The 140,048-nt window shown below is 47.1% G+C and overlaps 11 protein-coding genes across 15 annotated transcripts; 4 read left to right on the forward strand and 7 right to left on the reverse strand.

The window, feature by feature from the left end:
* Positions 1-151: 151 nt before the first annotated feature.
* On the forward strand, positions 152-2,604 carry fam89a (family with sequence similarity 89 member A). Its single transcript, XM_076756787.1, is given in 3 exon segments — positions 152-536; positions 2,231-2,348; positions 2,351-2,604. Coding segments are annotated over 3 exon segments (498 nt in total). The 5' UTR covers positions 152-287; the 3' UTR covers positions 2,482-2,604.
* Positions 2,605-8,404: 5,800 nt separating this feature from the next.
* Positions 8,405-11,733, reverse strand: arv1 (ARV1 fatty acid homeostasis modulator). The gene is made up of 5 exons (XM_076756376.1): positions 11,586-11,733; positions 11,041-11,160; positions 10,774-10,927; positions 10,018-10,242; positions 8,405-9,796 (listed from the first exon to the last, which is right to left on the reverse strand). Exons 1-5 carry the CDS (start codon positions 11,712-11,714, stop codon positions 9,669-9,671), a joined length of 756 nt encoding a protein of 251 aa, XP_076612491.1. The 5' UTR covers positions 11,715-11,733; the 3' UTR covers positions 8,405-9,668.
* An 860-nt stretch (positions 11,734-12,593) lies between these two features.
* Positions 12,594-25,556, forward strand: ttc13 (tetratricopeptide repeat domain 13). 2 transcript variants are annotated; one of them, XM_076756081.1, is made up of 23 exons: positions 12,594-12,829; positions 13,881-13,975; positions 14,524-14,599; positions 14,685-14,755; positions 14,901-14,966; positions 15,942-16,034; positions 16,751-16,867; positions 16,955-17,065; positions 18,436-18,518; positions 18,665-18,806; positions 18,893-19,067; positions 19,167-19,323; positions 19,528-19,658; positions 19,741-19,873; positions 20,202-20,294; positions 20,437-20,520; positions 20,732-20,816; positions 21,182-21,288; positions 21,517-21,652; positions 21,807-21,886; positions 22,126-22,204; positions 22,732-22,811; positions 22,882-25,556. In XM_076756081.1, exons 1-23 carry the CDS (start codon positions 12,661-12,663, stop codon positions 22,994-22,996), a joined length of 2,478 nt encoding a protein of 825 aa, XP_076612196.1. In that variant the 5' UTR covers positions 12,594-12,660; the 3' UTR covers positions 22,997-25,556. The 2 variants fall into 2 exon arrangements, with proteins under 2 accessions (XP_076612196.1, XP_076612195.1); XM_076756080.1 differs by having other exon boundaries at positions 12,645-12,829; positions 21,179-21,288.
* Positions 25,557-27,297: 1,741 nt separating this feature from the next.
* selenol (selenoprotein L) lies at positions 27,298-31,932 on the forward strand. Its single transcript, XM_076756083.1, has 9 exons — positions 27,298-27,479; positions 28,224-28,302; positions 28,417-28,470; positions 28,919-28,964; positions 29,120-29,247; positions 29,438-29,552; positions 29,931-30,053; positions 30,474-30,611; positions 31,013-31,932. The coding sequence occupies exons 1-9, from the start codon at positions 27,374-27,376 to the stop codon at positions 31,133-31,135; spliced, it is 912 nt and encodes a 303-aa protein (XP_076612198.1). The 5' UTR covers positions 27,298-27,373; the 3' UTR covers positions 31,136-31,932.
* A 316-nt stretch (positions 31,933-32,248) lies between these two features.
* Positions 32,249-37,591, reverse strand: clec11a (C-type lectin domain containing 11A). The gene is made up of 5 exons (XM_076756382.1): positions 37,312-37,591; positions 35,766-35,880; positions 35,447-35,554; positions 34,982-35,065; positions 32,249-34,035 (listed from the first exon to the last, which is right to left on the reverse strand). The coding sequence occupies exons 1-5, from the start codon at positions 37,417-37,419 to the stop codon at positions 33,623-33,625; spliced, it is 828 nt and encodes a 275-aa protein (XP_076612497.1). The 5' UTR covers positions 37,420-37,591; the 3' UTR covers positions 32,249-33,622.
* Positions 37,592-40,915: 3,324 nt separating this feature from the next.
* On the reverse strand, positions 40,916-45,678 carry c18h1orf198 (chromosome 18 C1orf198 homolog). The gene is made up of 6 exons (XM_076756151.1): positions 45,339-45,678; positions 44,881-44,931; positions 44,146-44,271; positions 43,688-43,855; positions 43,263-43,610; positions 40,916-42,745 (listed from the first exon to the last, which is right to left on the reverse strand). The coding sequence occupies exons 1-6, from the start codon at positions 45,642-45,644 to the stop codon at positions 42,689-42,691; spliced, it is 1,056 nt and encodes a 351-aa protein (XP_076612266.1). The 5' UTR covers positions 45,645-45,678; the 3' UTR covers positions 40,916-42,688.
* Positions 45,679-45,799: 121 nt separating this feature from the next.
* On the reverse strand, positions 45,800-49,287 carry LOC143336184 (gap junction Cx32.2 protein-like). The gene is made up of 3 exons (XM_076756152.1): positions 49,221-49,287; positions 48,176-48,309; positions 45,800-47,626 (listed from the first exon to the last, which is right to left on the reverse strand). The coding sequence occupies exons 2-3, from the start codon at positions 48,302-48,304 to the stop codon at positions 46,967-46,969; spliced, it is 789 nt and encodes a 262-aa protein (XP_076612267.1). The 5' UTR covers positions 48,305-48,309; positions 49,221-49,287; the 3' UTR covers positions 45,800-46,966.
* A 1,398-nt stretch (positions 49,288-50,685) lies between these two features.
* Positions 50,686-51,546, reverse strand: gja13.1 (gap junction protein alpha 13.1). The gene has a single exon (XM_076756343.1). The coding sequence runs from the start codon at positions 51,544-51,546 to the stop codon at positions 50,686-50,688; it is 861 nt and encodes a 286-aa protein (XP_076612458.1).
* A 1,417-nt stretch (positions 51,547-52,963) lies between these two features.
* LOC143336528 (gap junction Cx32.7 protein) lies at positions 52,964-54,967 on the reverse strand. The gene is made up of 3 exons (XM_076756753.1): positions 54,839-54,967; positions 54,457-54,642; positions 52,964-53,554 (listed from the first exon to the last, which is right to left on the reverse strand). Exons 1-3 carry the CDS (start codon positions 54,965-54,967, stop codon positions 52,964-52,966), a joined length of 906 nt encoding a protein of 301 aa, XP_076612868.1.
* A 1,926-nt stretch (positions 54,968-56,893) lies between these two features.
* On the reverse strand, positions 56,894-60,861 carry hsdl1 (hydroxysteroid dehydrogenase like 1). The gene is made up of 5 exons (XM_076756752.1): positions 60,264-60,861; positions 59,331-59,776; positions 59,034-59,117; positions 58,134-58,283; positions 56,894-58,005 (listed from the first exon to the last, which is right to left on the reverse strand). Exons 1-5 carry the CDS (start codon positions 60,481-60,483, stop codon positions 57,934-57,936), a joined length of 972 nt encoding a protein of 323 aa, XP_076612867.1. The 5' UTR covers positions 60,484-60,861; the 3' UTR covers positions 56,894-57,933.
* A 129-nt stretch (positions 60,862-60,990) lies between these two features.
* On the forward strand, positions 60,991-111,166 carry tbc1d32 (TBC1 domain family, member 32). 4 transcript variants are annotated; one of them, XM_076756074.1, is made up of 34 exons: positions 60,991-61,072; positions 61,577-61,762; positions 62,053-62,217; positions 62,565-62,742; positions 63,036-63,107; positions 63,188-63,307; positions 63,450-63,528; positions 63,770-63,873; positions 63,964-64,025; positions 64,187-64,337; positions 64,472-64,531; positions 65,438-65,537; positions 67,000-67,137; positions 68,744-68,833; positions 69,981-70,123; positions 70,617-70,744; positions 71,451-71,652; positions 73,115-73,194; positions 74,151-74,289; positions 75,744-75,831; positions 76,133-76,251; positions 76,899-77,018; positions 77,275-77,363; positions 83,719-83,841; positions 85,487-85,595; positions 87,661-87,754; positions 87,829-87,954; positions 90,028-90,111; positions 97,686-97,755; positions 99,553-99,668; positions 101,259-101,413; positions 102,056-102,196; positions 105,521-105,709; positions 110,490-111,166. In XM_076756074.1, exons 1-34 carry the CDS (start codon positions 61,044-61,046, stop codon positions 110,607-110,609), a joined length of 3,969 nt encoding a protein of 1,322 aa, XP_076612189.1. In that variant the 5' UTR covers positions 60,991-61,043; the 3' UTR covers positions 110,610-111,166. The 4 variants fall into 4 exon arrangements, with proteins under 4 accessions (XP_076612189.1, XP_076612188.1, XP_076612190.1 ...); XM_076756076.1 differs by having other exon boundaries at positions 61,004-61,072; positions 61,558-61,762; XM_076756073.1 differs by having other exon boundaries at positions 61,001-61,762.
* Positions 111,167-140,048: the final 28,882 nt, after the last annotated feature.

The following is a 140,048-nucleotide window of genomic DNA, read 5'->3' on the forward strand; positions in this document are numbered from 1 at the left end:
TTTAACAACCCACATGTTAAATGAGTTAGTGAAGTTAAAAAACATCCAACATATTCACAAGCGATGCTTTTACTTTATCGCCAACCGGAAACTCGATGACTGTGTTCCGGGTAGCCTGACTTGGCGTCGCTGGCCGCCCGGGGCAGAGAAAACCACGGCTGTTGCTCTGTTTGTTTGGTGCGGGAGACGACTGTTCTTCGTCGGTGTGTAGAGGAGCGGATTGAAGGACTCCACGGTCCAGTTCAGGGGAAATAAAAGCGTTACTCCACCCCGAAGCTCACAGGACGATGAATGGTAAGTCAGCGAACGGTTCGGCGGGAGGAATGGCCTGTATCGAGGGTCTGCCCCCGCTGCCGAAGAGCCTGAGCGGCTTGCTGAACTCGAGCGGCGGCTCCTGGAGAGAAATGGAGAGGATGTACGTGAAGAAAACCATGATCCAGGACGACCTGAGCCGAGGCAGGAACAACGCCGACAACCTGCTGGCGAACAAGCCGGCCAACCTCGACGCCGCCTTGGCTCTTCTGCGGAAAGAGATGGTGAGATTTCAGGGAGTGTTCGCTCACTTTGACGACCACAAAGTGACTGTTTTTCACCTCTGCTCCGCCGCTCAGTTCCGACGCGCTGAGCGTGCCAGTGCAGCCAAACTCCCTAAAGAAACTGTGGTAGTTTATTGTTACTGGCTTTAGGGTGAACATACAGATATCATGGCATATTATTTCAGACTTTTTCCTAATGATTTGAGTCTCCCGGTGGATTCGGCATATATACCAACCACTAAACACCACATTAAAGAAATAAAATGTCAACTTCCAGGCAGGGACTTCTCACTTCTCTGCCGCAGCCCGACGAGCATGTTTGTGCTTTGTTTGCTTGATGATTTGTATATTTGCTGAGATGACGAACAGACCCCAAAGTGTGTCTCTTTATGTGCTACCCGGTGCTCAAAGTCTTTCAGAGAAGAGAGGATAAAACCCGATTTTAAAAATGGAGTCTGGCGTTGAGAACACCTTACACAAGAGAAAACGGGATCAGGCACAGCTTTGCACTGCATGACACAAATTAAGCCATTAGGCTTGTGCTGAATTTTAATCCCGATTTAATACCTTTTAGCTTCAGTATGAAAGTTTTTCATGACTGTGAAGTCCTGTAGGAGGTAAAACATGTCATTTCATGCAGTGAGACGCTGTTTTACAGCCCTTTGTCAGCAGCAGGTATTTTCAGAACAGAAGCAGAGTCGTGATGGATGAGGACTCCTCTGTGGCTCCAAGTCAACACAGAACAATAGCCTGTATCCTCGTATCCACTCATTTAGATGAGAGGAGTCAGACTGAAGCTCAAACTTCACCTCTTGGCTGTATTTTCGTCGCAGGCTTTATTAAATCCTCTTTCTGCTCCACATGCTCTCCTCCTGCTGCAGCCTCGCCGCTTTGATGCTGTTAATGTCTTACTGTGACTGAGTCCAGTTGTCTAGTCAGTCGTCATCGTCCCGTACTTCAGAGTCTTCAGCAGCTCCTCGCTCTGAGCTGACTGACCTGCACGTCTGCACACTGCGGTTTGGATGCATTGACCCTGAGTTCATGCTGTGCCGTCAGCTGATCGCTGCCCTTTTCAACCCGCCACCATGTCAGCTACACGTTAGGATTGTTTTTCATGACCTCTTCATTCTGTTTGCTGGATGAATGATACTTCTTGAGATCGCTTGTTTATAAATGACAGAAAATGGGTAAAAATTGTCATCAAGCCTCACTTTTGAAGACGGTCAATGTACAAATGTGCAAAATAACACAGCAGGTTCTCAGGTTAGAAGCTGGAGCCAGCCGGCGTTTGCAGGTTTCTTTGCTAATAACTAACATTCAGCCAGTCGTCAACATTTTTGCAGATAATTTGTCTTGTAATCAATGAATGGATGACTTGTTTTCACTTCAATGTGGAGTTATTGATGTCAGCATTGAACAGAAAGTCCATTTAATGCTTTAAAGTCATCAGCGTTGGAGGAGCAGTCACACATTATTACAGCAAAGATCTTTTAAGCATCAGGAGGTTTTACGTTGAGCTCAGGTGTTTCTGCTCGTTGGCGCTCGTGTGTGTTCAGCTGATTCCAGCACTTCCTGTCAGACTTTGCCTTTTTCTTTGAAGCTCAACCAGCAAACACTGTGTACTCTTGAAGATGGCTGAAGGAGGCCATCAGGGGTGCATCATGTGCTCATCAGGGTGTTTCTCTCGTCTCCAGGTGGGTTTGCGTCAGCAGGACATGTCCCTGCTCTGCCAGCTGTGGTCGCTCCACGAGTCCATCCAGGAGTACAAGGGCAGCTGCCAGGACCTGAGCGCCGCCTCCAGCCTCAGCATGATGGAGAGCCCGGCGCCACGCCCACCGGGGAGCAGCCGGACGGAGAGGTCGGAGACGGGACGGCAACCATGGCAGCGGCCAAGAATGGGAGCGGCAAAGAGGACAGCTGGGACTCCTTTCACGTGACCATCTGAAGCCTCGCCGTGGACGCAGATCTTTAAGGGCCAGGGACTCGAGTGAAGCCGGAGGAAGAGCTCTGGAGGAAGGACGTGGTTGGTTCAGTGATGTCTCATAATGTCAAGCTCCTCAGGTGAAACACTCCCTGCTTGTGCTGCAGAAGGTTGGTTTTTTGCAGCGTGACCAGGAGCTTCATCGGAGCCGAGAGGCCGAGCGCTCGGACTGGCTCGCGGCCTCTCACACTCATGGATTATACTCCAGGACTCTCTATACTCAAAATTAGGCAATATATATTATTTCTTATATATTAACAGCTCTGCTGCTGCTTCTATAGCAAGTGGGTTTTGTTAGCCGGTCGCCCTTTTTGCAGAACTTTTTTACATATACAAAATATATGAACAAAGTTGTTTATTATTTATTATATAATATAAATAACAAGACGTTTGCTCTCCTGTTACTCTCCGGATGTTTTGTACTGCAGCTGTGGTGCAGCAGAGGACGGACTCCTGAACTCAGAGGACAGTGTTGGTGGAAGGAGACGGTGGACTGTGTGGACATGATGGAGACACAGAGTGAAATCATTCATTTTCATAAACGCAGGAGGTCTGGACAGAAGGCGTCAGACCTCAGTGACGTCCTCACACCTGCTAAAACGCTGGAAAAGTGAGTGAGGTTTGGTGCAGGAGTGAGGGCTCCGCTTCCTTTGCCTTCTCAGGTGGAGCTCACGTTGGCTCTGAAAATGTGAAATGTTCAAAATGCTGGACGCGGTTTGAGGTGTTTGCAGTGTGGCGCTGGGCTGCAGGTGATGAGCTTCCCTGACCCTTCAAGCTGTTTGTGTGTGACGCAGGACATGCAGCGCTGATGTGTCGCCGTCTTCACAGAGCCACATGGTTTGAGTCTGTCTGATGATGTTTCATCCTCTGCTGGTAATTCCTCTCATGATGCGTCGACTTGGGTCTTCTTTTCATACTTATGGCCGTCGCTCCTCTCAAAATAACTTTGAAATGACTCAAACGCTCTGAAAATAAGGCTCAGGTTGAAATCAGTGACAGCACAGACAGGTAGCAGGTGCTCCGTAACCAACATCGACTCACAATAACCAGGATCAAATGACTCAGAACCATCTTCAAATCAAATTAATGTCGCCAGGACAGGAGAGGCTGTGATTGGCTGTTGGAATGTGATGGAGAACACCAACAAGTGTTTTTTCTTCAGAGTCGTGGACGCCGACGTTCTCCTGCTGGATCTCTGCGTCAGATTGAATCTAAGATGGCGGCCTTATTTTTGACTCAAAGTCTGTTTTTTGCCGTCACCTGCGACAGGTGAAGACGTTTGGATGTTCTGATATCATTACGTCAGCTCCACAGACGGTGTGAATGATCCGTGAATCTTCCTGAATATCTGAGCAAAGGTCTCAGCTGAACCTGCGGAGTCCGCTCCAAGAATGTCCCCACAGGTCGTCCTGATGTCTCTGTCCTTCAGGACTGACAGTCACTGTCCAAACCGTCACTTCATGGCTGTCATGCAGACATTACAGCCGTGTGACGTTACAGGAGGAGTTCCTGAGGAAGTGTGTTCATTGGCTCTCTGAACATTAGCTTAGCATAAAGACGGGAAGCAGGGACCAAACAGTCCTCCTGGCTTTGTCCAAACCTCCCAAAATGTGCTGACCAGCATCTCTGAAGCTCACCGACTCACTAACACACCGAGTTTCATCTAATCCAGCTTTTAAAAAGGAGAAAGCAACAAGACGAGAGAGCCAATCAGCACATTTCCCCAAATCCATGAACTCGTCCTTCAACGGTTTGATCATTTCGATCAAAACGTTTGAGCTAAAACGAATATTTCCAGGTTTTCTAATTAACTGTACGAGGTTTTCTTCTTCTCCTGAAATCTGAAATCTTCCCCCGTCAGCGTCCAGAACGTGACGTTCTACGTGGAACCGGAAACCAGCAGAACGTGATGGTGCTGAATGTTTGTTCTCCAATCGATCGTCCAATCAGACAGCATGTCTGCTGTCCGTCAAAGCTCGACCCCAGACCTTTCGTTGGATGTCGACTCAGTGCCTTTGCAGACCTGCAGGTCTCAGACCTGCTGCCTGCTGTTCAGGATCATTCGCCTCTTAAAGCTGCCGCCTGTAGAATCTGAACCTCCTAAATCTCTTAATGGTCGCGTCACATCACTGCAAATCCCAGAGAGAGCCGCGCTGTTGGTGTGCTCAGAGGTTTGGTTTGTGTCTTCACGTCCTGCAGCTGTTTGCTGTGTTTTCAAGCGTCCTCTCTGAGCTTTGCGTCTCTTCTGTCCTCGCTTTGCTTTCCAGAAATCGTGAATGACTCGCGATGGCGTCGGTTTCCTGCGTCTGTCCCCTCAGAATCAACGCTCACCCTCTACATGTCGCAGCTTTAACATCCGAAACGCGCACCAGCCTTAAATCAGTCGTGTCGTCGGTGAAATTCGGTGCAGATTTGGCTCCCGGCTGTCATTTTGCACTTGTTTGTGGTTGTTCTGTGTTCACACCTGCAGCTTCCTGATCCTCTTTGAGTGTTTCTCGGTTCACGGCGCCCCTCGACCGCTAAGTCCACTGTGACTCAATCCAGCACAAGAAAGGAGCTTTGAGCTCAACACCAGCACATTGTCCCCGGCGTTGTTCTCTTGGCGGCTGAATCGTGTGATTTCGTGCTGCTCCGGCCTGCTCTCCGTGTGACCGTGTGACCATGTGACGTGATGTCAGCTCAGGGTAAACTGCTGGTAGATCATCAGCACGTCTTCACCCAGAGCCACGAAAACTTCTCGTTTGAACACGATTGTAATCGACAGCAGCGTCGGATGATTTATTTCACCAAAGTCACGTTTCAGTCGAGTCTCTAATCAAACGAAGCGTTTTGCATCAACTGTGAACAATCACGAAGAAGTGAAGGGTTAGAGCAGGAGGGACGATCCATGTTCCTGCTTCAGGTGGCCTCAATAGACCAGAATGCAACGCAGCCACAGAGACTTCCTGCTTTGGCTGAAGTGACGGGTGTTACCGTAGCCACAGAGTTCACAGCGCGGCCTGCATTAGTGGACGAGCACCAAAAATACCAAATTATGACGTTTCAGCACATTAATCCGATCAGACCTTGATGATATTGAACGAAACGTGTTGATTTGTGTCGGGACGAGCTGTGACACGGACACGTCTCCTCCAGCTGATCTGCGCTCAGATCGGCTGAACGTTGTTAGCGTCGACAAAGTGAAGACTCAGACGTTTTTCCATCTTTTCTAACAGCTGGCTGCAGCTGTAAACTCTGTATTTATACTGTATATCATTCATTAAATCACTCGAGTGAAGTTGATGTGTTTGTGTTGCAGAAACGTGTTTCCATCCATGTTCTTTGATCCACAAACGACCAAACGACCATCTCAGACCTGTCACTCATTATACTGATCCAGATTTAATAAAGTGATTCCATGCTTCAGCTTCAGAGCGACTTTTTTAACTCTTCCATCTTGAAACAGTTTGCAGATGAGAAACTGGACCGATGGATGTCCTGGAGGAGTTAGCTGGAGCAATATTTTGGGGGAGACTTTGCACGTTTCTCCCCAAATTAAATATTTGTCACATAGAAGAAGGAGGCTCTTTAGCTAAATGCTAATGCTAACTGCCACAGGTGCTGATGTTAAACAGGTGTAATGTTTGCCTCATTCACCATGTGATGTAACTAAGTACATTTACTAGTATTGTAGTATTGTAATGAACTGTAACTGAAGTACAGACTTGAGGTACTTGTTCTCAGTATTTGTACTCGAACTTGAAAAACCTGAAAAGAACTCATCGTGTTTTTAGTTCAACATCACCTCCACCAGCTACAACTGTGTGACGCTCACTGCACCTGAAGGCATCACAATCAAATACTCACAGGGTCATTTTGAAGCATTATGGGTACTTTTACTTTTCATACTGAAGTACATTTGACTGATAATAGATGTACTTGATATTTTAAATTAGGACTTTTCCTTGTAATGGAGTATTTTCACAGGCTGTGAGCTAACGTGCTAATTAGCGCTTGTGCAGCTGAGGCTGATGGGACTCTGTTGTTCATAAAGTCTTGAACTGAAACGATGGCTCGACTGAAGATGAAGAGTGAAGGAATCACAAAGATTCAGAGTCTCGACCAGCCCCAGTGACCCCCCCGACCCCCCCAGACCAAACTACGGTGTCCTTCGTCCCCTGAATGTCTCACTCTGACCTGCAGCCATCTGCTCTCGTGCTGCTGCCGTTCTGCTTTAATTGATGATCAGCGCAGCAGCTTTGATGAAGCAGCTTCTCGCTGGGAGCTTCAGATGAATTACTGATGATCATCACGCTGTTTGTGTTTTCCTGCTGATTTAAAATTCTCCCTGTGAGACTGAAGAAATGGGTCATCAAGCAAACGCTGCAGCTCCGCACGTGCAGCGGGTTTTCAGTATATTTTGGCTGAAAATGTTTATTTCAAAGCTCCTATTCAACATCAGTTTGATGTTAAACGGACATTAAAGCTGGAGGATTTCAGGAGTTCAGGATGTGCCGGCGGGTCGAGCTTCGCTGAAGCTGGACGACAGCAGGTCTGCGTCAGATGAAAGGCCTGAACTCGGCTCCACAGGCAGCGGTGAGGCCTGCAGCATGTGCATCTGCCTCTGCTCTGGTCTCGTGCTGCCTCTCTGAGCGTCTGTGAGGAGATTAGAGCAGATTAACATAATCTTGACTGAGAGAGTAAATCCAAGGTGCACATCACTCTCTCCACAGGGAGGGCCGGGACCGGCTGGCACATCAGAGCGAGGCCCAGCAGAAGGCCTGTCCGTCACACACTGAGCTCCTGTTTCCTGCCCGGTCCGTCGATCCCAGTGAGGCCAGTCAAGAGACACCAGTTTGTGCTCCGGCTGTGGACATGCTGTCTCTGACCGAACACAAATCATTTATTTCAGGATGATTTAACAGTCCATCGTTTGTGCTGCTTCCTGCTCACACAGAATGAGCTTTAATTCATCACAGAGACGGAGGGACAGTCCACCGCTGGTCCAGACTGGAGAAGTTTAGAAGATGAATCCTGAAGATTTAAAGATGATCCTCTGACTTCTCCTCAAACACCAGCCTGATGGGATTGTCCTGAAATTTGGGGTTGGGGTTCGGACATTCCCATTAGCTTTAGCTTTAGCATTACGTTACAGTGCTGATTGGTAAATGTGAGCATAAAGATGGTGCAGATGTTAAACGTGAGCGTTAGAACTGTTAAACATCTGCATGGCTGTGAGCATGTTAGCATCTGACACTAGCATTTAGCCCAAAGACAGGTTCATCATGGCTGTGATTTGGGAACAGAGACTGATGGATGAGAAGTTCATCTGATGGATTAGGAGGTGAAAGGTTCATCATCAGACCTCCAGTCTGTACGTGTAAAAAGCTCACCTCCAGCAGTCAGACGGTCTTAGAGCTGACCTGGCTGCAGGTGGACTCCAGCTGCAGACCGCAGACCTGCTGAACGGCTGCGAGGTCGCTGCTGTTCCACCAATCGGATTTGTCAGATTAAAGCGCCGCACGCTTCAGGGACTGACCGGCACTCTCCAGACGCCATGTTTAGTCATACAGACAGAGCACGTGTCCGTTCCTCATTTCTGCTTCACTACAGGAAGAGAAAGGTCTGAAAATGTGATTTCTGAGTTTTTAATCAAAAGTATAATTTCAGTTTTTCAGCCTTCAGCTTCTCTGGCAGAAGACGTTTGTGTGTTTGGCTCAAACTGAGTTTGACGTTAAACTGATCCAGAGACCGAAGCTCAGATCCACCCGAGGCGAGGACACCCAGACACATTCCACAGCCGTGTGCTGTCTGCTCAGCTGTTCACGGGCCTGTCGTAACATGTGTGCACGTGCACAGGCAGCACGCACACACACACACACACACACACACACACATCTGAGCGATTCTGTTAAAATACAGATATTTTATTTCCTCTGACAGACAGTTCAGAGCGCACACATGAACAGTTTCTCAGATTGGCTCGAGTAAGTTCAACATTCACAACGTTAAATAAAAGTTAAGACTCGCTTTGAATATTTGGATTTTCTCTGGTTGAACCTGAATGTTTGATGAATCTGTGAATAAAACAGCTTCAGCTCAGATAAAATGCCAAGATGAAGGATTTGAACATTAACAGATGAGCGACACCTGAACAACTGAGAGGACACTTTTCTGAGTTCAGACTTCAGATTAATGTCAGAAAAAACACCAAAGACCGACATGAGAACAGTCAATGCACCAAAGCTCCGCCGATGACGTTAAACTGATGCAACACGCAGCCGTTTTGAATCATCTGTGAGGATCACTGGACGTGTTCGTCGGCTCGGCTGTCACTGCCTCTCGTCACGTGTCTGACAGGTTTCGGTCGTTCCTGCAGGTGATTCCTGTCATTCCACACACGCCAGGTGTGTTTCACAGGCCGTTCACATGCAGTCGCAGGCCTGCACACACGCTTCCTGCAGCGTGGTGATCTGATATGTAAATGGCTGCCTGCCTCTATTTGAACTGGCCTCCAGCTTTTATCAGTTTCATGTTGTTGGAAGTGACACGTTGGACAAAACAAACAATCTGAAGACGTCACCTGAGGCTCAACAATGAATCGACTCATCAACCTGATGATTATCACTGGATTTCAACATGGAAATAAATAAGAAAGTCATTCAAGTCAGCTTTATTTATCCAGTTATCCCCATTTCATCCTGACAGGATACCCTGTGTGTGTGTGTGTGTGTGTGTGTGTGTGTGTGTGTGTGTGTGTGTGTGTGTGCGTGCAGAATGTGCAGCCTGCTGCTGGTTCTTGTCCAAACAGTGAAGCTCTTCTCGGCTAATTACAACCTCGGGGTCTGAGTGGCTGCAGCTCCTCTGGGACTTTCTCTGCTAACTAATCAAATAAAGTCTCACAGGAATCTTCACCTGGGAGCTGAGTGTCCACTTTAAAACCACACAGGAGGAGAGCCGCCGCCTCCTCAACATCCCTGCAAACTGAAGACACATCATGTTCTCCAGAAAGAGCAGAAAAAAATTATCAGAACGTCTCTTCTTCTTCTGCTCTCTGTCTCTGTTTGAGGAGGAACATGAAGAACTTCTCCGGGTTCATTAAAAACTGCTTCTCCGGCACATGACGGACCCTGAGATCAGAGACATGTGTCCCGGCCCGACGAGGGGGACGTTCAGTCAAACGTGAAGACGTCCTGGAGGCTCCACGGCAGCTTGTGACAGGCCTGAGCCACACAGGTCTCCGACAGCAGGCCCAGACACACGGCCATCAACGCCAGACGCCTGCTGCTGTTCAGGATCACTGAGGAGGAGGAGGGAGAGGAGGAGGAGGAGGAGGAGGAGGAGGAAGAGGAGGACAAACACACTGTCAGTTTGTCTCTTCACACAACATGAAGACGACTCAAAATAGAGCAGTGACAAGATGAAACTCGCTGTCACGCTGAAAAGCTCTTTATGAAAAGCAGAAATCATCTCATCACAGGTGAACGAGCTCAGGTGTGTTTAACAGACGCGTCGTTCTACCTCTGACAGCCTGCGAGTTGGAGGTGAGCACAAACAGCTTGATGAGGCCCAGACACAGCGGCGAGTAGTCGTGCTCCCAGATGACGGCGGGGATGAGGAGGACCTTTCCGTAGCAGGACAGCAGCAGAGCTCTGAGGAGGAGGCCGAGCTCGAGGGTCCCGCCCCGCAGGAAGCCCACCACCAGCCACAGGAACCACAGCACGCCGCCGCAGAACGCCGCCAGCTCTGCACGAGCAACAGACGGACAGAGGGAGACACTTAGATCCTGATGAAACCGCTCAGTCAAAGTCTAGTCTAAATCACTGATTCATTCCACAAAATATAAACAGCAGATCATTAGAAAATCATGAAGTCTGACTGAGAGCTGAACAGAGCGTCCACTCTGCCTTCAGTTCTGATATTCAGGTGACGTTTCCGCCCTCGGGCCTTCTCCAGGATTCTTTAGGAGGGCCTGAGGGCCGAAACGTCACCTGACTAAAATAAGTGCACATGAAACCAGAGTGTGGTTTCAGGTTTGCTTCAGTGAGCTGCTCCTCACCACAAACCTTCTGTGCATTTTGTGTGAAGGATGAAAGTCAACTCTTTCACATGCAACCACGAGGAAACTTTTCTCTCAGAGGCGGCGCCGAATCCGCTAAAGGAATAAATGGTTTGATCGACTCTGAGGCGCTCCGTGTTCACCCTCAAACATTCACGATGATGCAAACAGTTTCACTCAGACAGACCAATGAACGAGCTCCGCTGTCGTGGTCTTACCCAGGGCGGCCAATCCAAACATGCCGTAGAACTCCCATTCCTTGGTGTACCTGATGATGTCAGCCGGGTCGCTGCTCTGCTCAGAGCCCTGCAGGTGAGACCACCTGAGGTACGCCTCGCACAGCAGGCAGAACACACACAACTTCCAGTGGATCTGCAGAAACACAGAAACACAGTGAGGAACACCTGAGGAACACCTGAACGCACGCACACACGACAGCATCTGCATGCAGAAGGCAGGGAGTGAAAGCAGCCGGTGTCACTTACGTTCAAGCTCGTGTTGAACAAAATGTGTCTGAACGCCTGCGTCTTGCACAAAATGGCATCAATCAGGATGATGACTGGGTCATATTCGATGTACCTGTCCACCGGCTTCTGGCACGACCCCTGCACACACACACACACACACACACACACACACAAATCAAGTCCAAGGCTGCAGCTGCAATAAAACTCCACCTCTCACGTTTATGAGGCTGCTGCTTCAGCGTGACACGACCATGTGAAGGATGTGCTTCTAATCATAACAGGAAAGAGCTCAGGTCATGTCGTCCGTGTTAACTTGACGTGTCGTCACAGTCTGTTTCCGCACAAGCAGTGAAGACACACACAGGAGCTTCACACCGTGACAAGACGTCCAGATTAGACGGTTCATTGACATATTATTATCCATGAATATCTACAAAAATAAAAGTTTTATGAAGCAGTAATAAGAGATCGAGGTGTTGCAGCTTTGATGCAAACCATGTTAGCTAATGTTAGCATGCTCATCATAAACAGTAACGTCAAACAGATGCAAATTGTTAACGTACACATATAGTTATCTTCAGGATGCCGTTCTTGTAATCCCTGTGGAGCTCCGATGACTTTTCGTTACACTCAACACACCTGAAGTCTCCTTTATCCATTCTTCGCCCTGTGAAACGAAACGCCGCTAGCATGAGACAACCAAAGCGGAAGTATTATACAGGTCCGCCTTCAAAATAAAAGAGCAGATTTGTCAGGGTCTGAAGGGTTGGAGCAGAGCTGGGTATTTTATGGCCCGCGGGCCACATCAGACTCTATGTCCCTGGCTTTGGATGAGAGCTGCCAGCTATTCCTCTTCTTACATGGGGTAACTACAGACTTCAAAATGACGGAGGAGCTGGCAGCCATGCAGTCAATGAAAGGGACAACAGCTGGAAGTGATTTGTTCACGGAGCTAAATGCATGTTTGGACAAGTGGGGACTGAAATGGGACAAGTTGGCAGGTGTGACGACGGATGGTTGTCCAAATGTGACAGGGACAAATGTTGGACTTTTGAAGAGAATGCAGACATCCTCAGACATTCAGCCAGATTTCAATGCACTTGTTCAGGACAGAGACAGACTGGATTTTTCACTGAAAAACATTAAAAGCACATGTTGTTTTTTGGATGAAGTTGACCAACTGCTGATGTTTAACATCCTTCAAAACACATTTTCAGTGTTTGTGAAGATGAACATGTTAAAAATAAAATGAAACACTGATGGAATGATTGATGATGATCAGTGACTGATGACCTAGCTAACATCAGTTAGCTAATTGGCTAGTTAGCTAATGCTAGCTAACTGATGCACTGAACTTAATTTTACCTCTCTCGATATATAAAAATGTGTATTTCGGTTTTAATTTCACTTAATTTGAAAGTTACAACGGAAAGAGTTTTCTGTTCATCTGGTCAGTTATGACACTGGAGGGGCCGGTTTGACAGCCGCAGAGCATATTGGGAAATGTAGTTTAAGCGTCCTCTCCCGCTGCCGTCTTCTTGTTGGCCTCCCGGAGGCTCGCGCGTTAGGGGGGCGTGTCCGTACTCTTTGTCGAACTGCAGAAGCTTCCGCTCTCTGGCGTCACACATGTAGACCAACATGGCCCCTGCCAGCCGGGCTGTTGTTGTGGTAGCGCTCTCACTGCTGTACCTGTGCCGGGAAATCCTTTCCTCCGAGTATTACTCCACTCTCACTTTGTTCAACAATGATTTCCACAAGCAGGGATGCAGCTCGCTGTCCGAGTGGGAAGAGTACGCGGCGGACTGCGGTAAAGTATCTGCTTTCGCTGTTACTTTGCCACGTCCTCCCCGATTCAGCTGTCACCGCGTAACCCGGCTAGCTTAACCGACTGTAAGCTAACGTTAAGAGGCTAATAACGACCAGCGGTGACAGCCCCGGAGAAGAAGCGCAGATGAGCTGCAGCTCGTCCTGCCGCAGAGGTTTAATGAGGTTTGAAGCAAAACGGAGTGGAAACACCGGAGAGGGAGTAAACCGATGTGCACAGAACAGGAAACTCAAACTCAACCACCAGCTCACCTACAAACTACATGTTTTAGTTCACCCCGAGAGGTCAACGCCAAACTCCAGTCAAAAAACAGCTAATTTTGGTCTCGCTTTGTTCGACCGCAAATTACCGCGGACTGCGGCTGACAGGTGAACTGGTTGTACAAGTTTAATGTTTCATGCTTTTGAGGTGAGTGCGGCTTGATTTCTTGCATCACTGCTGAACTGAAGAGATATTACCAGTGATTAGTGCAATATTTTAATGCACCCTAGCAGTGTTCCTGCATGGTTTAACCCGAGCGTAACATCATTTATGACCCCCTTAATGTGTATTTCCGCCTCTTCAATCATCAGCAGTGTTCAGTTTAATCCATCTCACTGGACACTGAACTAAAATTCACCTTTCCTCACTATCAAAGTTCAGTTGTATTCGTGTGGTAATGCAGTGGAGACTTGTTCACTATCAGTGGTTGCCTTCAGAAATACAGCATTATAACAGTTTTGGTATATTGGTTGTTTGGCAAGTTGCATGCAGTTTACAGTAAAGTGACCAAAATGTGCAAAATTACTGGTACGGGCCTTAAAGTAATGGACTTCAGGAAATGATGTTCCTTTAAAGATTAAAGATTTGAATGGAGTTTGGTGTGTGGTTCTCTCCATCGGATGATAGAAAGTTTTTTACAGTGAAGACTTGTTTATTCCTTCACTGTGAGCGAGGTCAGGTCTGCCTTGAAATGCTGTTTTACATATAACCTCAAATGGAAAATGTTGTTCGTGCTTCACATAATAAACACTCAGAATATTTGTGCTTCCAGAGTCCTCAATATTACAGTTGGAAGACCCAGAATGTGAAGAGGGAAGCAACCCGCCCTGCGAGTCGGTCTTCTCTCTTAATGCAGAGAAGATCCTGGTGAGAGCGCAGGCACACACACACACACACACACACACACACACACACACACACACATTAGAACAGCCTCTGTGATGCTGCTTTCTGTCGACTTTCTTGTGAAATAAATGTGAGCAGAGTTTGTCTCGTCCGTTGTCTCGTTGCCATTTCTCAAACACAAACTGCTGCCACAGAAACATTTGCATCCTGTCACATTTGCATGCCGTCGTGGTCTTCGCATCGTGTCCTGCTGCCGTGGAAACGAGTCTCTTGCTGAATTGCGCTGAATGTTTCTTCCTTGTTGGGTGGCAGTAAGCACCCCTGACATTATTTCTCTCGTCTGTGGGTTGGATTGTTCAGTGTAACCTTGAGTAATGCTCTTTAAAACCCTCGTTTAACTCCCCAAAACGTCCTTGGCGAAGCTTTTAATTCCAGCATTATTCACGCTGTAAATGTCATTTTCACACAGTGTGACATTCTGCCTTCACCACAGAGCTTCACTTTGCTTCCTGAGTGTCTCCTGATGTGTTTCCTCTTCTGTGCGTGATGTTTTTGTTCTGTCGTCTCAGAATCAGGCCAAGCTGTTTATAGAGCAGAAGAAAATCCCCTTCCCTGTCGACAACCACAACACCAACGAGGAGCTGGGTGAGTTTTCACGTCTGTATTTGAACTTTATTCACGCTGAGCACATTTGTCTTCCAGTTATTGATCGCCTGTTCTGTCGTTGCAGCTATCGGCTACGTTCTGATCGGAAACGGCCTTTATGATGAAGCCATCAAACACTTCTCGCTCTTACTTCAGGTGTGTTCGCAGCATTTGGCACGTTCACTCTCAGTACGTCTTTCAGGATTCTGCCGCCTCCTCTCCGTACAGCCAATCAAAACGCAGCTTCCTGCCTTTGCATTGAAGCCCAGAATGTCTTCCTGACGTGTTGTCTTTGCTGCAGGGTGACCCGGAGCTGGTCAGCGCCATCTATGGCCGAGGGATAGCTTACGGGAAGAAGAGTCTACAGGTGAGTGAACACAGCTGCACCGAGTCCATGTGTTCATCTCCTTCATCCAGTCATGTGTTCACAAAGTGGTGAACTCTCTTCATCCTCTGTGATCGACTGAGTCTTTCCAGGACGCCCCTTTCATACCCAATCATGATCCTCTCACCTGTTACCAATCAGCCTGTTCACCTGTGGAATGTTCCAAACAGGTGTTTTTGGAGCGTTCCACATCTTTCAGTCTGTGAAACGTGTTGCTGCGTCAGATTCACAATAAGAGATATTTACAGAAATCAATGAAGAACATGAAACATATTGACTTTGACTGTCCTCAGTGGGTCACGTTCAGGTTTGTTGGCGTTGGACAGAATCTCGGCTGTTTGTGATCAGACTCGTATTTCATGGTTCTGTTCTTTTTCTGCGCCTGCGAAGCATCAAGGTCACCTCATTTACTGATTTACTCACCGCCCATTAAAGCACAGGTGAAATGTGCTGTCAGTCTTCAGGTCCATAAAAACATTTCCGGTCTCATAAACCCAATAATGACGTCACGACGAAGACGGAGATATGAGGAGTTTCTCTGAGGAGTGAGTGTGTCAGACACAAACACACCTTCACAGCTGAGCTGGACTCTGTCTGTCTGTGCGTCTGTCCACGCCTCTGTTTGATTCTCAGTGTTTTTCTCCTCGTGTTGGTTTTGTGTCTGAACGGTCTGAAAATTAGGTTTGAAACAGCTTTTCTTCTGCTGTCTGGCAGCAGCTTCGTCTCTGCCTGTTCTCGATGCCTTTGGTTGTGAGTGAGAGGCGTCCTGACGGCGGCAGGTTCAGGTAGACGCCCGGTGAGCTCACGTCCAGCGTGCCTCGACTGCTGAGTGTGTCCTCCAGAGAAAAGGCCGGACAGCAGATTTAGGGGTTTCTGTCTGTTTGTGGTTCTGCTGCAGCTCCGTTCACTTCATATTACAGGATGTAACCGCCTCCCCTTCCTGTGTCTCCATCCCAGGACATCAAGAACGCTGACTTGGCGTTGTACGAGCTCAACCGAGTCATCACTCTGGAGCCCAACTGGCCCGAAGTCTACGAGCAGAGAGCAGAGGTGAGGCCGACCCCCTGGAAGCAGCCAGTTATTGATCGTGGTCTGACCTCTGAAGCTCGTCCTCACGTCGACACCGTAAGACGACGGCTCAGAACAACACAGGATGTCATTTAACCGATGACGTTTCCACACGTAGAGCGAGTTCAGCCGGGGAGCTTCACTGTTTAGAGCTGATTACTGATCTGCACCATACCTGATCAGACGTCCAATCAGCAGAGCCTTGCTGGCGTCTCTACCGTGTCATTGGCTCTCAGAGGTTGTAGTGCGGCTGAACGTCGCTCATGCAGGATGTTCAGGATGTTTCCAGGCTGTGAAAGGAGAGAAGAAGAAATCAGCAAATCGCTGCAGTCTGAACTGTTGGTTAATGATGCACAAGAGACAGAAAACATGTAAATATTTAGATTTACAGCAAATACTCATAATTACCCTGTGTGAGAGGAAATACTGCACACATGAATGTCAGACAGAAGAAGTCGATCACAGCCAGCATTTTTCGACCTTTTCTGTCTTCAGGTGAACGTGTGTGATGTCACGATCAAACCAGCTTTTCTCAATCTGCTGCAGTTTGAAAACAAATGAAGAGGTGTTCAGGATGTTTTTGTCTTTACGTGTGTGTGTGTGTGTGTGTGTGTGCGTGTGTGCGTGTGTGTGTGTGCGTGCGTGCGTGCGTGCGTGCGTGCGTGCGTGTGTGTGTGCGCGCGCGCGTGTGTGTGCAGATCCTGTCTCCTCTGGGTCGTATCAGCGAGGCTCTGGCTGATCTGACCAAAGCCATCCAGCTGCAGCCGTCGGCCCGTCTCTACAGACACAGAGGAACGCTGCTCTTCATCTCAGAGGTCAGGTTATCGACGCTCTGAACGTCATGCGTACGCGTCCTCACGCTGGGCGCCCGCGCTGAGCCCGTGCTTTGTCTCCCCCCTCAGGACTACGTGGCAGCCATGGAGGACTTCCAGCAGTCTCTGGAGCTGAAGAAGAACCAGCCCATCGCCATGCTGTATAAAGGCCTCACCTTCTTCCACAGAGGAATGCTCAAGGTCAGTTCAGAAACCAGCCACTGAGGCACAAACCCTCTGATTTACACACTGAGTGATGAGTGAGTGACTCTGCTGCATTTCAGAGCCTCATTTGTGCTTTTTATGAACGATCGATGTGAAAGGATCCCTGTGTTCACTGCTGTGCTGGAAATGTTTCAAGGCACTTTAAATGAGTGTTTTATGTCAGAAACTGGTGAAAACTAAAAACAAGGACACTAATTGATATTATCTCTGCATCACTGAGGCATAAGGCAAAAGTTGAAATGAGATCATTGACTTTAAATGTCAGTCAGGACGTGAAGCTCATGTGAAACGTGGCTGATGTGTTCACTGAGCAGGCAGAGCAGCCCTCAGGTCGCCGAGCCTCCTGGTAGGAAGAGGATGCTGAGCAGAGCGCAGCTTCCTGTGTGTTTGTTGAGCTCGTAAACTGATCGCGAAGCAGCAGCTGAGTGCTCGTCTGTGGTTCGCTGCAGCAGCTCAAACAGATCAAGAGCCAGCGCTCATTTTGCCTTGAAAAGCAAAAATAAAATGTTGATTTTGTCATCGTGGAGACTGTGTGTCACACTTTGATCAGCTCAGAGCTCCTTCGCTCGCTGTGTCTGATCCGACCACGTGTGTGTTTGAGGTTTATCACCTCTGCTCGCACTGAGCTGACCGGCTTCCTGTGGGACTCCCTGCGCTGCACCTGCAGGCGCAGAGAAAGAGGCAGCGGCTGATTGGACGCTCGCTCTGACTCTTCATGACGGTGGAATCTGCTCCATCCTGACATCCGAACTTTCATTTCATTTACACTGAACAAAGCTGCTGTTAATGGAACTTTTTCAGGATGTAGATCATCAAACAGGAGCTTTGGATGTTTTTTTTGTGCGTGGCTCTGTTAACAGCCTGTAGTGTATATAAAAGCCTCTGGTCCGGTCTGAAGACCTGGTGTTGATCCAGATGAGTGTAGCTTTGGATGAAAGCAGTTCATTCGAAATGCAGCTTTGGGGTCTGAGCCGAGCAGGTTTCTCTGATCTCTATCCATCGGTCTGATAACATGAGGATGATGTTCAGATCTGCACATTAAGCCTGCGGGTCTGTGACAGAGCTGCTGTGAGGCAGTGTGAGAAGGTCTGTCTGATGGCTTTAAAAGTCTGTAACTCAAAGAGCAGACGGCCGGTGAGCAGCCGCTGACCGGAGGTCACACAGGTCATTCCAAACGTGATGATAAAAGCTGGTAAAAGTCTCACTGATGCTGAATTTGTAGAAACCTGCGTGCGTCTCTGGATGGACGCTGACTCAGACTCTCATGTCCATCAACGCGTCCTCTTGTGTAACATCCTGTCAGCTGTGTGTCGTCACTCTTAGCTCGGTGTGTTTTCTCTCTTCAGGAAGCCATCGAGACATTCAAAGAGGCCCTGAAGCTGAAGTCTGACTTCATCGACGCCTATAAGAGCCTGGGACAGGCCTACAGGTCAGCGCTCTGCGGGTTCACTGCTCGTTTCACCGCTTTTTAGCCGACAGGTCGACACACTGTGTGCGTTGGTATTTAAGGAATTGAGAGTCGGACCTTTTCCCCTCTGCCTGACTAACCACGTGTGCTCTGTCTTCCTCTTTCAGAGAGCTGGGTGATTTTGAGTCAGCGATGGAGAGCTTCCAGAAGGCCCTCATGCTCAACCAGAACCACATCCAGTCTCTCCAGCTCCGAGGCATGATGCTGTACCACCACGGCTCCCTGCAGGAGGCCATCGGCAACTTCAAGGTACGACAGTCCGTCTTACTCCAGCCGGTGTGCTGCGCCATGGCTTCTGTTTTTCACCTTTTCTCCTCCTGCCAATCGCCTTCCAGAGGTGTCTTCAGCTGGAGCCTTACAACGAGGTGTGTCAGTACATGAAGGGCTTAAGTCACGTGGCCATGGGGCAGTTCTACGAGGGCATCAAAGCTCAGACTAAAGTCATGTTGAACGACCCTCTGCTGGGGCAGAAGGCCAGCTCCGAATACCTCAAAGTGAAATACCTCAGAGGTATCAGACACACACCTGGAAACCTCTCCATTTCTGAAACACCTCACTTTATACTGTAATCTCAGATTCTGTGCCTGCTGTGCCTCGTCTGTCTGCCAGAGTACTCTCGGTACCTGCACTCCCACCTGGACGTCCCGGTCGCAGAGTACAACGTGGACCAGGACTTACCGGGGAACTTTAAGAACCACTGGGCCAAGAATCTGCCTTTTCTCATAGACGACTACGAGGAGCAGCCCGGCCTGCAGCCACATATCAAGTAGGTTTGATGGAGCCGTGACAGCCGAGCAGCGGCAGCACGGACTTTGACATCAGCCGTAAGACGTCTTTGTCCCTGCAGATAAACCCTGAGACAGTCACGTTGTTCCTCAGATGTTTTCACTCGTGTACGAAGACGTTTCAGAGGTTGAGACGTGCCCTCAACTAAACTGACCAAGTCCGTCTTCCTGTCTCTGCTTTGCAGGGACGTCCTGCCGCAGAACTTCGACAGCTACAGCAGCGACGTCCAGAAGCTGATCTGCACAGCCGACCACCTGGGGGCGCTCATGCAGTACGACACCCCTGGTTTCTTACCGAACAGGAGAATCCACAGAGGTACTGCTGCCACTCTGCGGCTCAGACAGACGTTTGATGTCAGCAGCGGCGGTTAAAGCCGGAGCTGTTTGTGCTTTTTCAGCCATGGGTTTAGCAACGCTGGAGGTGATGCAGGCGATGCAGCGGACGTGGAGCAACTCCAAAGTGCGAGTCAACGGCAAGACCCGGCAAATGCAGTGGAGAGACATGTTCGACATAGCTGTGAAATGGAGGAGGTGAGGACTTTTACCCACGTCCTTTTTTCACAAACAGATGAGTGTCACACAATTCAAAGACATGATGGACCAGATTTCCACGCATGTTTTGGGGTCTGGAGGGCAGAGTTACTGGATTTTCATAAAGATCTTTGTAGACCAGGATCAGTTGACAGACTGAAGCTGAGAAGTCCGTCACTAAAACCTCTGAACTGTTCGATTTCAGTCAGTGTAACACGAACCAAACACAGACGTGGACCAAAGGAAACGTCTGACCTCAGCAGACAAACCGTTGGTTGAATTTCAGTGTTTTGACAGACTGAACAGGTTTTTCTCTCTGTGCTTGCAGGATCGCCGATCCAGACCAGCCAGTTCTGTGGTTAGACCAGATGCCCGCCAGGAGTCTGAGCCGAGGCTTCAACAATCACATCAATCTCATCAGGTAAGAATTTGACCCGGAGGACGGCGTCCGTCCCGTGTGGCCTGAGTTCAGGCTTCTTCTCGACTGTCGCTGAAAGTAAAGGTCAAAGATGGAAAACCTGCTTTCCTGACAGTTTGTCCTCCTGTCTGTCTTTGTCCTTCAGGGGACAGATTATCAACATCAGATACCTGGCATACTTTGACAACATCCTCGACTTCATCAAAGACAGAATACTGGTGTACCACGGGTAAAGTCCTCCACTCTTTGTCTTCTGAAACACACTTATGTCAAGTCCACGTTGAGCGAGCGCGGTGACATCAGCACGTCTCAGCGCCGTCAGGTTGACGTGCGTCGCCCTGATGCTGCCTGCAGAGCAGACGTCTTCCTGCAGTCCTTATTCATGTTGCATGAGCGCGTTGACGAAGCGAATATTTTCTAACCGCTTGTTGTTTTCTCAGCGCGTACAACCCCAGAGGACTGCTGGAGGTCCGCCAGGCTCTGGAAAACGTGAATAAAGTCGAAGACCTGCTTCCTATAATGAAGGTAAGGACGAACAGTTGAGAGGAAAGCAAACAGAGACTCAGAGATGATGAGCGCATGTCTGAATGAACCGGATTCATTTATGATGGTTTATTTATTGCGCAGCAGTAGAAAAGTTGGAAACACAGGAGCTTTCCCAGCCCGAGCCGTGTGTTCACGTCAACATTCTCACATCATCTCACTTAATCTCGCGTGATTTCATGAATCCAAAGGGTCTGCAGACGGACCTTCTCGCCGGGCTGCTGCTCGCAGTGTCTCCAGCTGGTGGCGGTAACGCGCCGCCAAGCTGCTTCGCTGACTTCAAGCCTCTCAGCAGCAGAAACTCAGGATGGCTGTTTGTGTGTTTGTGTGTTTATTTCCTGAAGCAGTTCAACAGTAAAACCAGAGATGGCTTCACGGTCAACTCCAAGGTGCCGAGCACGAAGGATCCTGGGAAAGAGTACGACGGCTTCACCATCACCATCACTGGAGACAGGTGCAGCGCCCTCAGCATTTTATCGATCTGAGCAGAGACGGCACCAACACGGGTCACCTCTTCAGTGAATATATGTGAAATATAACAGTGAAATGTGTAAATATTGGCGGGTCGGCAGGTGTTAATGAGGTTAGAACTCATTGTTACAGCAGCTGTTTGGTTTCACAGGAAGTCTGCAGCTCGTTTGGGCTGACGACAGAGGAAGATGAACTCTTTGATGTGTTTCAGGGTGGGCAACATGTTGTTCTCAGTGGAGACTCAGACGACCGAAGAGCGGACGCAGCAGTACCAGTCTGAGGTCGAGTCCCTCTACAAGGACCTCACCGCCAAAGGAAAGGCCTTGATGCTGTCCACTGAACTCGGGGTAAGATTCGTCTCCACGCTCAGCTGGAAGCTTGTGACGTTTCTGTAATCAACTCCAGCAGAGACGTGAAGGAAGAGCCTCGACGGATTGGAGCTGATCTGCTCTGCTCTCTCTCCGTCCTGTCAGCTGACTGTGATGTCCTTTGTTCTTTCAGGATGCAGACGCTGTGTGTAACCTGATCCTCTCCTTGGTTTATTACTTCTGCAACCTCATGCCGCTGTCCAGAGGGTCCAGGTAAAGACGAAACCTTCCATCATTTCATGAGCCGTGAAGGCGATAGCTTACCTTTAAACCACGTGGATAACGTGACGTGGCAGCGTGAGGAGCCGAGCAGGCCTGTTGGTGCTCTGTGATCCTCAAACTTGTGATTTCAGGTCATGAAAGTCCAACATGTTTCACAGTAAAGACGAAGCTTTTCTGTCCGTCCACGCGGTGACGTCATTCTGATCTGCTGCTTTCCTGCCTCTCCTCAGCGTGGTGGCGTACTCAGTCGTGATGGGAGCACTGATGGCCAGCGGCAAAGAGGTCATCGGTCGGATCCCGAAAGGAAAGGTCAGAATAAATTCACCTCCTCAGGTCAGCGTGACGCTCCAGAGTCACCTCAGAGGCAGGATGCTGCCGAGGGACAAACCTTTTCGTGACGGCTTTTATTCACATGAAACTGTGAATGAGATGAAAAGATGATTCTTCTCATGGGATCAGTCTGCTGGACCGAGGCGGCGGGTCACATGACGCGGTCCAACCACCTTTAGGAAAAGTCTTTACTCTTAACAGGTTTTCTGGGCTGCTGTGGTTGAAACCTTTGACATCAACAGAACTAATTTCCACCTTCTTATCAGAGTTTGAAGACGACTGAGGTCGGTTTAGACCTCCAGACGTCTCCCTGCAGGAAATAATAGTACTTGAAGATAGTGAACATCAAAGTGAGGAAACAGCTTCTTAACGTCAGTGTCATCGAAAAGCTTCGTTTCTACCTGCAGCAGGTGTCTTTGAGTTCTTCGTCCTGCTGTTCGTCGGTGCAGGACGCTCGTTCAGCAGACAGACGTCTTTCTAACATCTTTGTGTTGATTCTGTTTCAGCTGGTGGATTTTGAAGCCATGACCACGTCCAGTCCAGACAGCTTCAGTAAAACGGCGAAGACGTGGATGAATCTGAAGAGGTAGGACGACGGAACGCGTCGAGTGTTTGTCGCTCTCAGAGACGTCTTTAACTCTCTTCTTCCTCAACAGTTTGCCAGGTTGGTACCAGAGTCTTCCTTCTGTCGCAGAGACGTTCCCGTCCACCAGGACGATGATCGAGGTTCTCAACACAGACGCGTCGTCTCACTGTCCAAAGAAGTCCTAACAGGACTTCACGCGGGACAGAAGGCGCTTTGTTCAAGTCTTAATCATGGAGCTTCTGCGCTGGGCAGATCAGAGGGACTCTCTTCTTCTGCAACACAAACAAACCGGACACATTCTCCAAAAGCCTCCGAGCTTTAATGCTAATTATTCTCATTTTAAGAGGGAAAATCCAACGTCAGGAAGCAGGAAGTGTCTCCTGAGACACTGACAAATTCAAAGAGACTTTTCCTCCCTGAAGTCGTGACATGATTTGATTTGTGGAAAACTACAGTTAGTCTTATTTTGAAGTCAGATCGCCCCTAAATCATCTCAGTTCTCTGTCATCCTCCCTTAAAGAGTAACTCTGGTCCTGCTAAACCTGGACTCTGGTCTGGTTGAATGACTAACGGGGACAGAAGGTTTGGAGCTGGTCCAGTCGACGGTCCGCTGCAGTGAATCCTGTCAAAGCCACAAACAGGCTCGTCCTGACCAGCAGCTCCTCTGCTCTGTGGCCTAAAATCACTGTTTTCCTCAGTGCAGTCTGCTTTGAACATCCAGCAGCTGATTCAGGTTCAACAGATTTTACTCTCCAAAATGCTGTCAGACAGGTAGAATCACAGCCTGTGGACGGACTGACGGACACACGGAGGATCGTCCTCTGCAGCCTGGTTAGAGTCCACTGCACCAGTTCCAAAACCTTTTCACCTTTTAGTCATTTAGAGCCCAAAATATGTCAAATAAACGACAGAATTAGCCTTTAAATGGCCTCCAAAGAGCAGCAGTCACTGACACGTTGTGTTCACATGTTAACTCTGCGGCTGTGAATCAACCCCAACTGGGATCCAGTTCAGAACGTGCTGGTTTGCATCCAGACTGGCTTTATTTCCCAGGTCTTACTCTTTTTTGAATTTGAGCTCAAAATGTTTTTAAAGTTCAGTGTTGAATCAGTCTTTTGTTCAGGCAGAAAAACTCTTGACCTCTGGGTTCCTGTGACGACTCCGCTGTGATTCAGTCCCAGTGTTTCCATGACGGGGGACATTAGTGTCCCAGTTTGGGACACTGATTCTGTCCTCTGTCTGTCTCTGCTGCACAGGCCGAGACTCCCGAAGCACAAAGTCCAGCTCGTCAACAGACGGCGTTAAAATCCTCCTTTAAGACCACCTTCAATTAGTTGAGGATTTTTGCATTGACACAAATTTCCGCTAATAATTGGCGCACACACACACACACACACACACACACACACACACACACACACACACAGTCCGGCCTGTCAGCAGAAAGGGGGTTGGACACACAAACCTTCAGGGCTTTTAATTCCTCTTGGATGCTTGAAGCAGCCTCTTTTCTTTCCGTTGCTCGTCTTTCTTGTCGTGTTGATCCTGTTCTCTGTCAGTGTGACCAGTGAAGGTTGATGTGAAGCTGGTTGGCTGCTGAACTGGTCTGAGCGCAGCAGGCAGAGACATAAAGTCTCCTGTAGGACTGAAAGGTTTGTCAGCTAATCGATGGTTCGATGACAGAAATGAAAGCAGAAATACCACTTTCCAGATTTCAGCTCCTCAAATGTGAAGATTTTTTGTCGTTAGAAATCAAATAAATGTCAGTTTTATGTGAGACAAAAGGAGCTTGAAGACGAAGCGTTTTCTGATTTGAGTGTTTTGTTTGGTTTTCCTTCTGGTTTTCTGTCTTCGCTCTCGTTCCTTTTTCCTGGACTGGACGCCCTCTGCTGGACGTTTATTGATGATCTGGTGGGTTAAATTTGCTCGTTTGAGGCGTTCACAGCAGAGGAACGAGCTCACATTCCTCCACGTGTCTTAACCCTCAAAGGCCGTCTGTATGTGATGGTTCCTGGTCCAGGAAGTGACCTCACGCCAGCAGATTTCTGTCTTGTGGAGCTCACAGATATCTCAGAACTGGATGAAGAGGACTTTTATTTTAGCTTAAATTGGCTTCAGAGTTGAGTGTTTGTGTCTGGTTTTCTCTGGAGTGAATGTTTGAAGTGGTCGGATTCGTTGACGAGGCTGAATTCTGGGACTTAACGAGATAAAAATCACCAAACTGACTTTGTGATTTTGATGATTCCAGATGATTTTTGTCTTTTAGTCTGCGGTGGTCCTGTGAGGGAAGTGCAGGAGGTGTGATGTTTACATGCACTGAGGCGACTGCTGGCTGCGTTTTAAAGACTCATCAGTGTTGGTTTAAGCACAAGGAGGAAGTGTGTGTGTGCTGCAGGTAACTCACCTGGGCTCAGTCTTTCCTTCAGTGAATTTGAGGCCTTTAATGCTGAAGTGGCGTCACTGACGGTCGTGTTAATGCTGCAGTTCTTAATGGAATGTCCACTTTCCTCATTTAGTCATTCACTGATTCCACGAAGTCGGAGCAAATCGACCTTTTCGATGACACGTCGACTTGATTTCCTGCTTCCCTGACAGCCAGACTCATTTCCTCCCTCACATTGATGATTGTGACCCAGTCATGAAGTGCTTCGACGGGCTTCAGAGCTCCAAACTTGAAGGAGGGAATGTTTTATTGAACGAGTGAATGAATGTTCAGCAGTCAATAAAACTGGATGACAGTTTTAACCGGCTCTGTCCTTCTGTTCCTGAAAGCTTTTATTTTCCAGGAAAAGTCTGCGGAGGCCCGCTGAGCTGAGAGCAAACAAGCCAATAAAAAGTGTCGAAACTGGGCAACAGTCAGTCCCAGTTATGAGACGTGACCTCCTGAATTAACGTTAAAAAGATGCCGAGTCAGCACCGACGAAGTAAAGCTGGGACGTTAAGACAAAATTCTGACTTCCTAAAATGAAATTATGAGCTAGAAAAACTTAAATTTATGTGACATGAAACTTCATTTTGTCTCATTAAGTCAAAGTTTTGAGACACTAAATCAACATTTGACTTTCAGGTTAAATTGATGATGAGACGCTGATGATTGAAGTCAAATGTTCAATGATGTGGATTCATGAGTATTTGTATTTTTATCGTTCTTCCAGGCGAAGTGGACTGACAATGACTGAACCATCCTCAACTTGATGAGGATAATAAAACCTGAATCATATAAAGATCCAGTACGACCTCATGATCTTAAACCTGCCTGTCACTGTGACCCAGCAGATTCAGGTCCAGTTCTGGACACCTCGATCAGGGTCAGAGGCTCCTGTTGGATCTCATGTAGTTTAACTTCAATCTCACAGTAATTATTCACTCAGGAAAACAAAGTGTAACTGCTTCACACTGAAAGGTGCTTTTCTAAGTTTTATCGTCCAAAAGATTAAACTCTGACAAACAGGACGGAACAAGATCTGAGACAGAAGGAGGACACGAGACGACGACAGGAGACTCAAAGCTGAAAGCAGAGATAAAGACTCCTGAATGTTCTCTGACGTCTCTGACAGCTGCACTCGTCCAGGGCTCATTTTAATGAGGACAGCACACCACAGACTCGTCCTGTCTTTGTCATCCTGTGGCTTGAATTGGATGAACTCTGTCACGATTCTTTACTTTGGGTTTTCTGAAGATCTCATGGATCCATCCGACCATCCTAAAGATGATAATAAAAATAAGATTTTAATGATGTAAAGATCCAAAACAACCTGCTACAATCTACTGAAGACTCATGATAATCTGATGAAGTCTGAATATTATTTTATAATCTGCTTCAGTGGATTAAATGTACCTGTGAGTGTGGAGCAGCAGATTCGGGTCAGAGGCTCCTGTTGGACCTTGTGTTTAACTTCAGTCTCAGTAATTATTCACTCAGGAGACAAAGTGTGACTGTTTCACACTGAGAGCTGTGAAAACATCGACGCTCAACCACGTGTAGTGTTCATTAACAGCATGTTAGATTTCTTCATGGCAGACTGGCAGGTGAGGCAACGCAGCCACAAACAGCTGCCAGACAAATATAACACATTAATAATGTGGAAAAATCAAATCAAGTCAGATTTGCTCGACATCGTTTGTTATCACTGCTTAAAAGATGAAGAATCAGACTCTCTTCCATAAAGCCGTGGATAAAAAGAGGTGTGTGAGCTCTGTTTCAGTGGCTTTTATTCTCACATCTCCTGCTGACAATGAAAAAAAGCAGGTTTCTGAACTTTACTGCAGTTATTTCCATTTTTTTGGTCTTTATTTTACATTTCAGAGGTTAATTTCGTAGTTTTTCCTCCTCAGTCTCAGACTAACAGCCGAACATCATCATTCATCGTGTTTCTCTGTTAAAAGCCTTTCAGTAAACTGTGTTTTCTCCACCTTCTTTTCTAACTCTCTCCGCTGAGCTGCAGAAATCTGAACCTCAAGCGAGCCACATGACCGCGTCACGTGGTCACGGTGCATTTAGAGCCTCATGGCTGTCTGCGCTCCGTCAGTGGTCTGGACAGGTGAGAGTGGAACAGGTGAGCATGGCTGAGGACGTGACTGTGTCCGAGGAGACTCTAACGAGCAGTTTGTCTCTGCTGGTCAACTTGAACAAAGTCCTTCTGCAGAAAGCCAAACAGGAAGCAGAAGGTAGGACCGGCTCAGAGGGAGGACGCGTTTGTCCTGACTGCGCGTCAAGCTTCACAGTTTCAATGTGTCTGTCACTTCGAAGATTTCATGTGTCTGTCTTTTACTGATGGGTAAACTGCTGTGTTTTATGAGTGATTCGGCATAAAGACGATGCAGAATATCTCTACATTTATGCGTGAATAACGCTGGACATTGCTATAATTCAAAGAGGTGATAACTGCAGGAAGCGTGAAACAATTATAAAATCCAAAATTTTACTCTAATGCGTGTTCCTAAATAGATGATATGTACGCCGAATTGAAGAGGAGATCAGATTTATTTGTTTAAAATGTTATTTCACTTTTACATCCTATATGTTTTTCCCAGTAAGCACAGTAACATAAAAATGTATGATTTTTAAAGGAAGTTCCTGGTTCATTTTTTACTGAGGTAAATTTTCTAATCTAGTGAATGAAGCTGCATTTGTTATCACCCTGTGTGTAAAGATGAACATGTTTATCACAGTTACCATGTCATATAAATGTGATATAATTCTCAAATCTCCTTTATAGTATTTCGTAATTTACTACAACACATACGTTGGTTGGGTTGTTAAAGCGGATAAGAGTGATGAAGTCACTGACTTTCTCAAAGACTCTCTGGCATGAAGGTGGTGGAATATAATTCCTGTCATGCTTATTACCAATCCAGTGACTTTGCACAAATCAGCCTGACCAATGACTGCGCTGCTTTGGTCTCATACAGAATCCCTGGAGAGGTTTGTCCCACATAAGATCACCACTTTGTTCGGCCTGATCGCAGCCGGAGCACAGTTCTACAAGAGGTGAGGTGCTCTCAACACCTGCAGAACCGCTCAACCATTCACCTGCATCACTGTTTAACCTCCCAGGATTCATGTTTCTGTGAAGTAACCGTGTGTTTTGTCGTTGTCGAGCAGCCTCGGAGTGAAGAAGAGGAGCGAAGCAGAGGCCATCTGGCAGAAGTCCTATCAGTAAGTACATGATGATACACATATCGACTCATATAAGACAATAACAATAAATTGAATGTACTTAATGTGAAGCTCAGCAGTGACGGCTTGTTGTTAATAGAAGCAGATAGAACGTGAAGGTTTTCTCCAGGGGTCACATGGGTTTCTACAGGTTTTCTTCTCATTGGTTTCATGGAGGATATCTGGATTGATCCGGGCCCATCCTCACTCCCTCCAGCATTTGATTCATCTCAGTGTTTCAGCTCGTTAAAGAACATGATAGGAATGAATGAGGAGTTCATGAAAAATGAAGCAGCCTCCATATGAAACCACAGGTGCTCTCACCCTCCCTCCATCCTGTCCGAAGGTGGAGACGGTTCCAGTTACTGTGCTCCATCACTGTCTTATTAGTTATTAATGGAAATGAAAGCTCGACTCCTCTTCATCACACGCTTGTGTATTTTTGCAGCCGTGCAGCAGTGAGAGAGCAGGTGGAGGAGCTTCTGGAGCTGGAGGTCTGGATGTGTCATTTCTTTACATTCTCACTCAGTTTCTCGTGGAGGTGATCTGTGATTGACTTGATGTGCTGATTCATTGTGTGTGTGTGTGTGTGTGTGTGTGTGTGTGTGTGTGTGTGTGTGTGTGCCCGCACGCACGCACGCGTGCGCAGAGCGAATGGGACTCCTTCCTGGAGAGCGTGGACAAAGGTCTGCAGACAGCAGACGGACAGCTGTCGGGAGGAAAGATGGCCGACAGCCTGAGTCCTGACCTGCAGTTCACTGATGGACGGAGCGGAAAGTGAGTTCACGAGCTGACTGACAGGAGACCAGTCAGAGTGAAGGTGTAGGTCGGTGTCTTTTTATCAACCAGCCGACAGAGAATTCAGTTTCATTGTTAATTAAAGACCTCAGTCAGTTGATAATGTGTCACCATGAGACAGTTCAGTGTTTCACTGACTTGAGGTCTGTTGTGGTTTCTGTGTTATGAGGACTGTGACTCTGAGTCAGTATCTGGATCAGGGTCAGAAGCTGCTGCTGGTCCTCATCAGACATTTTGGATGACTGCCGTGACGAGACCACGTGGCTGAGCTGGAGGCCAATCAGGTCAGTCCACCGTCAGTCTGATGGAAGAGCTTTCACTCTCTCACTGCGTCATCGCTGCGTCATCACGTGTCATCACGTGTCATCACTGTGTCATCACTGTGTCATCAGTCCTCAGCTTTATGCTCTTTTAGCTCATTGTCATGTCCAGAGCCAACAGGTGCTTTTTAAAGGTCCCTTTTCCTTTAAGTTAAAACACATCAGCTGGAGATGATTCAGCCTCCTCGAGGAGCTGATGCTAGTGTTAACAGCTAGCTAGCTATAGCTGCCTGGTCAGCTAGCCCGACTCTGTCCAAAGTAAACACAACGGTCCTACGAGCACGTGCAGGTTTCCCGGGTCGGCGTCGGTCTTTCACTTTCTGTCACCGTGTTTCTCGGCAGGTGGTCCTGAAGGCTCGCTCAGTGCAGGTCTTGGTGGTTTCTTTCGGCAGTCTGGAGGGGGCTCAGGTGTGGCTGGAGCAGACTGGATGTTCCTTTAACATCGTGCTGGATCCACAGAGGAAGGTCAGGATGTGTGTTTTCACCCTCATCAGCTGATTCAAATCCAGTGAAAAACATAATAAGGAAATTCAAGGAATTTTTAAAACTAGGATTCTCTGTAAAATTTCATTAATTGTCTGTATAATTATGTTGAGTGCAGGTGGGCAGGTGCATGAGAATGAAAGAGGCTGCTGTGATTTGTGGAAACTAGAAATGGCTGCGACTGAGTTTAGCAGCTGTTTGATGACGTGTCATAAACGTCCAGTGAGCCGAGCCTCCAAAGTCAACCAGCAGATGTGAGACGGAAACGAGGGCAATCAACCAAATATGAAGGCCGAGGATTTTCCACACGCACAGAAGCAGCCATTAATCATGACAAGTGTGTGCGTGTGTCAGAGTGTGTGTCTGCAGAGGCTTTTTTCTCACATGTCCTCTTTGCCACAGACATACCGGAGTTTCGGCCTCGGTTCGTCCTACGCAAAGGTGATGAAGTTCGACTGTCTGCTGCAGTACTCAGAGTACGGAGCTGTGGACAGAGACTTCCCTGACGTCCCCTCTCACCTGCTGGAAGATATCTACCAGGTACAAATGGACGGCACAGCAAACACTTTGACGCTGAGTAGGCGCTGATTTCATGGCCTGAGTCAATGATGAAAGCTGGGCTGGGTCCCTCATTCACTCCTCATTACACGCCCTGTTTGCTGCACATTGTGCTCATTATTTTTGGCTCCAGGAAGGGCTGAGTAAGAGCAGCAACCCGAAATTCCACCGAGTGTGCAGACTCCACCCTGTGCAGACTCCCGATCGTACAATGACAATTAAAACAGACAAAAAAGAACAAAAACAATGAACGAAAAGAGGCCAAGACGCTCAGCAGAGCTGCAGAGGCTAATGATTCAGTGAGAGCACTCCTCTTCATTGAGTCATTGATATGATGTTGAAAGTATTGAATGATGCAGCTTTACTGTGTTTTATATGCTCAGATGGGAGGTGACTTCATACTGGATGAAGCAGGGAAGGTCGTTCTTTGTCACCCGTGTAAAAACCCTCTGGACAGGCCGACTGTCAAAGACATCCTGCAGGCCGTGGACGCTCCAAAGCTCTGAAAGGTGACATGGACACTGGAGACCCCGAGCCTGAGGATGATGAGGGCTTTAAATGGTCAACACATCACTGACACCACAGAGGAAGAGCAGCTCTTTGACTCACGTTAATGATGTCACGTCTCGCTCTCATGACGCCATGAAGAGGTGTGACCGATGCAGAGCTGTGAGGCAAAGGCAGCTGAGCTTCTGGGTTGTGTCGGTGTTGCAATGGGAGCATTTTTAAATGAATGGTGTGACTGCATCTCAACCTAATTATACACGTTTAAATATAAATGTTATTTAACTTTAAAAAAGACACTAATTACAGCAATTTTACCTTGACCTGTAACGTCAGGATGGCATTCATAAGGCTGGATTTTAAAGGTGCTTTAAGCAGATTCTGGCGGCTCCAAGCGGCCCTGAGAGGCACAGACTGGACCGGACGTCGTGCAACATGATGTTACGTCATGAAACTCACTGAACTTTCTTCAGTGTGGCTCCTCAGGTGGACATGAAGGGCAGAGAAATATTTTCTGCTGCGTTCTTCATTTCTAATTTCATCTTTGAATGCAGATATATTTTAGATAAAATTGCACTTTGAAATTTTACAGTAGATAAAAAGATATGATTGCTGCTATGGATCTGATTTCTTCATGTCTATAAATAAAATAAGAATATTCTTGACTGTAACTGTGATGAACTGTTTGACTTTATGATCGCTCAGGATATCTGACAAGAATCAACTCTTAATGCCTTTCTGTCAGTGACTGAAATGTGTGTGTGTGAGTTTAATAAATATTGAGACCTGAATGGTGCCACTGAATGTCCGCTCAGAGTCTTGTTGTCTTAACATTCATCAGATTGTTCCTGATTTAAATAAAAGCTTGTTAATTTAAGAGTGTTTTGTATAGTTGAATGTGTTTAAAGAGGACTTCATTTAATATTTCAGAGCTTTTGCTTATTTTGTTAAATTAAAAAAGGCTGTGATAGAAAAAAAAAATGTTAGTAAAGGACCAAAAAATGATCATTTTGGCATGTGAAACTCAGATATTATGTCAATGCAGTGTACAACACCGAGGCCGACTGAATGATGCAGTAAAATCAACCACAAGGAAAGATTCACGGAAAACATTTGACATTCAGCTTTTTATGTACAACTTTCTGTTTTACAGACTGTCGGACTCTGATTCAGGATACATTCACTGATAAAAAATCATAAAAACTGATAACAAAACCACAGAAACTGAATATTTTCATGCTTCCTCTAATGGTGTATCAAGGTGTCCTCCAAAAACAGGGAATTTATGACATGTATCTTCATAAATATCTATATTCATATTAATGAAATCTAAATTTTTGGCATCTTTTTTCATATTTAAGGTATCTATATCTATAATCTGGCTAAATATCTTTACACTAAGGCCATTTACTGTTTTCATCACTTCAAAATGTGTTTAATATTTCTATTAGAACTGAACGCCTTGATAGGAAGTGACTGAGCTGTAAATAAACCACTGAAGAGCATTTCGGCGTGTTAAGAATTTCATTGGCTATTCGAAGTGTCAGTCATCTTCACGGAAGAAGAGAAGGTGGTCTTCTATTTAACTCAGACTATTATTGCTGCTCTGGCTGGTGATTGGTTAAGAGTTAGTGGAAACAAAATGGCGCTGATTTTTGTTTGCTTCTGGAAGATGTGACGAGAAAACAGGTAGACAAGCAAGAGAGAGCGCATCGGCTGCTAATCTGAGAGGAGGAAACATGTTTCTGTGGATTATTTTCGTGTTTTGGACTAAATATTTTCACTGCCGTGGATCTTCTGGACCTTTGTGGATGTTTCAGGCCGTGTTTGTCGGAGGGTTATCGATCTGTGAGAGCCTTCAGCGGTGAGTTTCCTCCATGTAGCTTCAGTTTTTAAAACGCTTGTTGGTCTGCTGTTGGCGTTTATTGAGCCTGCTGTTTGGTTGAGTCTTGAAATGGTTTCCATCTGTCGATTCATATGAATCGGAGCTTTTTAACGCGTTTAATGTGATTATAAACTTGAACGGAGTGTTTGTGTTGATTGGCGGGAAGAATGATAGAGACATTAAATCCTCCTGCAGTGTGCGGAGGAGCTGCTGGAGCTGAAGGAGGTTCAGATTCAAGTTCCTACACCCACTTTCCGAATGTCGAACACTCGCTCGTGTGTGTGTGTGTGTGTGTGAGTGAGAGAGAGAGAGAGAGAGAGAGAGAGAATGTGTGTGCGCGCGCGCGGCACATGGCTGTTGGCCTCGTGAGTGGCCGCGTGTCATTGGCAGCCCCTCTGACTGAAAACATCTTCCTACCCACACTAATTGAATGTACAGTAGATATTATACTGGATATTTTTATTAAAACACTACTTTCCTACTGGGATTCAAGCCTTCCTCACCTGTGAATCAACCAATCCACATTTGTTAAAAATGTCCTTTAAAGAGAAATAAGTTATTCAAAATAAATGTTTAAGGTATGAGAGTAAAGTGAGGCGTCCACTTAAAGAGCCACTCTGTCATCAAACTCGCAGAGATAGTTCATGGTCCGATCGCAGTAGTGGTCCCACCAGTCGCCATCGTCTGATGACATGGCCACACAGTTCTCTCGCCTCCCGCCGTCCGGCTGGCTGGACAGGAAGTGTTTGCGCCACTGGAAGTACGAGACGCGCGTCCCATCGTCGAAAAGGTACATGCCCTCAGCTCGCAGGTCGTTGATGCCCAGCCAGATGGGCCAGTTCCCCGGGTGGAAGAATGACTTGACGTAGTCGGCGAGGGCCTCCTGCTCCTTGCGGTCCCGGGGCATCGCCATGCGGCCGCCACGTTCCAGGCACTTCCTGGACGCTCCAGCGTAGTCCTCATAGCTGTTGTACACAAGATAACATTTGTATCCCACCCTGCGTCCCTTTTGGCAACCTGGGAAGCAGAGACAGACAGGACAGACGCTTTATCACCCGTCTATAACACAGCTGTGTTGGTCTTCGTTCAGTCCACATGTCCACGTGTCCTTTGGCAGATGCTGAACACTGATTTGCTGCTGATGCTGTGCCATGGCTGAGTGTGGGAATGGTTGCTACTCATGATGAGGAGGTGGCACCTTGCTGCCAGTGTGTGAATGTGTGTGCAAATCAGTGAATGCTGACTTGCGTTTATAAAAGCGCATTAAGTGGACAGTAAGACTAGAAACGCTCTGTATAAATATGATATGTTTACTCATTTGGACTTGTGTTTGGATGTCTAATATTCACTCTCTGTAGGTCTGTTTCTGATCTCTACCAGCTGGTGAGGGACATATCCGGCTCTTTAGCTGCTAAATCTTCCTCTATGTTCAGGTGGAACACAGTTGGTTTTCGAGGTTTTACCAGTGAAGACAGCTGCCTCCTGCAGAGGGAGCAAGGTTGATGAGAGCTGGAAGATGCTCTCAGAGTTTGTCACTGTGAGATCACATTGGATCTGACTCATCGTTAATAGAAATGTATTCATTAGTGGAGCATTAAAAAAATGTGGTTTCAGCTGCAGCCGTCAGAGCTGATTCTCAGTTTAGCCTCATTTATTCGCTTGGATGAATTCTACGGAAACTTTATCTTCATGTCACAAAATATGATCCAGAGCAGTGAAACTTTCAGAAACTTTCCTTCAAATAAGAGGCTTCACCAGTTGTCTCTGTTTGGATGATCAGCAGACAGCAATCATTTGTATAGTTTTAAATATTTGGCCAAGATGACCAACAAGTTTGGACACGTTCCTTCATGCATCATTTCATTCATTCACACATTTGTCACATCCTCTGATTTCTTGTCTTCTTGTCAACCACGTGTCAGACAGGCTGAAGCACAGAGACCAAAGAGGACAAAGCTTGTACCTTCCAGTCTTCCTGTCTCCTTGCGGTTGTCCTTGCTGTGCTGGTAGACCTCCCTGATGTTGTCCTCCAGCTCCCCAACTTTAGCTGCCGTGTTCATGAACAACAAAACCAAGGAGACAGAAAGTCAGACCAAGCCAGGTTTGCCTGTATTATTTTTTCATGCCGGTATCTCTGAGGTACAGTGACTCAGGATCTTTTCATCACTGTAATGTTATCTACAAGGAAGAGTGATAAGAGCGCCATCTGCTGGCTGTTTACGGCCAACGTCGAAAAGAACTGCTGAACTAACACAAAACACAACACGCTGAGTAAGATTCAGAATATTCATTTCCAGTTTTGAAGTCTGACTTCTTAACTTGTGATTCATAGATAATGAAATGATTTGGGCACAGCTGTTCTCTACTTCCATTCAGTCATTTGTTGTTGTTCATCCAGTATGGACAGCAGGTGTCTCCCTGGTCTTACCGTCCATCCTGGACAGACGGTCCATCAGCTGGCTGACTTTCACATCCAGAGTGTAGTGACCCACATTCAGCTTGTGGATGGCTTGGTCCATGCCTGCCAGTCTGGACACTGATGGACAGAATACAATAGAATACAACAGGATACGATGGAGGATGACAGGAAACAGAGTCCAGATGTCTTAGGTAGATGGAGTATGACTGTTTTAAAGCTCACAGATAAGGCTGACGGCTGTGAGGTTTGGACTCGTGCACCATGCAGACAGTGACCTTCCAGTGTTTGTCTATTTAAAGCTGAACTGGGTGTGAACACGGACACTCACAGACATAGTTGTATGAGTTTTCAAAGTCTGACACTGGGCTGGTTGGCTCTGGTTCAGGCTCTGGAAGAATATCAGGAACGTCCCCTCTCGCCTTCTTCACCTCTGGCAGAGATGCCTGACACACAGAGAGACAGAATTCACAGTGTCAACACTTCTCTGGTGGTTTCTACCACATTTAACTCCTGTTAGCGTCTTTGATCCAGTAGATGAGGTGAAACCAGACCCAGCTTCCCCACAAACAATCAAACACGAGCCTCAGATGCTCAGAACACCTCGTTTGTAGTCTAAATGTGAGTAACTGAACCTCCCTGTAACATCTGGACCTGGTTCACTTTCAAAATCTGAGTGAAATAGATATTAAATACTTCACATTAAGCTGTTTTGTCCATTTGTTTCAATCTTTGTTGACTCATGTCGTGAATGTCCGACTTATTTTATCTTCAACAGTGTGAACTGGATGCAGGATGGGATGTTTTCCTTTAGCATCATTAAAGAAATCTATTGACATGCAAGTTACACCTTCACAATACTCGTTTTGTCCAACCCAACAGTCCACAACCTGAAAATCAGCTCCACCATTAATCTATGAATCATCTGAGCTGTACTTGAAAATACTGTTAATACTCTTCATGTGTTTCGTGTGCAGAAACCTTCATTTATAACTTGTAAGTTGTCAAATGATTGAAGTGGAGTAAGAAGTAGTGAGTTCCCTCTGAATGGTAGAGGGAGAGAAGCCACCTCATCCTGTCTGTACACGCTGCCATCTCAGTCTGATGTTTATCACCTTTGTCTTAAAGGTGTTCTGCAGGATTGGCCGCTCACTGCTTGGAAACACGTCCAGCTCGGCCCCTCCTCCCCGGCTCGTTACCTGAACACACGCAGCCTCAGTGTCACACCTGCAGCACTGTGTACCTGCACACGGCAGCACAGGTATGTGTACTACCTGCAGGAATGCAAGTGATGAGGTAACCTGCAAACGTCTGATCAAATAATGTGTTACTTGTGTGTTCGTGGCAGTTTGTGTCTATGAACAAAGAGCGAAGCTAACAGTTGATTACTGGCTCTAATTAGCCGCCAGGTTTAGCCGTCTTCCATCCAGCTCGCTAACAGGCAGAGCAGTGGACAATAATTAGGTGTCATGGCATTAACGTAATTACACTGGCTAGTAACCTGTCCAGATACAGCCGCCCCAGAATGCTCGGCGGCCCCTGTTCCCTATTGGCTGACGGCTAGCCAAAAGGTTGCAGCACAGAAACATCCAGACACAACAGAAGAAGAAGAAAATAAGAAAATCCAGGCAGACAAACACACCACCAGTGATGATTGACAGGGGCTGTTTTTTAACAAACTCCCTCCTGATACGTCTTTAATGCTGATCATCGTTTGCTTGATTCAGCGGCATCAAGCACCAGCCCTTCACTCAGCATAGTGAATGGACGCACTGTTTTACAGAAACAGCAACATCTCCTGTAAGAATGAAGTTTAAAGTGAATCCGGTCCAAGTTTGAGTGCTAAAAATAAAGAGACAGAGAGACAGAGTCCTGACCTGGGTTGGTGGAGCGTCGGCCGTCCCTGTAGGAGCACACAGACCCAGAGAACATAAACACAGCAGAGCGAGCGAGGCGGCCGCCGGTCCCATTTTCTGCTTCCTCATAACTGCTTTACTGCAGCAGCAAAACTCCCTCTGAGTCTCTCTCTCTCTCTCTCTCTCTCTCTCTCTCTCTCTCTCTCTCTCTCCCCACCGTCTGTCTCTCTCTTCACTCGTCTCGTCTGTCCCTCCTGACCCTCGGGCTTCCCTCAGAGATGTGATCCAGGACTCAGTGAAGCAGGACCATCAGCAGGAGTCCCCCATCAGAAATGTGAATGAGAGCTGGTGTTCACCCCCCTTTAAAAACGCACGAATCGCAGGTATTTGAAAAAAAGAAAGAATGTAAACCTCGTCCCAGTCGTCCGCCTGCTGTCTCTCGTCTCTCTGCCTCGTTCAGGACGTCTCCCCTCTCTGGACAAACAACAGGAAAGCTCTTTGTTTCTGCTTCCACCTCCCATTTCCACTCTTTGTGTGAACCCTGCAGGGAGGACATCACAGGTCTCTGTCCTGCTGCAACCACGTATCTCCACAATGCCGACTTTTTAGAAAAACAGGCTCATTCGAAGCTTTGAGACGATGCATTGAGAAGTAGGAACACTTCATCCTTCAGTTCACTGAATTTAGAGATACGTGCTTTTCTTTGGACAGCAGCAGAATCTGGTTTGTGCGCTGACTGACGATACAAGGTTTTCACACATTGTTGGGCAACCATTGGTGTAAACAGAAGTTCATTGTGCTGTCAGAGAAACATCTTTGACCTCAATCAGCCTCATGATTTCCACTCGCTGTGTTTCGTTCTGGAGCTTTCTGCTCTACGAGAGAGTCTTCATCAGCCGGTGGAGACGGATGTGTTGACATGCACGCTCTGCCGCTGTTAGACTTCGGCACTTTGAGGACTTCTTTGTTAACGCCAAGGATGAAAGTTCATTGCTGACCTCGGTAAAAGCAATTAGATAAAACCGACGACTGACAATCTAAAATGTAGAAGATGAAGAGTGAACTTTGACATTCCAGCGTTTATCTCTACTCTGATGGTTGGATTCTGTTACAAACAGAAAACACTGCAAGCCTGTGCTCATGAGCAAACTGTGGTCATAAACTCTCTCTCTCACACACACACACACACACACACACACACACACACACACACACACATCCCTTTTATTAATTGAGCTAAATATCCGGCCTGCTTGTCACAGTTTTCTCGTGTAATTGAGTAATTAAATAAATTAATGGTTAGAGAAATATGTGGCTGTGGATCTGTTCAGAGGAAATGATGACATAAAAAGACCTTTTAGTGTGTGTGTGTGTGTGTGTGTGTGTGTGTGTGTGTGTGGGTGGGTGTGGGTGTGGGTGTAACAGGAGGTATGCCAGTTAAAATGCCACAAGAATCCAGCAGAGTTTCCAGGGAAGCGTTCTGGGATGTGGAGACTGGGAGGAGCTCCGGCTGCGACTGGGACTGCGAAGTGGGACAGACGTGTGAGTCTGCAGGACGGCTGCACATGTGCAGCTGCTCGGTCCAACTCCAAACTTTTTCCAGACGCCGGTTTGGATTCAAACAAGTGGCTGGAAAAAATATGTGACCCCTGAGAAAATCTGTATCCTTGTTCTGACATTGGTGATTTCCCGCCGTGACCAATCAAAGTGCATTCAGATCAAACTCAGGATGAAATGATTGTCAGAAACTTCAATAATCAATCATTTAAGTCATTTCTAAGCAAAAAATAACAAAATATATCAAGTTTCAGCCACTTACATGTGACAACGTCCCGCTTTTCTTTTCCTTTTGTGATATTAAATTCAGTGTTTTGGGGTTTTAGACTTTTCATTGAACAATAAAAACAATCTGCAGAGGTCACTTTGGGCTTCAGTGAACTGCAGTGGTCATGTTTCACTGTTTCTCACATTAAATAATCCAAACCATTCATCAACAGAATCACTGATAATGAAAATAATTCCAAGCTGCAGCCGTAAATAAACCCTTACCATGATTTCTCATTAAGGTCAACACTGTGCAATGACGTTCATTCACCTGAACACAAAAAAAAAATACATGAGAGGAAACACAAAGCAGCCATTGAGAGCATGGAGGCGCTGGGTGGTGCTGCAGGAGGTGGCTGGACTGGACAGAGGTGCCTCAGTCCAGAGAGGGACGGTGAACACCAACACACTGGACCTTCAGACCAGCACTGACAGATGGTGGATCTAAACATAGATTAGACATTCAGATTTACCTGTTTATGGCTGCTTTAACCAGGTGAATTAAAGCATAGTTGGACATTTTCTTCCTGATGTGTTTGCACAGTAAATCTGTGGTGTTGCAGAGAAACCTCTTCAGATGGGTCGGTATCTCTCTGTTTCTGGGAGCCTTTTAAGTCCTTCTGTGGCCGACGAACACCTGGAAAATGGGACTCAGGTGTCAGCCTACAACCTCTTGTAGCTTGTGGCTCTGCTATCTAAAACTATACTACAGTAGCTTCTGCCAACACGCAGTTAGCTTAGCATAAAGACTGCAGGCAAATTGGGAAAAAACGATCTGCACCGCTGAAGCTAATGAACACGTTAGATCTTTTGTTTTAAGTGTGTTAACAGCAGTTTTTTATGTTCCACTGTGTCTTCCTCAGGCGCAGTAACTTCCTGGAGTCTCCACTGGTTTGGACAAAGCCAGGCTAGCTGTTTGCCATGTCCCATCTTAGTGCTAAGGTAGGCTAATCTGCTGCTACAGATTTAATGTATGGGCATGAGAGCAGTAACGATTTACTCTTCAGCGTTGACGAGTCAGCATTTTATCTGTTATTAGCCGACAATCAATTTCACTAAATGTCTGTCTCATGTTTTACAGAGAAAACTTTATTTTTTTGTCTCTGATTAGAAACTAAACTGGAGTTTCATTCAACCACAGGACACTAGCACTGTGAAAAGTGTCCATCAGTCATAGCAGAGGTGAGTGGACCACATCAGGCTGTCAGCAACAAACATCAGCTTCATGTGTTGGTGTAACTCAGCTGTCTTCATCCTTATGTTAGCCTCCACCACATTCACCATAGCACACAGCTCCTTTAAATACTGTCGAGTGGCTGCTTTGTGCCCCAGCGAGACACTGGAACGAGGTCTGGTGGGTCTAAACTGGGCCAACGTGTTGTTTGACTGAGCAGCACAGAGTTTCCTTCCTTCCCTCCTCGACATGACGTTTTGGATCTGGCAGAAATTACAGTTGGAGGAATTGAGGTCATGGAGCTCAGAGGGAGGTCAGCAGGAATGCAAACAAGCAGCGAACAGTCAGAAACTGAAGCACTCTGAAGCAGAAACAGCTCGAGTTTAACTCCAGTTTTTCTCTTGAAGTGAAATCAAACCCATTACTGACTGATGTTGCTTTTGTAACCATGACAGACGCTCGTGTCGTAACCCCCTCTTTCCCTCCCACTAGAAACTGTATTAATGTGGCCTTCGTTAAATTTGGAAGTTATATGGCTGGTGTGATCGGGGGAAAAACCTGAAATGAGCTTCGTGTCCTCTCCAAAAAAAACATTTTTAGTTCTGAACAAAATAAAAACACCAGAAGCAGGTTTGACTTTTATTTATTTACCTTCAATCTGTGATCTCAAAATGCATGAGGCAATATACATGTATAGCATAAGATACAATCAGCAGATAAATATAAAATTCAGTAAAATAGTACTCTAGTCATGTAAACTGCATCTTAAATCTAGGACACAAGTGGTACAAATCACTACATGCCTGCCTGTTGACCTAAAACACAACGTTTTATTCGTGTTTGTTATTAGAAATGCACGCTAGCTCTGCTCAGCACTAGTTTGAGGTCAAAGGTGACACTTTGGAGGGGTGAGGAAGTGTTGGCAAGAAGCTAAATCCTTACAGGACATGTGGAACAGGTCACACGTGAGTTTTCCATGACTGAGCTCGAGCACCTCCGCGGCTGTTCTCCCCTCCTCCTGAGAGGAGAACAGCCCGTTTTCCACTTTCCGAAAACCACCACTGTCAACGAGTGTGCGAAGGTTGGAAATACATTCTGTTATATTCCTGTGAAGTAATGCAATGGGAAGATTCCATGATATTCCAGGAATTCCATGACCAGTAGGAACACCGTGTGGAGTAATTGCACTATGTGGGGCAGGACTGCAGTACTGAGCACTCGGAGAGTAAAAGGAATATACAGGCACGTATAAATAAAAGCACAGGAGAGCAAAATCCTCAAAACAAGACAAAAAGGATGACGGTTTGACGTGTGTACAAAAGATTTCCTCGCTTGCTAGATTAGTGTCTAAAACTTGCATATGAAGGCAGCCAAGTCGCACCGTTACTGTGCATTCACACTACGAGCAACAGGTTCGTTTGTAGGATATTCGGCTGATGTATAAACCAGTTAACGAGCCAATGAGCTTCTTAATGGGACTGTCCAGTAAAAACCTGTGGAGGTCTTCACGACTTCTGGCACTCAGACTGTGTTTTAACGAACCATCGTTCTTCACAGCACGTGTAAAGTGGTTCAGCACGTTATAAACGGCACAACTGCCCGGGAGGTGCAGCAGCCATAGTCAGCGTTTGTGGTTAGCATTTAATCCATTTTATTTGGCCTTTCCTGCTTTGGTGCGCTTTTACATCACTGTCCTGTTAATGAGAAACATTAAACATTGAACCGCTGTGAAAAGTAACACCAAAGCAGGTGAAGCCAGAAAAATATGAACCATTCCCACCTGTCAGTGTCCAGGGACTTTCTGCAGGCTACACGTGCATCAGGGTGGTGTTAACGCAGCTGAAGCTGCTCGTGAACCTTTGCACTGCAGCATCTTTGTCACAACAAGCTAGCTGACATTTGGCCAAATGCATCTCAAACAGCAGCTGAACTGCAGCTGGATGTTGATCAGCGTTGAACCACATTTCAGGGTTACATTTATATTTAGCTTTTGGGAGATTTGATCCGCAGCCGTCTGTTGAACCCCAGAGTGTACATGTTGTCGTGGGTTGGGGCTCGTGTAGCCTTTGAACCAGGCTGACGGCAGCGTGAATGCACAGTGAGACAGAACACACACAGCCTGTGAGGTGCGTTTAGGGGACAGGGGGTGTTCGGAAAACATTTAAGAGATTCAACCCAAGTCACAGAGGAGAGGGAGCTTTTCTAGTGGGGGAAACACCAGCGCAGGCGGTGAGATAATGTTTCAACAAGCCACTGGAGATAATTACAAGAACATGATGTGGTCATCTTAACGACGGTGTTTGTCAAATGTGGACGTGGATGTCTGGAGTCATGGCAGTGTGGTCCTTTAGTGATGATGACAATGATTCATTCAGAGCGGTGGCTGGTCTCTGCTCAGGTTTACCAGTTGTCCAAGAAGTCGAATCCAGTCTTCAGGATGCTGCTGCTTGTGTTGAACTGAGGACAGACAGACAGACGCCATTAAACAGTTCATCATGAACGGCTGTTAGAAACGACTACTACTCATCGACTTCAGGGTTTCCTACACATTCACACTTCACCTGGAGAGGCTGCCTGGTTAACTGACAGCCAGTAAAATATATTTAGCATTTTATGTTTTTTTTATTTTTAAGACAACGCCATCTGCGATTGATTAACTAGAAGACAGTCACATGTTCAGCAGAGGGACACAGAGACGCTCTCTGGTCTTGAATCCATCTCGTAGGTGCACCTGTTTGTGCTGATGACTTTTGGCTGCCATTGATTTGATTGTCAATTACAGCGAGCCTCCTTCAGAACGTTTATGAAAACATAATCGCAGGTGAGAAAATGTTCTTGTGTCTGACTGTTTTGGCAGCAGCTGAATCAAAACCGTCATTCTTCACCAAACAGGACAAAAAGCAAATCGATGTGAATAAAGACTGAAACCAAAAGTCAACTATTCATATTTCTTCTGCTGTGTTTCAGGACTCACCTGGGCAAAGGTGGGGCTTGTGGGCGAGTCGTCTTCGCCTTTCTCTTTCTCCACACCGAGGTGGCCGGAGGGCTTGGACATCATGCTGGAGGAGAACACCTCGTCCACGGCGTTGCTGACCGACGGCAGGGTGCTCTGAGATCGCTCCCAGCCTGCGACTGACGACGACACGCTGACAGGTGGGGCCGGGTTTGGGGAGATGGAGAGGGAAGCCGGCGTTGCGCTGACAGCGGTGGGGGCAGGTGGGGGGGGAGCAGGAGGTCTGGGTGCTCGCTGCTTGGTGGACCTGGTGGGAGCTGGGGGGTGGGGGTCTGCTGGCTCTGGCTCCTTGGAGGTGACGGAGGTCTCCTGGAGAAAAATCATATTTCCTGTTAGCAGCTGTTAGTTGAACCAGGTGAGAAACGCTGGCAGAGTTCAGTGCTGACCTGTCGCAGGTAGGAGGGGAGGGATTTCTCTCCTTTCTCCAGGGACTTGATCTGGCTGGGGGTGAGGGACTGGAAGTCGGCTTGTTCTCCCTCCAGCCTGGACCTCTCAGCGCTGATCTTCCAGAAGGAGGACTCCTCCTCTGGCCTCCGGCCTTCGCTGACAGACACCTTCACAATCACACAGTAACACATTTAACATCAGACTCATCTTCACATCTTCACAACTGAACTGGGATCAGTGCTGGTGTGCAGAGACAGACTGAGATTTTCAGTCAGAACGAAGCCTCCTCGCTGTGATTTAGGTCGCTGTCCTTCCCAAAGGCTTAAAAGTTGCTTTGACACACGTCCAAAATCAGCCCAAAGCTCGACTGCTTCGCTGTGAGTGATTACACCCCTCAAACGTTAACATCCAGCCTGAATGTACAGATTCAAAGAACAGAGTCCGCTCCTCGTCCTACCTTGGCTCCTGGTGTACTCTTGCCAATCTGGCTGGAATGAGGAACCTTTGCAGCCTTTGAGTCTGCCTGCGAGGCTGAGATCCCCTGGTCTGCTGGGCCTGATGTCAAGCTGAAGTCCAGCTGGCTCTGAAAGACGAGTGGGACGTTTACATCATCATCATCATCATCATCATCTCAGCTCAGCCATGTGTGGTCAGGCGTTAAGACTCCTTAATGCAGATTTTAAAGATGGCAGTAAACCGTCTGCTAACTTAAAAATCCATGTCTGAACTGCATTTAGATAATCAAGGAATCACTGAAGTAAATTATCAGGCGAAACTGTCGAACATCGATTCTTAAATGGAGGATCTGACCTTTTGGTTTGATTGAAAACAGAATAGTTTAGGTTTAAGAATGGACTCTGGGAACTTGTAATTGGCATTTCTCACTATTATTTGACACTGAACTGAAAAAGCATTTCTCCATAATGACAAACATCGACAGTGGCAGCACTTCAATACTGTGGCGGATCCACTTCCAGACTCACGTTGTAATTGAAACCTTCATTCACAGAAGAAAAGAGCTCAAAATGCTTTAATACAAAGGAACCACATGCACCAAGACTGAGAATGAACATAGAAACAAGGACAGAAAATTAAAATATGACGAGCAATTAAACCCAATTTGATAATAATATTACGAATAAAAGAAAAATAAATGCAGAAATGTTCCTGTGACAGGATGAAAGTTTCTCACCTTGGTTTCCCATGAGAAGGGGGCGGAGTGCTCATCCTGCCAGGTGATGTCCTCAACAGAAACACAGTGTGGTTACAACCTCAGCCGACGCTCAGTAATGTCTTATCTTAAGAAGACACGTAGCTTAAGACCTTTTTATTTACATTATTTAAAGTTTCTGCCTTTTAAAAACAATGGCAGCAACAAAACCCAACATTTCCACAGAGTGTTCAACACATCATGGTGGATTTATGGTCTAATTCTGACAGAAATGTCTGCTTTAAGTTTAATGTGCTGTATTTATCTGTGAACAGGCTAACGTCCTGAAGCTAACGTTAGCTTCCGCAGCGGGTCGCCGGTGACGTCGGTTCACCACGGACGTATTTCAATGGCTACGTGGCTCGTTAGCAGCCATGACAACACGGCCTGTTCTGAGCCCCGAAAACGCTCTAGTATCGGTTCACGTGTGAGTGAAGTACCTCTTCCCCGAAGTGAACGATCTTCTGGCCCGTCTGGATGAGCAGTTTCGGGTAACAGGGCACCTCCTCGCGCTCCACCCTGTGCATGGCGTACCGGGCTCGGATGTGGGGATCCATCATGCCGTTGTCGATGGCGCTGTCCTGCTCCTGCGGCGTCATCTTGTCCCAGGAGGAGCCGTGTTTGGCTTTGATTTGCTCCCGCTCCTGCATTATTTTCTTCGCCATGGAATTGATGGAGGAGAAGTATTCGAACTTCTTTTCCTCCATCCTGTGGGCGTCGAGCCCCGCCATGGTCGCGGCGGCCATCTTTGGCTGTGACCAGCTGTTGTTGTTGTTGTGGGGAGGAGGAGGAGGAGGAGGCTGGTGTTCATGGCCGTGTGGGCGGCGGGCGGCTTCATGGGGTCCTGTGTGTCGGTGGCGCCATCGTGTGGCCTCTTTCAGAAGGTGGCCGCTGCATCCATCCGTCAGCTGATCAAAACGACTGTTCAGAATGTAATAATGACGTGAAGCTCTGTGGTCTCCATCACCTCCTGATGGAAACATCTGGCTGGAGCTGCACAATGCTCCATCACAAAGTTGCTAATTGTGTCTGTCTGTGTTGAGCAGGTTTTGTGCGATAATTAATATTATTATAGCAAAAAGATAGTAAAAGAAATTTAGTAAAAACTAAAAAATAGATGCTTTAATTCATTCGGATGAATGTTGAAAATGGGTACCAGGCTAACAGACATCCTCCACCCTCACCCGGTCTTCAGAAAGTTCATCTGGCGAACAGTAAATTTAGCAAACAGCAGAAAATATCACAGTGTTTCAGCTGAAAACATCCTGCAGCTGGAAACAGAAGATGAGAGTGATGGACTGAACCAGAGAGGAGCCCAAACTGGAAGCTTTATTTCTGAGTGATTATTGAAAACTGTACTAATCGAGTTTTATAGTTTTCATTGTTTCTCTGTATTTATATCAGTGACTTATACGAGCTTATATGTAATTTCAGTGACACCTGAAAACAGAAATCATAAATTCTGCGTAACTACAGTTTTAATGAAACAAAAAATGAGATGAACCGTTTTGGACTAAACTTCCATCATTATATGTGTGTCAATAATTTATTTTTTGAATCAATTACAAACATAAGGTACATTCAATAAAATACAAAACACCACAAATGATTTGTAATTGAAATATTTACAGCTCTGAAAGTCTGCAAATTTAATAATAGAGAGGAAGAAAGAAACATGTTTAAAAGTTAAAGTAGCTCGAACAGCCCTTCGTCCACACGGCCTCAGAACAAAAAGTGGCTTTTTGCCACTGCAACAGAGACTCAGAGGTGCAGTCAAACCCTCGGCCGTGTCCTCACAGACCAGCAGGACGAGCATGTCCAAAGTGTGCCTCAGTCAGCCGCTACCATCTATCATAATGTTCTTGTGCACTTTTAAATTTGACCATTCATGAATAGTCCACATACACTTTCATAATTTTCAGGAATTTTTAAGCATCACATGAATAAATAAATGTGAATTTTGCACATGGGCTGTGATCTTTTGCCTGTTTTAGCACCGTCAGTCCCAGTTTTGTCTGTTTCCTCTGTGACCGTTCACATTGAGCACATGGGATCTGAATGGCGTTCTTCAGGCTGTGCTGTGACTGGCATCATGGAGGCTCAGCTTCTCATTCTTCACCAGACTGTCTCCGCTGAACCGTGGCTGAATGGCGCTCGTGGGAGACGGCAGTCTTTTAAACTTTCGTCTGGCTGAGCGGGAACACACCAGGTAGAAGATCTCTGCTACGTTGAGAAGGAGAGAGACGCAGGACACTGCCAGCATGAAGATGATGAAGATGGTCTTCTCTGTGGGTCGAGACATGTAGCACTCCACAGTGAAGGGACAAGGAGCCCGGGAGCAGACGATTCTTGGGTCCATGACGAACCCGTACAGATAATACTGCCCCACAATGAACGCGACCTCCAGAAGGATCCTGAAAAAGATGGAGGTCATGTAGGTCCCCAGCAGGTCGCCTTTAATCTTGACTTGGCCTTTCTCGTTGGAGTACTTGGGAACTTTGACGACCTCGCTTCTAGAATGAGTCTGCATGTGTTCTCTGATCTTATTTTCTTTGTGGATGACGTGGAGGACGTGACCGAGGTAGATCAGAGTCGGCGTTGAGACGAAGATGATCTGGAGGACCCAGAATCGAATGTGTGAGATTGGGAAGGCGTGGTCATAGCAGACGTTCTTGCAACCAGGCTGTTTGGTGTTGCAAATCATACTGGACTGTTCATCACCCCAAACCTGCAAAGTTCAAATGAGAAATTAAACCGTTGTCTGGACGCAGTGCGTGCGGCAGATGGACTGAGTGCTCCGTTACTTTGGTGAAAATGGAGGCCCTTTATTCAGCTGATGGCACAAATCTTCCAGCATCCACTCCTGGTGTCATTGTGGAGGTCTATTGGAGAATTGTGCCATTTGTGGCTATATAATAAACTTGTTGTGGTGTGGCTGCACAAATACTGCACAAAGCAAAATCTGTTTTTTGTTTCCAACATGCTAACAAGCTAATTTAGCAGGCCCAGTGCATGCTGGGATAGCTTCCAGCCCTTTTAAAGGAGAGGCAGTGCTGAAAATAAATAAATGCACTGTTGAGATAATGTTATTTGACCCTTTAGAAAGATGTCTTATTAAAACGATAAAAGCTGTCAGCTTGGGTTGTAGGCCTCCATTATGGCCACCAGAGGGTGTTCTTTCACCTAAAAGCTTTTAATGTTGCACAAAAGCAGTTCAGGACTCCATCCGTTCAGTAAAATGCTCCAAAAAATCAAGAAAGAACAAATAGAAGTGAACCTTATCTGCTCCAGCTCCAAGGACCATGATCCTGAAGATGAAAAGCACACTGAGCCAGACCTTCCCGATGACGGACGAGTGCGACTGGACCTTGTCCAGGAGAGAGGACAGAAAACCCCACTCCCCCATGATCTCTGATCAGAGGACGAAAAGCAAATGAAAATAAGAATTTAGACAAAACATTTAGTTATTCGTTGGAAAACTTTATCGTTGGCCAAGAGAATGAGTGACGGAGGAGAAGAACTACTCATTCATTTAGCCCCACAAACAGTTTTACACAGCAGTTAAAGGTAACAATGGAAGCTCGGTCAGCGACTCTTATTTGCTGGATACTTTCCACATTTATAAGCAGGCCATCGTTAAGTTACAGTCACCGAGGAAACAATGTTAAATTGGTTTCAAGTTTTTGAGAACAGCATCATTTGTGGAATTTAATGAATTACAGAATCAGATTAAGACTCTAATCTAAAGCGCAGTATGGAGCGTTCAGGACGTAAAGACGGAGCGATAAAGTCAATGACATAAGACTTATGTCAGCTGTCATACTATGTGAGGCTGGATGTAACGACAGGAGAGGAATTTATAGTCCTCAGATGCTTCTGTGCACCTTTGAATGGCTGCATCCACAATAAACATATTTCATGAGCAGAAGGACTTCAGTGAGTTCACAGTGAATCCAAACAGTACTCCAGATACAAATACGTGCTGGACGTCAGCACTGCCCAGAGCCCTGAACTCCAAGAAAATGCAGAATTACGTAGATAATCCAAATTTTCATCATGATGATCTTTAGAGTTTCTCTGCACTCCGGCTTCTCACACACACACACACACACACACACACACACACACACACACACTTATACTAACATGCATACATGCACCCTGTCAATGTAAGAATATACTAATAATGACGAACACCTACATCCATCCATCTCAATACACTGTACCTGTATCTTACCACAAACAATACAATTTTAAATCTGACTTCTCTGCATTTTGTATATTGTGCAGCATCATTTTAATAAAGTAGTTGTTGACTTTACCTTTGACTTGAAAAGGCCTGTGAGCAGACGAACAGAGCAGTCCCACACTGTGCAGCCGAATGAGAGCGAGCCCAGTCAGCCCAGTCAAAGCTGTCCACAGCACCTTGAACTTTACATCACAATCATTGTGCAATAGTGTAAGCTGTCACGTTGTCATGACATCTGGAAATGACAAATCTCATAAGTGATCATTTTGGGCTGAGCACTGCGAAGATTGTGCAGGTTAATGATTGGCAGCGCCGTAAACCAAATTCTTGTTTCATGTGAGTCGTCATTGTTATCACCATGTGTTTCTGAATTGAAGTGTTTTGTAGTTTCATCTTATACATCGACACAATGAATGGAAAAAGGTTAAAAAGGCAGTTTTTAGTGAAAGCAGCTCAGAGTCGATGACATGAACACCTGTACAGACTAGTGCAATCCAGTGCAGCGACCCTGCAGCGAGCATTGAACAGTCACGTCCAGAGACTGTGTCAACACAACGTTTCTGTGTGGTTTGAATGAATGGAGCAAATCTAATATTATAAGCTTCACAAAGATTCTTTTGTTGGAGGGATTTTGTATTGAATTGAAATATGCTGAGCAGGTCCTCGTGATTTTTAGTGCAGCCGCTTCAGTTTCATGCATGAATTTGATCCATTAATATGTCAGACTTTGGGCTCCGTCTTTACCTTGTTCATCTGACGTTAGTGTCCTGATATAGATCCCTTCATATTTCTCCTTAAATGTCGATCTATCAACCACACCCTGTTCTGAAGTTATCAATGAGTCACCTGCCACGTAATCAACCAGCAATATTTGATAATCGAAGGAATGTTTCTGATATCACTGCTTTCGGCTTTCAAAGGTGGATATTTTCTGTTTTTCTCCTCTGATATGAAACTGGATGTCTTCGTGTTTTTGGACTGTTGTTCAGGTCAATTTGGGCTGCGGGAAGCCACTGTGAGGTGACGTTTTAGAGATCAAACATTTAATCAGTTGAGAAAATGACTCAGTTGGGATTAGAAGCCACACAGTGTTACTGAATAAATAATAAGTGTTTAGAGATGTTTATTCTGCTATCTGAATGAATGAAGAGTCATGAAACTGTGCTTTTTAATTCAACTTTGATCATTTATTAAAAACTAGACATACAAGATGTGTCACATAGAAACAAACTCTTCACCACAATCATCATCATCATCATCATCATCATCATCCGGTAAGTACATTCTTTCAAGTCTGAGATAATTAACATGACAATAACTTAAAGGACACATTCAATAACTGGGCATAGACAAGCTTCTGCTCACTCATTCAACATAAATACATTATCAATATTGCACCCTTTCCATTATTAGATACAAAATAAATTTAAAATGTAGCCCTGAAACCCGATGGAGCTTTTCCTGGATGCTCTGTCACGATTTGGACGCCACATTGTGTGAACTTGTCCCTTCAGTCTCTCAGATGTCTGAGAAATCTTTCAGTGATCACTCAGCAGTCGTTTCTCCTCTTTGGCTCCTTCCAGGCTTCCGCCGATGCTCTGACTCATTTCCAGCTCCATGTTCTTCTTGTTCTGTTTGAGTGAGTCCTCTGCCGTCGGCCACCTGGGAGCTAACAGGCTGGCAGGGTTTTCTGCTGAATTGATCTTGTGGTTGCGAGCCCTGGACCCACATTTGACCCTGGTACAAAGCAGGTAGAACACCTCAATGAGGTTGAGCAGCAGGGAGATGCAGCCCACCACCAGCATGAAGATGATGAAGATGGTCTTCTCTGTGGGACGGGACATGTAGCACTCCACGGTGAAGGGGCAGGGCTTCCTCGAGCAGGGGAACATGGGGACCATGATGAAGCCGTACAGGTAGTACTGGCCCACGATGAAGGCGGCCTCGATGATGATCTTGACCACGAGCTGGGTCAGGTAGCTCCCCAACAGGTTCCCCTTGATCTTCACCTTTCCCTTATCGTCTGTGTATTTGGGCACTTTGACCAGCATGGTTCCTGCGGGCCTCAACAGACGCTCCCGCATCTTGTTCTCCTTGTGGATTATGTGCATGACGTGGCCCAGGTAGACTAGCGTTGGTGTGCAGACAAAGATGATCTGCAGGACCCAGAAGCGAATGTGCGAGATGGGAAAGGTCCAATCGTAGCAGACATTCTCACAACCAGGTTGCTGAGTGTTACAGATGAAGCCCGACTGCTCGTCGCCCCAGACACTCTCAGCACCTGCTCCCAAAACCATGATCCTGAACAGGAGCAGGACGCTCATCCAGATCTTCCCAATCACTGTGGAGTGGGACTGGACCTTGTCCAGCAACTTTGACAAAAAGCCCCAGTCTCCCATCTCTATTGGTGGTGTTCAGCTTGTGATCTAACAAGATAAAAGGAAAGACCAAAAACATCAGGAGCTAATTCACACAACAGGCTTCTACTTCAGTTTGCAAAGGTCGCACATTCACCGAATTATTAACCGAAACACGAAGCACAACGTCCATCAACATGCTGTGTGGAAAGACGCTCATAGATAGTTTCAATTTGGATGAATTCGTTTTTCTGTGTTTGAATCGGGTTATGAGAGAATGAGAAGAGCTCAGCGCTCTGTGAACCCTGAGCCAGCTGGTCAATATTTTCCTAAAATAATCATTAATCAGAATTTTGAACAGAAGAACAGACACATGATGTTGTACTAATGAGTCATAACTGAAGCAGGCTGACAGGAAGATAAAACCATGAAAGAAAAATGGCACTTTCCCTGGACTTTAAAAAGAATCTGTAGAACACAATCACACTTAAACAGATTAAACATGTCTTCAAGACAAAACTGTAAGGTGAGACATGAAAAGCCACTTGATTATATGTAAGAGAAGAAAGCAATTCATGAACATTCAAAAGTCAAATTAAAACGAGTCACTTTCGTTGGTGCGTCTTACCTGCTGTGCTGGTCAGAAAGGACTGTCTGAGCTGGATGGAGCGCTAACTTAGACATTGGACCTTGGAGTTTTGTGGTGGGTGAGGAGCGATGATGTGAAGTCACATTACGCAACACTCATCGGGGCTCAGTGTCACGTTGTTTCGCCGAGAGCAGGAAAGGTTGAGGAGGATGAGACCAAGAAGAGTGTGTAATAATTGACAGGTGTCCAGAATCACAGTGCTTCTGTGACACATGGCCGTGGCTGTTTGAAAAGAAATGAAATAATGCTCCTGACTGCAGTTCTGAATGACACACAGCTGCAGAGGCCGTGAAAAACATGAGCCATATCAAGCTTTTTTAATGAAGCACCACTTTTATTCTAATGTCACATTTTACTTTGTCACTTAAATAAAAGTTGGAGTGACTCCTATAAAACGCACAAGGAATAATTAAACATATAAGGAAATACACTTTGTCTTCTTTTGCCCATTGTCATCAGAGCTGCCTTTTATGTTGGTTTACTGTACAAACGTGACAAGGCGGTCTGATCTGGATATGAGCGTTTATTGAAAATGTTTACAGCTTTGTCGGAAAAAACTCAAAGAACAATCTCTAAAACGATGGGTGCTATCAACTGGAAGAAGACCTGGTTTATTTTGCATTGAGTCACAAAAGTCATTTGAAAAGTCGCTTTAAGCATATTTTGCATGTGACTGAGTCGTGTTTACAGAAGCTGGTTACTCGCCCTCCTCCCACTTTATTTACTGCACACACACACACACACACACCTTTCCCCCAAAAGCCAAAGCACACAAACAGGACACGCACAAGTTATCAGAGCCTCCCTGCGTCAGATGTGGACCTCCCCCATGTTGTTGTTCTCAGGCTTTGCAGCCTCGTCACCTCCACCTGTGACCCCGGTCACCCCTAACTTCCATCCTTGGAGCTCCAGGTTGACACAATTTTGGATCATCTCGTCGCAGCTTTTAAAAGCTTTTCTCCCTGAAAGTGGAGGTGTCACCGGGGTCACGGTGTAGTCCTGCCTCCTCGCCATGCACTCCTTCACAGCCTTCACACACAGATAGAACAGCTCGGCGATGCTGAGGACCAGGGAGACAAACGCCGACGCCAGCATGAACCAGATGATGACCGACTTCTCTGTAGGCCTGGACAGGAAGCAGTCCACCTTGTGAGGGCAAGGGAAGCGGGTGCAGATGTAGCGAGTCTGGAGGGTGAAACCGTAAAGAAAGTACTGGCCCACGATGAACAAGACCTCCAGGACAATCTTGGCCACAAGATGGAGGACGTAACTGTGAAGGAGGCGGCCCCGGATGCTGATCTTGCCAGTGCTCTTGGTGTACTTGGGAACTTTGTAGGCTCTCCTGAGGAACAGACTGGCCTGGTCATCCAACTCGGCCTGCTTCTTCATCCTCTCCTTCACCTGGAAGAATGAGAAGAGAGTTTGACTGAAAGAGACTTGCAGACTGAAGAGTTGACAGGAAGTAGGTGAAAGATGATGCGACCCTACTTTCAGCAGTTCAGGAATTTAAGAGGTATAGACTCGCTAAGCTCCAAACTGTTTGTCCAAAGTGTGGCTGAACACTTTGTCGCACTGTCTCTCTCAATTTTTCTCTCTTTTTGCATCGTATAAGATATAAAGGCAATATGAGGATATGAATGATTAAGCTGGAGGAGTAGTTTCAGATGTTTTCATGGACTTTTTTCTGCAATAAAAGGTAGTGACACCCACTGTTTTTGATAAGGAAACAACCTTTTAAGCCCAGAGGAAGTGAGTCTAGGTGAGTGTAAAGACAGATGTGAGATCAAGGTTGCTTTAAAGCTGCATCAGTTAATGTTTGGCCACTAGGGGGAAAACCGACAGACTCAGAGCCACCACATCTCACCGGCTTAAACATCAGCATTCATTTGCTGCTCAGTTTCTGGCCACATAAAGAATGCAACGCCATCCTTTGATGAATATCTGTGACTTGAGAGGCTCCACATTCTTCAGCAGCAAGTCACTAACCTTTGTGAGGACAGGGAGCATGTCGATGGTGCTGTAAACAGCTAAGAGTCAACCATACAGTAAATATTTGGCCTAAAATGAGCTAAAAATCTAATATGAATAGCAGAGATGATGATAAGCCTCCACCATGAGTGGCACCACGCTTTTAAAATGGGTGAAATCAAGAAATTCAATCAAGAAGTATATGAAATAAGAGTAAACTATACTAGGGCAATCAAACTTAACACAGCACAATATAGCATTAAGCTGCAACAGGCGTGGCATGCCTGACGAACCAAGCATTTACCAGGTCAGTTACACACACTCCGGTGACACACCTTCTTCTCAAGGTGGATCACATGGAGGACGTGACCCAGGTATATCAGCTTCGGAGTCGCCACGGCAATAATCTGAAGGAACCAAAAGCGAACGTGGGAGATGGGGAAGGCGAGGTCGTAGCAGACGTTCTCACAGCCGGGCTGCTGAGTGTTGCAGACGAAGTCGGATTGTTCATCGCCCCACACCTACGAAGACACGATGAGAGATGAAGCATATACGCAAACTTCACAGAGTTTGAAGTGTAGCGGGGCAAAGTTAAAGCCCTGCCTGCACCTCACAATGATCAGAAAAGCTCATGTGATGGTATTTCTGGCCTTTTAAGCCTTTTGACACAGTTATAAAAACCTCTCTGATGCTAGTGTACAGAACATATGAGCAGACCTTCTCAGCACCGGTGCGCAGGACCAGGATGCGGAAGACAAACAGCACGGTGAGCCAGACCTTGCCGATCACTGTGGAGTGACTCTGCACTTTATCCAGCAGGCGGCCCAGCAGATCCCATTCACCCATTTCAGTCGCCAGTTGTCCTGCTTTCTGTGTGAGGACATGAACGCCAGAGTAATCCATCGTGACCCTCAGAGAATAATCTCTGAAGGTGGACTTGCATTATTTGAGAAGTATAATACACTATTATTGGTTTACCAAAAGGGAATATTTTGTAAACAGAATTGAAGTCTGGCTTTATTAAGTTCATGGTAACACCCCCTTGATTAGACCTGTTATTTGTGTTTTTCAGTTCTAGAAAAGGTGATATGGAATCATTGTAGGTGGAAAGTCAGAACAGCCAGACTCTCTAACAAGGCCAAACTTTTTATCATTGCTGGCAGTCTGGTGAGTTTGCTGATAGAAACCACGGCCGCTGATTCCAAGTCTCCAAAACAAACTTATCTGCTGGAAACCAAGACCTTAACCTTGATGATTACCAGCCACTGCAGCGAGCTCGACCACCGGTGATCAAACAGAGAGCTGCCTGAGAAGATAAGCTGCTGAGTTTATGTCAAAAACTTTCCCGTTTCAAGGTTTCTTTTACACGATCAGTCACTTATTCAGCTTCTATGGTTCTTTCATGAGGATTTTAGTTTTTTCTATTAATCTATTTTGAAGAAGACCCGTATAAGTCTCACATGTTTACACGTTTGACTGTTAGAAGGTTTAAGTTACAGACAACCTTTGGACAGTCGTCTCTTACTTTTAATGTTTTTCTTACGACAGGAACTCACTGCCAAATCTACTCTGTGCTTCAACATTCACCTTTTTTCAAACTGTGCACGGTACAAATATCGCACAGCAGATTGTTGCATCACATCAACATATTCCAAAATAAATACATCAGCATGCATGTTTTAACCGTCCACGTCCAGGACAACATCGTTCACCTTTTCTGACAAAGAAACAGCAGAGAGAATAGATTATCTTTTAAAATCAACTCACCAGTTGAACAAACCCACAGAGAAAAAAGGTGGATGAAGAGAGCGATCTCTCAGGAGGACGACGAAGATAGACAGTGAAGAAGAAGCCGTTCTTTCATTGTCTCTTTGGCGTCTTATCTGGAAGGACACCATCTCAACCACAACAACAAACCTCCAGCCTGAACGTAAGAGGATGGAAAAACCTTCCTCTCTTCCTTCTGTCTGAGGGCAGAAAGCAGAGGGCGAGAGGCCGGATTCAAACCCGTGAACAACTCCGTCATCTGCATTTCATACTTCATGTACAGATGGTTGACGGAGTAAACTAGAAGCTGAGAGGAAAACAGATGCAGATGTTTTCATACAGAGCAGGAGAGCACAGCAGTGAGTTGACCTTTACAGCCACCACATCTCAGCCTGCCGGTCAGGGTGCTTCACCAAAACACCAAATGACTGAAAACCCTTTCACGACGAAATCCCACCCAAAGTCCATTCAGAGGCTTAAACTGAGCTTTGAGTCCCGTCTTTGTTTTCTGTAACTTTGACCATTTGTTCGATTATCATTTTATTTCCTTTACTGATGGGATCCCACGTGTTTGCCTCTTTTTATTTGCATGAAAAGGAGTTCTAGAAATGTTTATTATCAAACCTGATTTCCCTCATTTCTTATGAATGTTCACGTTTCCTGATTAAGAAACAAAAGATCGTCACAGCTTGTCGACGTTTTGCGAATCCCTCTGAAAACACTCAGCCTTGACTTTGGCTCGATGTCTGTCGACGTCCTCAGACTCTGGTTTTGTATTTTCAGTTCTCGTGTGTGCCTGGCTCATCTGAGGGGTCACAGGTTAAACTCTGGCAGGCGGCGTGACGTCAGTTCATGGACATCAATGATTTACAGCCAGCCGACGTTTCAGGAGCAAAACCGTGTTTGTGGCCTTCAGCAGAAGAACTGATCAACATTTCATAAACTCATAAACGATGAAGGAAAAACCATCAAAGAGTCATTTCTAATAAGAAATAAAGACAGTCAGGGGATGAGAGAGAGTTTTATTGTTTGACTTTTGTGCTGTAATGGCACAAATCATATTGAAGTCAATGTTTTATATACTGTGCTGTATGTCTAAGCAGTAGCTCACCACGACGTCTAAATCTGTTCACATTTTTAATATAAACACTTATTTTAGAGACATATCTACATGAACTGAACGCAGCTGGAGATGTTTGACTGAGCAGTGACGCCATGAGCTGCTCTGCTGGAAACATCAGCTTTTCGGATGTGTGACGCTGAACTGACACGTCCTGCTTTCTTCTTTCATGACTCAACTAAAGGCATGTTCATACTGTGAGAATATATTCAGATTTCTACCTGCTTTGGTCACAACCACCTTCAAGTAACGTGTTTTTAAATTAGGGTTAGGGTTAAATTACATTCAGCTTTTGCTCATTAAAATATTCATACATTATTCTCCATCAGATGGTGTCGGGCTTGGTTTATGGTGGTTTATGTGCCGTGTAGGTGTGGTGTGTCAGAGCTGGTGAAAAGCAGGTACAACCAGGAAGAAGTGGACCGTCAGAGGTCTAAGAGGTCAGAACATGAAGGTCAATTTTTTACTACGGTCACACGGACCTGTTTGTTCATCGAATTCCTTGTTTATTCTCATCTAATACGACGGCGGACCGTTTTATCATTGCTTTCTCTTTAATGTGACGTCTGAGGGGAGGCTGTAGATCTCACCTGCTCTTCATGCTGTGTTCTGTAAAGAAGTATTTCAGTGTTATACTGTCAACCTGAACCAGGCCTTCGTGGTCCTCGTTGGCCCATTTACTTGAAATAATGTATTCAGTAGTTGAAAGGGTTGAAACAGCATGGAGGCTGGATGTGTGTCAGGCTGTCTGGTGTCTGCAGCTCATTTAGGATGAACACAGGAGTAACATATGTATGTTCATTCAGTATTTCAGGTGAATTTCACTGCAGCACTGAGCACATTTAAACTAGAGGAGATTAAACTCTACATGATCCAGGCACGAGAAGATCCAGGAGCTGGGTCCAGTCTTGACTGGAGGACCCTCTCAGCTGGAGCTGAGGAACACGTGAGATCCAAGAACCCAGATCCACTCTGGAACACACCTCATCAGACCGTACTGTGAAGAAACAGGCGAGGAGCAGATCATCACACAGAAACAAAGATTTACACACTCTTCATCACCACACTGACCCCTCTGGTCACTGAGAGGAAACAATCTGCCACCCTGACTTATTCTGAGCCCACCTGCAGAGTGTGAGGCCAGTATCCGGTGGTCCGGTGAGAGACGCCCAGGGTGGAGATGGCGTGGCGAGCATAGACCTCAGGCTTTGGTGCAAACCAGCCCTGCTGCGGCGCCGCTGTCGATGATGATGGATGTCCACCTCTGGAGGCTATCTGGTGACGCATGCACACACACACACTGTAATATCAAGCGCTGACACACACGCAGTTCTTCATAGTCACCAAGGAGAACTTTAAATTTTAGAGCACATTTCATTTGTGTTGTTTCTATCACCTCTTAAATGTCTTTGTCTTTACGTGACTGAACAGACCCTGAAAACAAGTCTCTCATGCAGTTTGTCACCACTTGTACGGCCAGTTGCCAATTTATTAGGAACACCCTGCTAACCTGATACAGTCCTGCATTAAATTCCACCTACATGAAGCTTCTTATACTCTGAGGCTGCTTTTGAGGCGATGGTCATCTGGGAGGTTGTATTTTGTGGCAGTTGAACTGAGTCACACTGAGAACCGTTTCTATTATTTTGTCCACCCTGTTTTATGAGTGAGGTTAGGATAAATAACAGGAACACTCCTCATGAAGGGAGGATTGGCTGAAGCTGGGTGTAGCTCATAAACTGGTTGGACTACCTCAGTGCTGTTTTATTGCTGCTGTGTCCTCGTTAGTGTTGGAAACCTGTTATGATTAAATTAGGTGAAGACTCCAAAACAATTTTACTAAACACAAGCAGCCATAAAAAAACTTTCTATCAGAACATGAAACCAAGAACTATCTGATGGCAGAAGAAGTGACCAAGATCATGAATCTGAAGAAGCATTTGAAGGTAGCTTTCAGGTCTTGGCACATTTTCTTTGGCACTCAATGCGTTCATGTGCTTGTTATCGCTTGTATCAGGAATCTACCTGGAAAGGAATCAGACTTTGGACAAAGATCCCTTTGCTGCTGTACTCCAGGTGAAGAGCTCTTGAGAAATGATCCAGGTAGCCCTGAAACGTCAGGAGAAGAGGGAAGCGAGGGTTAACGTCAGGACAGGACAATATGTCTGTGATCATGTTTCTACTGAGTGGACAGAAGAAGAAGAATGGCGGCCAGTGAGAGAGATGCAGTTTGCTTTACACTTTACAGAATCTGTCATACAGAAAAAGATCTATGGAGGGTCCAGATGTGTGTGTGCACAAGAGGCAGATGTTTGGTCTCACAGTGGAGGCGGTGAGCGTCACTCTTCCAGGCAGCGGTCTGCAGCAAGCGCCTGATGATATGTTGATTACAGCTCCTCTGCTGCGCTCCACCATCCCCGGCAGCACCAGCCGCGTCATCAGAGTCGCCACCGCAACGTTCTTATTGACCAAATCCAGCAGGCTCTGCTCAGGCATTTCAATCAGGCTCCGAGGCGACGCCAAAGACTCGTCCACGCAGTTCACCAGGAAGCCGATATCTTTCCCCCTCAAGGCTTCTTTGATGGGCTTGCTGGCTGCGTGGTCCAAAGAGAAGTCAGCCAGGACCACGACGGTCTCCACCCCGTAGCTCTGGGAGAGGGCTGCAGCCATGTCTCTGACAGAGGTGTGGTCCTGAGTGACAAAGATGATGCTGATGCCGTGCCTGGCCAGCTCCTCCGCATAGGCTTTGGCCACAGGCTGGGACGCCCCTGACAGGACGGAGGACAGAGGACAGAGGACAGTACTTCAGTCAGGAGGAACGTGAGAGCTGCTGCACAGGAACATCACCTTGAGACCAAGTTCACGTCATCACCACAACGAATGACCTCGATTAGTTAACTGCCAAGAAATGAAGCAGCAGAAGTTTCTTCACCATCATAAATATTTTGTTTTCAGTCTTTTTATTTAGTGTTAGCAAATGGTAGAAATGGGCTTTTTGCAATTTGTCAAAGCTCAAGTTCATGAAATCAAATAGAGAAAAGCAGCAATTTGTCAAATTCAAGAAGCTGAAAGCAGCAAATATTTGTATTTTTGTCGGATAAATTCTTTATTTTCCTGTTCATTGATGGATTGACTGATTGCTGAGGCTCTCAGATTGACAGCAGCTCTAGTTTTGTGTGAAGCTGCTGTGACTGAGTGAAGTGACTGTGCTGGGATGAAATGGATGGAGGTGACCATCACCTGCCGCAGTCTTACCATAAATAACAGCCCAGTCACCAAATCTCTGCGTCAGCCTCTTGATGGGGATCATTCTTGGCAGGAAATGCACCCTGACCAACGTGCAGCAGTCTCGGAGCAGGATGACTGCCCTGCTGGCGGTGTACAGAGCACCGACCAGGGCCAGAGTTTCAAAGTAAAAACTGCATGACCGAGAAATTTCTCTGTACAGTAACTGAAAGCTGTCAACTGCCGCCATCGTTGATGCCACTGATGCTGATGCTAGCTTGCTAGCTGCGGCTCGTTCAGCAGATTTAACGTGTTTTCTAAACGTAACGTTAACTCGTAAGTCAGGCGTGTGAAGAAAACATGTCGTCGTTCCCACAGACTAATTTTCTGATGAAGTTTGACAGTTGCAGCAGGCAGAGACGTCTCCTGTTCAGAACCCGGAAGACGGAGCAAAACACTGAGTCACGTGACGGTGCGCTTCGGTTGTGTAGCATTCAAAGACATGGAGGAAAACCGTCCGTAATAGTGTAAGCTTCGGAATAACAGTAATAGAATGAATATCAACTGCTCATGGTTGAATTGTGACGAAGTATCCGGATAGCAGATCTCATGGCTCGACTTTTCCTGTAATATTTAACCTTGAAATATTCTTCCCGCGCACATTTTAAGTGTGAATGCTAAATTTTCAACCCTCTATGCGGCAGCGTGTAGTTTCTCTGCACATCCCACAATGCACCGCAGTTCACGCTAAGTGGACGTTTCCATAGAGACGCGGCTGTCCCTGGCAAGTTCTTCCAAAATGCTGCCTGGATGAAAAGCTTCACAGGTCCAGACACAAGGTGGCTGGTTTTAAATATACTGACTGCGATGTGTTTTTGGTCGGGTGGTTGGTTTGTGCCGCGTTTGTTCGTTTAGCGACGCATTCAGGTAAAATAAGCTAGCTTTGTTTTTAGCTAGCTGTTACATTGGTGCTATTAGCAGCGTGAAGCTAACAAGCGATTAGCTGGTTTTGGATTCAAGGTAAAAACATCATGTAGTCCGTTTGGGTGTCCAACGCACAGTAATTAATTATAGCTGTTTGAGTTTTATTCATATGTCTGTGAGAAGACAGCTGTGTCCGCCGTCTCTCATGAAATACCTTTTGTTCAGCATGAAAAACACCTGTTTGACCGTCACACGTGTTGGTGATGAGCTGATTGACACTTGAGTGACTGATGCTGACAAAGACAAAGACGAAACGTGTCTGTGTTCACGTCCCCGCGCTGGACATAGACACTGATGTCAAATGAATGGACCTCAGCTCTGTCCTTGTCTTTATTTGAAGGCGATGTCTCCTTTCTAAGCTGTATTTATCCGTCAAGACCAGCTGCAGAGATGTCTCAGCTGTCCTCTGAAGACGAGGTGGAGCTGCAGTCTCTGCTCAAGCAGCTTCTGAGAAGCATCAACGACAGGATCTCTAGAGCTCCGTCGACCGAATGTGCTGAAGAGATCCTCCTTCACCTGGAGGAGACCGACAAGAACTTCCACAAGTACGTCTGCGAGATTCATGTGATGGAAACAAAAAGGAAACTGTGTTTCTGCCACCGTTTGTTCAGTTTCATCATGAACCGCTGACATGTCGAGGTGTACCAGTGCCACCTTGTATTTGTAATATCAGCCTCTGTGTCACAGGACGGCTACCTGCCAGCATACACAGTGTGCAGCTGTTCCCCTTTTAGCGAAGACAAAACGTGTCCACCTTTTACAGGTCTCTGTTGACCGTCACGCCGTCGGTATACAACAGGTCTATTAAATGATTCTGTCAATGCTCTCTTTGCAGTTATGAGTTTGTGAAGTACCTCCGTCAGCACGTGGAGAGCTCGCTGGGGAAGGTGGTGGAAGACGAGACCAAGAACTTGACCAGAGGAGATGGACAGCATGCGATAGGTTCAGGTCACGACACCCTGATCCACGCCGTCACCCGAAAGACCAGAGACTCAGCTGAGTGAGTGGGCTCTAATCTCTGAGTGCCCATCAGCTCTTCTACTGGAGTAATTTCACAGATAATCGTGACATTTTGTGGAACAAAGTGTCTCTATAATATTATATTCCAGATCAGGTATCCATGTCCATTTGGTGCCCTTTAATTTATACATATGGAGAGAAACAGGGGTATTGGGATGTATGCATTCTTGTTTTTCAGAGATGTCAGAAATGTGCATTTGTGAGATGTTTGTTGTCTGTCTTTCCAAACCAACCGTACCCCCAAATTTAGGTTATAGAAGAGTTTTATCTTTTATTTTGGTAGGGTGGTCTTTGCGGTTTACACTGATGTACTTCTTCCTGTGACAGGTACCAGCAGATGATGCAGACCTTGAAAAACTCCATGATTACGGCGGTGGAGTCCTTAATCAACAAATTTGAAGAGGACCAGATGAGGAAGGAGGAGATGCACCGAGAGAAGCAGCACAGTCAGTCCAACAGCCAGTACACTGACAACTGCTCCGACAGCGACTCCTCCTTCAACCAGGTCACCGACACAGTGGAGACGCTCTGAGGCCGATTCATGGTCACATTTTAGGGATTTACTGTCCTTTTTACATTATTGTTGGTGACTCCTTTGAAGCTCCAACATTGTATCTGAAGTCTCTGACGTCTGTGGACGGCGTTGAGCACAGCTGCTCTTCTTTTCTTCAGCAGAATGACTGTAGATCCACCCAGTGATCCTGAACCATCTGGTGGCGCCATCAGACAGTGGAGCTCTGAAGTTTGATTTGTGGTGCATCATAATAATCTTTGTTTCATCTCCATTTTCCTCTCCAGAGTTACGCATTCATCAGACAAGAGCAGCTGCAAGCTTTGGCTGAGAAGCTTGACTCCAGCAGACCCAAAGAGGTAGAAAGGCTCACTGAAGCGCTGCCGTAGATGTGACTGTGATGAACAGTTATTCATAAGTGACGTAAATCTGTGTGCAGGTGCGTTGGGAGGCTCTTCAGGCCCTCTGCTGTGCTCCACCCTCTGATGTGCTGAGCTGTGAGAGCTGGAGCAGCATCCGTGAGAACCTCTGTGCCGCTCTGACCGACCCCGACCTCAGCGTGAGTCCTGAGCAGCCTCACCCGCTCCGTCCTGCACAGCCCTGTTTCTAGACCAGTCTGGACTCTGTAAAACATGCAGCAATCGGTCCTGTACAAAGGTACATTCAGTTAATCGACCTGTGTGTCTCTCTACCTCCATCAGGATAACGTTCTGCAGTTCTTTGCTAAAAGCTTCTCCTCTTCTCCGCTGAACGTGACACGAGAGATCTACACCAGTTTGGGTAGGTGGTGCGTTTGTCAGCACCGATGTGAACTGAAAAGTGTTTTTCATCTGTTAACTAACTCACTGTTCACTTTGAACGAGCAGCTGCTCTTTATTTGCAGCTTCAGATGAAGTGAAAACGCTGCTTGTGTTTCCTGGCCTTGCAGACTCTGTAGTTTTGGTTGTTTTGTCTGAAGGTTATCATCTTGCGTATCTAACAGATGGTTTGTTCTATGTGTGTTTGGCCTTTTGATGTGCAGCTCAAAGCGTGGAGTCGAGTTTTCTGTCTCAGAAGCCGAACTTTCCGACCGGCTCAGCTTCCATCGACATCAACAGACCTGAGATCAGCCGTCTTCTCAAACGGGTGCAGCATCTTTTTATCTGACGGTGTTTGGAGTGTGTGACCATGCAGACTCATCACAGCCCCCCCGTCTGTCTGTCTGTCCTGCTACAGATTCGACTGATGAACGACTTTCAAAAGGAGGTGACGAACTTTTGGATCCGCCATCCTGAGAAGTGAGTTTTTGTCCCAGCATGTGTTCAGGTGGCGGCTCTCACTGCCTCAGGTGATCGACAGACGTGCTTTTAAAGGTCCAGTAATGGTTTCCTGCCTGGGTCATCCCATGGTGGTTTACGCCCAGTTCATCTGTTGTGGTCCTCTGTCTGCCCTGCTTTAGATACATGGAGGAGGTGATAGAGAGCACCTTCTCCTTGCTGTCCTTCCACCATGAACAAGGCTCAGCCTCAGCAGGGACGGAGAAAGCTCTGGAACCAGTTCACCTACTGGCCTTACTGGACGTTAAAGCCACCTGGTTTAAGAAGTGGATGGTGTGTGTCTCAAATGGACAGATGTTTCTGAGCATATTGTCTTTGTCTCTTTGTCTCTTGTTCATAGTGTACTCTGTCTCATGTATTCTCTTCTGTCTTTGTCTTTCCCGCTCTGTCCACCTCTCCTCTCTCAGCATGGATACTACAGCAGGACTGTGGTTCTCAGACTCCTGGAGAGAAAATACAAGTCTGTGGTGAGTGATTCACTCTCTAATCAATATCTCTCACCAGCTCCCTTTGTTCCCTGGAGAAGTCTGGCACCCTGAAGAAACAACCAAGCGAACAAGCATGAAGAGTCTCTGCAGAAAGCGTCCAAACCCAGAATCTCATTTGGGCAGCAGGAAGGGCTGCACTGCTGAGACAAAACTCCACATGAACGAGGAAAACAATGTGAAACAAACTCTGTCAGGCCTGTCGAAACGTAAAAGCAGTTGAGTCAGATGATGACCTATATGTTGTTTTCAGGTTTCGTCCTGGAGCCTCAGAGAGAAGCTGAACTTGCTCCTGTTCTTCTGCCTTTGCTGTGTACATGTTGATATACGCATGAATTAGAATAAAACAGGCGGTGAGACGGGTGAAGATTCTCCAAAAGCTCGGTGGTGTTGAACTTGTTTCTTCAGTGAAATTCTTACTCATGTTCATGTGTTTGTGGGATGTGAGTGATTCACACAGTGCAGGTCAGTGCAGACCAAAGGGCACAAGAGCTGTGCGTCACTTTGACATTTAAGAATCGACTGTTTAATCTTAAACCTCCCTCTCAGTTCCTGCTCTGACCGTAGAGAGGATTACTGTGGAGTCAGCCTGAAACTTCCCCTGAAGTAAATGTCAATAAGACTGTAAACAGCACTGAAAGCCTGAACTGCTCCTGCATTGAAATTCCCTGAAGTGCTCAGATTTAGATTAAAACCAGCCGTTCTAGTCTTAAAACTCTTGATTAGGGGCTTCGATAAGAGCAGGATGCATCGACTCTCCGGCCTCTTGTTTTTGGCCTGTAGTGTATAGCAGCATCCAGCTTTGGCACAAGAGATAAGTAGTCATTTTATTCAGCCAATCAGACGTTTGCAACAAGTACAATAACACGCGTTGATTTACCTCTTCAGATTGTGGCAGCCCTTCAGCAGTGCATCCATTACAGCGAATCCTGTGAACGCTTCACGTGTGACACAGCTGATCCTGGGTCAGCGGAGCAGCAGAACACCAGTAAGTAAACGAGTCCATGAAGTCGTGATGTCTTCAGCAGGTTCGTGCTCTGTGAGGAGGATCTGAACGCCGTTTTCACTCTGCGTGCCAAACATCAGCGCACCGCTGAACCACTGTGAAGGATAATGAGAAAGAAATGCTTCATCTGGAGCCTGTGGGTGGTCAATGTATTTGCACCTCGACTCCGCAGCCATCATTTATTCGGTTTCCTTAATGTGCACACGCTGTTCCTGATTAAAACAGAGGAACGCAGAGGGAAGCAGCAGAAAGAAGACATGAGGATGATAGAAATGAAGCAGGAAGCGTCGAGAGAAAGGAACGATAGAAGGTTGGAACGATCAGTGAAAGACTGACTGAGCTAAAGCAGAAAAGACGGGAATGTGTACGAGTCGGGTGAAGATGATGCGTCTGAACGCGGGACTCACTTAATGTCACACACTGTACAAGCATGAACAGGGAGATTTGGGGTCGGGGGCTGTGAGCGTCCAGCCCAGTCTGGTTCCCCGTCAACAAACGTCTGGATCGCTAAGATTCAAGACTGACAGATGACTTATTGAACCTTTTCTGTCTCTCAGCAAAGAGCAGCAAAGGAAGATGTTGTGAGGGATGAAGTCCACTAAAAGAGCCTGAGATGTCTTTGAAGGTGGACTTTTGAGCGAGGAGGAGGACACACAGGGCCGTCCTTATGACCGTCAGTGTCTGACCTCCAGTGTTTCGTGGGTCCAGTTTTTGCTTGTTTTGCTTGGGGATCTAAATTCCCACAGTTGTGACGAAGAGTTCTGCACAATCATGGTGAAACGCTCCACACGCAGTGCGCTGTGATTCAGTGAATGAGAGCGAATGCAGCAGGAGATGCAGCGTCGGGGAATGTCAGCGCGTTATCTCCTGCAGGCCAGCTGGCTCGCCGAGACGGAGCAGCTTGACCTCGTCTTGGATGAGCGGAGATATGCCGACTCCCCCGTCGCTGATACGCTCCATCAAAGAAGAAGACTTTCTCTGAGCCGAGCTTCTGTTTGACTCTCTGCACCTCGGAGGCACCGCGAGGTTTCCCCTGACGCCTTTCATTTTGAAGTGTCTTTAAACGTCCGTCCAGCGCAGCGTCACCACAGAGCAGCAGGTGTCAGAACACGGAAAGCTCGTTTTCACAGGTGAAATCATGTCAGGCTTTACTAATCAGTCCTCTCTGTGACGTTCTTCAAAGATCATAAAATCTTTGCTGGGACCTCATGGAAACATTTAATTTTTGATCATAACTCAAGAATCAAATGCTAATTCTGACCAAATTTCACTCAAATGTCTGAGGATAAAATGATGACACGTTATGTACAAAAGGTCAAAGGTCACCAGACGTGAATGCAGAGAGAACTCCATTTCACCAGCAAACACACTGAACACCTTCAATGAAACTCTTCACTGCTGCCTGCTGGAGGTGGTGATTCCAGCTATCTTCTGACTGTTCCAGGTTCGGCTCAGAGGAGCGTCTACACAGGACAGGAGCTGGAATATGTCCTCTTCGTCCACTCGCTGTGTGTCCTGGGGAAACTCCTCATCTACACCAATGGGAGGAAGCTCTTTCCCATCAAAGTGAGGAAGCACAAAGGTACAACATGAGACTGTAAACTGTTTTTATTGATCATATTTAACTTCTTGGTTGTTTCACTAAAAGCAGGGCAGAGTTTGACTGGTGGAGTGTTGATGACTGGACATGTTTCTGACTGCCAGCACCTCTAAAACTCACTCATGGTGATGCTGTGTGAATTGTTAAAACAACGCTTTGTCGTTTTATGGGTGCGTTATGTTCCAGATTATTTCCTGGTGAGGAGCTGTAACTTCCCGGAGTCTTTCGGCCAATCATGGCCAAGAAATCGTCCAGCACACACCCTCCTGTGAAATGCTGAATTGTTTCTCCACTTTAGTTTTTGTAGAAATTAAACAAAGAAGATATCACACGACGTCGTCCTCAGGCAGAGCCAGGCTAGCTGTTTCCCTCTGTTTTCAGTCTTTGTGCTAAGCTAATGGCTGCTGGCTGTTAGTGGTGGACTTCAAGGGAAAAATGGGTTGTTTGATCAGTGATAATACAGCAGAATAATCTTTATGGCAGATAATCTCAGGTAGGAATGTGTGTGTTCATGGTGCTGCTCCCCCCCCCCTCGTTTCAATCACTGATAAAGGCATAATGACGGGAGTGACAGCAGCCGGATCACTCTCAGTCTGCTGTCATTGCCCTAAATGACTTTGATTGAATCATTCGTCTCTTAGTCCGTCTGGAGGAAACCGGATCAGACATTAAAGCTGTTGTTATTGATCGTACGGCCCGCGCTCACGGCGGAGGCCTATTGATGAGCTTCACCTCCAACATCAGTTTCTCCTCCGTATGTGTCATAATGTGTCCGTCCATTGTCCGTTTGATGGTTTGATTGAGATGTTTCAGATGAGTCATTATTCGTCGTTGGTTATTTGTTTTATCCTGGTCGTGCCTGGTGATGATCGATGTTCATAATGCTTCATCCCTCCAGCGCTCTCTCTCTCACAGCCAGTTTAAAGAAACTGAAATGTGATTCATCGTCGTATTATTTTACATTTAGAGCAGCGTTCAGGCACCGGGATTCCAGTCACGTCACACGCTTCACGCTAATGACTCCAGTTCAAAGACATTTGTTTTCAGTCATGTCTCAGACAGAGAGTGAAGTCCATCATCCCCGCAGACCGACAGACCATCCGTCCTTCCCGACACGTCTCACATTCTGTGTATCACACTCACATTATATGATGAAGTATGTGCTTATGGATTAGTGCTGCGACCATTAATGAACTCACCATGTTCATTACTTTCTGTCAGAATGTTTCATTGAAGAGGAAAATGAAGATGTAGGACATAAAAACTCTGAACTGAGCTGAACCCAGGAGTTCATCATCATTTATTTCAATGATTAAAATATTAATCGTTCAGAGTGGAACTATTGTTTTGTCCAATAAAAACAAACAACAAATCCAGACAGTGGTTGGATTTTGATATTTAACTGAGAAGAGCAGCAGATCTTCTCTTTTCAGAGCAAGAGTTTGACATTTCTGCTTCATGAATGACTTAAACGATTGATGGGCTGTTAAAGCTGTTTGAATGATCGGCTGTGATGATGATGATGATGATGATGTGGATGTGGAGTCTGAAACAGGTGTGTGTGTGTGCGTGTGCGTGTGTGTTTCAGATGCAGTCAGCCTGACAGACCTGGTCATCATCCTGATTAACATCGTGTACCAACGCCCCACACCTTCACACAGTGGCCCCTCACACACAGGTGGGGCGCCGCACAGTCACACACTGATACAGACGACGTCACCGGGCTGGTCTGGAGTCAGGGGCTGGAGGAACACCGTGGCCCTCCCTGAGAGCCATAACAGACCATATATTTTATCTCTTAACCTTGTAGTGGGGCGGGGCTGTTCCCTGGATGACCAGCGTTATTGCACCATCCGTTCTCATGAATCACTGCGGCAGCCTTCCTGTCACTGATCAATAGAGTCGCCTGCCTTGACTTTGACAGAGAATCGTCTGCTGCAGGGAGTCGAGTTGAGCAAGTTGTAGATTTATACAGACATTTCACCTGCAGTCTGATGATCACCTGCGCCGCTCGTCAGAGTTTTATCCTGATGCTGCATCGTGCAGAATGTGAGAGAGAGTCTGTCTCGGCTGGAGGGTGTTTTAATTTGAAGCTCCATTAGGTGATATTTAAGTGAAAATTCAATAATGGGATGCACTTATGTAGAAATACTACAGCAGAGAAAAAAACATCCTGCATCCAACACTTGATTGAAGTGAAACTGCAGAGGTTTTATCAGCAAAATGTCCTGAAAGTGTCACAGGTGGAGCCCCGCTGAGGAGCTTCATTATGTGCTCTGTAGTTTTGTTTTATTGTCGCTGATGTCTGAGCAGCATCTTAATGCTGGAGGGATTTTAAATACTTTACAAACTGTGGAGCAGTTTGACCCATCACAGCGTGTCAGGCCTCATGTAAAAGCTTCAAGGTAAAAAGTCCGATCACTCCTGATGCAGTAGAAATATAAAGCAGAATAAATGTGAGTGAAAGTAGAAGGATTTTATATGATGTGCGGTGCTTGAGCCAAGGTGAGGAGTTATCTTCCTCTGTCTGTGACTGCACCTCACAGCATCGCAGACCCCTGTATGAACCCGGGTCCTGGCCTGCGCTGACATGCTAACATGCTAACAATGCACAGATCCAAGCAGGAGAACAAGCATCATGACAGATTTCATCTCATGTCATCATGAATGTGGGGCAAGAAAGGAAAGTTTTAAACCAGATGAGGCAGAAAAAATGACAAAAGAACAATAAAGCCAATAAAATGAAGCCAATAAGATCAAATATCCTGCGTGTAACTCAGCTAAATGTGTTGTAAAACTGCTGTTTTTCCCGCTGGTGTGTTCAGACTCGCTGTCACCCAGCGCGCTGGCGATGGAGGTGCTGTGGACGCTGTGCGAGAGGACGGAGTGTGCTGCAGAGTGTCTCCACCAGACGCCTGTGATCGAGACGCTGCTGGCTCCTGTGATCGCTCTGCTGGACAGACGGCAGGTCAAACACCCGCACACACACCTGTGGAATGTTCCAAACAGGTGTTTTTGGAGCGTTCCACATCTTTCCCAGTCTGTGAAACGTGTTGCTGCGTCAGATTCACAATAAGAGATATTTACAGAAATCAATGTTAAACATTAAATGAACTGACTGGGAGCTGTTCTCAGGTCAGTTCGTGTCAGAGAGGATCAGATCAGCTGATCACTCTGACTCCTTGATTCGAAGCCCTGGTGTGAGCCTGAAGTGTCTCTTTGAATCATGGCAGGAGGACACAGAAGAGCAGCAGCTCGTGTTTCTCAGCAGGACACTTTTTGTCAAAACTGAAGTTGTGGAAGCGTCACTTATGAAACTCTAATAGCTTTTTCTTTGTTCCCTCACTGTCAGAGTTAATGATGTTATTTCAATATTTAATATGTGTTGGTCCCTCCTGGGAGTCTGCTCGTTTCTCAGCCAGCCGGCTGCTTTTTGTCTGTTTATTCTCTTCGGTTTGCAGGCGAAATTAAAATCTCCTGCAGCAACGCTGACTCTCATCGCTGATGTTCTGGCTCGCATCGCCAACACCGACAGAGGATTAGCGCTCTTCTTATACGAGAAGAATCAGGTCGTAGCCCACAGTGAGAGGTGAGACGGCGTGATTGAATTATGATTAAACACACGGTGTCACTTTGTGTCTTTCATGGCCGTGAATAAATTAGATTTTTCCGTCTCAGGAAGGAGGCTTCAGCGTAAAGTTGAATTTGCATAACAAATCCTGGTCTTCTTCCACAGAGAGCAGATTAGACCCGAGGACGCTGCTGCTTTGTCACTCACTGCCATCTTTGATCTACTCCAACTCCAAAACTCTGTTTTATTAAAGACGCTCACGGTCGCTCGGAGGGCCGTGCTTAGTTTTCTATTCGGCTTTAATTGGCTGACCCTGACCGGTCCGGGACCCGGGTCAGTCGGCCCGAACTCAAACTACAGGCTGTTGTTTTGAATTAGCAGTCGTTCGTTCACCGAGGCTGATCCTGCTGTTGACTGCTTCAGTCAGACACTGATCCTCTGAGACACATGTTGTAAAAGTGAGCGTGTAAAAGAGCACTGAGGACTTCAATCACCGTGTTTCCTGTCAATCAAAGATGGAAACTGAGGTACAAAACGACGACAAATGTATGAGAACGTGTTGAATGAAAACAGGGAAGGAGAGGATTTAAAGCAGAACTTTGCCAACATAAACAAAGTCTCCTGTTCCCTCTCACCTGATGCACGTCATGATTTCTCACCACGAACATGAGATCCACTCTTTAGTCAGCGGTTTCCTCTTTGTGTGCCTCCTCCTCCTCTGCAGAACCTTTGCCGCTCACATCATCGTGCAGTTCACCCTCAGGCTGCTGGATGAAGAGCCGTCATGGCTCAGCCAGCCCGACCCGTCCCGCTCGTTGTGTGGAGCCTTCATCTTCGTCTGCAGGCAGATGTACAACACCTGTGAGGGTCTGCAGGTCCTGCGACCCTACGGCCTGCACAAGGCCATCGCTGCTGCGTGGAAAAAGGTACCTGCACGCCATTTCTCAGTGTGTGGGTTAAGTGCTACAACAGCAAATGTATTAAAAACCACATTATTTAGCACATTAGAAAGCAGTTTAATATCGGCGTTGCTGGGGGGGATTGGTTGTTTATTGCAGGCAGACTCTCTAAATGCATGACATGAGACCCGGTCTTGAAGCGGACTGCTTGACGGATCTGCAGGCTCGTGTTTCATTTGCTCTGGCAGATGCTAATAAAGATGATAATTCACATTTGCGGGCTGGTCTGGCGATGTCGGGCTTCTGCTGTCGTGTTTCATTCGCTTCTCTCTTTATTCAGTCACTGCAGCAAGAATCAGCACTGCTGCGTGGTTTGCTGATCGGAGTCCGGCTTCAACGAGCACCTTCAGCGAGAGAGTGTGAACCAAAAACAAAAACAGACGCAGCTGAATGCAAAACCAAAACCACGTCCTGCTGCAGTGCAGGTCGAGGAGGCGAAGGACGAGCAGCGACGTGCCGCTTCATTGATGTCTCAGCTGTAGTTTTCTGGAAATAGAGCATATTCACATTCTTTCCTCTTCGTTATCTCAAACATTCACGTCAAAAATTAACCTGCGAGACATTTCTACACTCACTTCCTCCTGATTTCACCCAGCGTGTTAAATATTAATTATCGTTCTGCACTGTCATACACCTGTCAGCATGTCCCGTACTGAGTGCTGGACTCACCTCTGATACTGAAGTGTTGCATAGTGTGACCGCAACTCAGTCCACCCACCAGAAACAGACGGCGGCACAGCCGTAATGAGAATAATTCATGTTTCTGCAGCAGCTTTCTGAGCACGCTAACAAACCAAATGACAATAAAAGCAACAGAAGGCTCAAACAGCAGAAAAACACTGAGGAGTGAAATAAAGTTAAAACTGTAACGTGACGTGAGAGGAGAGATCAAATCCAGCAGACCTTTTAAATATTCATCAAGGTTTAGACGCGGCCTGTCTGACTGCAGGCGCAGAGACGCTTCACAGAATCCTGATTTTAACGAGTTCACAGGTGGAATGAAAGTCACCGGTTCAAGGTTTGATGGACGAGAGTGACGCTTCATAAAGTGTTAACGAGTGAATTCAGCCTGTTTTCAGCACAGACCGTTTGGTGAACGTGCACCGCGTAGGTCGACCCCCGAGGGCTCGGCACGTTTTCAAAAACAGGTTTGTTCTGCTCAGATTTAGGGTCGTTTTCAAGGCGAAGTAAGAAGAATGATCACTTTTACATAATGAAATTATCAATTATAGATTTTAAGACCAAACATAAAAGGCCAATTGTAGACGTCAGGGTTAATGGAGCCTCCCACTGTTCAACGAGCACGATGTGAATAAGATCCATCACTCACACACGGACACGCACACACACACACACACACACACACACACACACACACACACACACACACACACACAGTAAAAAATGATATTCTCTCCTTTATTTCCAGACCAGCTCCTTGTCAGAAAGGATTCCCACCCCGGTACCTGGAGCCGCTGCAGGAGCGTCCACCCAGGAGCTGCAGAACATGTGAGGCTACACACACGCACACACTCTCAAACAGACACAGAGCCATCGTCCAGCGGCCTCGGGCAGCGAGCTTGTTATAGAATACGACCGTAAGCTTCCAAGCATACCAACACCTTTTAATGTGTCTTCATGCGACCCTGCAAAGACCGATATAAACACCTGTAGCTTCGTCTGTCTGTGCATTGAAAACAGCTCAGTGACAGCAGGAATGAATCACCAATACAGAATTGATATCTAGCAATAACAGCCTTCCATGTCATTATAACCTGAATTAGGGTTCAGGAGCAGTGTGTGCAATGATTGCCAGGAGACCATAAAATCAGTTTGGACTTAGTTGATACCGCCATTAATCTCCCGCTGACAGCGCCACATGGAGCGGCCTCCCGTCGCTGAGCAGTGACAAATCTCCCTGGACTGAAGTGCAGCTGCATGCAGATCCCATCGAGCATTAAGTCACTCATAATCAAGATCCACTTGTTTTAAAGGCTGCAGAGTGTTTTCTGATAACTCACCCCTCATCAGCCCTCTCAGTGCTGCATGTTGAGCTGGAAGGAGGGAACTTAAGCCACAGAAGTTACAGGAACACAGGTGAAACTGGTTCAGACATTATCTTTCACTGCCAGAGGGACACCAGCAGACTGACCTCATGCATCTTGTGTGCAGTCGTTCTTAAATGTCCAGATGAAGCCTGACCGACTTTAAGCTGTGACGTGATCATCAGGAGACGTAGATGATTGAAGCTAATGAGTGTTATTGTCCACTGACACAGCAGAGCTCATTCAGACGGCTCAGAAATAACCATTTTCTGCCTGACTGTGACGAGTCCACCTCACACTGAACAACAGACACGGTGCCGAGCGCCTGAGGCGGCTAACACCTTGACCAGCTGCACGTTTTCCTCCATTGTCCTCCTGTGAGACGAGCTGACGTCTCTCCGTCTCTCCCCTCGCCGACAGGCTCATCTGGGAGGAGACGCTGCTGGACAGCCTGCTGAACTTTGCCGCCACTCCTAAAGGCCTCCTGCTGCTCCAGCAGACCGGAGCCATCGCAGAGTGTGTCTCCTACATGTTCTCCCGCTTTACCAAAAAGCTGCAGGTAATAACAAACTCTGACCTGTGGATGTTTTCCATCTGGACCTTTTCCAGCATGAGAAATACGTTTCACCTCAGCACTTCTGGAGATTTATTCTTGCCCTGTCTGCAGGTGTGCTGCTCTCCACTGCGCACATTTAAGAGTTTTTTTTCCAACCTTTATTTTTAGACTTGCTCCACACACACACACACACACACACACACACACACTGAACACACAGTCACACCTGGGAGCTGCCCAGGTAGTCACTGGAAGGGCCCCAGCGGAGCAGTCTGGGGGTGGAATGACTCGCTCAGTGGCCCCTCGGCTGTGGCGCTGACGGAGCAGCACTGCTCGTCCACTTCTCCACCTTGTTTACAAACCTGCGGTCCAACGAGCGCTGACTCTGCAGCAGCCGACCAATGAGCAGCTCCAGATGCCGCAGGAGGCATTTAGCTAGTCGTTAAGTTATGTAAGGTGGTCAGATAAGTGTGTGGTTCAGGCCTGATGTGACTTTCCAAAGCGCTGGACTTTAGTGCTTAAAAGCACGATGGTGCTGTTGTTACAGGGAGTTCCCCCTGTTTCATCACCTTTAAGGAAGGTTTTTAATCTGTCTTGATAGCATCGATAGCAAAGTGCTGTTCAAGGGATTCTTCTCCACATTGACCTGAAGCAGGATGAGGGAAATGTCATTACGCACACACTGTTGCATCACCTGCTTTGGATGACATGGACTTTAAATGTACAGATTGCTTTTGGCTTGAAGCAGCTGTTCTGAAGTTGAGTCTCTGACGATGTGTTCCTCCTGCACGGACCGAATGTTTGCTGTGTACAATAAAACACGCATGCACTCAGTGTTTCCTAACACCATCCCTCCATCCAGCAGGCCTTCGCTCAGTCCGATGGCCTGTGTCGTCGGCGTCCCTCGTTCATTCTGCACAGTCGTGGTAATTTGTTTCTCTCGCTCCCCCTCAAGGCCACAGTCATATTTCCTGAAGACTGCTCAGTATTCAGCAGCAGCCCGGAGGCTGTTACATGCTGCTGCTCCCACACTGGCTTTAATTTATTAATCCCTGGCCTCTGCATATGCCTTACATACATAGCATTGTCTATGATTCATATTGTAGACACACACACACACACACACTCAGTCAGTCGCACTGCAAACCTTAGCTAATCCCCTGCGGGCTTAATTTACTGCCATTGTTTACGCACTGCTGTAATTGCTTCTGTCGTTTGGCATTTCACTTTAATTATGGGATGTAATTGTATTTAGTCTATTTTTAGTTGTGACATTGTGTTGTAAATAATGACGGGGTTTACCAAACTACGTTATGTGGCGCCTTTTCGGGATTCTGGCAGCGTCAAAGCAGAGTTTACACACAGAATCACAAGCAGACACTTTACAATCCTCATGTTCATAAAATAAAACTGAGCTCAAATTCTTTGTTTGTTTGGTGTTTCTGTGTGTCCTGCAGGTGAGCCGCTGTGAGAAGTTTGGCTACGGGGTGATGGTGACACAGGTGGCAGCGGCCGCTCCAGGGGTGGCGGCTCTGCACCGTTCAGGTACTAAAGAACGCGCTCGCCAGCTGTGACGCTCAGGGCTCCTGGTCCAAGTCGTTTGTGCGTCGTTGACAGAAAGCAGCGCATTCGTCACAGTGTTTGAGACGGGAAAGTGGATGAAGAAAGAGCCAGATGAGGCGTTAACTGTCAGGGATTCGTGATCTCATGAGAAGTGTGAATCAGATTCAGCTAGAAGTTTCATAGTAAATCATATCTGAACACGTCTGACACATCAGACAGAGACGTCCATGTTACTCTCACACCAGATCCACGTTGACACCTCTGGCTGGCCGTTGTGTTGCAGGCTTCGTCCGGGCGCTGGTGGTGGAGCTGTGGTCTGTTCTGGAGTGCGGCAGCGAGGACGTCAGGGTGGTCCGGCCCAGGCCCACGCCCATGGACCCCATAGACAGGAGCTGCCTGAAGGTACTGTGGGCGTGGACGAAGCTTGAGCTGAGACCTGTCAGTCAAACAGGACTGGAGTCATGAACATGGAGTGTGTGAGGATGTGTGTGTGTGGTCTCTGACAGGAGGTGAAGCGAGCCCGGTGAAGACGGACAGCCGCTGAAGTGTGACCTGTGTCCTGCCACTGGTGGCTCTAAAGCCGTCTTATCAGGGGGTCAGCTGCCAGGTTACATTCACACAGTGAGACCCTCGAGTCCAGCAGAGCCCCACAGCTGAGTGTGTGCTGGAAACAGATAAAACGGACAGACGTGTGTGTGTGTGTGTGTGTCTGTGTGTGTCTGTGTGTGTCTGTGTGATGACACCAGCATGTTTGGCTCCAGTGCAGCTTTTTCGCCTCCTGTCAGTTCAGATTTAGATTTTTTTTTAAAGCCTCTGTTCCTCCTGTTTTAAAGAACTTCTCTTTCATGTGTGTGTGATCACTGGTTCCTCTGGTTCTCGTGTGTTTCCACTGATGAGAGCAGGACTTCCTGTGGTTTATTATGGGATTTCATGGCGTGCATTCGGCAGCTGCTTCATTTCTGTTGCTTCAATTTAAATTTTCACTGTGAGTTTCTGGATGCCAGCATCAGCCGGTGACCCTGTGCTCGTCTCACCGTCCGTCTCTCCAGTCCTTCCTGTCCCTGGTCAACCTGCTGTCCTCTTCCCATTCGGTGTGGGAGCTCCTGGGCCGGCAGCCTCTTGCCAACAAGAGCGAGTACACCCTGAGAGAGATGCCGAGCTCCATCCCTGTGAGTGTTTTCCACCTCGTGTGGACCAGCCTTCATGCAATGCTTCTTTCAGCCATTTGAGGGCATGTTGGTACCTTTCATTTTACCTTCAGCCACCACCCACGCATTTGTTTTACCTCTCAAAGCCTCCTGCTAAACTCCCAACCCGCCGAGGCCGATGTACATTTCTCACCTGACGCCGTAAACATGCGCTCTGCCTTCTTTTTGTGTGATAACCATCGCGTTCGCTCTCACAGCTGCTCATTTCACTCCGCAGGATTTGATTGACAGGCTGATTGCTGTGAATTCAGATGCGAAGATTAATTCCCTGTTCCACTACGAGCAGTCTCACACGTTCGGCCTGAGGTGAGATTGATTTCTCCTTTTTTTCCATATTACTTAACATCAGTGGGGAAGGTGTCGGATTAACACCTGGCGACTGCACATGCGTGTTCGCACACGCACACGCACACACACACACACACACACACACACACACACACACACTCCGCCTCTGGCAGGAGCAGACTGACATGGTTCTTTATACTTTGATTACCCAGCACTGAAAGGCTGATGAAAGGATTTCTGTGGATAAGAGAGAAATAAGGTGTGTGTGTGTGTGTGTGTGTGTGTGTGTGTGTGTGTGTGTTTTCTATATTTATGAAGAGCAGACATCAGTGTGAAGGGTGCCTCTTCCTCTAAAATGAAAAGCTGTCTTCAGGTTTGACTTCAGGTTGAAATGGGCGGGGTTTATTGTTCAGGTAAATTTCTGCAAACGGCTGAAAACGTCTTTTGATTGAGCTGCAGAGCAGTCGGTGTTTCCACACAGCTTCACGTGTGTGTCTGGGTTGTCGTGCGGCTACTGTGCATTCCTTTGCCTTCTTTCTGAATCACAATAGCTGCGACTTGTTTGGAGCCTCGCTGACTCACTCGGCCTGTCAGTCAGCCCACTCCCGTTAACATCCAGAAGCCGTGAGAGGAACAAGGCGCTCTCCTCCTCTACCGCCCAGACTGATGGGTTCAGCCGACAAACTGGCACACTGCGACTCGCCTGGGGTGCCGAATGCAGTGTTTCACCGTCAGTACGTCAAGTCCCGCCATGTTAGTGTGGAGCTGTTCGAGGTTGTTGGTTTAATTCTGCAGAGTAAAGGTGCTGTATTCATTTCTGCCCGCAGTCAGTTCAGGTCCACGCAGCAGAAATGAGTCAAATCCAGCATGAGCAGAAGAAAAACAAATGACAAACAATGAGATTAAAACCAGAACATCTCGTCTGTGGAGGAATCAGCTGGGTGAAGTTATCATCTGTGGTGTCTCCCAGGTGTTTTCCATCACGTCTGTCCATTGCATTCAAAGTCTTCACATGTTTTTCTGCTGCATTAGATGCTGAAAGCACACCTTTAACCCGGCATCACCCACAGCACAATAGCATCTGTTTCCTTTGATTTTCTGATTATCCACAGCCTGAAGGGACGTGGCAGCACTGTATCGATCCCAGAGGGGAAATTGCATCATAAAGCAGCTTCTTCACACACTGCAGTGATTCATAAATACTCTGTCAAAAGAAATCTAAGATGGGCAGGCAGTGTGTCTCATCAGTGCGTCGTTTGGATTTTGGTATCCTCACCTCTTGGTCGACACGGCGAGCTTGTTGGCCTTCATTCAGAGTCATGATTGTGACCGGCTTACGTCCATCGTTCGCTCTCCTGTCAGCCTTGCTCTCCTCGGAGAAACATCTCGTCCTGTAGCTGCTAAATGCTCCTCGATGTTCTGAAAATGCACAGACTGGAACGGTGAAACCGGCTGCGGAGCTCCGTAAAGCCGAGGAGAGCGTGGAGGTTCACCACCGCCTCACGGTGTCATTTCAAACATGTCCTGATTGGTCCATGGAAGTACATGACATCATCTCTTCAGACCAGAAAGAACACATGGCAGGCACCGTTGCAGCATGTGAAATAACCCAACCTGTTGTCCCTGTGGAAGGAAGTGGTGCTTTCATGTCAGTCAGAGGCGGATTGAGACGTTTCATGGCCTTTAAAGGACGATCACAGAGGAGCAGATGAACAGAGGAGGAGCTTCACGCTCTTCAAAAGCTCAGTTATCACAGGACATCGAGCCGGCTGTCCCTGCACTGACTGGACTGTGGTCATGAAGCGAGTCTGTGACGTAAAGACGAGTTTATGACTGCTGTTGTTGTTTGGGTCGGCCGGATTGGTGCTGAGTGGAGAACAGCGCCCTCTGCAGCCTAATGGAGAGGAAGGTGAAAACCACAGGACATTCAGACGTTTGTGATGGATTCATTCAGCTTCTCACTGCTGAACATTTATTTTCCTGCAGTTTAAAGACAGTTCATTATGAAGTGGCTGATTTTACTGTGAGCAGATTCCCTCCAGGTTCAGTTTTGTTTGAACAGAGTAAAAAAGCTTCCTTGTCCTGGTTACGAGCACTGATCCACCTCAGGGTCGAACGGTCAAACACTGGTCCTGTTTTTGATAATGTGGCTGTTTTCAGCCTCTCTCCTCTGAAGAAGCCTTACATTTTTGGGAAAAGCCGTTTCCTCCCTTGTGGGGAGTGACAGTCTGAACAGAGTTACAGGTAGCTTTTAAAAGGTTCGACTCTCTGTGGATGCTTGCTGCCACAGGTTTTACACGTATTTTTCTATTTTCCGCTGAGGCCTGAAGTCTGTTCAGTTGGTTTTCTCATCACGCCGACAACCTGGCAACCAGACGCCGTCTGATTCAGAGACTCTGTGTTCTTTGTCTTCATATCGCTGATGAATAAATGGCAGAACAAAATGCAGGAAGAGCCAAAAAAAACCCCAAAACAGATTTGCTTTGTTCTGAGCTCAGCATTAATATGAGGAAACGGCATTTTTCTCATGAGGTTTGAGGCTGTTTGAATATGAAGCTCACTGTGGACTGAAAGTGGCTTCACCTCAGGTCAAACAGACGAGGGTGAGGAGACGAGGAAACGAGGAGTGAGGAGACGAGGGTGAGGAGACAGGGGGTGAGGAGACGAGAAGTGAGAAGACGGGGAGTGAGGAGACGAGGAGTGAGGAGACGGGGTGAGGAGACAGAGGGTGAGGAGACTCAGACTCAGTTCATGATGATACACTGACAGCTCCAGGTTACTTGTCTGAAGGCTGTTTGCATGGAACTGAGTGTTTAGAAAGAGCCTTTGATTGTGAGAATATGGTAGTGGATGGATGGATGGATGGATGGATGGATGGGTGGATGGATGGGTGGATGGATGGATGGATGGATGGATGGGTGGATGGATGGATGGATGGATGGGTGGATGGATGGATGGATGGATGGGTGGATGCCCCTTTCATACCAATCATGATCCTCTCACCTGTCACCAATGAGCCTGTTTACCTGTGGAATGTTCCAAACAGGTGTTTTGGGAGCGGATGAGATGGAAGTGGTTGTCCTGTTGAAACAGTCATCTTACGAACTCGACTCTCTGGAGGAAACGGTGCGTTTGTTGGGTCCCGTTTTTTAACACATTTAAGGCACATTTAGCGTTTATGACAGCAGATCTGGAGTCGACTCAGAACGAAGTGCAGAGCCCGTGTTCACTGTAATAAACAAACGTCGCCCAGTGTAACAGCGGAGCTCATTGATGAGTTTTTAATTTGTTTTTTGGACAATGATGGAGCTCTGCGGCACAGAGCAATGAGACACATCCAGCTCCACACACACACACACACACACACACACACACACACACACACACACACGCGGGCGCCTGTTAGCAGGATCAGCTCATTGTTCTTTGTGGGATTTGTTGATGGTAACATGCAGAGTATAACCGTGGACTCGGCCTTCGGAGTCATCGGAGTTGTTCTGCTCTGCTCTGTCGCTTCTTCTTCTTCTTCCTCTTCTTCTTCTTCTTCTTCCTCTTCTTCCTCTTCTCTCTGTCGCCTCACAGACTCCTCCTCGCAGGTTTAATCAGCGACGGCGTGTCGAGCAAACATGCGCTGAGCGTTCCTCAAGTGCAGCTCTTCAAAACAGGAGCCACCATTTCCACCCTCTTGATCCTCACAGGCTAATGAGAGCTAAAATCCCTCAACCCTCTCCCTTGTTGTGAAAAGCCTCTTTGTTGGCATGGCAACCCCCCCCCTTTTACTCCACCCGCTCTGCTGTTGGTGCTCCGAACACGTCGAGCGTGTGCGTGTGCAGAACGTCACGCATCATGAAGGATGAGACCTCACGGACTCAAACTGTTCGATGAGTGAAGTTTTCGTTCACGTTTGAGTCCAGACTTTTTTCACAACGTTAACTCGATTACAGCAGATTAGGAATAAATATCAAGATCAATACTTGTGTTTATTCCCTTTCATCAACGAGACGGCCTAAAGTGGAGCGCCTCTTTGTTCGCTGAGCTTCCCGTCAGTACGCTGAAGCTTCGTGTTGTTGTGCAGCTTCTAATTGATCTCAGTAGATGCAAACTGCCCGCAGGCTGTTTGTGCTGCCACCTGGACGTGTGCAGATCAATGACTGAAGCATTTTTGTTGTGTATTTCTATAGAAGCAGAGCTTCGAAGCTGATTTTGGGATGTTCTCATGTTTGCATTTCCACAAACCTCCGGGAAACAATTTCTTCATATCGACGTTTTCTTTGCATCGCTGCACCTTTTAATGATTTTCTGATTGATTTAAGGAGGCCCTCCACATGTCAATGATGTAAGCCTCCCTGATGGTACTTCCATGAAGTCCCCATTTGCATCTTACCTCAGGCATGACTAATCAATCAGCAGCATGATGATCAGTCCAACTGGCAAACACATTACTGTTTGTAATTGGTTTATGCAGAAGTCCTGTGATGCGCTTGGGCGTGTCATCGGGGAGTAATCATCTGTCATCGCCGCACGCTTCGGCACGAGTCTCAACGTGAGATGAGACGAGCTGCCGTCAGCACGAATGACAACACCTGAGCTCAGGTGAGATGGACGGCAGTGTTTGAGAAAGTGAGTCGATCTCTGACTCTGAGTTCATGTGGAGAAATCAAACTAAACGTGACCAGTTACTCTCCCGATCTTTGTCACTAAAACATCAATTTCTGTCCAATCAGAGACGCTGTCCCACTGCACCGCTTTGTGCTGCTAATCAGCCTTTACGCATCACCCACATCAGGGTGTGTGGCGTCCTATGGAGCTAACTGTGCCTTGTTAATTGTGCCAAGCCGTTCAAAGTGTCATTACAGTAATGTCTTCTGCACAGACTCTGGTTAGCAGGTTAGAGGCAAACACACTCAAAAACAGCCAGTTTATGGATCGAATGACGAATTGAGAAAATAATTAGCAGATTAATTGATAGTAAAAATAATCATTAGGTGCAACCCGAGAATGAAAACTCCTGCAGGCGACAAAATTTCCACTGCTGCTGTTTTAACAGGGTTGCCAATGAATTGCCATTGAGAGCAGGTAAAGTTAGATTTTTCAAGCCCTCTGATTGGAGAGAGCTGAGATGCCTATCAGAGAGACAAAGTGGAGGCAGACCTGGTTCTCTGCTGCTTCCTGTCAAACAGAGAGAGGTCAGGAGGCCTGACAGACTCTCAGCCTCTTGCTGTGCTGCTGTCAGACTGACTGAGTCGAGGTGTCAGTCAAACAGGAGTCCGAGCAACTGCCCAGCACATCGGGAAACGAAGCAGCCGCTTGAAAGAAGAGATGCTTTTCACAAGGACGAACGCAGACGACACGCCGACCAGCACGCGGAGTTTCAACCATCAGCATACGGTCAGAGACTGACATGACATTCAGTGGAAAGCTGCTTCAAACGGCCTTTTAATGGCTCAGAATAACTCTGACATTTCTGCTCACTTCATTGTGCTTTTGTTGTTTTTTTAAGCCTAATTTTGAAAGAAATGGTGGTAAATTAATAGCAGCTGATGTAAAACGTGCACATTCGTGAGCTTTAGAGGTGCTGGGAGATGATTCCTTTAACTTTCTTTGGCCTCTGCTTCCAGTCTGAACACTCACGTCACTTCTAAACATTTGAATCAAAGGAAGAGAGAGGCGAACGCTGACAGACAGGGGGAGGAAATGGGTGAAAGGAGATCAACGCAGTCCAGAAAAGGCCTCTTTGATGCATATATTCATATATTTCAAAGGCAGGTTTGGTCACATTAATAGCAGGGATGCCGAGCAGGCAGACAAACATCACCTGGATTGTTTTGGGCGGTGCTGACACACACTGACCTTTCTGATGAACACTTAAATGCAGATTTCTACGTTCAGAGCTCCGGTGCTGATGGCGGGGAGGCACACAAACCTTGTTAGGATTTCTATGATTGCTCCAGCTTTATTATTCCCTCAGAATGCACAAAGTGTGCGTATTAAAGCTGACCCGTGGTTAAAACGTGGGATTCTTTCCCTCTCTGCATGTGAAACAGTTAAAACACGCTGTGGTGTGTCGACATGCTGCTGCAGCCTGGTGTCATTACCAGCAGCTGAAAATGAACCGTGGAGCTCTCCCCAAAGGCTCCCTACTTAACAAAGCTCACGATTGGCTACGGCGAGCTGGTGGAGAGACATTGTGCTGATTGATAGGACACTTGCAGGCAGAGGAAGCCTGAGGAAGGAGACAACCAAAGTCCAAATGTGGTCTGTGTTTGCGTGGCTGTGCGGCGTGGACCGCGTTCCATGGCGCCGCTGTTGTGCTGCAGTATCTCATCATGCCAGTCCCGCCTGTAATTTGATGTCTTTGTTTGTTTTGCTGCAGACTGCTCAGTGTGCTCTGCTGTAATCTGGACTCCTTTCTGCTGCTGGAGAGCCAGTACAACATCTGCTCCCTGCTGCTGCAGAGCCAGAGGGAGAACGTCACCGAGCCGGACGCCAGCGGAGGGTATGAACCCGCAGACACCCACAGCCAGCCACGCAGTGATGTCATTATCTGTGTCTGAGCCGTTTGTCCAACCTGCAAAAACAAAATGATAAATGATGTGAAAATGCTCATACAGAAATACATTCAGAAATATTTACTGTTAGTCATGTGATTCTCTTTCATTACTGTCCTTTTCCCAGTCCCAGTGCATGATGGGAACAGTCAGCTGAAACTTATGTCACAATGTCCTTAGAGACAAATGTAGAATAACTCATAATCTAATTTAATATAATCTGAAAACACAGGAAGTCTCATTTTAGTGAATATTAATGTCATATCTGTGCACTGTGTGGTGCTGGAGCTGGTTAGCTTAGCTTAGCTTAGCATAAAGACTGAAAGCAAAGGAGAATGGTTAGCCTGGTTAAAACAGACGGTCTGTGCTGTCACTGGAGCGTGAATGGGTGAATGTGGAGTGGTGAACCTGGCGTCCTCTGGCCTTCATGCTAAGCTAGGCTAACCAGCACAGCTCCATAGTGCTCTGAAAACAAATCAGCGTGTTTCCTCAAATCGAACGCACTTCCTGCACTTCGGCCTCGCGTCTGTTCCGGAATGTTCAGTTCATCGTTTCCGAAGCGTAGGCGGTCGCCCTCTCGCCGTCTGCTGCTCCGTACATCATCCCGATGTGACAGAACACTTTACAATTTAATCATCGCTCGCATGAGAAATTGTTTGTTTGTTTGCCTTGTCACAAATAAAAAGAAATAAGGCGGAAGCGCAGTGAAAAGGCCATTTGTGAAAGTGGGTGTTGAAGAGCTCCTTTCTCTGGGTGATGGCTGGCAGAGGCCCGGCTGCTGCTGCTGAATGGAAATGGCCCTGAAGTGCCGACTCACATTGTGTTCTGGAGAGTGATGACTTGTTAATTTATTCTCCCTTCCTGCCCTCCTTGTCCTCTGTTATCATCACAGACATCATCTCTCTTTTTCTAACCCTCATCTTTTCCTCCCTCTCTCTTCAGTGTTTTTTTTTTTTTTTTTTCCTGCTTCCTGTTGTGCGTCGCTCTTCCTGACTCTCTTTGTTTTCAGTCAGTGCACTCGCCACGTTTCGTTCAACCCCTGCTGGGACTTTTTTTGTTTTATTCACAAAGAAATGTATGCAAATTTCATTTTATGGCAAACAGGCCCTTTAAAGTCACGCTGTAGAAAAAATAGTCCCCTTTATTACCAATTTCAAGCCCAAATTGCTTCAGCTATGAGACCGATCCGCCAAGGCTGACACCCCTGGACCCTGAAGTGCCTTTATAATTGGAGAGTTCTGTGATCTTATCTAAAATTCTACATGGACACTCGTCTCTCTTTCTTTTCTAACTCGCCTTGCAGCAGCGATATAGTCAGAGTCATTCAGAGGCTTCACAAAGTCTTTTAAAAGACTTTTCAAAAGAAACTTATCTGAGCTCCAGTAAACTGCGGAGCGTCTGACGTGGCGGTGAACTGGAGGGCCATAATGATGCGTGTATTTTACTCGTCATGACGGGACCGGCTTGCCGTCTCTTCCTCGTGTGGTCGTCCTGTCCCAGATCTCAGTGCAGCTCGAGGTCCTTCTGTTCGCCTCTGTCCTTTCTTTCCTCGTCTTTGTCTGATCGCTTTGTCTTTCTGTGAAACCTTCTCAGGGAGTTCATCATCGACGGCCTGTCGGTGGAGAGGAATCACGTGCTGGTCCGTGTCAGCGTGGTGGGGGGTCCGTCCGAGAGGAAGCTCCCCCCTCGAGCCCTGCAGGAGGTCAGCTGTGCTCTGTCTTTCCGCTGTCGGTACAATCTGTCTTTCTGCTTTTAAAGCAAAGAAAATCAGGGTCAGGTGTGTTTTATTCGTTATTCACTGAAGTAAGAAAAACCTTTAATATACGAAAATACTTTAAAACAAGTCAAGCTATGAACAAGCTAAACGCTACAACAGGGCTGCCCAGAGCGCGGCCCGTGGACCAAAGCTGGGCCACCACAGAGTTCGATTTGGCCGACCTGAAATGTAAAAAACATAAAAGAAATTGCTGTTTATGTTATTTGACATAAATGCCCTTCAGTCGGGTCTCTACTGATGGATTATTTTTTGTAGTCTGAGCGTGAAGAGCGACACTTTGTGCAGGAGGTCGGTCGCTTCAGGGGCGCTGCCGTCGTTTAGCGTCGTAACAGCACAGCAGGCGTTTCCTTCGACCCTCCGTCAATGTCCATAAAGTTTGCACACGTCTGTCCTTCGTCCACAGCAGCGGCAGCATGGCTGTGAGGCTGCGGTGGACAGATGTCTTGGAGACATTTCAGTGTCCAAACATCCTTTGGTGAGATGTTATTTTCCTAAAAACGGTTCAGACAAACACGCCGAAGCCTCGCCGCTGGAGGTCTGTTTGTCGAGCTGCAGGCCGACACGAGCCGACGTCGCCGTTTATTGGACGTTTGTGCTGCGATTGCTTCTCATCACATCGTTCACAGGGTTTGTTTTTCCTTTGTTCCGAACTGAGAATAAAAACCTTGAAATGGAGAAATTTGCAGTTGCTGCTGTGTAAAAGTCACTGAACAGATTAATTTCCTTTTAATCTGCTGTGTAATTATTCTTTAATCACAATATTCAGATTTTTTCATCAACACAAACTCGTTCTTCCTCCTCTGTGCTCAGCCGTTGTGCCAGCAGGGCTCCAGTCGCCGCCGGACGCCTGCAGCCTTATTTACTCGCCACGTTTTGGGATAAATATCAATTATTTAGTTGTTGTTTATGCAGAGCGCAAAACAGGAAACCAATTTACACCGAGGTCAAGGAAAGGATGTGAGAGCGGTTTGTGAAGGAGAGAGTGTCAACGGATGAGCCTCCTTCTGTTTCTCATCGAGCTGTTAAAGACACTGATTGTGAGTGAAGTTCATGAAGCAAACCTGAAGCTTCACTGCAGTGAAATCATGGTTATTCCTGACATTTCAGACGGTCTGTCAGAATATTCACCAAATGCATTTCAATCATGTTTAGACTTCCAGTTTGGACCAAGTAAACGATGTTCGATTTATTGTGCTGCTGCAGAACACAAAGCTATGAAAAGTGTTCAATATGCACTGAAGAAGGTTGTTCTGGGACTTTAGCCTTTAGACTTTATTCCACCGTGAGTCAGTCAGGACACATGTTGAGTTTCGCTCTTTTACTCTAAATGGCTCAAAGTTTTTGCTGAATGATTTGAATGAATGATTTGCTGCTGACGACCTGAACTCGAGTGTGTGAGGAGAAAACAGTCAAACGTTCAGCACATCACGTCTCGTTGCTGATGCTGTACATTGATTGGATGCGATCACCAGCGTCTAACCGTCACCCAGAGCTTTACCTGCGTCCGAGCAGCACATCACCTGAGCGACAGACTCAAACACCTGCAGGCATCGTGGTGAGCAGAGACCATGTTAACGTTTAGAGCGCTGTGCGATGACTCGAAAGTTACGGTTAAAGCTGAGATGTGACGAGCGTACGGAGCGCAAACGGGCTCTAAAGAAAAGAAATAATGACTTGATAAACTGCTGCCGGCTCGACGTGAACAATCACTCCGTAATGAATCCATTGTCCCTGTTTAACTGCACCGTTCATGGTTTGAAATGATCTTCATTGGCTGTCATCAGACAGTTTTAAGTATATTAAATTACAAACAAATGCAGCAGAATGACACATCAGTTACCGGGCAGACTCATTAACAGCAGTGCAGAAACCAGTCTGAAGACAGAAGTTTAATCAGGAGGGCGTGAAGACCTCCAGCAGTCAGCTTCCGTCCATGTCTGTATGTGCGTGGAGATGTCAGTCAAACGGTTTGTGTGTCTGCTCGTTCCAGGGGGAGGATCCTTACCCCTGGCCCATGTTTTCAGGCTGCCCTCTGCCTCAGTGCTACACTTCAGAGCCACCGGAGGTCCACCAGGACTCACGGGGTAAGATGACGGAGTCTCCACTTGTCTGCTGCATTGTTGTCATTTTTCACTGATACCTTCTTCCTGTTGCTCAGACTCTGAGATCAGCGCGTTTCTGGGATCATCTGAAGACTCAAAGGATGAGGACGGCTGGATGGAGAACTGCCGCAGACTCTACTGCGAAGCCATGACCTCCAAACCCAACGTGGTGACTGGAAAAGGTGAGACACTGTTCCACTGGGTCGCCGCGGGCTTCCCTTCTGTCCAGGGTTTCCGACCTTCTCACAGAGTTAAACTTAAAATTAACTTGTAGTTAAGAAGAGCTCAGCATGTGTCATGAAGGGTAAACTCTCTGTTCCTTGATTATTTGACAAGGCATTCTGGGTAATGAGTCTTTGAGTCTTTGGCTGCAGGAGTTTGTTGAAGGAGAATCACATGTGCACTGTATCAGTCAGCAGCTAGCAAGCTCCAAGCTATCCAAAAGCTAACACAAACAGGTGGATGAATTACAGTCTTGGACAACAAGCAGCGACAGTTTCATCGTCTTCACGGGCTCGAACTCACGGCGCTCCCTCACTCACACATTTCAGTTTGCTCTCACAGATTTAAAGTATCCGGAGGTCGAACTGATCAGGGACGACGCTCATTCTCAGTGCAGCTTTAGCTGAAGGAAGGCGTGAAGATGACCTGAGCGTTTCAGAGACACTGATGCATTTACACCCTGTAACATGTCTGAATCCACTGAGATCTAATCCATCTCCAGCTGACGAGCAGCTACGCGCTAACCTCGACACACAGATGGACCAACCCGAACGCATCAGTTCTGGACAGATTTCTGGGCTCTGGACTGATTCTGCTCAGGATCTCGGCCGGCCGTCGTCTCTGCGGGGAGAAGCCAACAGCAGTCCTTCCTCCTGAAGACGAGGGCTGTTCACAGATGGCCTGTTGTGTTTGTGAGAGGAGGGCTGAGCGAATCGATGCGCTGAGTGCAGCTCTGCAGTGAAATAAGATTTTATATGGTAAAAATAAAACTAAAAAAATCAATATGTGGCGGTCGGTGTTGATATTATGGCGAGCTCCCACAAATACATCAACGTATGGGAAACGCTGCACCATTCTGTGTCCACGTGGACATTTTCCACTCGCAGATCCATGTTTATGGTGAAGAGTGAGCAGCAGGAACGTGAGCTCCTGCATGTCCATGACGTAGATCTGATGTCCAGACCTTTAGAGAACGCTTTGACAGCCACCATGAGAGTGAACTGCTGTTCAGGACAGAAACACACTGAAGTGAAGGAGCGCTGACAGGCTCGTCGTGAATGCATGAACCATACTGTGATTTCATCCTTTCATCAGCGCTCTGCTGAGCTGCTGTGAAAGCGTCATTTCAGGCTTTTCACTGGAGGATTTATGGTCTGTTCTCTCTGCTGTAGAAGAGCTCTTTCACTCGGCGCCTCATTAAACACGCCCAGGCTGGCATTCTGCTTTTTAAGAAACATCCAGTGAAGGAAATCGTAGCAATTATAGTCGAACAACTAAACAAACCAACTTATGAGACAATTTATTGAGCTTCTACGCCGAGTATGACGACACTGTGATCATCGCTGTCTGAGCGGCCTCGACACAGCTGTGAGACAAAAGCGATGACGAGGGAGTTCACTGTCAGACCGCTCACCACGAGAACTGTTTGCATGTTACACACCTCACTGTCTCATCAGCTGATCGATTGCTTAATTGTCTTCCCTCAGCAGCTCGTCGATGAGACGCGGTCGCTTGTGCTCAGAGTGTTCTCTCATCTGATGGCCTGAGTCGCCGCCGCAAGGCCACGTTTAAACACACAGCAAGTGACTGTGGGTGGTGTCGTCACGTGACGCTGGAAGCGAAGTCGTCCGGTTTGCTTGAGAGCAGTCGGTGGTGGTGAAGCTGAAAACGTGCACGTTAGCGAAGTGAAGCGCAGCGATGGCGCTTGTGTACACGTGCTCCTGCAGCTCGGCCGTGACCTTCTGCCTCATCCGTCATAGATTCAGAGCTGCTTCGTGTCAAACTGTCCATGTGACTCATGAATCTTTTGGCCTTTTTTATGTGGGTGACTCAGAGATGCACATTAAACACACACACTGTACAGCTCACAGCTTTCCGGTCCACTGACACTGAAACTGGGCCGCTGAGCGGAGAACGTGACCGGATGCTCTCCACCTTCTATAAATAAAGTCAAGACGCTGATGTGTTTGACCTCCATGTTTGTCGCTGTACGAGCATATCTTTTATTGTGTGTGTGTGTTTTCTCTCCCCAGTGCTGGCTGACCTTCTGGAGAAGGTTGTGGTCCATCTATCGAACTCCTCCAGCGAGTGCTTCTTCTCTCCGGCCCAGTACAAAGGTCAGTGAGGAAGAGGAACACGTTGAGCTTTCTAAAAGAACCAAAGGGCTCTCTGTGGATCAGAGAGTCAGCCAGGTCCTCTGGACACGGGGCTTAAATCTGACCTCCAAACAGGGAGCATGGGGGCCCACGACCCATGAGGTTTGGTGGTCTGGTGTGTCGGCAGGTGAAAGAGGGTGAACTGATGTGGAGTTCAGTGAGTACGTAGACTGATGGAGGTGGTCCAGAGCTGCACGGCTGGGTTGACAGCAGGACCTCAGGCCAACCATCTATGATTGATGTTTCTGTTGCATCATGGCATCTGCGCTCATACTGTCTGAGCAGGTCCATGTTGTCCCCTCAGCTCCGCTTGGACAGTGTGAAGTCATGTGGAGGCGAGCCTCGATGGGAGGGACCCAGTCGCTCATCTGGGGGGTGGAGGGTGTCTGGTTTGGTACACAATCTATAGCTCCTCATTCAGTGTGAATATCTTTGACTTGAGCTGACTGAATGTCTCTAACTCCCACCTTCAGAGCACCTGAACAGCAGACGGGTTAACGGGGGGTCTGATGGGGGGTGCGGGGCTTTAGCCAGGCTGGTTCAGCAGGCGGCAGAGAGCTGCTGACCTTGACTGGAGCGAGTGGATGGAAGCCCTGAAGGCTCCCCACTCAAAGCCGGACACCCTGAGGTGTTTGTGACCTCTCTGTGGAGGTGGCTGAGGTAACTGAAGAGCTCAGCAGTCTGCTGTGCATAAGTTCAAACTTCAGCCTCGTTTGTGTCTCAGTTTCACACACGACTCAGTTGAAACAGGCTGCAGCACACACACGGCGTCCTCCATCGATCGCTTGTTAAACAGCTGAATGGTGACGGCCGGGATCGCCTGAAGCAGCTGACAGAAAACTGATATTGGCCTGCTGACATGTGACCCGTTCACAGGTAACGTAGAAGAATCAGACCTGAGACTTGATCAGTGCCACGATGGAAGATTTAAGATGACGTCTCGTGAAAATAACACAACGTGCCTCAAACTGCATCGATAATATTTGACTTGATGAGGAAACGGTCGGTTTGGTTCCATCATCAGATGTTTCCCACACTACAAGCTGCATGACTGCTGCTTAAACACACATTCTCCATGCATGCAGACGGAAATAAATCAAGCACGTACTTCATGTGACTTCCTGTTTGCACAGCTGACAGCTCTTCATTGGACCGACGCCGAGCAGCAGATGCACAAAAGTCTCCAAAGTCTGAAGGAACGGAGACGTTTCTCAGGTTATGATATTGATATGTAGATAATGGGATGGACTCAAGGACTGATGCTACAGCCCGGTCGGGGTGGAGGAGTGTTGTCTTGACATGGTGAAGCCTCTGATGGTTAGTCTTTGTTGACGAACCTCTTCAGCGTCGTGTGGAAGTCACGACCGTCCTCGTCATCTTCAGCGTTTTCCCTCCGGTCAAAACGAGCTCCGTCTCTACTTTCAGACTGGTGAACGGTCTCAGGCGGTCGGCTCGTTTGGTAGCCGGTGGGCTGAACAACCTGATCAGACTGACGGCAGCTCCAGAGAAAAGCTGCTGATCAGTAAAAAGTCAGAAAAAAGTGTAAATCCTCCTAAAGGTTTTGAAGTGCTCCTTCCATCACTCGTCTTATTTTACAGTTTAAACTGACTCTTCATCTCTTTCCACAAGTTTTAATAACAACAAAGAGAAATATTCCCGCTTCATTACTTCCAACACGCAGCAACAAATCCCCTCAAAATCCTCTTATCAAGGGATCCCTGAATGAAATGAATTAGCTCTTTATGTTGAATCAATCCTGTCACATTAGCTTAAATAACAAACAGCCTCAGCATTGATGCTGTTGTGTCGGTGCCAAATGTTTTAAATCAATTCATCGCTGGAAATAATGGAAATCACATCTGAATTCAATCACTTGTGCTGAGGCCTCCGCTCACATCGTGGTTTAATGCCAGCTGCCACTGATCAGTGACATGATTCAAGCACTGGAGGTGATGAACCAGAGGACATACGTTCACGTCGAGCAGGGAGGTAAAAGTGCAGCGACAGAAGAAGAAAAGACTTTGATGACTGCGGACTGGATCAGCTGATCGGTGTCATGTGGTCGGCTTCTTCTCCCACATCGAGCGACTCAAACGAGCACATTCATCGAGCGGAACGTGAAGCGGCGTCTCACAGGAAGAGAAGGAAGCGGTGGCTCTTCATCTTCATTTGTGAGAGTTACCACACGTCTGCGGTGTGTTCCTCCGCTTCTGCTCACGTGGGCTCACATTGGATGTTTTACAGGGATTCTTTGTCCTCTGAGCTGATCAGACCGTGAAGGACGGCGGCCTGAAAGACTCATCAATGAACAAAGACTCTGCAGACCTTCACTTGTTCTTGCAGGTAATTTAGTGGAGAGATGATGTGATGCAGGTGTCAGTGAAGATCAGTCACTGTGTAGAGTCACCAGGTGTTTTACCTGTGCTCCTCCTGCTCCGACCACACCAGCCAGCAGCTGTTAGTCGTACTCTGTCAGCTGCACCAAAATGCTAGAAAACATTTGTATTCGGCCCGTTTCTGTCCATCAAAGTACAGAACGGCTTTGAGTTTTCACTCTTGTCCATATTAAAACGATAAAAGCTCAGCTCTCCTCACATCTGTTTACCAAAACTGACAATTAGATGACTGACTGCGTCACTTTTGACCATTTCCCGTGGCTCAGTGCACCTTTACGGCTTTTAAACTCCAAAACTACCAAAGAGCTGCATTAACGTTCAGATCTGCTGCTCCTCTGAGTGGATTATCTGTCTGAGTGGAAGAACTTTGTCTTTGGACTGTGAGTTCACCGTTTGAGGCCACCTGATGACAAGATTGGTCCCAGTCGTTGGAGGAGGCGTCGGCAGCTGTGACCACCTGCAGGCTCATTCATCAGATATGAGGGCAAAAGACAATGTGATATAAACTGTGTAGAGGATTCAAAAAGAGGACAGACGTGAGGTAAATAGAATAAAACAATAATAAAAAGTTAGAGCTGTGAATAAGTAGCTCCAGGTTTGATCTAATAAAAGGCAAACGAGGAGCTGAAGCTGACCTCAGATGATCTGGAAGTTTGCTTCATATGAGCCGAACACAGTCAGAGGACATGTGATCGACCTCCCGCCGATGGAAGCGGTGGCAGATACCTGCGAGCTGCGTCAGAAGGAGCACCTTCAAAGGTAGTTAGTGTGGGACTGAAGGCGATGCGCCCTCTGCGAGCGCTGCGCAGGCTGTGATTGGCTTTAAGTGTGTCTCTGTATTCAGACCAGCGTCCCCGAGCGACGAGGGACAGCAGATAGCTGGAGTGAAAGGACGCCGGCGCTCAGTTGAATTAGTCGAGTCCTCTCTGACAAGAAGACAGTGAATAAACGCAGCATCTGTCTGTAGTGTTTCTGCAGCCTGAAAAATGAATCAGAGGGATCTGAAGGGGAAGTGGAACGTGTTCAGCGTGCTTTTATTCATTATGGATCGACCAATGAGGAGAGGACTTGTCAGCTGGCCCTTTTCCACCGAAGGCTGCTGGGACGTTTCTGTGGGTGCTGTCTGTCTCTCTGAGGCGCCGCTGATGAAGAGTCTTAATGCTGCTGTTTGTTTTGATCATTTATTAATCAGAGTTCACTCACACACTTCAAAGTTGTTGATTTTTCCACTTTTTTCATGCTTTTACACGTCGTTTTTAGAAGCGAGCGCTGCTCATTTACATCATTTTATTCCCAGCGAGCACTTCCAGCGTGTCGTCCTCGCACACTTTGAGACCGGCTGATTAAGATTTTAGTCAAGTTTTTTTTTGTCCTGACACACAAATTATACATCACAGTCAGTTATGTTAATTCGCAGTGCAGGGCCAACAGAGAGGGTACGAAAGGAACGGGATGGGTTCAAGGCTTTGCTGTAAACTTAAAAAAGTCAGGTGGAAACATGAAATAAAAACTAAAAACTGTTTTGTTGGTGCTTGTTTTGCTGCAGTTTCTAGAGTCTCTGACACTTTGTGCAAATTTAGAGTGGCTGCAATCATTAGAAAGAGCAGTTTGAAAAACACCAGAGTGGATTTAAGACACAAAAATACTCACAAATAATCGTTTGTGTCCGACAGTTTTCTCCTCCGAGAAGCTGAATCAGCTCCTTAAAAACTCTGCTTCACTGAAAAATCCAGAATATATGAATATGAAAATACTGTTTATGTCAAAAGTTGGACTGTGGGACAGACTGTAGACGCAATGCCACTGGTTGCAAAAAGAAGTCTGATTGTATGGAAGCCTATGAGAAAATGACTTCCACCTGATGTGTTACGTCAGTGAAGTTTCTGATGAGTTTCAGTCGTTTCTTCAACACACGCGAACACCAGCTTTTCAGTCAGGTCGAATCAGGATGGAGGCTCAGCGATCTGTACTCTCCCCTGCCCCACCCTCGTGTCCAAATATGGTCACGTTCTCTCCAAAAACCAGGATGGCAACGGCCATAATCCCAAACTGGAGGCTTCACACTAAATGACGTCACAGTGAGTTTACAGGTGTGCGTCACGAGTTTTGGGAAAGACAAACAAATTTTTCTTATAACGAGTGGTCTCACCTGAGCATCTCATCTGGGCTCAGACGTGTCGGCAGGAAATCCCTCGCCGGTGCTGTCGAACAGACGCCGTCCTATTAAATCTGCGACGCCCTGAAAACGGTTTTTCACCTGCTGCTCCAGCATCAAACCGGAATATGAGCCCACGTTTCTACATGTCCTCATTGCTTTTAAAATGAAGGTTCTCTGGTGTCCTTTCTGTTTCACTCACACACACACACACACACACACACACACACACAGCTATTCCATTTTCCCTCTATTATTCCTCTCACCAAATAGAGCAGGCAGCTGTCAGGCCTCTTGTTGAATTCTGCAGTCTGCCAGTTGTGTGTGTGTGTGTGTGTGTGTGTGTGTGTGTGTGTGCGTGCGTGTGTGTGTGTGTGTGTGTGTGTGTGTGTGTGTGTGTGTGTGTGTCTGGTAGGAGTGTTTGATTGACGTACTCTACAGTCTCAGCCACTCTGCCCTACTCGAGTGCTCCCATTGTATGGAGAGCGCAGACTCATTTGCCGAGTATTAACCTCTGTCAGCTCTCTGCTCGGAGCTGTATCTCCTCACCCTTCATGGCTCTGCCTCCTGAAGGCAGCTGTCCAGCGCTCTCATTTATTTCAGCCGCCTGTTGAAATTGGGTGGCTGGAAACAAAGAGAGAGCTCCTTTTTATGCTTGTGTTACATCTTAATAGCTCAGATGGAGATCTGCGCCTTGCGAGCGAGCCCTCCTTCAATCGGGTTTCTCACCACGTTCTGCCTTTGGTGTGAAGCACTTCTGTCCTTTAAACAGCCAAAAAGCAAAAACACGTCAGCTCAATGCGACTGTGTTAACAGTGTACTTACATACGAGAAACCGTAGCCTTCTAAAATTGCTAAAAATCAAGAAAAACCTGCATAAAACAGGTACAGTACTCAGCAGTGGCAGGTTTGAAACAGAAGGCAGGATCAACATACAGGATATTTCAAAGAGGCAGAGTGATTTCAGTCCTGTACGTCCAGATTTCCACGCAGGCGGCCTCATTAACAAGCTCTCTCTCAGTCTGGATGCTCTCAGAGGCCCGAGGCTCGACTCCGGGATAAACTTCATCCTCAGGTCTGAGGGAAACACTGTGCTCCTGCCTCTGACGGCTGTGGTTACTTCGTGTTTCAGAGCACATTTGATATCAAAGCTTAGGACAAACACTGAATTGTTTAAGATCAAAGCAGTCGCTCTCGACCTCTCTGTGACCTCTGACCTCTGAAGTTTGGATGTCTGTCAGCTGTCAGACGTCTCTGAGACGCTTCAGTCTTCTCACATGGTCTCGTTCGTGTGGCCATAATTCCTAAAAGAAAACAAAAACAAAGTTTGAGAAACGTGTCAAACATGCAGAGCAGAGCTTTGTTTTTTCTTCTTTTCGACTCATCGACCATCTGAAAACCCTCTGAACTGATCTCAGGTGCACAGAAGTTTGTCCTTTGACAGCTGAAGTACATTTGGTGAGATTACACCTGTACTTTTACTCAAGAAAGATTTTAAATGCAGGATGTTTACCCTTTACTGCAGTAGAAGTACACAAGTCCAGCTGGTCAGGCGTTGTTGGTTTTGCTCCGTCATGCTGTGGTTTGACCACAGAGGAGGAGTTGAGGAGCAGCTCAGCTCCTCCGTCATGTCAACACTGAGGGTAGAAAAGCTCCCACCTGGATGTGACTCATGGAGGGAGACGTTTCCTGTGGTCTCATCCCCACACTTGATGAAGGTGTCTGATTGGTGGACAAAGGAGGGTCTCACACAGCCACCTGAGGGTCTCCTGTGCTCAGCGCAGCAGGATTGTCAGGATCCTGGAATCCACTGGAAGCCGAAGGCAGATGACTCTTCTTCACGTCCACAGTCAGTTAACAGCAGACTGTAACACAAATGTCAGGGAGTCGCTGCGTGTGCCGTCCTTCAGCAGCAGCTCCTCTTAACAACAGTTAAACGGTGGGATTGTAGTTGTTAAAGTAGACACCAGCGACACATGATGAAGAGGAGGAGGGACTAAATACAGCAGGAGAGCATTCATCTCCATTAGACAGTCGCCAGCATCGGCAGGAAGGTTTTAGAGCTCCTCATCCTGTATGTGAGGAGGGTGAGATGCCAACGCTCGCCGTCCTTCACGCCCTCGTCGAGCTGCTTTCCCTCAGTTAACACAGATTTGATGAGCTGTGATGAATCCACGTGGCTCCTCTCTGATTTCTCTGCGCTAACAGTGTTGAATTATCACTGGAATGTGAAGATTACAGCGACCGTATCGTCGTTTCTGCACCATTAGTCGCTCAATTGGATTTGAAGTTTTCCCCGCCACTCACGCCGTCTGGATGACACTCCTCATATTAATTGTAGAAATCTTCTCATCATGTCACCACAGACTGTCTGAAGCAGGGGATCCATTAGCACAGATGTGATGATATTATTTCCCCCACAGCCACAAAGCAGCGGAAACATCTTCCAAAACAAAATATCAGTCTTCCCGCAGTTATTGCTTCATTCATCCACACAATCACAACTGTAACTCCAAAAACTAATATGTTTTTATGATTCTGCGCTCTTAATGGTGCCAAGTAAGAGCCCATGAGAGGGCTGCTGGGGCCGATAGCTCAGCCATGTGTGCAGAGCCGAGGCCTGAGCGCGGAGCCTGCCCTCTCCAGTGTCTCCAGTGCTCCCAGTATCTGACTGCAGCAGCAGACAAAGTCTTGAGATAAAGAGCTTCCTCATTTCAAGATTTCATGCTGCTGTTTTTCTGCACAACTCCTCACTTCTGAACCTGTTCGTGGCTCCGCGGCTCTAAACCGTCATAATGCTGCTGTGGAATTACCCAGGCCGCTTTGATGGCGCCATCGCACAAACATCACAATTAACGCTGTAAAGCTGCAGAATTACCGAGACTCAACATCACATCTGTCGCCATGTTTTCTGTTTTCCTCGCTGATATCAGGGAGCGTTTTCCTCACTAACACTTCTCCTCTTTAATCGCCTTGTTTTGCAGCAGAGGAGCAGAGTGTGAGGAGTGCAGTGTTATCACCTGTGGAGCAGCTGGGAATCAACACCTGTCTCAGGTATGTGCAACTGTGAACACCTGAATTCTGCTGAGAAACGAAACGAGTACTGACGAAGGACCTGACTGATAAACTGTTAGCCTGTTAGCATGCTAACATCTGCTAATTAGCACCAAGTACAAATCCAGATATGCTGAAGGGAACAAGTCAGGGAAAGGTGTTTACTCATAAAAACTGACCCAAACTGGTTTTTTGGTCGAGTCCACCATTAACGAGCTGCTCATTAGCATTCATATTAGCAGCATATTGGCTCTTTATTAGTCACTGTGAAGTCTTTATTAATGTCTTATTCTCGTGTTCGGGTCATTAAGGCTTAACAGCTTCACTGTCTGTCAATAAGAAGTCATTAGGAGCTTATTGAAGTGTTTTAAAGTGACTAATAAGGAGCCAGTATGATGCTAATATGCATGCTAATGAGCAGCTGGTTGATGATGAATGCATGGACCTTCCTTTATTGTATTTGGTTAATGCTCCACAGACTTCACCTGCTGTCAGGTGGTTAAAGACCTCACCTGTCCTCTCTTTACGTCTGTTGATTTGAGTTTTCCTGAAGCTTCCAGAGCTTTTGTGACAGAGCCACATCAGCATTAACTTAAACTTAAACCACCTGCACTTCAGCTCAGTCAGCTCGCTCACCTACAGCGAGCGATGCCACGGTGACATCAAAGCTCACCTGAGAACCAGCTCCTCCTCACGGGAGATTACATTCAGTCTACCGCCATTTTCCATTTCACACTGAGCTCAGTCTGTAGTGTGTGTGTGTGTGTGTGCGTGTGTGAGTTGGGCTCTTTCTGACAGCACATTTACTTTTTAGGAGTAGTTTATGTGTTTTGCTCTCAGACTCGCTGAGGAAAAGCTTCGTTCTGGAGCTGCGTCGCCGCTGAAAAGGGAGAAGGTCACTGCAGTTCATGGTCCTCGTCCTCTGAAGGCCTCGGCCCACAAAGCCGCGTCCTTCAGAGGACGTGGTCTGTCCGCGCTGTGCAGTGTGTGGAGGCATCAGAAAAATGCAGAGGAGTCATATCTGCTCCTGCAGCAGAGTTGGACCCACACAGGTGCTGAAGGGTTCTCCTGTCGTTCCCATAACACTCGGCCGTTCTTAGTTTCCCCGTGAGGAGACCCTCTGACTGCGGTTCTCTGTTCACGCTGCTCATTTCTGTCCTTAATGACGCCCCGCTGCTACATTCCACACAGCAGAGGATATGACTCCCCTGAAGGGAGCTTTCAGAGGAAGAACTCAGAAACACTGAGTGCCATGTTTGCATTTTTGGTATCAACAGAGCACAGTGTGCGAGCGTTCCCCTCAGAGCCCCGTGTCTTACAGGATTTAAAGCTGTCGGACATGAATTCATAATTAATCCTTGACTTACAAGTGTCTGAGTTCAGTCCGACCACGTTGAACGTCACCGGGTTTATTTCCTCATACGAGGAATCTGTCTTGGTATTTTGTTGCACAACCAAATTTAAAGTGAGTGAAAGTTAAATTTGGACATAAATGTAAATAAAAAGCAAATGCTGCAAGAAAACAGATTAACACAAAAACATGCAAAAAAAATCTGAGAAACATTTAAAAAATCTGTGTAATTGATCATTTTTTAGATGAACGATCAGTGCAGGAAGGTGTAACAGCTCCCAGTGATGATGATGATGATGATGATGATGATGATGATCCAGACATGTCAGGTGACGGCTGTGTGGACGGTCATGTGACGTGGTGGAGCAGACGAGCGCCGTCGGTAAAGCGGCTGATGTTCAGACGTGGTGGGTGGAGCTCATTACCTGTCTGCCTCTGACCTCCAGGTACGGCGGCTCCCTCTCGCTCCTGAAGGAAGACGCTGAAGACGAGCTGACGCTGCTGATGAAGCACGTGAAGATCTTCTTGTCCACACAGAGAGTTCAGACCTCTTCAGAGCTCGGTATCCTTCAGAGTCCGGAGATATTCACCCTCTAAATACGTTTGCAGGCTCCTCGTTCAGCTGCAGTCGCCTCAGCAAAGGCCTGCTGACAATCATCCACTCACATGTTGACACACACTTCATTTCAGCGTATTTTCTCTTGCGTCTGTCTCCCTGCTGGTCAGAGGACAGCGTTTCTGTGTGAGTGGCAGCAGGAGGACAGATAGCGTGCGTCCCCGTCCGACCGGCACGATGCAGATTATCTCTCTCCATCTGTATCTGCGAGCACTTCAGCCTCCTTTTGTCCCAGACAGCAGCCCATCGGCCTCCTCTCTCCTCCGGAAAGTTTCCTTTGTGTGTGGACAGCAGAGCGTGAAGACGGTGAGCAGAGATAAAGAGGCGTCACAATAGAAAACAAACTGACATTTTCCCTGTGATACCGACGCCACGCTGACATTTGAGCTGCGATGAAGACGCTGCTTTAAGCAGACGGATTAAACTGTAGTTCAGTCGAATGCAGTGTTTCTGCAGCTGAAGCTCACATTGTTTTAAAGTCCTCGCTGTGACTTCAGTGAACTGAAAACATCTGAAATTCACCCAGAACACTCAGAAGGAAGATGTCCAAATTCAGGAAATCACAACAAAGCTTGTTCAGTGTCATTCAGCTTATTGAGTGACGGCAGATCAGAACGCATTTTTAATTTCCAGGACTTTCTGCTTTATTTCTGATTCTTTATCATTGAAAATGATCAAATGAGGCTCGTGTGTCAGTCAGTTTCAAAGAGCTTGTAGTGCTAATTAACTGCGTGTGTTTATTACTGATCAGAGGTTAAACCAGCCAGCGTGTAACCCGAAGCCTTTCTGAGTGTGTAGAGCACATGTTGGATGCTGCTTCGCTCTGTTTCAAGAGCAAATTAAATCTGCTTCAACACGAGCTGAAGGTTCAGAGCGTTCAAAGGCGGACAGCGTTCGCCTCCAGCGGCATCCGGATGAGGCTGAAGCCACGGTGTTTGTCAAAGCTCCAGATGTGCTGGATGAAAGCTGCAGCCTCGTTCTGGAGTTTTCAGTCGTGTCCGTTTCCTCATCCTGTTGGCTGAAGGGTTCACGCCTGTTACAGCTCGTCCATCCACGGAGGGACGCTGCAGACAGAAGTGGACCTGTTTCTCTGGCAGCTCCTCACCGCTGTCAGTGTCAGCTGACGGTCAAGTCGTGTTAGCTTTGCTTAACACAGCAGAAGGACAAACACAGTGAATTTGAGCTTTGAGACAGAATATTTGCGTCTGTTTTGGAGTTAATTCAACACCACCCGCTGCTGCCAGGAAACATCTGTCCACACGGACCGGCGTGTCTTTTGTGACGCGCCGCGCTGACACTCATTCATTGGTAACATGATGCAGAGGCTGTTTCTAAATTCACATGCAAAGTGTTTCCTTCTCTTGATTAAAGCTGTTTAAATTGAGCTGCTGACGGTTAATTTGAAGGTGAGACAAACAGCGTTCAGGTCCTCATGAATCCGTCCATTCATTGTCAGTGGACCACCGTCGTGTTGCTCAGCTAACCTCAGGAGTGTGTTTGTCTCTCTGGTCTCTGGTCTTTAACTCTGCCCTCCAGTCACTCAGCAGGACGGGTATCCGGGCCACGACTGGCTCACCTCCACGGTCTTCCTCATCATGGCCGGAGACACGGACCGGTCTCTGGCTTTGTTACTCAAGCTGTCCTCTCTGCTGACCTCTGCGTTCATCTGGCCAGCCAGGATACATGCCTCTGTGAGTACAACGGTGTACACATACTCCTGCAGTACGGTGTGTTCAGACGCAGTAGAAACCATCGTGCGTCATCAGAGCGTTCGTCTGCTTTCGTGTGTAGATCCGCAGATTTGCTTCTTCACAGACATTAAAGTCCAACTGTACAGCCCACAGGACAGACGAACTTTTCAGATAAAAACTCTCCCAAGTATGACTCAAATCCCGACCTGTCGCCGCTTACTTTGTCCTCAAACTGAGCAGAAGTTTCCCAGTATTGCTCCCTGTATGGTTCTGTTTGACGGCCTCGTGTCCTTTGGAGTCCTTTGAAGTCCCTCCAGATGTGAAATGCACATCTGTCTGTGCCTCGTCCTCATTTGATCCACCTCTTTCACTCTCAGCACGTCAACAATCAGGGCGACGCGCCAGCAAAGACAACCATGAATAAATGAAGACGATGATGAATCCCAACATTTTCCCATAATGACTTTCAGTGTGACTCAATTTCTCAACACGGTGGAAAACAAACAGGATATTTTTTACTGAAAGAGGAGGAAGAGGAGGAGGAGGACCTGTTTTATCTCCATATCAACACAAACTGTGGAGCTCCTCATTTCTTCTGTGTTTTTGCTTGAATATCCACCAAATGTGTGTTTGTGGTGGCAGGTCCACGTTCCCGTGCCCGTCGCCCAATCGGGAATCCCTCCGGTCTACTGGTGCACGGCTCACTACGTGGAGATGCTGCTGAGAGCTGAAGTTCCTCTGGTCCACTCGGCCTTCAGGATGTCCGGCTTCACTCCGTCACAGGTACGTTGAACAGTGTTTCATTACTGTGCCTGTTCAGACCGTTCACGTACTTTAACAGGTGCTTTTCAGGTGACGTCACGTCTGCAGATGGAGGGCAGGAAGTGACTTTCAGAATCAGGGCTGTAGATCATTAAAGGACAGTCGTGACTGTTGGAGGGAACAAAAGGAATGAATGTGGGTTAGTTTGGTTTCAGTTAAGTCAGTCAGCAGCTCGTTTTGTTTTGTGGCTGCTGTTGAGTAATTTATGTTAATGACGTCATGAAACCGGTTTTAAAGCGTTGTCGTCACACGTCCGGTCGCCCCGTGAATCGTCCCGCTCTGACTTCAGTCGACTTTTAAACACCACAACACGGCTTTGACATTGAGTCTGTTTCTTTCACGGAGCAGCGGAAAAGTTAGATCTTTGCTCCTCGACTCGCGATTCTTTTGACAGACTTCTCACAAACAAGGAGCAGAAGAAAAGGCAGACTCACCTTGAATCCTCTCGCGTTTGATCCGAGCGTCTGCGCGTCGGCAGCTGACAGTCGAGTCTCTCATAACATACGGCAGCGAGAGCGCTCGTAAGACTCTCCACATTTGCATCAAAGGCCTGAACTGGCGTCTCCAGGGTGAAGCAACGCGTTAGCATTCAGCTCCTCGGTGCTCTTCAAGCCGACGATAACGGGCACCTGTTCTTCAGTCAGACGTGGAAATATCTGCTCAAAAGTTTGAGCTTTGGAAGCAGCAGAGACAAATGAGGCGTTACACACACCTGCCATTCACACAGGAGGGTGTGTGTGTGTGTGTGTGTGTGAGAGAGAGAGCAGCAACACACCATTATTTTCATCATTGATTAATCCGCTGATCGTTTTCCTGATTGATCAGTTAATTGTTGAATCAATGAGATGTCAGAGAGTCAAAGGTGACGTTTTCGGAAACCTAAATGTTTGATGTGGATGTTTAATCCTTCAGTATTACTGTATTTTACAGCAGGTCAAGTTTATTCCAAACTACACGTATTTTAGTTTGCAGTCAGTGCGAATCCGTCTCAGGTTGATACCTTCTGATGTCCATGTCTCTGGTCTATAAACAGTGACGTCACCTGATGCTAAGCCTGTGAACAGTGACAGTGAATTATCAGTCCGCTCTGCTGCAGGACGTTCAGGCCTGTTTGACCTGATGCTCTCACATCAACAGCGGCTCTGACAGCTTGTTTCTGGCAGCGGGGGAGTGAAGTAAGAACACTGTGAAAATGCACCTTTGCCCCAGAGAAACGCACAGGAGAGCACGTTTCGCCTCTGAGCAGAGAGGCGCTCTTGGAGAGACCTTGAGGGGATTTATGGTCCCTGGTTCACAGTCGCAGAACGTTCTGGATGTGCTCTTGTTTTTCCTCCTCCAGCGTGGATCCATGGTTTTATCACAACACACAAATTAGGATGCCAGTATTTTCATTAGCGTATAGCTGAGGGGGGGGCCATAATGTAATGTGTTTATGGGGCGTAAGTGGAGATTGTCTGCATGCTTGAGCAGACCTGCGTCGTTAGTCAACACTGGCTAATTACTGGCACGGCAATTAGTTAAAAGGCAGCGCGGGCACTGTTTGTCGCCTGGATGTGAGGGTGTGGAGCTCATAATCATTCCACCTGCTGCTGTGACGGCAGGTACTCAGAGGACGTGGACGTTATCTTTGCTGATGAGTGAGAGAAGCGTTTAGCTTAGCCGTTAGCGTGTCTGCAGACTCTTTGCTCAGCTGTCGTTAGCTTGTTTTCACAATGATGTGTTTGCTGTCAGTGTTCAGGACTCCAAACCGAGCTTCAATGAAAAATGCTGTTTGTAGCATTATTCAGCATCTGTCCTCTGATTGGTCGGCGGTGTGCTGGCCCTGCCCACAGAGGCTCACATGGTACGGTCTCATTTCACCGAAGCGTTGATGAAACAGCTTAATGCTTTCAGCAGCGTGTAATAACGTCAAAGCACCTGACGTCCAGGTATTTTTAATCTTGCATAAAACACTTTAAAATGTCTCTAACGACTGTCGATCCACCTTTGAACTTCAAAGTTTGAGTGAAATGAAATCAGACACGTCATGCACATACCTGTGTCTGATTGGACAGATCACTGATCAGTGAGTGAACACAAAGATGAACTGAACTGCTCCAAACATATGAGCCGTCATGACAAATGGATCCTGTCTGTGGTCTTTTGTCTGACAACAGGTGAGAACACCTTGTTGAGCATTAATATCACTGATCTCCAGTCAGTCATCAGCTGGAGAAATGAACATTAGCATGCGTCTCCTCGTCTCTTGTCCCTTAATCCCACCTCAATATTCCAGCCTGCTGTGGGTTTTCATTTTTCACCCTCACAGTAAACATTTTTCAGAAACACTCGTTTGGAGAAGCTGATAACGCAGAGTCAGCAAATGAGTTAAATCCAGACTCCAGACGTGGAGAGCAGAGCGAGCTCGTACGAGTTCAGCTAATTAAAGCGCTCGTTAAGGCGGCAGGTCGGTGATGACCTCCATCATGTCAACGTGAACTCAGCGGCCACGATGACACATTCTGCTCTCTGAAGCTGAAGGACTTCCTGGTTTCTGTTTGTAGTCTGACCAATCATGTTTGAGCAGGTTTTGATTGCATGCAGGTAAACGGTGTCGAGCAAAAGGGGCGGACATGACACCTCTGACCCATCAGCTGTCACATGACGACCAGCTTTTCTTAGCTGAACGCGCTCATGAGCAGATTTGTTTGTGTTGATGAGCTGAAGTATTGAGTCTGAAAGTGAAGCTGCTGATTGGACGGTAAACACAGGAAGAGGAAGTCAGCTATCTTCAACAGAAGGCCACAAGCGCTGTCCGTCAGCGTCAGACTGCCGCCGATTGGTCCTGAGACTCGTCCGATGTTCGACCGTCGTGTCTCGTGATTATGTGTGTGGCTTAAAGCGCCACAGCGAGCCTTTAACGTCCAACCACGAGCAGCATCATGAGGCCTGACGGCTGCTTGTGAAGTACAGGACTCGTCAGTTCGTTAACGACCTCCATCTTTAATTTCTCAACGTTCAGCCACCAAAACCACACATCACACACACGGCAAACACACACAGTCTGTTGTAACTGCAGAATGTTTCTGATTTTAATAGATGAGGTGTTGAAGAGGAGGAAGCTTTTCTGACATGATTTATTCCAGCAGAAGAAGAACTCTGTCATGTTGTGTGATTGGGGTCTTCTCTTCTTTCACCTGTGTTGAAGGTGGACTAATGAGACCTGATCTCAGAGGAGTTTCTAATGTTCAGCTGTCAGTTTTAACGAGGTCTTCATGAAGTGGACGTTTGTCTCTCTCTCCACAGATGTGTCTCCACTGGTTGACGCAGTGCTTCTGGAACTATCTGGACTGGACGGAAATCTGCCGCTACGTCTCCACCTGTGTGGTGATGGGACCCGACTACCAGGTGTACCTGTGCGTGGCCATATTCAAACACCTGCAGCCTGACATCCTGCAGCGGACGCAGTCCCAGGAGCTGCAGGTCTTCCTCAAGGTGAGCTCGTCCCGTCCAACTGAGGTGGTCCTGTGTCCAGGTGTGGACTGATGACGATGTCCCACAGAACGAGGACGCGTCTCTGTTTTATTTGACCCGCAGTCCAAATTTATGAAGACGTGAAACCGAGAATCCTCACAGAGGACGAGCTGCAGACGATCGATTATCAGAATGCAGCAGGTCCTGATTCATGTGTCGATCGTCTAACTGATGATAGATCAAACGGACAGCAGGTCAAACCTTTTGAATTCTGAGTTCAAACACATCGTTTTGATTGAGGTAATAAAAGAAGCGGCGGCCGTAACGTGTGTGAGGCGGTTCAGTGTTTCACTTCAGGAAACAGAGGCTCTTGTTTGTGCTGTGATGCTTTATAAAGAAGGCTTTCTCTGGAAGGAGCACGCACTCAGCACGACTTCCTGTTACAGTGAAATGATCTCAGAGGCGTCCGGTTCCTTCTTCTGCAGCTTATTGGTTGCAGGCCTCTGCTGAACTGCACAGCTTTCCTTTTAAAATCAGCAGTCCTCCGTGACTCACATCCATAATGAATAACAAATCGACTTTCACAAAACTTCCACTGTGGTGTGTTTTGCTGGAGACAGACTGCAGAAGGAAGGCCGCTGTGAGAGTTAACGTGTCGCTGTTGTGACTTCAGCTCGGTGAATATTGGATGAACGCTGCGATGAAGAGCGGCCCCGAAGGTCCCACCAAAGGTCTGGAGTCACGCTCTCGGAGATGTGTTCTTCTGCTAATATCCAAAGCTGCATTAAGCAGCGAGGCGCGGCCTGACACCACGCGCCCGTCATCATCACTCATTAAGCGTTTCAGTGCGTCTGATAGCGGTGGTGTTAACATCGCCACGAGCCGCCGCTGACACTTTCTGTGAATAAAAGATCAGTTATGGAGGCTTTATCTGAGGAAGCTCTTCTAATGAGCTGTAGCATCAGATACTGCTGCAAGAGACGGCTTTGAGACAGCGTGTGTGTGTGTGTGTGTGTGTGTGTGTGTGTGTGTGTGTGTGTGTGTGTGTGTGTGTGTGTGTGTGTGTGTGTGTGTGTGTGTGTGTGTGTGTGTGCGCGCATCTTCGTCCTGAGCTGAACTGTTGAAAGTTTCAGACATGCCGGTTTCTGAAGGCCTTATCTTCCTCTTCCTCCTCGTCTCTCTGTGGGAACAATGTGAAGTGTTTTACTCTGACAGATGCAGTGTTAGAGCAGTGCTTTAAACGTTCACACACACACACACACACACACTGATCCCGTCTCACCGGGGGGTGTATCTATATTTCATCTAAATTAAAATTCGGAAAGCCAAACGACTCGTCCGGCCGTGGTGAGTCTGGATGGAGCTCAGCTGCAGAGACAGAGAGAGACGTGCCCTTCAGTGATCTGATTGGTTGATAGATGGTGACAGACAGATGGTTCGTCCAATCACCTGCCGAGTATTGTTTTTGCCTGCCCTTTTCTGAACACTTCACATGGACGACTTCCAGACGGTTCAGCCTAACAAAGCGTCATGTTTAAGGTGAGCTTGGCCAAAACGTCCTGATCTGCGGCGCCGACGACCCAGAGACACCTGAGCGCACCTGTTTGATTCCATCAGGAAACGGAAGCTGCAGATGTTTTCAGCTGCGTTCAACTACGTCAAACTAAATGGTGATAAAACTGAGCGTCACTGCCTTCATATTCAGCGAGGGCGATGGTGTCCAATCAGAGCCGAGCATGTGAATGAACGACGGGGAGTTCATCGATTAATCATGTTTATGTTGTGGACTTCAGTCTGTCTGAGTGAAGCAGAACATTATTATTCTTAGATTTTCAGTCATGTTTTCACCATAAATGTGTAAAATTCCTGCTGATTCAGCACTTTTTAACCCTGACTCACTCGTGTTTGTGTCTTTGCTCGTTATGTCTGCTGATTTTTGGATGACGAAGATCGAAGCGACAGCGGAACGATCGTCCTGTTAAAGAGGAAAAGACGACAGTCATTTGAACCTGCAGCGATAACAAACTGCGTTTCCCACAATGCCTTGCAAACGTAGATTCTGTGAATGTAAACGTTCAACAAAGAGAAACGAATGGAGCGAGCTGTTTGAGTTCCTCACCACGACGTCAGGAGAATAAACAACTTTAGTTTCCTCTCCAGACTGAATATTAATCCCACTCATTTGTCATGTGAGGACGAGCTGAAGGAAACGTGGAAATCTTTGGTAATTGATGCTTTAATTAGCTTACCTAATGATCTCAGAAGTGCTGATGGTTAATGTATCTTGAAGTTGATGTGGAGCATTAAGCGGCTCACGTCACCTGTTCAGCTCAAGCGTAAATGTTGTGTAAAACTTGAGAAATCCGCGTTCGTCAGACACTAATTCCTCCGAGCTCGTGTCTCTGCATCTTCCTTTTCCCCTCCTTAAATCTCCCAGAGACCAAAAATACTCTCCCAAGTGATTCCGCTGCTTATCTCTGCTCTCCTTCACGGCTTTAACTGTGTCAGCGGCGTTTCCCGTGGGAGATAAACGAACGGGCGCAGCGACTTTCTGACGATTGTTCAGGATTAATCTCAGAAATCTTGGCTGAAATAAAGAATCTGACAAGTGCAACGACCATCCGGCGAAGGCTTTACGCTCGCCGCGGTGCTCGGTTTGATAAGAAGCCTCCACGCACACGTGCACCATCAGGACGTTCACGCCAACAAAATATGGATTTAATAGATGTGGAGTTATGTCGCTGCTGCGAACAATAAGACGACACTTTATTAACATCAGTATATCAGATCAGAGCTCCAGTTCAGAGTGCCCTGTAATTACAGTGAGATTCTTCCCTCCTGAAGTGTTTTATGTAGTAATTCACTGCCGTCCTCCATCAGACTGAAAACTCATTTCTTCATGACGTTTGGTGCTCCCCTCTGAACCATCGCTCGTCTCCGCTCACCGTTTAAAAAACAACCATCTCCCTGTCGTCGACGTGGACACAAAGATCCTGAACTCTGCGCTCTCAGGGTTCAGGTGCTGATTGTCTTTGGTGATCCAAGACCCTGAACCTGAGCCCCGCAAGGGGTCATGACACGAATCTGAGACGCAGTGAGGTGATCTACAGGCTAGCAGATGGAGAAAGAAACTGAATTTGGGTCCACAAAACTGAACTTAATGTTCTGACTTTTCTTTCTTATGTACACCGTAGTTTCACCTCTTCAGGACTCGAACTCACAGACGTCTGCTCCTTGATGAGGGACACATGAAGACCTTCATCGTATAACGCTGATCTCAGGGAACGAGGCATTATTATATTTAGCTCTGGAAGCTAACGGGAGTCAGTGGGTCTTTATCACGTGATCGTCAGGTCACCTTTAAAAGAGCTGTGAACAGTTCAAACAAAGTGATTTCTCCTAAAGTCGACAGAACGAGAGTTCACAGCGAGGCTAGCTGCTCTTTGAGGCTGCACTGAAGCACGACAGCTAGCATTTAGCTAACAGCATGCTAACATCACTGAAGTCAGTAGGATTCATCCTCGTTTCATGGCGTTAATCCAGTAATAAAAATCAGACGCTTTGATCGTGTATTGACCTCCTGACCCCTCGGGTGAGAGTCTGTGACCCCTTGCGGTGTCTCGACCTCCAGGTTGGGACACACTGGCTATCAGGACGAGCCTTCGACCTTAAATTGTTCTCACAGCATGGACCGTGTTCTCACCACGTCGTGTCCTTGTCAGCGTCGTTTACCTGCAAGAATAAAACCTGAATTAGACTCTCCAGAAACACGTTCTGCAGCGTGATGACAGGATCAGCGGAGCGCCGACCGGTCGCTGAGGTCCTGAAGGCCTCGGCCTGGATGACGACTCGGGCTGAAATCACGCTGCTTCTGCTGCGTGTGGTTATTCTGAGGCGGTGCAGCTCCTCTCAGGCTGCTAATTGATGATGGCGCTCAGCACAATGCACACGGTCACAGTCATTTGCTCTGCAGTGTTTGCATTGCAGCCCGTGAGGCTGTTTCCTGGCAGATGTATCCTGTCGCTCACGCAGCAATTACAGCAGCCAAAATTAAAAGCCCGACTGAGCAAATGAGCCAAATAAAGCGTTGTTTGTCTGGGCCGATTCTTGTCTCTGAGACGGTTGAGACATCGCTGCACATTAAGACACGTCTGGCTTTGTGTTTACCTGCGTGGTGAAGATGCTTATTAAGATATTGTTTTGCTTTTCCGACACGTAAAACCTCATTAGCTGAGCGCTAAGCAGGGATGTTGTTTTCCATTCCCAGAGATTTAATTTGATTTCCTCTGACTTTGAAATAGATTGAATGTAAAGCATTCTGATGAAAAGGTTATATCGAATTATTCACACTTCACGTCCTAACAAACCATTATCTGTCTGCGCTCGTCATCCTCAAACAGGCCCCACGGAGAAACCCAGGGGTCACCACGTAATCCAGAGGATGACAGAAAAAACATGTCTGCCTCAAAACTTTTGCCTTTTTTCTTTTGAAATTCTTTTAGCTCAAATGAAACAACCCATGAATCGATCTCTCCTCACTTTATGTCACATGAAGGCCATAATCTGAGGCCGGCAGTCGCTGCTTCATGGAAATCAATTAGTTTCATTTAAAGTGTGGAGTCTCCAAGCAGCCTGGTCCATATGAAGGGCTTTAAAGGGGAATTTCAAAATAATGGTCAAAATTAAAATCAGATATCCTGACCTTTAACCTCGACTATGGGCCAAACTCCAAAAAGAAGATTCCTCCTCCAGAATCTTCACTTTCACTCCAGGACTTTTAAACTTCTCTGTGTGCCTGCAGGAGGAGCCGATCCCGGGCTTCACGGTCAGCAGCTACCTGCCGTTCATGGAGGAGCTGGAGCTCAGCTACAGGAGCGTCGTCCTGCCCGACATGGAGAGCGTCCGTAACCCCGTCGAGTAAGAAGACGTCGCCCTTTAACCCGCCCGACACTCGTTACTGCTCATTCACTGAGTTCATGTAAGTAACTTCCAGAAGGCTCCGCTGTGGCTGTGACTCACTGAACATGTGCGTCACATGTTTTCATGCCGGTCAGTGAGGTCATACCTGGCAGGTGTGGATGTTCCATAGACGAGCGTCCATCAGAAGTCAGGGCACATCTTACATTTGAGATTAGTTTTTAATGAGCTACCTGGTGAATAAAAGTGAAAGAAATAAAATCTCCAGAGTGCTCTGAAAGAACGTCCATGCAGCTGCTGAGGGCTCGGACCAGAAGGACAACCTGTGGACAAGGTGTCTCACCAGCGCTGGACAACAATGTGACACTAATGTGGAGAGAACTGAACCCATGAGACACGTTTGTTCCATGTAATTAAAGGATGAAGATCTTCCTCTTATTGTCAGCAAATACCAAGAAAAGACTCGAGTTGTTTTAATCCTGCCTTGATGTTTTCTGACGCTGTAAATCTTGATGTCTTTGTATGTGTTCAGCTCCATATTAAAATTTTCTTAAGCATCAGAAGCTGTGTGGGCTGATGGAGCGTGGTCGTCTCATGGCTGTTACACACATCATTAATGCACAGACACGCAGCAATGCCCCCCCCCCTTTGTGCACGTATGCAGGTGTTTGTATGAAAGATGCATGAGGACGGTTGTGTCATTGTGATAAAGCCTCATCAGTAACCACGGCCTTTCTCCCCCGTCCTGTTGTCCCTCTTCAGACACACTGAGGTCTGAATTATAAATGACTTCATCACATCCATCCGTCTCCCAGCGTTTACGGGGGGAAGGCGCCGGCACAGCCAGGCGGTGGCTTACGGTAAGTGATCAAAAGATGGCTCGTCACCGCCGACGGTCTTTAACATTTAGGCCCTGAAAGAGAAACTCAAGTCCTGCTGGAGTCAAGGCGATGAGAGCCGTGAGACTCAACCAAAACAGGCACGCTAGGTGCCAGAAAAATGAAACAAGACACAAAACGCTCTGAAAAAAGAGGTGAGCTGAGTCTGATGATGATTCCAACGTGTTTTCAAGGTGAACGTCAGACCCACAAGGATTCATGAAACAGAAAATTAGACGAGTTTACACTTAAATGACATCAGTTCATCAGAGTCAGAGATCATGATTTATATTTGAGGTTTTTTATGAGCATAAAGCCCTCAGACGCCGCGGCCTGTGGAGCTGAGACTACAGCCAATAAATCAGGTGATGCTTAAAGTGAAGGTCGGCTTCACCATCCTACAAAAAAAACCACCAGAACAACACAATAAGGACGTGAAGCACAGATAAGAGAGGGAGGAGCCTCTGCAGCTCCTGCTCTTAAGGTGAAATAAAATGTCTCAAACACAAACATGAAGGCTGCGACCAATCAGAGGGTTTGATTTGTGGGCTGACTGGAAGCCGCTGATGATGACTTTAGTTCATTCGACAGCTGAAGAAACAAAACCTGAAGAGGTTTACTGATGTGTCGTTTGGTGTATGGCACAGTTCGCTGCGGACGCTCCTGTTTGTAGGCCACAGAGTTCAGCTGGGCTTGTTTCAGTGACGGGGCAGTGAGAGCTGAGGCGCTTCACGTCCTCTCCCATACATCCATCATGATCTGGCTTTGCGGCGCTCTGCTTTGTTGAATGTCGAGCTGCTACAGATGCTGCTGTTTGCTCCAGTTTCCAAAGTTTGAGCGGAGAGAGCAGCAGAGCGTGTCAGCGCTGGGACGGCGGTACAGCCCATATTAAACATGTCTGTCAGCGCTCTCATCAGCTGAATCCATGTGGACGCTGCCTCTGTGGCAGAGTGTGAGAGAGCAGCAGATTGATTTAGTGGAGAGAGACGGCGGAGGGCTGTAATCTGTCAGCGCCGCAGACCACGAGGAGCTCTTTCCTCCAGGACGCTGCGCGGGACTCGACTTTGCTGAGAGAAATGGATGTTCCTCGCTGCTGGACGGACGGCACAGCCGGCGTCACAGTTCACCAAACTGTACAAACTGTGGGAGCGAGGGGACGTCTGACCCCCTCTGTTTTCTACGCCGACAGCCCGGCAGCGTCTGAGGGGACAGCTGACCTTTGAGACGAAACAGACACAGAAGACAAGTTTGGTGTCTTTGTCGAGGCAAAGGAAGCTGGGACTGCTGAGGTGTTTCAAGATGGAGGATGAAAATAGAGAAGATTCATCACGAAGTTCAGCGTGTGATGATGTCAACAGGAAGCACGGACGCACTTTAGGCGAGTTCAGCTTTTAAAAAGAAATGCTGGTTTACAGAGAGGAGTTTAATTAGACGTTAATGAAGCACAGAGACTGTTCGACTTCCACCAGTCAGACAGAGAGTGATCACCTGATCAATCAGACTGTGATCACCTGATCAATCAGACTGTGATCACCTGATCAGTCAGACTGTGATCACCTGATCAATCAGGCTGTGATCACCTGATCAATCAGGCTGTGATCACCTGATCAGTCAGACTGTGATCACCTGATCAATCAGGCTGTGATCACCTGATCAATCAGGCTGTGATCACCTGATCTGATCCTCTCTGACACAAACAAAGTCAATTTATTTCATGTTCTTCATTGATTTCTGTAAATATCTCTTATTGTGAATCTGATGCAGCAACACGTTTCACAGACTGAAAGATGTGGAACGCTCCAAAAACACCTGTTTGGAACATTCCACAGGTAAACAGGCTGATTGGTGACAGGTGAGAGGATCATGATTGGGTATGAAAGGGGCATCCTGGAAAGACTCAGTCGATCACAGAGGATGGAGCGAGTTCACCACTTTGTGAACACATGAAGGAGATGAACACATGAAGCTGCTGTCAGATTGATTATTGATGATTGATTGTGTTTGACTGATGTCTCAGAGGCTTTGCTGGAGTCCGGGCTGTAAGCAGCCTCTGGTGGCTCAGAGGTCCTCAGGGACCTTCCTGAAGTCTGCCGCTCCCTGAAGCTCGCGGGGCTCTGCTGGCCTGGAACATCGTGTCACCTTTGTGTTTATCTCCAGTCTACGTTTGACCTCCTCAAGCCTCCAGCAGATGAAGCGATGTGGAAGTGTGTTTGGTTGAGCTGCTCCGGCCTCACAGACGTATTTAACCTGCTCGCCACAGACAGCTTCATTTCCATCATTTCACCTTCATTCAGATGGCAGCGGCCGCGTCGCCCTGACGCTGCCGTCATGTTTACACTGGAAACACGGAGACGGCGGCGAAGCTGCACAGAATGAATGAATCAGTGAGGGAAACCAGGCGATTCGGTCCCAAACAAAAAGGACTAAACTGTCAGGTCTGCACTTTGTACTAAACCTAAAAACCTGAGCTCAGTGGTTTGCTCGTGAAAACAGTCAGAAAGCCTCTCTCTCTCTCTCTCTTCACCTCGCTGTTGTGCTCGTTTGACCATCAGCTGCAGTTTGGTTTGACCTGCACAGAAACGACTGACTCGTTCATTTTGACATAATGGGCTGTTTATTTCAATTAGCTGTGAAAAGCTAATTATCGGCGCGGGAGGTGACCCGACCTCAGAGGGGGATACGGCGCAGAGATGATGACGATAACGGAAACCTTTACAGTGCGGCATAATGATCTGTTGTGCTGTTCATCTTGATTATAGATTTTTCAAACTGACAGCAAGCAATTAGAGGCAGGTAATTGGTGTTAATTAGGCTGATGAGGCGGCGGTGAGGACTCACCTCGCTCCGCGTCGAGCCCGCGGGCGTCTGCAAACCTTTTTCTCTTATCGGCCGCGCTCTTATCTTTATTGGCTGTTATCTTTGCAGATGTTCCCTCTGAACTCATTCGTAAGTGTCACTGATTCCTTGATTAAGCTCGACCGTGTTCTTCCTTTTTCCTCTGATTTGAATCTTTAGCACATTTGCTGCAGGACTTTTTTCTCCTATCAGCTTCTTATCTACATTTTCTGGCTTGTGTCGCCGCTGCCTCTCGTTTCCCGCCTCTGTAACGCTTTTGTTTGCAGATTCTCTGCAGCGGCCCAGATTTAGCAGCCGGACGTGTCATATTTTGATCGTTGTGCATTCTGTGTCGGGACGCCTCCGTGCTTTAGGGAGTCTCGTATTAGCATTTCCATTTGCTACAGTCAATATTCTCACAACGCGGCGTGTTGTTCACCGTGCGCATGTGAATCAGACGACTTCGGGGATTTGCAGCTCAGTCATACAGACTGTTACACAAGGTGTATTGATGAGTATCCACAGCAGGTGAACGACATCGCTGATGAAGACGCCATCAGAACTTTGCATTTCATTTCGCCGCCCTTTTTTAATGAGGACGCAAACTTGGAATTATTTATTGATCCCCAAACTGCAGTCAGTGATGCTGGAAAGTCTGCGCCTCCTCTTTGTGTTGCTGCGTCTCTCCCAGGACTCTGCTGGGTCGTTCTTTAATTTAAAGCGTGGCCTGCTCTTGTTTGGAATGCATGCTACAGGCTTTCCCTGAGTCCCTCTGCCCAAACCCTGCTTCTATCAGCCCTGCTGCCTGTCAGACAGGCTGAGAGACGGCGGGGAGACGCTGAGAATTATAATTCCCGTTCACTCTCCTCTTGCATAGATGTAAAGCCCTGCACACACTCTGGTTCAACTTCTCCCCTCGTTGCATCTGTTTCTCAGCTTTGTGGAGCAAAATCAAGGGTTGATTTCCGAATCCCCAGAAGTCCAATGATATCCAGAGTCTGCTGGTACGTGAAGTCGCCTCCTGGCAACAAACAAGGAGCCGGCTCAAAGGACCGCGGCTCCCTCAGTCTGAAGTCTCCACATCATCAAGAAAATTGGCCTCGAAAATTGACTTTGCCAAAGCTTTTAAAGCAGTCAGCACAGTCTGGAAATGACTCCCAGAATCAATGGCAGCGAGTTTAATTTCATACCGGTGTGGCTGCAGTGAATTCAGATTTCAGCCATGACCTCAACACAAGCAGAAGTCACGTCTCATTAGGCTGGACAGTGTCCCAGCTGCAGATACCGGCGGGTTGGAAAGTGTAGAAATCTGTAATTTAATTAGCATTCAGTTTTCTAATAGAATGCAGGATGATGCTCACAGCTGCTCCGAGGCAGCGAGAGGAAGCCGGTGGACACCTTCAGTCAGAAAACAGATTTGATGAGTCCTAAAGAAATATCACGTGTGAGCATTTGGACGCAGGACGGAGACACAAAGATCAGACGCAGAGTCGAGGCCATCGTGGAGAATCAGAACTAATTCTGGAGGAACGGCGGAGCTGCAGCGGCTCAGCAGAGAGCAGGCGAGCGGTTCACCTCGACCGAAGAGGCTCGAGTCGACACACCGGCTTCGCTGTGAGTGTTCGGGACTCTGCTGAGGCTCCTGAGAGGTGAGAACTGACCACAGCCAGAGACTCTAAGTATCAGTGATGTAACCATAACGAATGCAGGCGTTTGGCTGTCTGTGTGCTGCAGTCGCTCACTATCACCTCTTCAGGCACTAAGAGGCATTACAGGACAGGACGGGCCAGGGCTAGCTGGTTAGCATGCTAACTGCAACACAATCCATAGACCTCTGTGACAAAACCTCAAACTGTTATTTCCTCACGTTCTGTTGATAATTTAGTTATTTGAAAGTCAAATTCCTTCATGTTGCACCTTCAAAGTGACAGAATCAAAGTGTGAAACAGATGAAGTGCGACTGAATCTGTGGCCACGCTGTGTTCGCATGTTTGCTCTCTGAAGGCTCGATTTGATCCCAGATTACATCAGCTGACGAGATAAACTGCAGCACCACTTTTTCCTCTGGATGTGCTAAAAATACAGAAAACCAATGAGACGCTGTTTACACACACGAGTGTCTGTGCTTGATGACAGAGAATTATATCATCGCATTACGTTCAGTCCAGTATTTGATTCAGATCACAGATCAGCAAACGCAGCTCAGGACGCCGCTGCAGCGCTCATCTTCACCTCCAGAGACACATCTGTGGCTCTGCAGCTACAAAATGCTCCAGAAGTTCACCTGCTGGTCCAGAGTCTCCATCTGACCTTCTGCCCCGGTTTCAGGACCCTGCTGACTGATCCCAGCTCAGAGGACGTCCAGCTTCCTCCACCAGGTCCTCACTCAGAGGCTTTCTTACATCTTCAAGTTTGTTTTTCTCATGTTGAGTGAAACTTTACTTTAAAGTTGTAGCTGCAGCTCTATTTTCCGTTTGTTGTCGTCGTTCTTCTGAAGTTTGATCCTCGTTTGTTGTTAATGCCTGTCTGTTTCTTCATCGCTGTGTTTTATCATGTGAGTCACTTTGAAAGGCTGATTTTGGTTCAGAGCTGTTCAGATAAGCTCTCTGAATGTCTGCTGCTCACTTGGCTTTTGTTGCTGTGGTTTTAGATGTTTTTGGCTGGAAACGGTTGACGAGTCGCTGAGAATAAACCAGGTTTTGGTCTTCAGCTCAGTGTGAATTCTGCTCTCCTGAACTTTCTGATCTCCTGAGTGAGGCTGAAATTTTGTGTTTCACCTCGAGATGGACGAGAAACTGATGAAAACCCATATTCAAAAGACGTGTGGTGTGATTTGACATGAGTCGTTCAGCGTGTTTGTTTGGCCTTAAAGACAAACAGTATTTTGGTTTAGTGAGAAATGTGAATGGATGGAGCTCAAACCGTGAAGCTGAACTCCTCGCAGCATCAGCACATCCAGGCCGATGAGACGCCGTCACTGAGCTCCTGCGAGCTGACGCTGAATGAAGCAGACGAATGTCGACTTTAGATCTTGATTTGAATTCATTAGATGTTCACAGCTTTTAAAAATATGAAGACAACACAGAAGATGGCGGCTCGACTGTCCTCACCTGTTCGTGGCCGATCAGCCGACTGTCAGGTGTTACAGCTAATCTGTTAATCCTCTTTCCAGCTAAGCTGCCATTGAGACGTCCATCGAGCGGAGACGTTCAGGGACTGTTCTCCGTTGTGATTAGCGGCTTAACGAGATTCATGTGCTCTTCATGTTCCTCATCTCATCCCCAGGACGCGTTCGGAGACCTTTAAGACCTAAACAGATGATTACTGATGTGATCGCGCTGCTCACTGTCACAGAGCAGACGCCTCTCAGACTGTTCATGGATCGACGTTTGACTTCATGAGCTGCAGACACTGCACATCTCCTGCCATGTTGAAGCCTCTTAACACTCCAACAGGCCGTCAGCGTTTCGTCCTCCACCTGCGACGTTCGACTTTCTGCTCCGTCCGATTTTAATCGATGGAAACCTTTTGGAGGTACAGTCACAGCACAGGTACATTCACTTTGCTAATATTCCACATTTTCTAACTCCAGTCAGCATGTTTGCCTCGGTCACATGTTTCAAAATGGCCGCTGCACTCAGACCTACTGATTGACACCTCACTCGACCAATTAGGATCTTCCATTTCATGTCCACAGCCAACATCAGCCAAACAGGGACAGTACACGAAGCTGAATGTGATGTCACGTGACTTTGAGGACAAACATCTGTCCATCTCAACTTCAAGCCTTCAGAGTTTCCTCTAACGTGATGAAGGAGTCTTCAGGTGTAAACCAGGCTGGCAGAACTCCACCTGTCATCATAATGACAGCAGGATAATTTCTTTTCTTTTCCACCACAGGAGATGAAAATTAAATGTCATCCATTAGTGACACGAGTACTGAACTGCAGCACGCAGAAGGAGGAAACGTCTGATGTCAAAATCCCATTAGACGCACTAAACTGACCCTGGATCGGACGTCACTCTGAGCCAAATAAGGTCTTAAATGAAATGTCTTGTGAAAATATTTCTATGATGAATCTAAAGTGTGAAGTTCGTCATTTTCTGTCTGTTAGATTAAAGTTACTGAACATGATTTCAAACTGAATTTTCTGCTGGTACCGATTATTGGACTGCTGGAGCTCTGAAGATGAGCAGGTCTGATGTTTTTTTAGCGTGTTAGCATGCTAATATTTTCTAATTAAAACTAAACGGAGAGCACAGCTGGGGCTGATGGGACGTCGTCAGTTCTGGTGCATTTACATGGATTGATTCATCCTGAGGGGAGCAAGAACATCTCCACCGAACATCACGACAGTCCGTCCCATAGACGATGAGACACTCCACTCAAAACAAGCCGTCCATCTGAGGGGGACCAAGAGTCCGCAGGGACCAAGAGTCTGCAGGGAGCTTCGTCTTTGATCCACAGGTATCTGGACCGGTTTCATGCCGCCCATCAACAGTTGGTAGATATTTAGTGTGGACCGAGGTGTCGGCTGCCTGAGCTGCTCCTTTAAAATCCTCTAAAATAAGATTCTGCTCACGAACACGAAGTGAACGAAATGTTGCACCAAAAATCCCAAAAATCCCAAATGAATACGACTGAAACCACTTTGTAGCAGGAGAAAAGCTGCAGGACGTCGAGCGCTGAAGGTGTTTGGATTGGTGGTCGTGTTTGGGGCTGAAGGCTGTGATCATCCCTGACACCCCCCCCCCCCCACGTCTCAAACTGAAGTTGTGACGCTGCAGTTTGTCACAGACCCATTTGACTGATTTGGTTTTGGTCAAACACAGTTTAACGTCTCGTCACAGACCTTTTGTTAACAGAGTGCAACGACTGTTTACAGCTGATGTTTTCTGAGAGAATGAGCAGATCCACATTCAATTACTGTTTGACTGCAGCTCCGTTAATTAAAGCTCGCTGAGAAACATCCTGCATCACAAGTGGATGTTCAGTTTGATGTCACAGTGAATACCTGCGCTGGAAATACCTGGATGAACACAAGCAAACCTTCACCAGGTGTCTCCTTTGAGAAGCTCCTTCTCGGTGCCTCGTCGTGTTAGTTTGCACTCTTCACCAGCTTGTATCCTGACAAAAGGCTGCATTGATGACCGATGCGATTGACCCCACACAGACACGTCCTGTCGTATCGAGTGATGACTCACTGAGCGTTTGTGCAGGAAGTCAGCAGATACGATGGCGGAGGCGACGGAGGAGGACAGGAGGAAGAGGAGGACTTAACCGCCGCGCTGTGACATCAGAGCCGCTCTCGCCGTGCTCATTGCCTTCCACAGTGCACCCTGTGTGCATTGATTTTCTTTGGTCAGAACGGCCATTTTCAGGTAATCAGAAACAACAGAATGATTCATTTCCCCTGATAAATCCCGGCCGTGATGCTCAGTCATGCTTCATGTGATCTCTGAGCCAGCGTTGATTAAAACATCACTTCTCCTGTTTGCAGGTACGAGCAGCTCACCGCTCCGAGTCCTGGTGGCAGAGTAAATACTCGTCCAGTCTCACTGTTCAGTGCAGAGCATCCACGACGTGTCGCCCCTTCACTTCCCCTCATCAGTCGTCAGCCTGCACTCCACAACGACCAAACCAGAACCAAGGGTTTCAGACCTGTTTGCAGATTGATTGAAAAAAGATTTCAGTCATGAGCCTCCTGTTTCTCCTGATGGAGGCGTTTGGACTCAGCACATCAGACCTCAAACCAGAGACCATGAATCCTGCAGGTGATGAAGAACAACCACCAGTCCCTCAGTGATCGTCACTGAACCGTGTTTCTGTGTCAAAAGCTGCAGCTTCACACATTTCTAATCCAACAGCACTGAACAGTGACAGTAACTACACACAGATTAGCAGATCAGTTCAACAAACGTCCTCCGCTCGTGCAGAATTATCCTGCCGACGTCGCAGCTTACTCTGTATTAGTGTGGTCTCAGCCAGCGAACAGCAGCGTGTTGAATTTTGAGCTCCACAATTAAAGCACATCAAATATCAGCACTGATTAGACTGACATTTACCTACACTGCTATTTAAACACTGCGCTAATGGAGGGATTTCCACTTAATTAATAGCACGATTAGCAACAATGAGCGGGTGGGACGGCTGACCTTCAGGGCTGAAGCTAAGAAAAGGTCTCAGCTCACAGCTGGAACGTTTCACTGAGCAGACACCCTGAACTGAACCATCTCCACCAGATTTTTGTTGTTTTCTGTTTAAAATACACATGAAACGTTCCTAATTTCCAGCTTGTGACTTTCCAACACACTGATCTCTGAAAACTTCTCCATCACCTCTTATGACCTGGAAGGTTGAAAACGTGAAGTCAAGACTGCACGAGCGAACAGGAAGCTGATTAAATTTAACTCAGAAACACTCCAGGAGCTGAGAAAGAAGTAAAGCAGCACAGTCAGAGAGCTGCACATCATCACGGTGTCCGTCGGCCTCAGAGCCCTTTGACGTGCTTCATATTGACTTGCTGCATGAACCCCCTCGACACCGGTCAGACCAGCTCTGTAGGAGCTGCCCTCGCTGTAACACCATAAATGTACTTCTGCATAATTCACTGTGGAAGGGCTGAATAATTCAGTCCCTGGGTTCTTGGAAAGGGAAGTGTTTGTTGCAGTGTGAGCAGACTGACCATCAGCCAACACTGGAAACTAGTTAGACTGTGACTTCACAGTTTTTCTTCCAGCTCAGTTGAACTGATTCTTGGATTAAAGACTTCCTGCAGACAGATTAATAATCTGCACTGTGCTTCCAGTTAGTCGTGCCGGCGTGTTTGTTCCACGCCCTGTGCAGCGGTGGCGGTGGCGGTGGCGGTGGCGGTGAGGTCAGTTAGCATTCAGCTGGTAAACACAGCAGAGATTTAGCAGAGCCTGATATTTAAGCTTGAATCGTGAATACTGAGCTTGACATTAAACTTCAGCCAGTGTTCAGAAACATGACTCTGAAACATGACTCAGCATCTTAAAACGTCTAAAAAAGTCAAAGCAAACGTTCCTTAAAGTGAAGTTTCCATCTGTTTGTGTCTCTGGAGAGACCAACGATGCCTTGAGCAGCTTTAACACCTGATCAGTGTCACAGACTTTGAAGCTCATATTTCTTTCCTGGACACAATCAGCTGTAAAGACACGATGACTCTGATCTTTTCTTCGATGTGAATGTTTAAAGCGCCTCTTGCTGTCGGGCTGTTTTTCGGTGGGAGCCGCAGGCTGATCTCATGTCCTGCTGTAATCCCGGAGCTCAGAGCCTCCCTGAGTAAACCACATCGGGATATGCCTTAAATCCACAGCATCCGACTTGTTGAGGGCTTACGGAGACTCTCCAGCCTCGGCTGCTGCTCCGTGTGCTCGAGCTTCTTCCTTCATCTTCCACATCTTCTCCCCGCAGAGTTCTGCAAAGTGTAACGGTCCACAAAGTCCCGGACCACCAAGTCCGCCTGAAGTCGATCCGCTGAGCTGCTCCGACGTCTGGACTTTGATTCCAGGCAGAAGATTCAGAGCCTGAAAGAGCCGACGTGAGACTGAACGTTGAAACTCTGAAAGCATCACGCTGCTTCACTGGACCTTTGAACAGGCTGATGAAAGGATGAATGGATGAACGGATGCCATCGCTTCACGCGGTGATCTGACGTCTAAGAGTTAAAGCCGAGCTCAGTTTGGTTGAAAGCTGAGCTGAATAACTGAGTCAAAGGTGCCTTTTCTCACTGAAACGCTGAAATGAATCTGCATGATGAAGGCTGGCTGATTACATGTGTTTATTTTGGGACTAAATGACTCCACACTGATTGTTTATTTGAATAAATTAACCAGAGCTGATTTCAGCAAGATGGTTTGATGAGATCTCACACAAGTGAGCCTGATTAGAGCTTCTTCTGTCAAACATGAGTGAAGACCCGACACGGCCTTCAGGTATGAGACCCTGAACACACCTGACCCACAGCTCCGCCCCATCGTGTTCACAGCTGAATATCTCAGGACAGTGCAGCACGTCTGTACTGAAGCATGAAGACTGGTCTAATGAACGCGTTGAGTAAATGCGATGAAGTGTGAAAACAGGCCAAAGTCGAACAAGTGAACAGTTTTTTCCATTGGGATCAAACTGGAACGTGCTGCACGCTGAGGCTGCTTCATCACCAGCTGTGATATCTGCTGTGTGTGTGTGTGTGTGTGTGTGTGTGTGTGTGTGTGTGTTCTTCTGAGTTTGTAGTTGAGATGAAATGAAGGTTGAGTTCAGAGATGCGGTCTGAGTCCTCAAACTGAGACACAGTACACTTCCTGCCTGTGAGACCTTCACTGACGTCCAGCCTGTCGGTCGGTGATGGAGCTCTTTGATCTGATGTTTCCACCTTAAACCGGTTGATGCAGCTGTGCATCGCTGCGTGCTGACATGGCGCTCCTGATCTCAAAAATCACAATAAGAGGAAACGACCTTTTGGTCTGCGCACTCAGCCATCTATGATTCACCCAAACCATGAGATGTTTATGGAACCAAACAGAAGCCCAAGAGCACCTGGCCTGAAAGAGACATGGAACGCCCCCCAAAGCCCGAACCCAGAGACACCCACAGGGACGATCCCGGGATCCCAGAGTTGATCTAAAGCTGCAGGCAGCCGACTCGTTACGTTTCTGTTTAATCCCTGTTCCTGCTGGAGAGGAGGGATGCTGCTACAATGCACACACACACACACACACACACACACACACACGCACACACACACACACACACACACACACACATACATATATCCAGGCACATTCCCACAGCAGTGAATGAATTCTTGTCCAGACCCACAGCCATTAGTGCTCTGCTGAGCCCTTTTCTCTGAATCTCAGAGGCTGACAGTGAGTTTGAAATCTCACACACGCACACACACACACACACACACACACACACACACACACACACACACACCGAGGCTAAGCAGGCCGGAGAGCCACAGCCAGCAGGAGGAAAATGTCAGGACAATGTCAGGGTGTTAGCTCGGCATGGCACGGCTGGGCTCGCCTCTGAATGTCACCACTCTGGAGACCAGAGGAGCCCACACACACACACACACACACACACACACACACACACACACACACACACACACACACACTCAGATGTGGAACAGAGGGGAAAGAGAAGAGAGGGATCGGTGTCGCCCTCCGGCAGCGGTCATGTCGGGGGAAAATGGCCGACAGTGAAGTCTCTCGCTGCCTTCATAAGGTCAAATCTGAATGTTACTCATTGATAATTAAAACACCGTCCAGGCTCGGTCATGTGTGCACGTGTGTGTGTGACGGGTGTGAAGGCTAAACGAAGGCTTGAGTGACCTTCATGGCTCGTTGAGTGGCTGCGTGCTTGCCTGTGATCGGTGCAGCTGATGGTGTTTCAGTCTGCCGTTTGTTGACGTTCGTCTTTTTGTCCCTTTTCTGGTTTGTGATCATCCAGACGAGCTGAATCACTTCGCTGACGTGTCGACCGTCACTTCGTTCCAGGCGCTTTGGATTGCATCAGGCTGAACTGAAGTTGATGTTATTGTGTGTAACAAGTACAAATAGTATCAAGAAATGTCAGAGCAGGAATCAGAAGAGATGTTGAAGCGAATGAAAGCGTCAGGGATTTACTGTCAAAGGCACTTCAGTCCTGAGTTTCTGAGCAGCAGCAACACAAAGCACCAAATACAAATAAAGAAATATGAGTTTGGACAACATCTCCAGAAACGTCAGGTAGAAGCTGAGGATGCTGCAGTTCTACGATCTGGATCTCACAAGATAAGGAAAAGTTGTATTGAGAGAAATGTTCATCTCTGCCTCAACGCTCTTATTCCTCATCCATGAACGAAGAGAAACGAGCTCAAACTGAGTTCAAAAGCTGAACGAGCAGCTTTTAAATCTGAATGTTCAACACGAGACCGACGACTTCTGCGCAGATCGAACCTGCTCAACCAAGTGAAATGTTCGTCACAGGTGGAAAACAGATCTCTGGGATCTCCTCATCAATCTGTTTCTGTGGAGCCGAAGTCGAGCAGAGAACATGAAGTGTTGACGAGGAGCTCTGTGACGCTGCTGCTGGTCGGACACACGGGCCGTTTATTAGTCTGTCAGTCTGCTGAATCATTCATGAAGACAAAGAAGAAGTCACAGTGAGTAATGACTTACCTATCACACACACACACACACACACACACACACACACACACACACACACCTCCACCTGCAGGCTGGCCTTGTGGGAAGCCGAACAAGATGCTGTGAAAGATAAACGAGGAGGATGAAGTGAAGTTTGGCTCTGTGCTGCTGCTCTGGTTGAAAGCTGTTCAAAAGGGCAAAACTAAGAGGGCAGATCTCCATTGATCACAGCGACCCCCCCCCCCCCCCCCCCGAGAATAAACAGACAATAACTCTCCAGCACACACACACACACTCTGAGAGGTGGTAAGACGATTCAGACTCACACACACACCAGCAAATAATGATCTTTCCTTTTCAGTCGACACACACGTTTGTGTTTCTTCCATAGGAGAGAATTTAAAAGCAAGAGTAAGAACGGGATAAACCGGGGGTGGGAAACCTGTATGATCCGGCCATAAATCCAAAAAGCAATATGTTTTATTCACTGATAAAATAACATAAAACATCAGACTGACATGTTCCTCCATGTGGTCCCTGAACGCAGCACAGCCGTAATCACATCAATGCTCCATCAACACAGAAGCTTAAACTTAAAGCTCTTCAGTGGAGTTTGATGCTCTTCCAGCAGCTTTCACAGACCTCATTCTGCAGCAGGTTTGTGCTAAGCTAACGGCTAACAGAAGGAGAATCAGTGAAGGAGAGGAGAGGAGCTGCTAACATCGGACAAACTGTCCCAAAGCTCAGTGACAGAAAGTGTCTCTGTGGTCTGACCTTCATGGTGGACGTTACCAAGAACCTCTGAGCTGAAGCTGAAGCTCCAGCAGCTTCTCAGCTCTCTGCTGTCACATGAGAAACCATGAGGTGGAAGTAAAGCTGAAGAGGAAACACTCAGGATGTTCCTGCCTGAGGGCCACATCCCAGCTCATCGTTCCCTGAACTGTGGGTTCGTCCTGAGCTCTGACTTCCTCCACGGTGGACGACGCCTGAGAGCATTTTTTAGTTCAGTGTCTAGTTTTCATTCTGGATTTTCCATGTTTTTAACAGTGTGTTCACGCTGATGTGGACGCTGGCCCCCGTGACCTCCTGCTATCAACAGGCTGCCGTACATTATGAATTATCACGTTTTCTGTTCTGAAGTAAATTTTCTGCAAAATAATAAGAAAAAAAGGCTGTAAAAGTCTGAGTCAGAAATAAATGTGGTCGAGCTGTCCGAGCCTCGTCCGCCTCGGCGTCCTGCTGGTCCAACCACGAGAGACGTGACGTTCATTCATTGATTATTATTCTGTCATCATCAGTCGCTCTGGACCTCTGACCCAGAACAGAAACCACATCCAGACCTTTGAGCCCTGATTCAGAGCATAAACAACAAACTGCACACAAACTGCACACACTCATTCAGACAGAAGAATTACTCTCCATTACTGTTCACACACACACACACACACACACACACACACAGAGCACAGGAGGTGGCCATTGATGCAAGTCTTCCATGGAGATTGGTCAGATAATGGAGCGAGGCTGTTAAGTCTGGGGATGAGGTGATGATTGCCAGGCAGCCCGAAAACAAATTAAAGCATTAAAGCCTCAGGCTCATTTCTATATTAATGCAGCCATGATGAGTTTCCACATTAATAGAAGAAGGATGATTATCCACTGCAGGCTTTCTTAAAGTTCAACCAAACCTGAGCAGAATAGAGATTTCGAGGGCTTTTAGGTCTGAAAACATATTTAAAAGCGAGTCTCCACACATTGTGTTGAGATCGATTGAGCTGTCGGGACGCCGAAATCATCCGAGGCGGCACAATGAGGCGCCGGCGAGCTCACAGCGAGCGTCAGTTCAGGACGAGGTAACACACACTGTCACACACTACGACGATGTGGTTCCTTGAATGCACATCGACACAACTGTCAGGTGTGATTTCCTTCAGTCTTTTAATTGTCATCAGAGACGGTTTCATTGTCAGAGTCGTATTTGGAGCCTCTGCAGCGACAGATGTTCTCTCAGCTCGCAGGTGACGTTCGTATTAAAGGCCTCACGCCGTCGAATCTGCCCCACCTGAAAAGGTTCAATAAAAGGAAAAAGAGACCGACGAAGATGTCAGTCGAGCCCCGTGTGTTCCCCCACTGACCTGAGATCAGCCTGGAGGGGAAAACCAGCCGACACAGTCTGACAGGTGAAAGCGACAGAAGCAGGTGCAGAGAGTCGTTCGTCTATGGAGATAACGACACCTTTTCTGTCCTTCACACTTCAACTGTCCACAGGAAAGGAGCCACGAGTGGTCGAGACAGAAGCGAGTTCAGTCCTCGTCACCTCCTCCACTCAGCGGCCAATCACAGCGTGAAGAGGGCGTGACCGTTTCACAAAGTTCATGATGAAGACTACCGGCCCTTTAAGCGTTCAGCTCGGTCTCTGTCCGAGGCCCCGAGACATTCAAGGCCCTGATCGCTGTCTGTGTCTCTGTCCAAGGTGCTGAAGAGGACAACCCACAATTCACCTGCTCTGTCCTGGAGTGATAGATCCACTGAGAGGAACTCACCTTCTGACCTGAGAGGTACAATCTGAAGTCACTGAAGTCACATATTTACATCAAGATAAGCAAAGTCCTAAAATATGTCTTCATGTATTTACCAGTTGACGATGTGCAGTGAAGTGAGCAGTGAATAATCCGTCTCACCGTCCTCTCTGTGCTGAAACAGTCAAACCGTCGTCTGACCGAGATCATCGTGAACTCTTCAATCAACGTCAAAGAAGAAGAAGAAGAAGAAGAAGAAGAAGAAGCAGTGACTGAGTGAAAAACATCGACGTAAATCCAAGTAAGTCCAAGCTCTTCTGTAACACCTGCCATTTGATTTGTCCCTCAACAAACTCGTGTTTGATCGTTGGACTGAATCCTGAATATGAATTTCTTTGGATCCAGAACACAAATCAGATTTCAGCAGAGCCGTCAATGAGCTCCCAGTCAGGGTGTGATACAGTGAAGCCTGCGTCCATTTGCACCTCTGAGCCTCTGAACCAGCTCGCAGGTCGCCGCGCTGCACCTGCCGGCCTGCAGGTGTGAGGTTTTCAGGGCCGTTTCTTCAGACACACACCGGTAAACTCTGCCGCGGTGCTGATTTAGATCAAAGTTAATGCTCTCTTTGCTTTGCGTTTTTTATCGTCTGTCTGCTGGTCTCTCCCTCGACTGTGTTTGGGCATTAATATTAAAAAGGCCTGTTTCTGGTCGTCTCTGTGCGTTTTGTGGATGAGAATATTTGTGCGTGTCATGTTCTGTGTGCAGTACGTATGCACGCATGTGAATGAAAGTTTTAGGAAAAAGTAAATATTTCAGGTTTTTTTATTGAGATGAGACGACTGCTCTCTCATTTCCTCTTGATTTCCATTCAAACTGTCTTCACTCCAATTAAGCACCTGTGGAAAATTCACATGACCATTGATCTGAGGGCGTCGTCTGTGTGCGCAGAATACAGTCGGTCAGTGAATGCATCGCTGGTTAACTGTGCAGGCTAAGAATGAAGCTGACAAACAGAACGGTGAGCTCTGATCTAAGTGCTCAACTGATAAAGGCTCATGTGTGAACTGGGTTTTCTTTACATGCACAGAGAAAAACAGACAATTGTTTTGGCCTTTTGTCCCTTGACGTCCTTCAGAAAACACCAAACGCGTTTTTGGTTTTAAGGCGAGAGACGCTCAGCGAAGCGAAGACGGTGGTGCTGTGACGATGACGAAGGTGTCAGCCAACATTAATCCCTCGCTTTCCCAAACGACCTCCCACCTTCACCTGGATGTTGTGTTTGACGTGCTTTACAGCCTGACGTGCGCCGACTGAAGCTTTGGCTAACTCCACAGAGCAGCACGCAGAGCCGAGGGCATTAAAGACCCTCCGGAGTGCGATGGAGTTTCTAACGCTAACCTCGCCAGCAGCCACCATGGTTGATTTCCAGCAAACAGCCAGCAGTTCCTCGCAGGATGCTGATTGGCCCACAGCTGCATAACTTGATGGATTCTCGCGTCACCTGATCTTGGGTGATCTCGCAAATCCAGCTGCTTCCTAAGGTCACAAAATCCTGTCGTTTAGTGTGAGTATTGATCGGATTCTCATCTTAATGGTCAGTCGGTGCAGTTTGGCGGCTGAGTTCTGTTCACTGCTGAGGTGACAACGAGGCAGCAGCACCAAATACGAGAAGCACAGAAAAATCTAAAACTTCCTCCAAACGATGTTTGGAAGTAACACACGACTCACTTCTTAGTTCTGCTGAGTGAATCGAATCAGACTAAAGTCACTGACCGAATGGAAATGTTCAAATGTTCCATATTATTGTGAATTCAAATGTATTCTTGTTCTGCTTCGTGCTGATGTAAACTGGAGTGGAAATATCTCCACATTAGTATTTAAGGTGCAGTATTTATGCAGTGTGTATTCCTCCCAGTCGAAGCTGAGACTGTTTGAATATTCAACAGAAGCTCCAAAGTAGAAAACCCCTCATTTTGCACTCCAAGATATGGACACAACTAGTAATTTGGCAGCATTAATTAGACACAGAGAGGAAGAGGCTGTGTGTGCGCATGCATGTGCACGTTTGCTTGAGAGGAGACAGAAAGAAAGCGAGCGTGGAGCAGCTGCAGAGCCTGAAAGTTTACTGTGAGTCACATTAGTCTGGCTTTAATTAATGATGGGGGCCTGGAGCTGTCACATCCAGACATAACACGGCCAGAGAAGAAGCACAAGACACTACGACTGAGCCAAGAACCAAGGAGACGCGTGAAAATACACTTTTTCTAACCTTATTTTACTCAATTTCCTCCCTTTTCAATCCAGTAAAGTCGTTCTTAAAAAATATTCCACATGACAGAACGGAGAGAAACTTATTTTCTCTTCCTGCAGAAACACTACAGGATGAGAGACGAAGCACAAATAACCGTTGTGCAGGCGTCTCGTCTCTTCAAACAGGCCTGCTCTGCTCCAGAGGCGGAAAACGTTCGAGAAGCCGAGCGTCTAAATATGTTTTCCACCCTCTTCTTCTCCTCCTGCGTCGACTGAAGTCGGGCTTTCAGAGGAGTTTATTTCTCCACCCACTTCCAACCGACCGCGGCGAGCTCGTCTCCTCCTCAAACCTCTTTCTGTGAGGAGGGAAGACGAGAGCTGCGCACTCCATCTGATCCAGATTACACATCCTCCAGCTTCCCTGTGATTGGCACGCTGCACGGTGTCAGTAATCGCTGCTGGGGAGTTGCCATAGATGGAGGGACGTCAGGCAGAGAGGACAGCGATCCTTCCAGACTACAGAGAAGTGACTTTGTTCAGAGGGACAGACGAGCGGCGCTGCATCGGGCAGACGGTTTGTTTATTTCTGACTCTGACAGGAAGTCATTTCGTCCACGCCGTCTTCAAACAGGCCTCTGCAGGGTCGCGTTCCAGCCAAAGACGCTGACTCATGGATGAATCATGACTCGACTTATCATCGACGTGCCGTTACCTCATGGCTTCAACATGCCACTTGGCTCTTTGGTTCCTGTTCCAGTAAGACACGAAATCAGAGGTTCATTTGCCAGCTGATCTGAGACGGATCACTGGGAGGAACGTTAAATGATGAACTGTGAACCGGCCTTTGACTGCTCCAACAGTCATCGAAGTCCTTAAAATCAGTTGAACAATGAGCCAATATGAAGCTGATGGAAGGCCGGAGGAGAAGCTGCTGACTGACAGACTGCAAATGGACTTTTTCCATATCAGGAAAAGATTTCTTATCTGTTTCTGATGAAGGAACGACTGGTTTTTCACTTCAGAGCAGAAGAAAAGCTCGATGTTCGAGGGTGAGGCTGCAACGTGTTCATGAAACACAGCAGAGCAAATTGAGCAGCGATCACTCAGGAAGTCAACGTTTGACACATCCGGCATGAAGAAGTGGTGGAAGGAGAGCTCAGCTGAACCAGCTGACACGACTGACAGTTCACAAAAACCTTCTAGAATTCACACTCAGTGTCCTGTCCACTCAGTTGCCAGTTTATTAGGAACACATCACTAAAACTAATGCAGCCATAAATAAACGAAAGGTGTAAAGTTATTGTTTGAACTGTTGACGTTCACCTCAACATCCACGTAGCAGCTTTAATTACACAACAAAAAATGAACATGAAACTTTAAGTTTTAAGCTAACATGGACGAAAAGTCTGAAAAAGCAAACAGAACACCGGCGGCCATGTTTGTAGTCCATACGCTGCGTGAAAGGCCAGTTTACGTGAAGCCTCCACAGGAAGTTCTTTTCACATGTTGACATGTGACAGCAGGAACAGCACAGGAGTAAATAATGCACTCATGGCTGAATTCCATTTAGCTGCTTCAGCCTCAGGGTGCTGGCACTGTGGTGACACGTCTGCTCCAACCAGCACAAACCATCCATCTCATTTCACCATCTCACTGTTCATATGACTTGTTGTGTCCTTCCTCTCATCAACTCTTTTCTTTCTCACACTCCCTCAGAACACACACACACACACACACACACACACACACACACACACACACACACACACGCGCGCGCGCGCACACACACACACACGCGCGCACACACACACACACACGGTGACGTACACAGAGATCAGTGCTACACCTGTCACTACACCTTCTATCGATTTATCCCCCTGAGCTCTCATTTATGTACCGACAGCTTGGCGTGAAGTCTGTTTCATTTCCTTCAGTATTAGAATCTCCTCAGCCGTTTGTTTCACACACACACACACACACACACACACACACACTTCCAGAGTTTTATTAGACTATCTCCATTACAGACATTCATCCAAATGACAGTAATGCACCAATAAAAAAGACAGGAAGAGAGTGTCGACCATCAGATGACCACTGTGCGTGCACGCACACACACACACCCGCACACACACACACACACACACACACACACACACACCGTCCCTCAGATGAATATAATCAACTTATGATGTTTGCTGCATTCCAGGAAATATTTGTGATGAACCGTTCTAATCATCTTGTTTTGCTTCCCGGTACCTCTGATTCAGTTAGTGATGTCTGACATTTCCCAGAATGCTTCAGTCCCCCACAGAGAGGGCTATGAACCTGGAGCATGTTGATGATCACGGCTTATCTCATGATTAAATAAGACAGAGTCTACAGACATGCTAGCTGCTCTGAGAGGCTGTGCTAACAGTGATGCATTGAGCTAAATGCTAACATCAGCACGCTAACACGCTCACAATGACTACAATGATATTTACATGCAATGCATATGTTAGGTATAATGTTTAACGTGCTTAGCATCTTAGCGTAGCCTGCTAGCATTCGCTAATTAGCACTGACCACAGTAACTACAGCTGAAGGTGTTTGGCCATAAACCTAAAGTGATGATGTCATTACGGTTCATCCTGAGGGGAACATGAATGTCATGGAGATATCAGCCTCATGGTGGCGCTAGAGCAAAAGTCAGGCCTCTAAAGTTGCATCATCTGGTGACCACGAACGTCTGAACAGTTTGTTGTCCTGCGTCTGAACGCCGTTTCAACATGTCCGCTGTGGAAACCAAAGCGTGTGTCTGCAGCTTCAGCCTCAGCAGGGCTGTTGATGCTTGAATCACTGTGGTCTCATTACGTTTGTCTGTTCGTTCAACACGCTTCAACACACACAGGATCTGACCTCGTGCAATCAATGCTGGCAGCATTATAACTGCCAATATGTTTTCCCACTTCAGGGATCAACTTCATATCCCATATCTCTCTGTTGTGCCTCTCTTTCAGGCATGAGTGTCTTGTTTGGGATGATTTTTTGCGGAAGCTTATTATTTATGGGACTGTTGAGTGAGCACAAAAACAAGCTGAAATCAATCAGCGAGTGAGGGCTGCAGAGTGTGCAGGGACACAACTCAAGCGCTTGTTTCAGTCGTGTTTTAGCATGCAAGGGCTACAAAGTGCTCTGATTAAAAACGTGCAAATGTGGAGATCAGTGCTTTGAATTGCTAACAGGCAGAAGGAACGAGAGACCTGCAGCTCGGTCAGACTCACTGAACCCGTTTGGTTCAGTTCAAATGAGGCCTGCTGCTCCTGTTTGGTTAGCGCAGCTCGTTTGGGCTCGTGTGAAAGCTGCCGATCCAAACCCGAAGTGGACTGAGACCCCTGAGAGGTCTCTAACAAACTGGAGCAGTTTGTTTGTGGTGGGAAAGAGATGTGACGTCAACTCAACCAACCACCAGGCGTACTCTGCAAGTTTGAGAGAAGCAGCTCCTGCAGCCAGGTGCTTCGCATCGTTAGCAAATTTAACAGTTGCTAGCAACTAGCTGGAGGATGAATCCGAATCGAACCTGGGCTGTGTCGTCAGTGGACCTCCGTCAGGACCCTTCTCCTGTGGTCACGCCCCAAACACATCGACCAATGAGTGAACGTTTTCACCTGGTTTGTAGGTGTGTAGCCGGTTTCTCTCTGTGAAAACAAATCAAGTTCATCAACTCATCAGCTGATTGGACCAGAGCAAGCAAACCATGGGTGTGAACACGCCCCCTTAGCTTGGTTGGTCTGCAGTCAGAAAAAACACAGTTTGTATTTTCTGATTTCAAAAGCTGAACCATGATTAAAGCCATCTGTGGACTGTTTGGAAGCCATGTGTGTATATATGTAAATCATTTAGTGACCGTCAATGATCATTAGCATACGAGTGCAGGGACCAATCAGGCGGTCAAAAGCAGTTAAACCCGTCATGCGTATCAATACTGTAGTTCACAGAGCCGTTAAACAGCAATCCTCACCTGCTGCACAGACATCTGTGTTCATCCCGACTCTGTTATTTCTAACGTTTTCAGCTCGATAAAACTAATGCTGCTCATGAATATTCATGTCCTCATGAGCAAACTGAGAAGTAAATGCAGACTGAAGACGCAGATTTTCTGTCAGTCACTGAGTTTCCTGTCGGTCTTCATGTTTTAAAGCCGGTTTGAACAGAAACCAGAACGACGGGCAACCGCGTGTAATGTCAGACAAGAAGCTTATTACAACGCAGATGTTTTACGGTGTGACCTCCAGTGGGAGGAGGTAGAGGAGGGTGGACGTGTCACAGAGGAGCCTGCTGTTTGTCCTGGAACACTCATGTACCTGAGTTTGTTAACTAAACTTAATCAAACTGCAACGTTAAATGGTAGTTACTGGATGTAACTCCAGTTCTGTGCTGATGTTTTCTGTTTATTTTAATCTGAAACGATGAAAGACGATGAAGAACGTCTGACTGTGTTCAGCAGAAACATCAGAATCAGCGGTCAGCGTTCGCCGCTCCATGTTTCAATACAGCTTCATCTGTCATGGTGGACGGGTGTGTGCATGGAGGGTCCATTACTCACTATAACACACACACACACACACACACACACACACACACACAGAGTTTATGACTTAACAGTATGAAACTGTTCTGAAAGACTGAACAAGAGGGAGTGATACTTTAAGCTTTTACATGGAGTGTGTGTGTGTGTGTGTGTGTTCACGCCACCCCCTTCTTCCACCACAACCACACACACACACACACACACACACACACACACACACACCTCCCTTCAACATTTCTTTGCCCCTGCTCACCCAAGAAGATGAAATTGTGACAGCCCAGAGAGCGAAGCTAAAACAAACGTCGAGCGTCGCCATCCAGCAGAAACAGAGCGTGTGTGTGTGTGTGTGTGTGTGTGTGTGTGTGTGTGTGTGTGTGTGTGTGCGTGTGCGTGCCTGCGTGTGCGTGCTCGCCTGGCCCGGCTGCTCGTTGTTTGGTTGGTTTTTCTCTGCCGCTCTCATGATGTGACAGCTTGTAACAAGCAGAAGTCGGGCAGGATGAAGCCACACTGACAACATGACACGCAGGAACACACACATCAACGAGGCAGCTGTCACACACACACACACACACACACACACACACACACGCAGAGGAAACCAGGGAGGTATCCGGCTTCATGAACCTGGTTTCATTCAGTCTCACTGAGCATCAGAGAACATTGAGCTTCATCTCTCAGGCCTGAAAGCTCCTCATCTCTCCTCACATCCCAGAAGAAATCACTTCATTCATATTCTCTGAGTGTCACGATGTCAAAGTGGCTCCAATGATCATCAGATTTAGATTAATGAATACAAGCTCCCTGTCAAATAATTCAACCCCGTCTCCTACAAACCCAATTCATATGCAAATATTCTGCTATTCATATTTACACCCTGTGTCAAAGATCAGCGTTGATGTAAGAAGGAGTGTGAAGTTCAGCCGGAAACAAAGTTTCTGGATGCATTTTTGATTAAAGAGTTTGTCGCTGATGTTTCTGTCGGGCCCAGAATGAAACGAAAAGTGAGTCTCCTGTGCAAACGGCCTCCGACGCAAAAGAAGGGATCTCACAAGGTGCATTCGCAGCTGACCCGGAGCTTTCCATTGTCTCACGATGGCTTAAAAACACGAAGAGGAAATGGATATTTTAATATCTTCACACAGCTGGGCACATTTCATCTGCTGAGGAAGATCACGTGATTTGATTAAAAGCTCCAGTTCGACTATCAATCCTCCAGATTTCACTTCCTCTCTGAATTGTCGTGGTCTGTGGTTTCTGGTCTGACGTGGTTTTGATCATCCAGATCCCAGAATCCATTTTAATGACTCAAACAAACAAACTGCGTGCTGAGGGGATTCATCACATCAGACCTGAATCCATCATCAAGAGCGTCTGACCATCCAATCATTTCTTCCACATCATGTGAGGTGAAGCCGTCAGGACGGGAAAGGCGGACCCCGCCAGGAGCTGCAGGACTGTTGACCGAGAAGATCCGTGCAGTGATTGTTCCCCAAACATCAAAGATCGAATGAAACAAGAGGTTTGATGTGAAAACATTCCAGATGAACCTTAATCATGAAGGTGACCGACGACTGACACGCTGAGCTCGTCCCTCTGGGGTTTTGAAAGGATTATTGATGCAAATGAAGGAGCAGCTCGCAGCCATTGAACCTTTGTGGACGTCCATGAAGGGTGATGTCTGTGAGTCCAGCTGAGCTAAATGCTGCCACTTGCTCCACGTTTGCTCTCCAGCTCCTGTTTTCTGAACTGGTTTCGGATGTCTGACTCCAGTCGTAGTGACCCTGAAGCGTCCTGTCGTTGTCATGCTTGGTTTTGAAGGTGTATCGAGCTGAAGATGAAGCTGTAAACACAGACGTAGTAAACACGCTGTGGACACGGTGACTTTGGATTCCCTCTGTGGTGCGTCATGGATTCCTCCGTGCTGGAGGAAGCGACCCCCCCGCCACCGCTACAAAACACTCCAGCTGTGAAGGAAAATGGAAAAATGCCAGATGCAAATGAAGAGCTGATAAACTGCAAGTGTCCTACAACATTACGAAGGACACGATGTGGAAATATCAGAGAGCAGGGTAATGATGTAAGATGCTGTAATCTTATCTTGGAGAAACACTATAACTCCAGGGTGCTCTCCACTCTTATTTATTCAGCTGTTATTCCTCCTCTAGTTGCTGTATTTAAGCATCTTTGAACAGTTTTTTTATGCTATTTACTAAAAACGTTCAAGCAGACCAGAGTCCTCCTGCAGATAAAAGGTCGTCTCCACCTCGTGGTTGAAACAGAGGGATGAAGGAAACTGAGTGTCTCATCACGTCCTCCACCTGCCGTCCAGATATTGTTTCTTAATGAGGCATTCGGTTCAGTCGGTGGCGGCGTCTTCATTAGCTTGTTGACCGCTGGCGTCTTTTCAATGAGTTTAAAACGTCCTCCTCGCCCGACCTCTCGCCTGCTCAGACTGTGCGCTCCAACAGACACGACCACTGCCTTTTCTCAGCTCTGTCAGGATGTCACAGCCCAGTTCATATCTTTTATGAGTCGACATAATGTGTGAGAAATTCTGATGTGGTTTTAGAGCCCTGAAGAGCGCAGAGGCTGTTCTCCTCAGAGAGGCTGATGACCTTGTTTTTAGCATCCGACGCTGAGGAAAGTTCCATTTTAAATCTTTTCAATCTCACCGCAGCCTTGAATATTGTAGACCAAATAATTTTATTGCAGTGCTTAAAGGCCCGTGGTGGGAGGACTTTAAATTCAGTTTGTACTCGTGGAAAGTCACACTGAAAGTGCATGAAGTTCAACGATTTGCACTTTGGCTGCATTTGCACTTTTTAAACTGAATCTGGTGCTGGACTGATGATGCTGTCATAATGTTAACCTGGGAGCCAGAGTCGAGTCCACGTAGTCTCCAACCTTTCCAGCTTGTGACGGCTCAGATTCATCCTTCGTCCTCTTTGTGGGGTCCAGACCCCCGAGTTCAGCATGACTTCTGTTCCTTTTCTTTCCTCTTTGCTGAAAAGATGACAGACGGCGTAGAACAACATGGACGACGTCGTACATCTAAATGTGGGTGGAAGACACGGCTCATCTGTTGCTTTCATTCGACATCCTTCAGCCGTGATCTCTGCAGAAATGACAGACATCCTGAGCAGCAGGAACAGCTGATCCCTGATCAGTGGAGGCTGACATCCTGTCTAAGTGCGTGCATTACAATCCTCCTCCCTTTGAAAGTCCTTCCCGTGGGGTTTATAATGGCCTAATCTGCGCTCCCTCTTGCTCTTGTGCTCCTCCCGCTCGCCCTCCGTATCTCGTAAAATGAAATGTGAATCTGAGGATGGTCACATGAATACTGATTCCCCCAATGGCTGCTGAGCGCACGGTACCGCTGCACGTTTGTATGGGAAACACATGTGCGTACCTGGCCGGGCGGCCACCTGCCATTTTCAGCCACTGCTGGGAGCAACAAGTTCATCCATATTTTACAGGGTGGGTGTGATTAGGAGGCGTTTGTCATGGCCCCCTGTCATCAAAGGGGGCAGCGCCTGCAGGAAAAAGCCTCCTGATGAGCACTTTATTGAAATGGAAAACTGCCCTGATTATGGTTTCCAATAGATTTCCCCTCACGTCTCGGTGAGGACCACGCTGATCTGCTGCAGTCTGTCACACTGTTCATCTGAACTCCTGAGCTCCCACCCACTCGCAGCCTTTATGTTTGATCAGAGCGGAGCTTCCTGCACACCGAAACCTCTCGCAGCGCACGCACTGAACGAGAACTCCAGCGTCCACGGGGGACGAGTCTTTAAGCTGCACTGAGGTAAAGTCGTCAGCAGCTCCATCAGCTCTGACTTTTTCAATTTGGGATCATTGAGCAACAAAACCAAAATACTATCAGACTCAAACAGGAACACTGCGCCAAACAGCAGAGACCGAAGCCTCAAAGAGACTCTGCTCGGTGTCACAGACGAAGAAGAAAAGCAGCAAATCTCAACCTCAAACCATGAAGCTGAAATTAGCTCCTGCTTTGGATGTTGCACTAGAAAATGATTGATACTAAAAATGGCTTAAACAAATAAACAAGACTCAGGAAGTCAAAAGGACGACAGTTTGAGCCGTCTTGATCACTGCCTGACAGAAACACGTAAGAGTTCACTGAACAGTTTACAGCAGATCTCGACTGACAGTGAGAATATTTGTCCACCTGCTCATAATAAAAACTTAATTTTGGAGTCTATTGATTGAAATAATTTTAGTAATCTGGACTGAAGGCGGGCATGTGAACAGCACACATGACAATGACACAGCTGATGATATTTGTAGTATCAGCAGTTCAGTGAACATTGAGCTCAGGTTTAATAACTTCCTGCCTTGTTTGAATATAAAGAACAAGTGAAGAAATAAAGACCATTTCTCATTGAGTTTATGATGGTCTGGTTTGAAACTGGTCATGATGATAACTCTAATATTTCTGAAGTCCAGTGTGACACAAACAGACATCAGTCTTGTTTATTGTGAACCTTCAGCTGCACAAACAGCCCGTTCTCCTCGCCGGCTCGCCCCGTAGACGCCGCCGTGTCTCCGCCGAGCAGGTAAAAATCCTCCTGCTCCTCAGAAGACCAAAGGCTCAGAGCGGTTTCTCAACACCCTCTATCAACAACTCTGGGAGGAAGAAGCGTCTTGATCTTTAGCGGAGAAAGTTCCCTCTTTTCTGCGAGCTTCAATCCATTGAGTCAGTGTCCCTGCGGCCGTCTGCCTCGCCCCGGGCGATGGTAGGAGGACGGGGCTTGAAAAGCATCAGACGGCGGCCCTGTGGAATTAATCAATGTGAGAGAGCGCGAGAGAGTCTGTGCGAGAGAAAGGAAGAAAGAGAGGGATGCAGAGATCAGACGAGGTGTCAGAGAACAGATGACAGAGAGGAAGAGGAGGGGGTGTCTGCCGCTGTGGACTGATGCCGTCCAGTCACTGTGGTCCACCTCTGACATGGATGTGACGCAGCTGAATTCACCAATCAGTCAATCATCAATATCAGCTGAGCATCTTTGGAGAACGAAAATTGATTGACAACTGTTTGTTGTACACACTCATTATCCGACAGTGATTTTAGCTTCACGTTCATTTTAATAATTCAGTTAGAAATTCCAACGATAGCTCAGTCTCTGAATTTACACACTTTATCAACCATTTCTCTAAAATTATTTCATTAAAATACCAATTTCCTGCTCCTGGGATTTATAGAAATTATGTCTCTCCGACTGCAAAACAACTGGTCCAAAATCTAAGGAGTCACATTTTCACACAATATAAAATGATGAAATGATGAAAGTACAGCGATTAGAGGCACTTCCCCAAAATAAAGTAATATCACATTACTGCTCTGAAACGTCTCCTTGCCTCGTCTAAGTGTGGGAAACCTCGTCTGTTTATGGGTCATTGCCTTTGTTTCCATCTCAGCTCACTAATGTTGGAGTCCTGCAGGTTTTCGTTCCTCACTGAAGGCTGAGGAACAACACCTGGTGTCAGATTAGGTGTGGCTCATTAACCACCAGGGAGGAAAAGTCACATCTGGTGTGACGCCAGAGGAGAGAAATGACAGTAAACTTCCTGCACTATCAAAGTGTTTGTGCCAACAGTGTCCCGCATCAGTCTTCAGACTAGGGAGGACAGTTTTTGGACAGTTTTGCTTTTGATAGCTCCAACATTCGGAGGAGCACGCTGGACTGCATCGCCCAGTCAGTCGTGTCCTGGAAGATTTCAGTGTCCTGGACAAAAGGGAGGGTTTCTGTGTTTGTGGACCCTATTTCCCATCTTTTTGTGTGTTATGAGGACGACAAGTTTTGAAATCGTTTCAGTATTTTGTGAGAGCGCTGCAGCTGGCAGCCATGAAACGGGTTGCAATGTAAACCCGTAATCAGTGAATGTCAGGGCTTCACCACGTGGATGAACAAAGGCAGTAAAAACTAAGGTTTGATCAATCAAATGAATCAACCCTGCGCCACCTCACCTTTCCACTGCCATGTGAAGTTGGCACAGCAGGTGTGTCGTTCCTGCACAAATGCTGTTTTTAAGTAGCCAAGACAAAAGTGAATGAACTTTCTGGACGAGTTACAGACGGTCTATGTTCACCGAACATGTTTGGATCCTCACAAAGTTCCGTTGTTTGTTTATCCAGCAACCTGACTTCACCTGATTTTACCCACACCTGTCGAGACTAATATTGTGGAGTCTGATCCCTGCAT

Source organism: Chaetodon auriga, chromosome 18 (assembly GCF_051107435.1).
Source record: "Chaetodon auriga isolate fChaAug3 chromosome 18, fChaAug3.hap1, whole genome shotgun sequence".
NCBI classification, from domain to species: Eukaryota; Metazoa; Chordata; class Actinopteri; order Chaetodontiformes; family Chaetodontidae; genus Chaetodon; species Chaetodon auriga.

Bases quoted from the DNA above. Each gene is read 5' to 3' on its own strand.
- clec11a (XM_076756382.1), bottom strand. From the start codon at position 37,419: ATGAGGAAGCAGAAAATGGGACCGGCGGCCGCCTCGCTCGCTCTGCTG. The intron at 35,066-35,446 runs GTAAGACCAGGG...TGAACACGGCAG, and splicing joins CCGTCTGTCCAGGATGGACG to CTAAAGTTGGGGAGCTGGAG. The intron at 34,036-34,981 runs GTACAAGCTTTG...TCTGCTTCCCAG, and splicing joins GGAGACAGGAAGACTGGAAG to GTTGCCAAAAGGGACGCAGG.
- c18h1orf198 (XM_076756151.1), bottom strand. From the start codon at position 45,644: ATGGCCGCCGCGACCATGGCGGGGCTCGACGCCCACAGGATGGAGGAA. The intron at 44,932-45,338 runs GTACTTCACTCA...GTTTCTGTTGAG, and splicing joins TCGTTCACTTCGGGGAAGAG to GACATCACCTGGCAGGATGA. The intron at 44,272-44,880 runs GTGAGAAACTTT...CTCGTCTTTCAG, and splicing joins CCTTCTCATGGGAAACCAAG to AGCCAGCTGGACTTCAGCTT.
- gja13.1 (XM_076756343.1), bottom strand. From the start codon at position 51,546: ATGGGAGACTGGGGCTTTTTGTCAAAGTTGCTGGACAAGGTCCAGTCC.
- tbc1d32 (XM_076756073.1), top strand. From the start codon at position 61,512: ATGTCAAATGAATGGACCTCAGCTCTGTCCTTGTCTTTATTTGAAGGC. The intron at 64,026-64,186 runs GTGAGTTTTTGT...GCCCTGCTTTAG, and splicing joins TGGATCCGCCATCCTGAGAA to ATACATGGAGGAGGTGATAG. The intron at 87,755-87,828 runs GTAAGATGACGG...CCTGTTGCTCAG, and splicing joins GGTCCACCAGGACTCACGGG to ACTCTGAGATCAGCGCGTTT.
- arv1 (XM_076756376.1), bottom strand. From the start codon at position 11,714: ATGCTAGCGGCGTTTCGTTTCACAGGGCGAAGAATGGATAAAGGAGAC. The intron at 10,243-10,773 runs GTAAGACCACGA...TTGCTCGTGCAG, and splicing joins GTTTGGATTGGCCGCCCTGG to AGCTGGCGGCGTTCTGCGGC. The intron at 9,797-10,017 runs GTAGAACGACGC...CCTCCTCCTCAG, and splicing joins CAACTCGCAGGCTGTCAGAG to TGATCCTGAACAGCAGCAGG.
- hsdl1 (XM_076756752.1), bottom strand. From the start codon at position 60,483: ATGGCGGCAGTTGACAGCTTTCAGTTACTGTACAGAGAAATTTCTCGG. The intron at 59,777-60,263 runs GTAAGACTGCGG...CCGTCCTGTCAG, and splicing joins TGACTGGGCTGTTATTTATG to GGGCGTCCCAGCCTGTGGCC. The intron at 58,284-59,033 runs GTAGATTCCTGA...ATGCGTCACCAG, and splicing joins AAAGTCTGATTCCTTTCCAG to ATAGCCTCCAGAGGTGGACA.
- LOC143336184 (XM_076756152.1), bottom strand. From the start codon at position 48,304: ATGGGGGAGTGGGGTTTTCTGTCCTCTCTCCTGGACAAGGTCCAGTCG. The intron at 47,627-48,175 runs GTTCACTTCTAT...TGAACTTTGCAG, and splicing joins TTGGAGCTGGAGCAGATAAG to GTTTGGGGTGATGAACAGTC.
- LOC143336528 (XM_076756753.1), bottom strand. From the start codon at position 54,967: ATGGGTGAATGGGATCTGCTGGGCCGCCTGCTGGATAAAGTGCAGAGT. The intron at 54,643-54,838 runs GTCTGCTCATAT...GTGTCTTCGTAG, and splicing joins TGCGCACCGGTGCTGAGAAG to GTGTGGGGCGATGAACAATC. The intron at 53,555-54,456 runs GTGTGTCACCGG...TCATTCTTCCAG, and splicing joins TGATCCACCTTGAGAAGAAG to GTGAAGGAGAGGATGAAGAA.
- ttc13 (XM_076756080.1), top strand. From the start codon at position 12,661: ATGGCCCCTGCCAGCCGGGCTGTTGTTGTGGTAGCGCTCTCACTGCTG. The intron at 21,289-21,516 runs GTGCAGCGCCCT...GATGTGTTTCAG, and splicing joins ATCACCATCACTGGAGACAG to GGTGGGCAACATGTTGTTCT. The intron at 22,812-22,881 runs GTAGGACGACGG...CTTCCTCAACAG, and splicing joins ACGTGGATGAATCTGAAGAG to TTTGCCAGGTTGGTACCAGA.